At 36.2% G+C, this 144,179-nt stretch overlaps 3 protein-coding genes and 1 long non-coding RNA gene across 14 annotated transcripts; 3 read left to right on the forward strand and 1 right to left on the reverse strand.

Moving 5' to 3' along the window:
• Positions 1–146: 146 nt before the first annotated feature.
• LOC142628815 (uncharacterized) lies at positions 147–959 on the reverse strand. The gene has a single exon (XM_075802851.1). It carries the CDS (start codon positions 957–959, stop codon positions 147–149), a length of 813 nt encoding a protein of 270 aa, XP_075658966.1.
• Positions 960–8,243: 7,284 nt separating this feature from the next.
• LOC142628275 (uncharacterized) lies at positions 8,244–69,460 on the forward strand. Of its 10 annotated transcripts, XM_075802362.1 has the most exons (33): positions 8,244–8,507; positions 10,703–10,764; positions 11,390–11,482; positions 14,219–14,390; positions 20,026–20,141; positions 27,848–27,934; positions 28,035–28,151; positions 28,248–28,311; positions 28,441–28,583; positions 36,724–36,771; positions 36,848–36,916; positions 42,093–42,168; positions 43,715–43,845; positions 50,239–50,298; positions 50,468–50,537; positions 50,661–50,725; positions 50,806–50,867; positions 50,951–51,074; positions 51,151–51,208; positions 51,420–51,532; positions 54,715–54,792; positions 54,890–54,952; positions 55,097–55,192; positions 55,288–55,397; positions 56,321–56,510; positions 56,923–57,037; positions 66,305–66,417; positions 66,562–66,639; positions 68,186–68,251; positions 68,334–68,465; positions 68,574–68,630; positions 68,723–68,803; positions 68,923–69,460. In XM_075802362.1, the coding sequence occupies exons 1-33, from the start codon at positions 8,384–8,386 to the stop codon at positions 68,971–68,973; spliced, it is 3,084 nt and encodes a 1,027-aa protein (XP_075658477.1). In that variant the 5' UTR covers positions 8,244–8,383; the 3' UTR covers positions 68,974–69,460. The 10 variants fall into 10 exon arrangements, 9 of the variants coding, with proteins under 9 accessions (XP_075658477.1, XP_075658468.1, XP_075658469.1 ...); XM_075802353.1 differs by lacking the exons at positions 8,244–8,507; positions 10,703–10,764 and having other exon boundaries at positions 11,369–11,482; XM_075802354.1 differs by lacking the exons at positions 8,244–8,507; positions 10,703–10,764; positions 36,848–36,916 and having other exon boundaries at positions 11,369–11,482.
• A 24,257-nt stretch (positions 69,461–93,717) lies between these two features.
• LOC142628818 (uncharacterized) lies at positions 93,718–95,052 on the forward strand. The gene is made up of 2 exons (XM_075802853.1): positions 93,718–94,219; positions 94,514–95,052. Exons 1-2 carry the CDS (start codon positions 93,718–93,720, stop codon positions 95,050–95,052), a joined length of 1,041 nt encoding a protein of 346 aa, XP_075658968.1.
• A 785-nt stretch (positions 95,053–95,837) lies between these two features.
• On the forward strand, positions 95,838–103,800 carry LOC142626916 (uncharacterized). 2 transcript variants are annotated; one of them, XR_012842690.1, is made up of 5 exons: positions 95,838–96,061; positions 97,433–97,494; positions 98,812–101,547; positions 102,040–102,154; positions 103,179–103,800. It is a non-coding gene; the product is annotated as an uncharacterized LOC142626916 (long non-coding RNA). The 2 variants fall into 2 exon arrangements; XR_012842691.1 differs by having other exon boundaries at positions 95,846–96,061; positions 101,095–101,547.
• The last annotated feature ends 40,379 nt before the right edge of the window (positions 103,801–144,179 follow it).

Here is a 144,179-nt window from a genome sequence, read left to right on the forward strand (position 1 = left end):
TTTTTATATTCTTGGGTGAAAGTCATTCCTAGGTCGAAGAATTTTTGGCGAGCTTTCTTTGGGCAGGCTAGTGTTTGTTGGGGTATGATGGCGCTCACATTTATGGGATTGGGTGCTTTAGTGGTGGTTGCTCCCCCTCCATATGTTTACTTGGTTAGAGGCTTACTTTCACCTTTCTCCAATTGTTCGTTATTGATAGCGTCTTCAATTCTTGTCCCACAATCACATAATTCTCCAAATGATCTAATAGGCAATGACAAAAGCCTACTATTATAAGCCAGAAGCAAGTTCTTGATGATCACGTTGATTTGGTCCTTCTCATTTGGCTTATTGTCCATTCTAGACGCCTTGGTCTTCCATCTAGTCATGTATTCTAAAAATGTCTCCCCTACACCTTGTTTGATAGTCTCCAAATCCGTTAAAGTCACATCAATCATGGTGTTAAAGATGAATTGGTCCACAAACAACTCCATTAGTTCATTCCACACCTTAGTTTTACTTGGATCAAGGCTATAGTACCTTGATGCACTTCCCGTGAGTGAGAGGGGAAATGCATGCAAAGTTTGCTTCTCATCTAGCCCCTTCACTTCAACGATGCTTAGGTATCTTCTTACGCGTTGCTTCAGATTTCCAGTCCCATCAAACTTTTCTGCGTCTGAAATCTTGAATGTGGCAGGCAATGCAATAGGAGCCATTGAACTTACTCCCCCCATGTTGCATTTTCTCCATTTTTTTTCTTTCATAGCTATGGTTTCCACGGTGAGCTTCTCAAATTGCTTGAACCTTTCATATTTCACTTTGTCTTTTTCGTCCCCTTCTTCCACTTCCTCCTCATCATCATGGATTTCCACATGTGAAGGCTTCTTGAGCTGAGATTCCTCCAACCTAGTGAGAAGCCCTCCCATTTTCTTAAGGGCCTCTCCATGTTCATCCAAAGCTCGAAGGATCTTTTGTGCCATTGAGTCTTCTATAGAGGTAGTCAGTGTTTCTTGGTGGGTTTCTTCCTCTTCTTGGTGTGTGTCCTCAATTTTGATCAATCATTTTCCTTTCTCTCAAATCCAAATAGAAGTAGGGACGTGTTTTCTTGACTTTGACGGTGCAATGATGCCTAAAAAGAAGCCCCGTTTTCATCAAGTTCATGTCCCAATTAAAAGTTTTTTAACTTTTTAGATGTCCTTGGAAAATTTTTAAGTTCATTTTAATGAAGCTCCATTTTCATCAAGTTCAAACCCCTATTTTTTGACTATTTAAAGCCATAAAAGGTACTTTTCTGAGGAATATGAATTTTAGTGGTAAAGCAAATAAGATTCACTAGAAAATAGTAAATCAAAGAGAAAGATTTTCACAAAACATCCTCAAGTCAAATTTTATTTGATTAGGATCTTTTCTGGTCTTGATCTTTGAGTTTTGAATTTTATTAACTTATTTTGAATTGGTTGTGACTAGACTGACTGAGAGGAACGGTCAAAATCAAGATCTAAAGAGTCCTAGTGTTGGGGTAAAATTTTTAACTTTGGCTCTTCCCTCTTCTTTGATTTTCATTGTTTCTTTATGTTTCTATGAGTTATGTGTTCATAATACATTTGTTTAGACTAGTTTCTTGTTTCTGTGTTTCTATTCTACAGTTTTCTAGATAAGGGTTCTTGGGCGTGTATGTGTGCGGATGTTGTTTGCATGCGTACGCACATGCGCACACATACGACAAGTATGCATAAGCATGCAGATGGGCTGCATATGCATATCTTATGTATTTGCACGCATACTCTTGCCCAGAAACTCTAATTCACTCCTACTTGTAGCTCTTTTTCTTTATTTATATGTTTAGCCTATATTTTAACCTAGTTTATGTGTCTTTAAGTCTCTGCCACTCTGTTTTATCTTGTTTTGTTTTGTTTTATCTCATTGATTGTTTATTAGGGTTTTAGATTGTTAGAATACCATGAACATGCATATACCATGAGATGTATAGGTGTTGTGATGCAATGAGGTAAGTGAGGTAAGTCATGCATAACTACATGAACATGCATTTAATTGGGTGATGAGTATGATATGGTTGATGAACATGAATGTGCTTGGTTGAATACCATATGTTTGATGTTTATGTGCTATAATATGTTTATCTTGATTTGCCTTGTGATGTTTTTGCCCTTGGAGATATATGTTTATATGCCATGATAGATGAATGATAAGTTTGGAGATGATTATGCCATGTTGATTGCTTTGGATGCATGCTAGAGTGTGTGTGAGTTAGAATAACATGCTAAATATGTCTTTAATGAAATTAAGACTTGGAACACAATGAGTGGAAGCCGACCTGTGGGTCAGGTAGGGTTGGGTGTCTAACACCTTCCCATCCCCATACCTAAACTCCAGACACGTGTTCTGGAAAAGGTCAGCCCTTTCACAAAAGGGCGTTAAATTTTTGGTTCCTAGATCTAAACTAGGTGACGACTTCATCTACACCCTCCGCCATGGTCCACCCCAAGCCAAGGCATACTTCCCACAAAGGAAAGGATGACCTACGTCATAGGCACTTGCGCCCACAAGAGAGCTTAACAATGCTGGTGCATGTAGGCAAGGTTTCGAAATCTACATTTTAATTATGTCCAAGCTTTTAGATTCAAGCATGTTAATTTCCTAGTTCTTCATATGTTCTTAGTTATTGCATTATTTATGGTTTCAATTCAAAAAATATATTCACATGTCCTAGATTAGGGTTTATCACATCATACATGTCCTAGAATAGGGTCCATCATGCTCTTGAATGCAGGGGTAGAGCTACCTTATGTTTTGGGGGGGGGGGGGCATCGCCCCTCCAAAATTTTCTTTAAACCTCTATAATTGTAGGTAAAAGTAGGCTTTACTAATTTTGAGTTAAGAGCTGGCCCCCACAAGTTAAAATCCTCCCTCCCCCTTCTAAAACACGCCAGTCATAAAATTCTCCCCACCCCAAATTCCAACTATGCAATCATAATAATTTACTTATTTTGTCTTTTTCATTCTTCTCTAAAGCATGTTAGCCACATAAATATATTTTTATTTTTTGAGACCATATCGCATGTTCTTTACTTGTTCACTTTTACCACTTTTTAGTTGTAACTTTTTAGTTTTTTGTTGTTCAATTTTTGTGAAAGGATAAATTTGAGGTGCAGTACATTAGATTGCCCAATTAAACTCATCCGTATTGAATTTAATTCCCTTAAAAATAATAACATTGTTTGTATTTTATTGGTCATGTTAAATATGTGTTGAATTTAATTGAAGAACCTAATGTATTACACTTAAAGTATTGTACTTAAATTTTGCACTTTCCCAAAACTATTACTATATATCCTTTCTCTTCCTTCAAAAAGAGTTTTCTTATTTAAAGCTAAGCAAATATTGAGAGATGCCAACTTCTTCTTCTTTGTCATTGCTCTTTTAGTTTAATTTCTATTTACTTATTTTATGATTTATGATTTTCTTATTTAGTTCAATTTCTATTAGTTAAGAGGTATGAAATGTATTTTAAATTTATATTTGACTATAGTAGTTGAATTTGGTTGAATTTAAAGTTTATTGATTTTATGGTTGCTTATAGTGATATTGTTACATTTGATTTCTATAGATAATATTTATTGTAAATGTAGACTAGTGCTTTTTTTTTTTCTTAGATGTAGTTTTGTTATATACTTATATTTGATTTCTATAAATGTTATGGACTTATGATTTTTCAAGAGAATACTCGGGGGAAAAAAAAAGACTTTAGATGCTCAATTGGTTAATTAGCTTGTTAGCATTTTGAGTGCTAATAAGAATTACACTAATAAAAAAATTCTAACAATAATCTTGTGTGATAGATATGCCGTACTTTGAGTTTTTCATTGAATTGCAAATCAATATGGTAGTTTTACCTTAGCCCTCCAAGCAAAAATTCCTAGCTATGCCCCTACTTGAATGTTTGTTTCAATCTTAGCAATCATATGTTCTTGGATGATATAAATTGTTTGAATGACATGATATAATCATTGGCCATCAAAGTCTAGAAAACTAGTTCCATTGGGCAAGATGGGTGCCTAACACCTATCTTGTAACATAGTCCCTGAACAGCTGAACTTAGATTAATGTTATTAGAATATGTTTTTCCTTGTAATTTTCAATTTATAGATTGTTACTAGGAATCAAAGCCATGTACTTTTCTAAGATTGTGTCTAGGATTAAAGCCATGTAATTTTATATTTATTTTCAGGAGATGTACAATTTCAATTCATCAATAAGAGATGAATTTTTCACTTTTGGTTTTCTTATTTTTCCAATTAAATAAGTGACAACTTCATTATAAAACGCTTAATTTAGGAGGGTAGATAACCATCAATAGAACATTCACTATTGAGAGGCATCAACACGACTCCACCTAGTCGCGTGGGTTATGCTAAAACCCCTTAATTCGAGAGGTTTAGGCTAGGGCCCGGTCTCCCACACATATAGACTTGAAACTTGTGGCCTATGCCTACCATGAAATAGATATGATCCTGGTTAAAGGAGTGTCGTGTCTAAATTTGGATCCTATTTCATTTTGGGGTTCTTAGAAGTTTTGAGACAAATTGTCTATTCTACTCCCTTAGTTGAAGCAATTTGTAATTTTGCTAGACGACACATGGATCTGCCAATTTGGGCTTGAGTTGTGATATGGTTCAGATTGAGTTGGAGAGGATGATTATTAGAGGCATAAGTGGTGGTGGTGTTAGTGTTGTCTATGCAGCCTATTTGGCTTTGTTTGGTTGTTGGGAAGTAATAAAAGGAGAGAAAATTACTTCTTCTTTTTTTGTGTGTGTTGGGTTATATAGACCTTGACCTAGGTTGAATTGATTGGGTTTGGAAAGGAAATCCACAAATTTGTTGAGTTGAATAAATTTATTGGTCATGTATTTGTTTAAATCTATGTATTTGGTATTGATAGAGATTTTTGGTTGAATTTATGTAGTTGATTAATCAGTATAGAAATTTTTTATGAGGATAACAAAATATGAGAATCAAATAAAAGAATGTCACAACTCTTATTGGAAAAACTCTAGAAACATGAGAGTTTTAAAAAGAGAAGTACTAATGTGATACCCGGTTCCAAAAATGTTTTTTTTTTCTTTTTAAGGAAATTTATTTTTAGGGGTAACTTAGTAATTTTGATATTGGGGTTAGTAATATTTATACCTAGTTTTAACGTGTAAACCCTTGCTAACCTAAGAATATATTTGTGCTTTTGCATCTTACAGCTAAGGATTTCTAGAAGAGAAGAAGCTGTCCGCCCCCCTAGCTCTCTTTCTTCTTCTTCTTCCTTCTTTTTTTTTTTTTTTTTTGAGAAACCAATTTGTATATGTCCAGCTAATAGGTAAAAGATTAAGCCAGCAATACCAATTATTTGAAGATTTCCTCTAAGGACTTAATATTTTCACGTGTGAAGTGTCTTGGCTTTGTTGTCTCCTTGTTGTTGGATGGATATTGTGACTTGAGGTCCAAGGATTTTAGTGACAAACTCGTTGGAGTAAACTCTTTATTGGTTTGCTGAAGGATTTACATTGGAGTGGTCTTGGGAAATTGAAAGGATTTTGAATAGGTATTGGATTGATGTAAGTAACCTTATTCTAATTGGTTTTATTTTGCTTATACTACTATATTTTAACTACTGAAAATTGCTTATAATTGCTACAATTTTATTTCAATTGTATTACTGATTTAAAGTAAAGAATAAAGAATTATCACAAATATATTTACTGAATATATGATTTTATATATGTATTTAAATGAGATATATTTTTGGTTGAACTATTATTTGATATATATGATTTTGGACAATTTGATTGTGTTTTGACTCTGATACCCAGCCAATGGGGGTTTTTACTGGTACTGAAACTAGTTTTATCTAGGGCATCATGAGCCTATCGTGTTTCTAGATCCCCTAATAGGAGATATACATTAGCACAGAACTAATTTCATCTGAATCTGATGCCTAGTCACGGGGATATAGCGTAACCATAGTCATAAAGATTGTTATGAATATGAATTATGTTTGAGTATTTAAATTGTTTTAAGTCCTTAAAATTGCTTATGTGTTTTTGAAACCTATTGTAAATTACAACTTTTGATATATGGAAAACAGATTATTTTTTAATTCATCTATGATATATTTGTAAGATTAAATTATTCTATCTATGTACAACATATTATTTTACAGATCTATTTGCTTGATAGAACTTATTAGGACTTTGGTTACTTATTGAGTTGTTAACTCACCACTTTTTCCCCTCCAGTTTCAGATTGCGAAGAATAGCAAGTTTTAGGGTTTTTGTTGTTGTGTTGTGAGCAGAATAGAAGCTTAGTGATTTTATGATTAGATGGTCTTGTAATAGTCTTATATCTATTGGCCAATTGGCATTATGTACATAAGGTTTGGATTTTGTTCATTTTGAATTATTGGGGATCTATTCATAAATAAATTGTTGTGATATTTTGAACTTATTTGATGTAATTTTTGAGGAAAATTTTAGTTTCTAAAAAGGCCTTGCACACTTGTAGGATATTTACTTTATAAGAGTGCGGTCGTTGTCACGTGCCTAGCTTTTGCTTGGGTTCGGGCCATGACAACTACATCCAAAATATTTTTACAATACTTTCATAACAAATTATTTGTGCTAAATTGTTATTGGTTTTAATTTATACCTACCATTGAAATTACTTTTTTGTCCACCAATAGTAACGTGTCACTTATGATTTGTTGTAAAAGTGTTGGGAGCGTAACATTTATCTTTTAAAAAATGGTAACATTTGTCCAGTACAGTAAGTTCTCTATCTAAATTCAAACAAATAGCTACATTGAATTTGATTGTCCATAGAAAAAATAAATGTATTTGTGCTTGATTAGTTAATATAATTAGGTGTTTGAATTGAAGCTAAAGCTAAAGGATATCCAGTTTTTGGTTTATGGTTTAAGGTGGGAAATGAAAAGTGTGTAAAACGGAATGCAAACTTTGTCATCCATTTCTTAGTTTGTTATGCAAAAAATGTGTCATAGGATATAGTTTGGCTTGAAGACTCTTCTCTACCGGCTATGGAAGCTTTGTATCATAACTCTTTATCCTTTTTTTTTTTTTTTTTATACAAACTCTTTATCCTTTTAATAAATGATATCTAGATTTGTTTTTTAAAAAATGTATCTGAGTCTTGGCTTTAAAAAAAAAACAATAAAGTATATTTTAGACAAGAAGATCTTACAACGACAACAAATTATAATCTAGAGTGAACTGAAGGGTTTTTTTTTTTTTTTTTTGTGTGTGTGTGTGCACGCGCAAAATAACACCATTTTGCTAACAATTTTGTTAGTTAACACAATTTTCAAATTATTTAGCAAACTAACATCTCAAGTCCAACATACTTGTGTTCAGTGTAGCAAGTTCCATAAAACTCGAGTTTGTATGAGACGAAATCCACAAACACATAGCTTAAATGAAATCAACAAACGCAGAGGCAAAAATACCCAAGCAATTGTAGAGACCCACATCAAAACAACAAACTCATTTCAACTTCAACTTGCAAACCCAGATTGGATGGCGCCAAGAAGAAAACTTCTACACAAATCCAATTCATGCAATAGAAAGAAGAAGAAGAAGAAGAAGAAGAAGAAGAAGAAAAATGAAATAATTAGAGGAAAACAAAACCTTCGCCTTCGTCGTCGCTGCCACGAAGGGTTTGAGTTAGGGAGATCTGGGTTTGTGGGGATTTGGGTTAGAGAGGTCGAGGGTTTTTGGTTAGGGAAATCTAGGTTTCTTCTTTGTCACTCTCTCTACCTTTTTCTTTTTTTTCTTTAGTGCTCTGCCTTTCATCTTCTTTGTTGTTGCGCCCTTTAAGGAACTCGAGTCTTAAAGAGTTCTACGTCCAACTCAAGTCTTTTAACTTGAGTTGCTAGGTAAAATCGAGTCTAATAGACTTGAGATATTAGTTTTCTAAATAGTTTGGAAATGATGGTAACTAATAAAATTGTTAGCAAAATGGTGTTATTTTAGAAAAAAAATTCAAACTAAAGGACTGAATTAAATAAAGTTAAAAGAATTTAGAAGACTTGAATTAAACCAAATTATAGTTAACAAACTTAATTGAGTTTTAAGCAAAAATTAGGGAATGCAATTAGAAATGGGAAAATTTTTCAAAAGTGCCACTGTTTCAAACAGTACCACTACCTCACCAGACCTCGCCCTTATATAATGATAATCTCCCGTGCGAGTCTCATTTCCGATTTTACAAAGCGGGAAAACTATTGAGAGCGAGAGGGAAAACCAAAAGAAAAAGAGAGCGATAAAATAAAAAAACTTTTGCAGTAGTAGTTAGGTATTGTTAGGGCATTTTGTATCTGGCGATGGCGAATGTAATCGATCAAGATCAGCAATGGCTTCTCAACTGTTTGTCCGCCACACTCGACCCTAACCACGAGGTCCGTTCCTTCGCTGAAGCTTCCCTTAATCAGGCCTCTCTTCAACCAGGTTTTACTTCAAATTCCTCCATCTCTCTCTCTCGCGCGCGCTATTTTTTGATTGAGCTCTTAATTTTTCCTGTATTAACACTAATCTGAATCTTCCTTTGTGATTTAATCAAAATCATGTTGGTTTTACAAACCATATTCTCATATTCAATTATACATTTTAGTATTGATTTGAATGGTGTGTTGTCTAGAATAATAATGTGGCCATTATAATTAATTTAGCTTTAATTAGTTGGTTGAGATGGAATGTTAGTGATACAGATACGAGTGAACTGATTGGCTTAAAGCTCTATGTTGGAAACTGTCTTCTCTGGGGATTTTTTTTGTTAAATCTTATTACAAGGTGCTTCAGTCTACTACTCAGCTGCCATTTCCCTGGAAGTCTTTGTGGAAACCGAAAGTTCCAACAAATGTCATTGCTTTTCCTTTGGACCACGGTGTTGGGCAGAATTTTAACTGTTGATAATTTGTGGAGGGTGTTCTCACTTTTTGGGGTACATTGGGTGTTAAGGGGCTTCTCACTAATTGGATGGGCAAGTCTAGCAGGCATAAGATTGCGGTGATTTGGGGTATGATCCCCGCATTGCCTCATGTGGGGTATTTGGAGTGAGAGATCAATTCATGACTTGAAGCTTTCTTTTTTCCATACTTTGTCTGAGTGGACAAATGCTTTGGAAGTTTTTACTTTTACTTCATTGCCTGATTTACTTGATAATTTTACTTTCCATACATCATAGTTTTTTTTTTTTTTTTTTTTTTTTTTTTTTTTTTTTCTGGTTGGCTTCTACTCCTTAGCACATTTGCCTGTGTGCTTTGGACCTTTGGCTCATTGTATTCACTCATCTATTTTTTTGGGAACTAAGTGTTCTGTTCTGTGCTATATAACTTGAGTTTGTGTTGTTTTCTTCATTGGAGGCCAAAATCAGGACTGACTGCTAAAAATTAGGGGTTGGATAGGGTTTGGGTGGCCATAGGCAAGAGATTCCAAAGACACGTAGGATGTGCCTGATGTAAATTCTATTTCCTTTGAATGTTAAGAAAGTTAGTCCATATGTATAGAAAATTTACTATTAAATGGATGGTTTGAAACTTTTTGTAATGTGATAGAAAAGCTCTTTGTTTTGAGCCTTAATGAGCATCCTAGTGAACTTATGGTCATGAATGACAGAGATACAAGAAGAAGTGCATTCTATAAATGATCATTGATCAGCCACTCGATGTTCCTATTGTTTACCAAAAGAAATAAAAGAGCTTCAGGTTGAAGCCAGGGATGAGAGGAATGCTGAAAAGCAGGTAGACAGGGAGAGGCTGAATGGAATGTGGATTAATACAGAAACAAAGTCTATGTTAGTGTAGGACTTTATTGAGGATATGTCCTTTGACTTATATATATAAAAAAGAGGATATGGTCTTTGATGAACATCTGGATGGAGAAGTTGAAGCTGTTGCTGACTCCAGATAATTTGGTGTAATTGAAATGCTGTTCTTATATAAAAAAAGATTTTGTTGTTTGCTAGCCAAAAAATATTCTGTTGTTGACTTGAGTATAAAATTTATTGTTGACATAATTCCAGATCTTTGAAAACAAAAAAGCTATTTTCACATTTTTTCACATAAAAAAAGAAAAAAAGAAAAAAAAGAAAGAAAACTTATACACATATTTTTCCCCTTTTTTCTTTCAAGGTTTCAAACTGTAAAAGCTTGTATTGCTTCATGGAGAAATTGGGTGGACTGTGAAGAGAAAAATGTACATATTATGTCTAGGACTCAAGATTCAAATGAAATATACCAGTGTTTTTTTGAAGCCAATCCTCAATGGTATACATTGCAGTTACACCAATATGTTTTGCTGTGGCTGCTGATAAAAATTGATCCTTATAAGCTAATGTTGACTTGAGAATCTTATAGTCAAAATTCTGATCATTTACAGAGTAACTTTATGTAATCTTTCTGGTAGTTTTAGCTGATCCATTTTACAATGGGTGCGGCTGTAATTTTGTTCTTATTAAGTTTTCTGCACATAAATATTGTTGTTTGCAACTTGCCTCACCCTGATTCTAGGTTCTCATAATGGAAGGTGATTGTCATGCCCATGGAACAAAGGGATATACATTCATTATCTTCTTTTCTATTCATTCAAGGATGGTAACTGTGGTACATGTAAACTAATTGATGATTCTATTATTGTCCATGAAGGTTTTGGAAGTGCACTATCCAAAGTTGCTGCCAATAGGGAGCTTCCACTAGGGTTACGCCAGATATCCTTTTAATTTATTTTTATTTTTATTTTTTAGCCAAACTCATGCCATTATATTCTGTTGTTTTTCATCCCCCTTGCTGGTTAAAGAAAAGAATCATTGTTTTGTGCTGGTCAAATATTCTTCTTCTTTATTTAGATAAGAAGACAGAATGCTAGTTTCTTGTTCTCATTATAATGGAAAAGTGTACTGAAGCTAGATTTTGAATCTTGACCCTCTTGAAAATTCTCAGATGTTGTATATGTACAGAGTTTTTTTTCTCCTGTTGGAAAAGAAGTTACAAACTTAAAAAGTGACCCTTGAGTATTGTATTTTTTGTTTTATTTATAAAGTGGGCCATCTAGAATCCGCAAATTCTGTGGGAGAGCATTTGGTGTAGTAAGGTCCTCCTTGTAATATGAGGATTAATATGTTATTGAGATTAATTCTTTTTGTTTTATTTTAATTATTGTACTACAATTAGGGGCATCTTGTAATTCTATAGTAGATTTCATGAATCTCTTAGACCAGATTCTTTCTTTAGGAGACTGCCATTTAGAGTTCTCCTTTATTTAATAAAACCCGCTATTACTTATACAAAAAAGTAGAGAGTATTTTTATATTGTAAGATTTGACATACTTTCACCTAGCTGCCGTCCTTCTGAAGCAGTTCGTTAAGAAACACTGGCAGGAGGGTGAGGATTCTTTTGAACATCCTGCTGTTTCAAGTGATGAGAAGGTATTTATGAAAATTCACCATTATATCATTTCTCTACTTTATTGGTGATTACCTTTTGAGATTTTAATCCTTTTGTTTTATTATCCCTGGAGTTCTCTGTACTGCATTTCTGCATCACCGATTTTGTTCAATGGACAATTTAAAAGTCATAGGTCCTGAAGACTGTTTCTTGAGTTTAGTCCACAAAAGCAGGAGTAATTTCCAAGTAAAGCAGATTTTGGGTTGCAGTGCCCCTGTAGCATGTGCTCCCTGGCTTGACATGCACTATAAAATATTGTACTTGTATTTGTTTGTTAACATCGCAAAACCTATAATTATTTGAAACCACATTATGGGTAAGTGGATTTAGATTTTCCACATTGCTTTTGCTTGTGCTATATATTTGCATGGATGAAGACCATGTGATTGTCTTCTTAGTTAGTATCACGTTACTAAGTGCACTAGGGAATGTGAGATATGTTGATTTTATTCTTATTCATACTTATTGTTCTAAATAAAGTTTTTTTTTATTTAAATTTTTTATTTTTAAAGAAAGGAAAGCTCAATTAGGAGAGCTTCCTAATTAACTACACACTGAAGTTCATGAGTCATAAAAATCAACTTACCAGAACCTTCCTCCCCCCATCTCCCCCCCCCCCCCCAAAAAAAAGAAAAAGAAAAAGAAATACTCACAACCCAAATGTAGTCTACCATTTAAATGGAAGATGTAAAGTCTAGACTTAGGTTCATGATTGATCTCTCCATGCCTTTGAAAGTACAGTTGTTCCACCTCATTCAAATCAAGTCACATTTCACGTTGCTCTTGTTGTACTTCCCATGCAACCCTTGCCAACACAAGTAGACATCTATGATCTAACACGGACACCTATTCTCCCCTCTTACACCCACAAATGAAGATACTAAAGCATCTTTGTCATCTACAATCAAATACAAATCTAGATACATCTTTAAAGCCTGTGCACCACACATCGTGCCAAAATTTTGTCGTCCTACAATCCTTGCTTTAAAAAAATATGGGAATATGTAACTTCTCCCAACCAGCTCTAATTCCATTCCAAAGACTACTCCCGTATGGTGGTTGCACAACTTAAGAAGTCCGTTCCGCCCATTCAATGTTAAAATTTAACACGTGCAATTACACACACACACACACACAACCACCAGCTGGGAAGCACGGATGTGGCGATCTGGTCGCCACACCTGTGTCGGACACACTTAGGGGACGTGGCTGCATGTGCGTCCCAAGCAAAATTTTTTATTTTACGGCCGACAGTTTCTCTCCTTCTCTCCTTCTCTCCTTCTTCTCTCTCTTTAGTGTGTTACAGATATGCTAAAAGAAGCTTCAATCCCAAGGTGCCCACTTGTATGGTTAATAAACAATACATTTTAGCTACCACTTTTTTTTTTTTCTCACAACTTCCAATTTTGTGCATAATTATTTTATATGAAAAATATTAAAACTAAAAAGTTTATTATATAAAGAGTAGTGGCATGAGCATAATATTTTCGCAACAATTTCACAACAAATTTTTGGTAACAAATTGTTGATGGTTCTCATTTGGACTCACCACTTACTTTTGATAAGTTTTGATTTCTTGATTGAAAAAAATATGGATTTCTTTTCGTTTTTTGATAAGTAAAAAAATATGTAGATTTTTTTTTTGTTGATAAGTTTTATGGTTATCAACAAAAAAAAATCTACATATTTTTTTAAGTCATCGTAGTCTTTTGGAGTGGTCTCATTGTTGGGGTTTTACTGTTTGCTCTTCTCTCTCTGAGTTTATGTCTTCTCTTAGCTTAGTTTCCTGATCTCCTCTTTGTGTTATGTTATGTGCTCTTTTTTTTTTTTTCTCGTTGTTCATCATCATGAACATCTTGTACTTTTCCCTTTTTGTTTTTTCATTAATACTATTTCTCTGATTACCTATAAAAAAAAAAAAATGGTTGATCGAAAAAAAATATGTTGATTGCTTTTTTCTATTGTTGATTTATCATGTAATGGTTATGTATTCACTTTATTATTTATTGTGCCTCTTAAATTGATATATGTTTATCATTATTTGAAAAAAATTGTTTAGCAATATATAGAAAATAAAAATAAAAATAAATTTTATAATTAATTAATAAACTTATCCTGCCGTAAACGTGTCCTACTTTTTCAAAAATTGCCGTGTTGCAGCACTCGCACCCGAATCTGTGCGGTTGCTTCCTAGCCCACCAGCCATACTCTTAACTTAATTTTGCCACTGACTGAAAGAATCAGTTTAGCTCATGCTCTCTAGAACTTTTATCACATTTTACTAAATATAATTGTACAGACCAAAAGCCCAAAAGACAACTTCAATTGTGATATATATTCTCAGGGTCTTGGACAAGCTTTAGCGACCTTTGTCATCTGTTAGGTTGTCCATGATGCACAATATATTATATTATTTTTGTACACAATGCACAAAATATTCTATTAGGATCCTTAATGATTAGATTGACATGCATGATCACGGCTTTGACTGATAATATTTGCATTAAATGATGTATCAGTGATTATGTCATACATGTGGTTACTGTTAACTGAAATTTGTTTCTAATTCCTTTTTATGTTGTAATAGTTAGTTGTCTATCATTGTAGACCATTCTTATTTACTACTTTTCCAACACAACAGCTCACTCTTGTAATGAGTCTTATTTTTAATATGCTTTTCTTTTGTATGTCTAATGAAATTATGGTAACATTATCAGGTAGTCATACGCAGACTTCTTTTAATGTCATTGGATGATCCTCAGAGAAAAATTTGCACAGCAATTAGTATGGCTGTGGCATCCATTGCCGTCTATGACTGGCCAGAGGAGTGGCCTGACTTATTGCCTTTCCTACTAAAGTTGATAAGTGATCAATCTAATATGAATGGAGGTAAGTCTTCCATACATTTGTGTACCACTTAACCTAATGCCAATTTATTTATTTTAGCTTTGTATAGGTCTTCATATAATTAGTTTATTAGATTTCCTTCAAGAAAATTTATCCCTTTGTTTACATTTTTGAAACTTTTACATATCAAAGAAATACATTGTTGAAACCTTTCCTGATTAAATGGTATTAATAAAGTCAGATATTATTGTTTAGATTGTTAGACTTAAGAGTCACTTGTTATTTTTATATTAGTTTGTTATTTTATATCAACAGTAAAGGTATTCTTGTAATTATGCCATATCACTCCAAATATTGGCTACGATGAGGGACTGCTTAACATAGCCCTAAACCTAATTGCCTTATATTAAAAAAAAAGCCCTAAACCTTTATAAGTATTCTCTCTCTCTCTCTCTTCTGCCCTTCTCCTTTTTCTCTCCCAAACAATATGGTGTTTAATGGGAAGTAAATTAGAGAAGTAAGATAAATACCAGATTTATGCTTGTTAGCACATGAGTCTATGACCTAGGATGGAGGGGAATCAGCCACACATGCAACATTACTTGAATCATCTAATGTAGCAATAGAAGAGGAAGGAAGTGCAGTGCACAATTGCTGAAAAAGCTTGGTAAGCTGAGTAGTGAGTGCATCATGAGAACCGGAACTAGAAGTGTGCCTAGATGGAGTAGAAGTTGGTTGTGGCTGTGCACCACCATCAATGATCTGATTCACATAATATGGCTACCCATATTTCACCCAACAGTAGGGTTCAGTATGATTAAAAGCACCACAATGTTTACACTTGTCACCATGATCGCTGGTATGGCCACCACCATGAAAACCACGGCCTCCACTACTGCCACAGAAACCACTACAAGAATTACCATGACCTTCACTACTTGAGATTAAAGCAGAGGACTTCAAGGAAGTGACAGTGGAGTTTTGTCCCAATGATGAGCGCTATAGTCGAGATTAGGCGTGAACGTTCCCTTGAAGGGAATGAAAGATCGATTTGTGAGTTGAAGCTTTCCTTCTTTTAAACTTTGGATCCATGAGTTGAAGCTTTCCTTCTTTTAGATTTTGTTTGAATGGCAAAATGCTTTGGGTGTTCTTACTTCTAATTCTCTGCCTAATTTGCTTCATTTGTTGTACTTTCATTGTTATTTAGTTTATATTTTATGTTGTCTCTATCGAACACTGCCTGTGTGCCTTGTTTTCATTGTATTTTCTTATTTCAACTTTCAATGAAGTTTTTTACTTATAAAATAAAAAAAACTCGGGATTAGGCATTAGCAGTTGTAGGTAAGGTCTCACTAGATAGAAAATAAGCAATCAGTTGTAAGAGGCCAATACTATAATAATTGTTCCCATAAATTTTTAAAAGTACTATAATACTTAAACAACGGCTCCCAGATTGCTTAGTAGGGAAATTTTCATGATTTTAAAGACCGGACCTGACCGACCGGTTCAATTGGGAGGCCTCAATCTAGTCCAATTCTCTTTGAAAGCTGGAAATGCTGAAAAAAGAAAAACAAAAAATGGAAACAGCAGATTCAACCATCCAAACCAGAAACCAGAACAGTTTTTGAGCAGTTTGGTTATGATGCCAAAATGCGGCCGTGTTTGGCAAAAAACTTCTCATTCTGCCCTCTCTCATCTCAAGTCACGGTTGTTGAAGTAGTCAGAGGCACTTTTGTTCTTTTTTTTTTTTTTTTTCACTCTCCTAAAATAATTATTAATAGAAAGAAAAAGAAGTTTTAGTTGCAGCAGCCATAGCAGATCTGCAAATGTGGAGAGAGAGAGAGAGAGAGAGAGAGAGAGAGAGAGGGTGGGGGTTAGATTTGGTTTGAGTTACTAGGCTGCACTCAGCACTTGCTTGTGGTATATCTTAGCATTTATAGTGGCATTCAATTTAAGGCTGTGGAGGATTTTTAATTTTATTATTTTTAGGGAAACAATTGTCATGGTCCGTGGAGGTCCTGGAGGATTGTTTTGGACCTTTGGTAAAGTAGCAAAAGCAAGTCATTGAGGTTGCGTTTGGATTTTGTGTTTTCTATCACTTATCACTCTAAATTCATCACTCAAAATTGGTGGGTCCCACGCATGCTACACTTGTTTGGATGAGTTTTCATTTTCAGTTTCCATCACCCAAAACTCATCAAATTGAGTTATGAGTTAGTGAGAATGAAAACAAAAAAAAAGTGTTTTTGAGTTATGGAAATAGAATTACGGTGGCACTTTCGTAATTTCACTCAACTAATGGGCCCCAAGTTTTGTGTGTTGTCAAATCCATGCCAGCCCACTCCCCAACAACTCTCTTCTCTCTCATTACCAGACTTCTTTTTTGCTTTGTTCTTTGATTTTCTTTGCTCTTCTTCTTCCCAAGCCACTCATCATAACTTCATCTCTTTCTTTGATTTTTTTTTCCCCGCTTTTCTTTCCTTTTCACCACTTCTTCTTCTTCCTTTTTTTTTTTACTCTCTTTTGTTTCCTTTTCATGCTGGTCTGGGCTTGATTTCTCTATTCTCTCTCTCTCTCTCTCGTTTCATATTGGGTTTCTAGGTTTGGGATTTTTTTTTTGATAAGTAATAAAGCTTTATTGAGATAAAAAAGAGAGAGAGACACTCAAGTAACACAGGGAGTCTACAGGGGGGGGAACAAATCAAATACGAACATTACAAACATCAAAAAGGAAGAAAAAAATGGTTTCTCCACACGGAGAACCAGTCCAATAAGGTTCTGAAAAATAGAAGCTTGAGATCAGGCATGGAACGCTCAATGTCTTCAAAACACCTACTATTTCTCTCCTTCCAAATACATCACATCAAATAACGAGGAACAACCATCCAAATATCTCCATTACGATGGCGACCAAAACGACCTTGCCAGCAAGCAAATAGCCCAACAACAGACATTGGCATAACCCAACAAACTCCAAATAAACCAAAAACCATATCCCACAACTCCAAAGCAACCGGGCAATGAAGGAAAAGATGGTCAATAGTTTCACTATTACGCTTGCACATATAACACCAATCCAAAATGCAAACCTTTCTTTTCATTTTCACATTGGGTTTTTGGGTTTGGTTTCTATTATTATTATTTTCTCTTTTCTTTCATTTTCACTGGGTTTCTGGGCTTGGTTTCTCTTTTCTATCCTTGGGTGTTGGGTTTGAGTTGATGAGGATGGAGGCGATAAGAGCTTCTGGTTTCTCTATTCTCTCTCTCTCTCTCTCTTTTTCATATTGGGTTTCTGGGTTTGGTTTCTATTTTTTTTTTCCTTTTCACATTGGGTTTTTGGGTTTGGTTTTGATTATTATTATTATTATTATTATTTTCTTTTTCCTTTCCTTTTCATTGGGTTTTTGAGCTTGGTTTCTCTTTTCTTTCCTTGGGTGTTGGGTTTGAGTGGACGAGGATGGAGGCGATTCAAGCTCCACAGTTTGATGAGAGGATGAGAATGGAGCCAATTCAAGCTCAACGGTTTGGTGAGTGAGTTTGGGTATTGGGGGTGAAGGAAAAAAATGGTAATAACAGAGTGGAGAGAACTGGAGGGGTTCCTCTCCACACATGGGTAGCTGTTCTGTTTTCACTGCACCAAGTCAGTCCGTGGGTCGCACAAGAAGTTGAGTTTTTAGAATGAAAGCTCAACGGGGTTTAAGGGCCAAACAGAGCTGGGGTGTAAGTTGAGGTTTTTCAAGTGATAAAAAATGAGTTAGTGTGATGAGTTTTGAGTGATGATTTTTGGGTGATGAGTAATAAGATATCAATCACTTACCATCCAAACAGGGCCTGACTCACGTGACTTTAGCTTTTTTTTTTTTTTTTTTTCTTTTCTAAGATGATTGTTTTTGTATTAATTAAATGAAAAAAAATTTCATAAAAAATCAACTGCTATTTACTTATATTAATAATTTCATAATATAATTTGTTAGATGAACAACTACAGCTCTATGTTTTTGTTTTTGGTTTTGTTTTTAGGATCAAGAAATATAGTTATGTAATAAAAAGAAAATAAAGAATTCTTTTCAAGATGTTTAGTGGATTCCAACTTTTTCATAGTGATGGCCGTATAATGCACTTAAAAAAGAAGGCTAGGCCACCAATTGTTTTGTTTTGTTTTGAGGGTGATATGGTAATATTAATATGTTTAGTTACATTTTCTTTTTAATGTGTGTGTGTGTGAGTGTATATATATAAGAGATGAAAATAACTTAATTTTTAAAATATGATTATTTATTTTTAATTAGATATTATTATATATAATCTTATTATATATTTGTATAATTTAAAAAAAAACTATTTATTTATATATGATGTCACCGGTTTGACAACTAGAAAATTAGTAACCACTCTTTTCCAATTCTTTGACTGGTCCGGTTTTTAAAACCATAAAAAATTTTCTCATAAATCTCCCACTTTTATTTCTTATGATGCTCTCCCTACTCAGCTTAATGAGCTCGTTCAAAAAATTTCATATTGCTCTTGTCCTTGGTGTTCTTCATCCCACTAAGTTGTTATATTTACCATCTGGTCTATATGTCCTTCATTGTCTTTTTAATTTTCTTTTTGCTAGTCAACTGATTAAAGCCTTACACTATTCTATAACTTTAGAACCCACTTGTGTCTTTCAGGACCTCAAGACCAAAAAGTGGGAGTTTTGTGCATTGGTATTACAATTTTTATCGTTTCAGTTAATTGGTTTTGAGCCCAATTTTGTGGTGGGTATACTAACTTCTTCAGGTGGGAATTTTGGTAGTGGGAAGAGTTAGCTTGAAAGAGTGTGATCTAGTTCTATATAGAGTATTTAGTTGGAGAGGAATAGTAGGGACTTTGGTGACCAGGTCAAAGGGAATGATGAAACCTATTTTTCATGGACTTCTTTGATTGGGTTTATTCGTACTTTGTTTGGCTCATTGATCTCCTATTTTAGTGATGCTCTTAGTTTTGGGGTTTGATTTATATCTTTTTCTTCTCCCTTTTCATTCTTTCTCCCCCTTTGTCGGTGCTAGTTTGCATGATTGGGTTGCACCCTCGTTGAACCTTCTTAATGGAGTTTTCACTGATACAAAAAAAGGGTGACATTTATTTTTCAAGATGAAAAGATATCAGCTTAAGAGTGCTGAAATTCCAGTCATGTTCAGTGAAGTGGACCTATGATAAAGGCTAAATTTGGAAGGAATGTGTTATTTCTCAATGGATATAGGCTGTAAATGCGTAGCTCAACAAAGTTAAAGGTTCTAAAAAGCCAAAGGGGTGAAAAATACTGCAATTTCTTGTTATAGACTAAGGCATACTGGACAAAAAAAGTTGCTTGCTATCAATAGTGGCATTAGGCTTAAAAGTAAATCAAATTCTATGCGGTTTAGTCACTTTTTGTCTATGCCATAAAAACATTTATAATTATTTCTCATAGGTGTTATTAATAGAGTTGAAATAATCCTATATGCTTGATTGATTTTAATAGAGATGGAAGTTTGTTAATGAGTAGTAACATTACCATTTCCAATTAAGAATCTTGGGAATGTGAATGTGCTAACTTTTTCCTATGATTATTTTTGTGCATATTTTGTGCTGGGGATGGTGGTGATTTTTGCATTTTGCTTCGAATGATCAAATGTGTACAAAACTTTTCTAGTGCATGGAGCTCTAAGGTGCTTAGCTCTTTTGTCGGGAGACTTGGATGATAAGACGGTGCCAGCACTAGTACCTGTTTTGTTCCCTTGTTTGCTTACAATTGTTTCATCTCCGCAGGTTAGTTCTAATTAGTTTTCTTTACAATTTTGTCATGACTTGTAAAAGCTTCTCACATTATTATTTTTTTTCAAAAATATATTTTTCCTCCAATATTTTGTTTGATAGATTATTGTTTTTCCTTTTTTGTTTGATAAGTAATAAAACTTCATTGAAAAAAAATCAAGAACACAGAGGATCCTAAGTACATAGGCCTTGTACTAGGGAAACAATGTACTCAAAAGATGCATGAAAAGTAAAATCAAAGTAAATTAGGAAATAAACAGAAGTAAAAGCACTTGAAGCATTTATCCACTCAAGCAAAGTATTGAGGAATAAAAGCTTCAAATCAAGAATTAGTCTCTCATTCCCTTTGAAAATCCAAGCATTCCTCTGCTGCCAAATGCCCCATGTAAGAAAAAGGGGAATCATACTCCAAATCACCGCATTTCTATGCCTACTAGACATGATTGACCAAGTAGCAATAGGCTCCACAACCTTTCTTGGCATAACCCAATTAATCTTGAATTGTGAAAAAACCATGTTCCACAACTCACTATCGATAGGGCAGTGAAGGAGTAAATGATTTGTAGTCTCCCCTCTCCTCTTACACCTACAATACCAATCAATCACAACAACTCGACATTTCTGCAAGTTATCAATAGTAAAAAATTTCCCAATGCCACCCTCTATTGAAGAAACAAACCTTTGTTTGCTCCATAGGTTTCCACAAATTCTTCCATGGGAAAGGAGGTCGACTATGCAACACCTTATAGTAAGATCTAACTTCAAATACATCATGTTAAGTAACTAAATATTTTATTAATAGAAACAGAACTAAGTACACCGATTAGTGCAACATGGTAGAGAGTAGGCCATTTTGAGAAAGGTTAATTTTTTTTTGACTTATGGGGGTTCCATCTTTTTCTTCATTGAATCAAAGGCTTTTGAATTATCAATAGAGGAAGGGGGTTCTGCTTTCATTCTCCGGATTTACAAGCAAGGTAGAGATTCAATATGATCGGTTTTAATGGGCAAAGAATGTGCTAAGCGATTGTTGTTTGATGTTGAAGGGTTAATGCCAAATCAATCACCCGATCCTTTTGTGAGAACATTTAGGGAGGGGATGAAGTCTTCATTTTCCAGCTATTGAGCCTTTTGCAGATTATAAAGCTGATAAATGGCCGTCACAGGGGTTCTATAGTTGTTTTGGAGGGTAAGTTGGGTTGTGGCTGGAGAGGTTTTGGATTTCATTTGAGCAAAGCTATCGCATCAGATTTAGTTCAGTTGCAGTCTATACTCACCAAAATAGGCCTTTTGCTTTCATCAAGACAGCAAAGATATGTCTTATGTGGTAGTGGTGGTAGAGCTAGAATGCACGGTCGTGACATTTTGCTTGCCGTGCTCATGTTGGACACATACCAGACATGGTACGCATTGGTGTCCTAGTCGTTATTTATTTATGTATTTTAAATTGTCAGAGACAGCCTATGCCAAAGAAAGAAAGAAAAAATGAGGGAAAAAAAAGAGATCTGTAACCTTGCACCTCCATCTTTAGTCTTCCTCATGCTTTTTCAGTTTCTCCCACTCTGTGTCTCTTCATCTTTAATTTTTTCTCTCATTTTTGTTTTCAAAACTAACTTTTTTTTTTGGGAGAGTTTTGTGGCTGACTGCCTCCTCTTTTTCAATTTGACTATTAAGTGGCCAGTTAGCCACTTCCCCTGTCTCATTCACGCCACCCTTCATTTTTTTTTTCTTTTCAATTTACATATCAGGATGGCACTCAAATAATGGGCTTTAATATACTTGGGACATGGACTTAAATATAACTAGGACATAGGCTTAAATTTTTAAAGGAAGTAATGTTTTAGATCTTTATTATATATATATACACACACCCTTAAAACTTTTAAATTGGCCAAAATTTCCTCTAAAACTTCTAAAATAGCAAAATATCCCTTAAACCTCTAATACAACCAGAATATCCTTTTGACCTAAATGCCCCTTAAAACCTCTAAATTGGACAAAATACCACTGAAAACCTATAAAATGGCCCTAATACCCCAAAAAACCTCCATAGTGGCTCCCATAAAACCTTTAAAATGACCAAAATACTCCTCAAAATTTTTAAAATAGCCAAAATACCCCTTCAAATATCTAACCCAAAAAGTCATTTAAAACTTCTAAAATGACCAAAATACCCTTTAGAACATATAAAACCTCTAAAACGGCAGTAATACCCCTTAAAACCTTTAAAATGGCCAAAATACCGCTAAAAACCTCTAAAATAGCCAAAATACCGTTAAAATGTCTAATATGGACATACACCTCTAAAAAATCTTTTTCCAGATTTGTATACACCTCTGGAGAGCTCATGTTTGGGAGTTTGAGGCTGTAGATTTTTTTTTTTGAGCTTCTTTACTCCTGTATGCCTAGAGGTGAGGGGGAGGATAAGCTATCTTGGAAGTTGTCTCCAAATGGTGAGTTTGATGTGTGCTTTTATGATTGGTTGTTTGGTGATCTTACTATTGTTTTTCCTTGGAAGAGCATTTGATGTGTAAAGGTGCCTAAGATGGTGTCATTCTTTTTATGGATAGAAGCCAGGGATGGGATACTTGCCATTGATAATCTTGTTAAGAGAGGTCAGCCCCTTTTTAATTGGTGTTACATGTGTCGGTGTGATGAGGAAACCGTGGACCATCTCTTACTTCACTGTAAAGTGGCTCATGCTTTATGGTGTGAAGTTTTTCAAGTGTTTGGAGTCCATTGGGTAATGCTGAAGACAGTTATATCTCTTCTTTTTGCTTGGGAGAATTGGTTTGGCAGCGTATGTCAACTATTTGGAATATGATACAAGGTTGTCTACTGTGGTTACCTTGGTAGGAACTTAATAACCGTATCTTTGAAGATATTGATAGATCTTTATATTTTTTAAAACATCTTTTTGGTGCTTTATTTTAGTGGGATCGTATTTGGGGTCTTACACAATGTATTTCAATTTTTGCTTTCTACAATTTGTTAACCGTTAGCTTTAGCTTTTGATCTTTTTGTGTTTTCTTCATGTAGAGACTATTCATCATCATAAACACGATGTTCATTTTTTCAATAAAAGTTCTATTACCTGTATAAAAAAAAAAACTCTAATTAGGCCATAATACCCCTTTGACCTAAATACCCCTTAAAACCTTAAAACCTTTAAAATAAACAAAATACATTCTAAAACCTCTGGCCATAATACCCCTTAAAACATCTAATATGGCAAAAAACCCCAAAAACAGAAAAAATAGCCAAAATACCCTTGAAAACCAATAAAATGGCAAAAATACTCCGAGAAACCTTTAAAAAGACCAAATTACCCCTTAAAACCTTTAAAATGACAAAAATACCACTTAAATTATATAAAATGGCCAAAATAACTTCTAAAACTTCTAAAATGGCCAAAATACCCCTTAAAATGTCTAATATTGCCAAAATGCCCCTTAAAATGTCTAATATTGTCAAAATACCCCTAGAAACCTCTACAATATTTTGGATAGATAAGAAAAGATATATTAAAGACACTACAATATGCTAGAAAAGCTTAAAGTAGTAAAAAAGTACATAAAGAAGGGAAAAAAAAAAAAAACTGAAAACGAAAAAAGAAGAGAGCTAATGAACAAAGGGACGGAGTCACAACTAATCTCTGAAACTATCCACATCCTCAAACGTATGACGACTGTGCTCCTTCCATATGCACCACATTAAACACAATGACGCTAAATTCCAAATGTCTGACGAGTGCTTCCCCAGCCAATTTCTCCAACCAAAAAGAAGATCAAGCACCGTTTTTGGTAAGACCTAGAAAACCCCAAAAGATCAAAATATGAAACACCATACATGTTGAGCCTTCTCACAATGTTCTCACAATGAATCAATAAATGATTCAGTCTCCTACAATAGCAACACATCCAACACCAATCAGCAAAATCAAACCCTTGACACCTCATATTATCACCAGTGAGTATCTTATTCCAAGTCGTAGTCGTAACAAAGAGAGAAACTTGCCTAGGTGCCTTCACTCCCCAAATACCTTCCCAAGGAAACGTTGATAGAGGAGGAGTCTCGTAGAGTCTTATAGTGCAAGTGAATGTTGAAGTTCCCATTCTTCTTCAACGTCCATCTCAATCAGTCCCCATTTTCAATTAAAGGGGTACTAACCTCCAAAAATGAAGAAAAGCCACCATAGAACCCACCTCCTAATCATTCACATCTTGAGTAAGCCTCTTTATTAATGGCTATTTCATATGAAACTAGAAATGTCCCTCGAAGAGGTTGAACCCCACACCAACAATCATGCCAGAATCTCATTCTATTCCCCACCCAAATATCAAACCGAGTATGTTGACTAAAATCCTCCCAACCTATATGAATATCTCTCCACAAACCACAACCGTGAACACCTCTGCCCATCTTAGATGTCCATCCCCCCCCTTTTCCCTAAACTTCATAGCTATCACCCTCCTCCAAAGACGATTCTCCTCAACCCCAAAACGCCATAGTCATTTTTGTAATAGAGCTTTATTAAAGGTAGTTAGTTTCCTTATTCCCAAACCACCGTTGGCCATAGTAACACACATTTTATCGGTTTATCCTATTCTACCAAGTGTTGTTTAGATTCACCCCCATACCTTCGTAGAGAAAATCCCTTTGCAGTTTTTCAATCTTATTCGCCATACTGGTAGGAATGTTAGAAAGTGATAGGAAGAAAGTAGGAAGACTTAATAATGTACTCTTAATCAAAGTCAATCTACCACTTTTGGACAAATACAGCTTCTTCCATACTGCCAATCTTCTCTCAAATTTCTCCTAAGATAGGATTCTGAATAGAACAATACTTATGAGAGGACCCCAGAGGCATGCTGAGATAAGACATGGGTGGGTGGATTCCCAACCTTACACCCTAAAAGCCCTGCCAAAATATTTACATTATCTACCGCTCCAATTGGGACCATTTCACTCTTTCAAACATTAACCTTCAAGCTAGTGACTGCTTGAAAGCATAGAAGCAGCATCTATACATGAAGAATTTGCTCCACATTTGCATCACAAAACAAGATTGTATCATCGGCAAACAGAAGATGTGAAACACAAACTCCATCACCCCGCCTACCATTAACCTTAAAGCCTTTAATTAAACTAGCCCCCTCCACTCTCTTCAACATCCTACTAAAGACATATATATGTATTGCTCTTACATATTCATTATTGCTCTTAAATTGATATATGTTTAATATTATATGAAAAATAAACGTTTAACCATATATCAAATTAAAAATAAAAATATATTTAGTAATTAATTAAAACATGTGTCATTGCCGTACCCGTATCCTAATTTTTTAGAAATTGCCGTAACCTTGTGTCGTACTTGTATTTGTGTTCGGCTTTCTGGTGGCAGATAGGCATCAAAATAGGGACATCGGTGAAAAGAAAGGTCGGAAGCTTCTGTTGGATTCTCAAAATATTCAAAATTTGAATTTACCCATTATGAATCTCGGGAAAGAGATACTAGGCAAGAGTCATGCGAAGGTATCACGGGTTACAAGTGGTAGTGGGAACATTAGTGGGAATGAAGTTATGTCTTTGGATTTAATGTTGTGTGTGGAACATGGCTACATGGCTTTGATGGGCACTGAAGGATTTTTGTGGTATTATACGATTGATGTGGGACCACGTGATTCCTCTAATCCTCAAGCGAGCCAGGCCCTCTCTTAAGAGGCCCAAGCTATTGTCTCGGAACCTATGAAAGAAAAACACATTTAGCAAACCTATCGGGGTCCCAAACCTAGGCCCTATCCCAACTCTCTTAAATTTTTTTACCAACTCTAAACCCAACTATCACAAATCCATGGCCCACCTTTTGTCCAACTCCCATAGACCCGTTACTCACCCTTAGCCATTTTCTCACACACCTGGTTCTCACCCTTAGCCCAATTCCCTCTAAACCCTTTAAACGCATCTCGCCCAAGCCCATCCCTTATCATTTCTCTCAGTCATTTCTCTTCTCCTTCTTCGTCTTCCTCAAACCCAGCTCTGTATCTCGCTGCTCTGACAACCATCATCTTGGCCGATTCTCCTTCCAATGAGGGGTCCGCACTTTTCGATGCGCAATCATGTGCCATCGAGGTTCTAGCTCCTCTAGTGAACCTACGAGACCCCTCTTGCATTAAAGAGAAAGAGAGGTGGCGTTGACCTAGCCCTTCTCTGCTCTGTCCTCTACTTTGACGATGCCTGTGGTCTATTCCCAACCCCAAATTGAGACCGAGACTCAAATGTGCCTGTGGACCACAGTACATTTGTTTGTCAGGTTCAAGATTTGGAGTTAAAATGGGTTGCCTCCTTTAAGGATTTGATTTATGTTGCACTAATCTAGAATAAATCAAACCCTTAAAGGAGGCAATTGATATCTTGAACTAGTCTAACAAAAATGACATTCCAATGGTACTTGCCCCTTGGAAAGATATTAGCTCTGCCACTTGAGTGTCCCTCTCAAGTGCAAATAGTTTGGGGAAATTCTCTTTCAAAGGAAGCCTCCCACACCATGAATTGTGCTAGAACTTAACAAAAGAGCCATCTCCCACCTTATAACTAACAAACGAATTAAAAGTGTCTTAGCCTTTATTGATATTCTTCCTCAAGCATACCCCATATTTTCCACTACTCTTCTCCACAAAGAATCCCTCTCAGCCACATAATGCCAGTCATTTCCCCAATAAAGTTTGATCAAATAACACCAAGTCTTAAATTCCTATCCCCCCACTTTGGCTTGGTTCACCTACATTTTTTCAACTAACCAAGTGATACTTAGCCCTTATTTCCCATCCCACCCCACAGAAAGTCTCTTTGTATTTTTTCAATACATGGGCGATGCTCAGCAGGATAGGAAACAAAGAGAGGTATTAGGTGAGAAGGCTGGATAAAGTACTCTTTATCAATGTACGACTCCCCCCCTTAGAAAGGGTCATACATTTCCAACCTGCCAAATGCCTCTCCATTCATTCTAGAATACCATTCCAAATGGCCATTGCTTTTGAAAGTGGATCCTAAGGGAAGACCCAAGTACGTCATGGAAGCCGAGTTACCTTACATCTCAGGAATAATATCTAGAGCTTCAACATCCAACACCTCACCATCCGGGACTAGCTCAGATTTCCCTAAATTTACCTTCAGGTCAGAAATAGCTTGAAACCACATGAAAACTGCCTTCAAATGCCACATTTGCTCTGGATCTGCCCCACAAAAAAATGTATCATCTGCGAAGAGAAGTGAAATCATTTACTGATTAGTGGCTGGACCACAAACCGAGACCCCTGAAATATAATTGCATTCCTCGTCCTCTCCAACATCCCACCAAGAGCCTCCATCACAAGAAAGAACAATAAAGGGGACAAAGGATTGCCTTGTCGCAGTCCTCTTGAGCTCTGAAAAAAGCCACACATGTTGCCATTCACTAACAAATACATGAGCAAATCCACTTACTCCATCTATAGGACCAAACCCACATCTTCACATAGGAAAACAAACCATTTTTTTGGCAGAATTTTTCCCTTCAGTTCATCTTGTGCATATGTAATTGTACATTTATTTGAATGATGATATTTTCCCATTGCATTTTTTATCTTGTATTTAAAGGATCATATTTCTCTTGTTTACGCTGCTTATGCAGTTAATTCTGGGTCTTTTATATTCAGGTATATGAAAAATACATACGCACTAAAGCGCTTTCGATAGTTTATTATTGCACCTCTATGCTGGTGGCAATGAGTGGTGTATATAAGGTATGTTCTTGACGTTAGATCTTAGTTGTGCATATTTTTGAAGTGTGGTCGGATTTAGCTTGTTTTATTATGATTAACAGATCAAGTAGTTTATGTCCAGACAGAAACCACTGCATTAATAGGACCTATGCTTAAACCATGGATGGATCAATTCTCTATTATATTAGAACATCCAGTGCAATCTGAAGATCCTAATGATTGGAGCATCAGAATGGAGGTTGGTGTGGTGCTTTTATCAAAATCTGCATCAAAATGTGAGTACTCATTGTACATCAGTAAGAATTAGTAATTGAATATCTCTTGTTGCCATTAGGTTTTGAAGTGTTTGAATCAGTTTGTTCAGAATCTCCCTGGCCTTACTGAAAGTGAATTTATGGGTAAGTCAGCTGCTGTGTATTAGTTGATGTTGAAACTAATAATTTACTTATTTTATTTTTAAGTTCTTCTCATTATATTTGTGAAAGGTATGTATGTATGCATGTATCTAACACACTTTCTCTTGCCAGTAATTATCAGACCATTGTGGGCAACATTTGTATCTTCTCTTGGAGTGTATGTGAGGTCATCTATTGAAGGTACAGAAGATTCATTTGAGGGAAGATATGACTCTGATGGTGCAGAGAAGAGCCTTGATTCATATGTTATCCAGGTGACAATAATGATGCATCTTGCAGGCAGCAACGTCTATAAATATTTCATATTAAGTAATAAATCTTTTTAAGAAGTGCTTCATAGGAGGGTGGAAGCCAAATACATAATGACTATATGTAAGGGCATAGGAAAAAAAATGAAAGCTATAGTGACTATATGAAAGGGCATAGGAAAAAAAAAAGTAGTAACAAATCAAATCCTAAAATTTAAATGTCAATAAAAGCTGAAAAAGAAGTTGAATATCCTAAAGTACGATGAATAGCAACCAATCATACAAGACCATAAAAAAGCCCATTTTGATCTCTCCTATGGACTTCTCCTTGCCTTTTTTTTTTTGTTGATAAATAAGGATATTTCATAAATCAAAAGCTCTAAGTACACTGGGAATGTACATGGAAAGGATTACATCAAGAACGGAAATTACAATGATCAAGCATAACAAAAAAATTAGAGCAAGAAAAAGAATTGAAAACAGAACACCAAGTAAATAAAGAGCGTAGGAGGAGAGATTTAATCTCATAAATCGATCGTTCTGTCCCCTCAAAGCATCTTGTTCCTTTCCCACCAAAGACACCATAACACACAATGTGGGATAGCCCGCCATAGGTCTATATGCGCTGTCTACCAAATAGACCCTGCCAAGAAGCAAATAAATTCGCAACACTTTGAGGCATCACCCAAATCACACCAAAAAGGCTCCAAACCATAGACCATAGCTTGAAAGCAATGAGACAATGAAGAAGAAGATGGCTTACCAACTCCCCACTTCTTTTACACGTATAACACTAATCCATGACGAGAACACCTTATTCCACAATCTATAAAGTGTCAAAATCTTGCCTAAGGCGGTAGTCCAAGAAAAGAAAGCAACTCTAGGAGGGATGTTTGAGCGCCACACAGGTTTTCACGGAAAGAGGTTGTCATGGGTCGAGAAGAGGGATAAATAGAACTCACTAAACTTAAAGCCCTTATTCTTTGTCGACTTCTAGCAAAGTTTGTCTTGCCCCTCACCAGTAAAGGTCATAGAGTGTATAAGATTCCAAAAAATATCAAATTGTTCCGTCTCCCAATTATGGAGCTCTCTATAGAATCGAAGATCCCAAAATAGTTGTGGATTAGGAAAAGACATGACATCCGCAAGATAGGAATCCTTGTTACAGCTAAAGCTATAAAGATCTGGAAATGCCTCTTGAAGAGTATGATCTCCACACCACAAGTGATGCCAAAGTTTAATTCTACTACCATTGCCAACTTTGAAGATGATGGATTTAGAGAAAGCTGGCCAGCCTTGTATTATAGCTCTCCACATACTAACACCAGAAGCAACTGTTACTTCTTTTGTACACCTCTCACCCCAAATATTCCCATACTTGATCTTGATAACCTACCGCCACAGGTGGTTTGTCTCTATGCTGTACCTCCACAACCATTTACCAAGCAGAGTTTGGTTAAATTTTCTCAAATTCCGCACACCCAATCCACTAGACTTCAAGGGGTTACACACCTGGGCCCAATTAACCAGATTGTATTTGTGGGAATCATCAATAACACCCTATGATAAATCCCGCTGGAGTTTCTCAATGTGATTTGCAACATCCACCGAAATAGGAAAGAGAGATAGTTAATAAGTAGGCAGAGTTGAGAGAGTGCTTTTAAGTTATGATGCACCGATGCGGCAAAATGGCCGCCGAACCTATGTTCGACGTGGGGTGCGGCAGGCGACGCTGTTGCCTGCGTGTCGGTGCTGTGTTGGAATTTTTTTTTTTTTTTTTTTTTTTTTTTTCATTTTTGGATTCGCACCGACTCGCGCCGATTTGGCTTCGATGCATTCCGATTTATGCCGATTCGGGCCAAATCGGATCATATTGGCCGAATATTGGTATGTTTCAGCTGGAAAAAGGAAATCGGCCGGTTAAAAAAAAAAAACTTAAATCGAAAATACTTGATATGCCGCTGTCGCCGTCTTCACCGGCCTTACCCCTTTCTTCTTCTTCTTCTTCTTCTCCTTTGCTTCGTCTTCTTCTTCCTTCTTTTTTGCGAGCCCTGCATTTGTTCTGTTCCTTTTTTTTTGATAAGTTTTGTTTTTGTTTTTGTTTTTTTTTGAAAAGGATGTTTAAATGCCTTTGGTCAGAGAGGCTTTATTTTGTTTTTTTTGCCTCTCTGACCAAACACATGAGCCTTGAGCCATCTTTTTTTTTAATGAGAAGCTACACCTATTTTAGTACTAGCCACATATATTCTTTATTTTGTTTTTGGGCTAACCAAATAGGTGAGCCACTAAGCCACATCTTTTATTTTATTATTATTTATTTATCTATGGGAACCTTCATCTATTTTAATATCTTTGTCAATAATTCAAGTGTCAAAAACTTTTGTGTACTTATCACTATCTATCTGTTTTTTTTATTTTTTTATTGTTGTTATTATTATTATTATTATTATTATATAAAAAAGCATGCTTAGCAATACATAAAATATATAAATAAAATTATTTGTAATAATTTTTTAATCGCCGCATCCTGCTACACCCGCACTCTATTTTTTCAAAAATTGCCAAGTCCTACTCTTGCACCTGTACTAGCACCCGAATCTGGAAACGCACCTATACTTCATAGCTTTTAAGTAGAGTAACCTTACCACCTTTTGATAAATACAAACACTTTTAGCTTGCTAATCTTCTCTCCATTTTTTCAAGAATAGGGTTCCAAATTTCCCTATCCCTAAATTTAGCTCCCAACGGAAGTCCTAAGTTAGTCATTGGCAGCGAGGACTTCCTGCACCCTAAAATGGCCACCAGCTCACCCATATTTAACACATCACCAATCGGAACCAATTCGGATTTAGCTAGATTAATATGCAACCCTGACACAGCCTCAAATGAAGCTAAAATGTCTCAATTTTCCAATTTGAGTAGGTAAAGTATCGTAGAAAATTAGGGTATCGTCTGCAAAAAGGAGATGAGTCATCATTAAAGGGTATGAGATTTGGGAGCCACAATGAATCCTGAGATATGACCAGCCAAAACAGCCCCATCTAATAGCCGACTTAAAGCTTCCATCACAATAACAAATAAAAGCGAAGATAGTGGATCACCTTGACATAGTCACCTAGAACTCCCAAAGAAATCTTTAGGGCTACCATTGATCAAAATAGAAAATTTCACTGTGGAAATACAAAACAAAATCCACTTCCTCCACTGCTCAGATAACCCACATCACTGTAGCATATACATGAGAAAGTCCCAACTTATATGATCAAATGCTTTCTCCACATCTGGTTGACATAAAACACCTGGAACTCTTGCCTTCAGTCTACTATTCAAGCATTCATTAGCAATTAAAACCGAGTCCAAGATTTGCCTATTCAGCACAAAGGCATTTTGGGTTTCAAAAATAATCCTCGAAATAACCCTTTTTAGCCTATTAGCTAGCACCTTGGATAGGATCTTATAGATGCCACCCACAAGGCTAATAGGTCTAAAGTCTCTCACGCTAACAACATTGACCTTTGGAATAAGAGCAAGGAAGGTGGCATTAAGGCTTTTCTCAAAAACAACTTGGGAATGGAAGTTGCCAAAGAGCTCCATAATTTCCTGCTTTAAAAAGTCCCAACAAGCCTGAAAGAAAGCCATTGAGAAACCATCTGGCCCCAGAGATTTGTCACCATTGCAATCTTTGATAACACCAGAGACTTCCTTTTCTTCAAAGGGCATGTCCAACCAGGCTGCATCCTCTCTGGAAATCCTAGAAAATTCCACTTCATCAAGGAGTGGTCTTTGCCCTTCATTCTCGGAATATAACTTTTTTGTAAAAGAGGGAAATGCAAGCATGGAACTTGGATTTGATGTCAATTCACCCTCCACCACCAAATTGTTGATGGTGTTAAATCTTCTATGAGGATTTGCAGTTCTATGGAAGAACTTAGAGTTTCTATCTCCTTCTCGAATCCAGAGCGCCTTAGATTTCTGTCTCCAACAAATTTCTTACATAAGGGTTACCTTTTCAAGCTTAGTGCGAAGCCAATCCTTCTCCAATATCTCCTCATCTGTTACAGGACAGAAATCTACAATCAAATCTAAATCGTTTAGATCTTTCCACAACTTGCGCATCTACTTTCCACATTCCCAAATTCCTCATTCTATTTCTTTAAATCCAGCTTCAAAGCTTTTAGTTTGCTTGCAATCCAAAAGCTTGGGGAACCTCGAAATGTGTAGGATTCCCACCAGGATCTCACTTTGTCCACAAAACCATTTGCCTTTAACCACATGTTCTCAAACCGGAATGACCTACTATCCCTCTGAAAATTCCCCCCTTCTACAAGGATTGGGAAGTGATCTGAGAGCAACCTTTGGAGTCATCTTTGACGAATGTTCGGAAATGTTCTTCCCAATCCGAAGATAGTAGAAATCTGTCAAGCCTAGAGTGCGAAGCCACCTCTCTAGAATTAGACCAAGTAAATGTACCCCTTTCCAGAGGCAAATCTATAAGACCTTGTTCCGAAATAAAATCTGAAAAATCAATTGTGGCAGATGTAAAGGTACTTGAACCAGAACGCTCTAATAGAAATCGCACTGCATTAAAATCACCACCCAAACACCAAGGCATACTCCACCAACTACAAATTCTAGCCAACTGCTCCCAAAGCATTCGCCGATCATGGGCAGTTTAGACCATAAATACCAGTAAAAGCCCATTCAAACTGATCCTCTACATTTTTGCCTTAAAAAGCCATATATGATGATCTCGAAAACACTTCTTCTTGCTGAGTGACAGTCCAAAACAAATACCATTGAACGAAGCAAGCAACTGATCTCTAGAATTATCCACATCCTCAAACATATGAGGATTACGCTCCCTCCATATTCACCACATCAACCACAATGGTCCTTCTAAATGTTTGATGAGTGTTTCCTCAGCCAATTCCTCCAACCAAAAAGAAGATCAAACACTGTTTTTGATTTTTTGGTAAGACCTAGGAAACCCCAAAAGATCGAAAGGCAAAATACCATAACTGCCAAGCCCTCTCACAATGAATCAACAAATGATTCATAGTCTCCTCACAACAGCAACACATGCAACACCAATCGACAAAATGAAATCCCAACTATTCTCCAGATGAAGATATTTTTTGCTGAATAATACAGCCTCTGTTGGAATTTATTTTTGGGCAATGATCTCTAGCTGAAATGGCACTTCCTTCAACAAGGATGGGTGGGGTGAGATCGTGGGTTCAAAACCAATGGCCTATTGTAATTCCCATGCATGATTTCTTCACCAACACTACGTCTTGCACCTCATATAGCAGTCAAGAAAGAGCGTTTAGCTCCAGATCCCAATATTGAACTGGCTGAATAAGAACCAACTTCCAATGTGACACATTTCCTAAAAAACTATGTAACTGGCCATGTTTCTCTCTTTTTGGAGCAGCAGAAAATATTTGGAAATTGTGTACTGTGCAATGCAACATTGCATCTCCATAACATAGGATAAAGGAGAACACAGTCAATCCAGATATAGAATTCCTAGGTCAGGTCTGGAAGTTCTTGGGTAGTTGATATTTTGAGTAATTTAGGATCATTTCGATTTAAAATTCCTAGGTCAGGTCTGGAAGTTCTTGGGCAGTTAATATTTGGAGTAATTTAGGTTTAGGTTTTGGTGGGAACAAAGGCTGGAAAAGAATAAGGTATATAGGGCCTTAATGTTGAAAAGGAATTGTAGGATTTGGGGTAAAAATAAAGGGGAAACGCCAAAGTCTGGGTTCTGGGTTGCTGTTCCTGGGCGATAACTGTGAACAGTGTTTTGGCTTTTTATGGGGATTTATAGCTATTTGATGGATGAGTGGTTTAGGGTTTTGAACTTTTAGATTTTAGGGTTTAAAAGGCAACAAACTTATCTGTGTTTGCATGGTTTTAAGCTATGAAGCACGGCTGCGTTTCCGGATTCGGGTGCAAGTGCGAGACTTGGCAATTTTTGAATAAGTAAGGTGCGGTGGGGTGCGGCGGGGTGCGGCGATTAAAAAGTTATTAAAAATATTTTTATTTATATTTTTAGTATATTGCTAAGCATATTTTTTCACATTATATGAATATATACCAAATTTAAGAGTAATAGTAGATAATAACTAAAACATGATGTTCATAAATTAAATACAACTCATAAGTTTCAAACTAAAACATTTCATGATGTTCGGAAATTAGAATACAACTCACAAATTTGAAACTAAAACAAAATAAAAGATAATCAACAAGACAATCAAACAACACCATCATCATCATCAAGATTAATAGCTTCACTTCGAACTTCACTTTCACTAGTAGTTGCACTAGTGCTAGCATTCCCAATAACCACGGCCTCCAACTCTAGCTCATCAAGTGTAAGGGCTACATTCTCAAGAATTCCAGCTCCTCCATGTATGTTGCTCTCATTCCAAGAGTCTCCTGCAATATCTTACATCTTTGTTGCTATGTTTACGTACTCCTCATTGTGCCTTGACAAGAGTCGAAGATTAGAATGCACATATACCAAATCCTTAGTGCATGCAGGAGCCATTTGTTTCTTTTTAAGGAATGAATGAATTTGTATGTGCTTCAATTCCTCTCAGCACATGAGGATGAACAAGGTTGTTCAAGAAGTTTAAAGGCAAGGGTTTGAAGAGTTGGAAATGAGGAGCCATGGTATAGCCACCAAATCAAAGGTTGTAAGGCCCACCTATCTGTCAAGACATCTGGTGAAGGAAACCTCCCTCTTGAAAATGCAACAAACTCAACTTTCACCACCCTTAAGTCATTCTCATCTTCAAAGTATCGATCCAAACACTTGCTCCTTTCCATAGAAATTTCATGATCCCGATGTAGAGTGATGCATTTTGGATTCTCTGAAAGCCATTCAATGGAGTAATACCTAGTTAAAGACTAAAAAACGAATATAGATGAAACGTGTGTTTTACTAAAAGGGGGAACTATAGAAAATAAAAGTAGTTACTTAGTATTTAAGGAGCCAAGCAATGTAGTGGTGTACAATTTTTAGTCCATCGATCAATGAGTATATCATACACCACACCCCAAAATGAGCCGATATATTGCTGCCTTCACCTTCTCTATCATTGAATCCCACATCTCTTTTATAGCATCCTTCAACACCCCAACAATATAATGTTTGTCTTTGAACTCACTTGACCCATCAATTGCCTTTATAAACACTGGACCCCCATCTGATACAACCATAATATTAATAAGAGGCCTCCTTTGTGGATCTAACCATCCATCAGAAACTATACTTACACCATGTTCAAGCCAAGAGTCCTTAATTGGTTTCAGAAGTCTTTCAACATGAGCTATTTCTCTTTGCAAAAGTGTTGTTCTCAAGGCATTGTATCCAGGAGGAACATAACCCAGAATGCTATGGGTAGCAGCATATGAATAGGAACTATGATAAGAGGGGTTTCTCTTTAGTGGGCTGGTGTCGTTTATGTTCCTATAGCAAGGAAATAATGGAACATTTATTGCTCCATTGTGATGTTTTTTTGTAGTGGAGTGAAGTCTTTCGGATGTTTGGGGTTCACTGGGTGGTGACTCCAACAGTTGTGTCACTACTTAGTAGTTGGAGGAGTTGGTTTGGAAAATACTATTTAGGCGTTTGAAATATGGCACCGTTTTGTTTGATGTGGCTAGTGTGGAAGGCATGAAATTCTTGCACGTTTGAAGACACCGAGAAATCCCTAGAGCAATTGAAATCCTCTTTCCTATGCACCTTTTTTGAGTGGGCTTGGGTTTGGGGATTCACTCATTATACTTCCATTTTTGAATTCAGAATTCTCTTAGTTTTTTTGTTTGATTATTTGTAATTTCTTGGAAACTTTGTGTCCTTTCATTGTGAACATGAAGTAAATCTTTTTCTCAATAAAGTTATCACTTATTAAAAAAAAAAAAGCCCATGCCCAGAAACTAGAAAATTACAAAATTTCCACACTAAAAAATAAATAAACTAAAATTAAAATGAAATTGGCTTCTTGCAGCCTGCGTCAATCTCCAACTGCATATTAATCCATTACAAGTGATGCATTTGGTTTTCTTGCCATATTGATTATTTTGTATTTGTTCAAAAGATTGATTTCTTATGCATGTACTACTGCATGTACAGCTGTTTGAGTTTCTGTTGACCATCATGGGTAGTGCAAAACTGGCAAAGGTATGGTTATGTTTTGGAACCTGATTGTGTTTCATCTTTATTGCTCTCTATTATAAATCAAACATTGCTGATGTAGGTTGTTGCAAATAATATCACGGAGTTGGTGTATTATACTATTGCCTTTCTGCAAATGACTGAACAGCAGGTAATTCTGTGTTTTATACTAGTAAACCACATTTCCATAGACATAATTATGTTGAATTGCAGCAATGTTTACATTTGTTAAGGTTCATAAAAAAAATTCAATGAACTCCCATCATAATTTGCTTGTAAACAGAATATGACAGTATATGACTTTCCCAAACCATTATTACCTTATGCACATCAGTTAGGCTTTACCTGAAAAATACTAACAAATTGTTTGATTTGCCACAAACGTAATGTCCAGGGGGTTAATTGTTCAAGTCAACGGGCCAAATTGACACACATCAAAGTCTAAGGGTGATATTTGTAAAATTTTGAGCTTACGGTGCAACTGACCTCATTGGATAGAGGACTGAACATTTTTGATGTTTAGGATAGGATTGCAATTGACTTTATAGCTTGTGATGAGAGCAATTAAAAAAAAACCCCACACAACCAAAAAAGAAAAGAAAAGAAGAAAAAATAGAACCCACACACCAAAACACACTTCTTTTTTTCATAGGTTTTGAGTGTTCTGGCCCTGGGTGCAAATTGTGGAAAAATAGTCTGTTTTGTTCAGAATGTTTTGAAATTGTAATTTAAGGAAATCTGTTTAGTGACTACCCTTACAAATTAAGAACGTATGGGGGTGCTAAACGGTCTGGTCTGGTGCGGTTTTTGCTATTTTTTTTTGGTACCAGACTGATCTGTCTAGTTCCATAATAGCCTGGACCAAATCTGACCGGACAAGTGACTGGTCTCAACAGGTCCGGATGCAATTGGTCCTGGTCAGTCTGGTCTGGATTTTGGTCCTGGGTTTGCACTGTTGGTCTTCCAATTTTTGGGCTTTTGCTAATAATTTTGTTTTTTTTTTTTAAATTGAAAAAAAAAAACTAATTGATTCAAAAAGCTCAAATATATTTTCCATTGTATTAGAATAGATTGAGAGGAGAGAATGGGAGAGGTAGGTTATAGACCTTCCAATAACTAAAAGATAAAGATAAACAAGTAAATAAAAGATAAAGATTAACAACTAATCCTAGTTGAACTCAAATACTAATCCAAATACTAAACTAATCCTTATCTAAGAACATGAAATTTAGTCCCTATCATAACTCAAACTAAACAAATAAAAACTTAAAATATAAAATTATCCAATGAAAATCCAAAATTAGATTTGAAATAATTTCTGGGTGTAATCTTGCATCAATTGGTTTATTGTAATATATATATATATATATATTTTTTTTTTATTTTTAAATGATGATCTGAATGTGTGCTTCTCTATTTATTTATTTTTGTTTTGATAATTTGATAGTTCGATAATTACAACAAGGTAGGAGGGATTGGAACCTAGATGTGTCTATTGGTTGGAAATACTAAGAGGTGCCAACTAGCTACAAGGCTCTTGGCAATGTTTATATGCAAAATGAAAAAATAGTCTATTTTGCTCACAATTTGGGTGCTTCTCTAGGTTGTTATGTTGTTATGAAAAACTGAACAAATTTTTTATTTTTTATTTTATAAGTAATAAGATTTATTGATATAACAAAGGAGACACCTAACTACACAGGATGTGTATAGGGGGTAAATAAATCAAGTACAAAAATTACATAAATTAGGTAAATCTAGAATAGAAGATAAGAATTGGTTTCGCAAAGTTGACAACCAATCCAATAAGGATCTAAAGAAAAATAACTTGGGGTATGGCATGAATTTCACATTATCTTCAAAGCACTTGCTATTCTTCCCTCCAAAGACACCCTAGCAAACCATGGGGAACAACTATCCATATATGTCCATTTCAAGGACGACGAAACCAACCTTGCCAACAAGCTAGGAGCTTAACAACAGAATTAGACACAACCCAACTTGCTCCAAATAAACCCAAAACTGTAGACCACAGATCCATAGAAATGGGAAATGAAAGAAAAGATGGTCAACCTATTCATCATTACACTTGCACATATAACACCAATCGAAAATCCAAACCTTCTTTTTTCTTAAATTGTCAATCGTCAGACATTTTCCCAAAGTAGCAGTCCATACAAAAAAACAAAGCCACTTGAGAAGGGATCTTCAATTTCCATATGCTTTTTTGAGGGAAAAAAGATCACTTGGGCCAACTAAAATACGATAATAAGCACTAACCATAAATCCCTTATTTCTATATGGGTTCCTGCACATTTTATCTTCCCTAATCCCCCTTACAAAAGATCCTTAAATGGTATCCATGAAGCTTGACAAAGCCTCCAATTCCCAATCATGAACAACCCTAAAAAAACTTACATCCTAATAGAGGACCCCATTGTGAACTTCATAAGCTTAGCCACACTTACCTCCTTGTCTCGGAAAATTTTGAATAATTCAAGATAACTAACAGCCAAAGATGTCTCCCCACACCATTAGTCTTGCCAAAACTTCACCCTTCACCCTTCACCCTTCACCCATCACCAAAATCATATAGAATATAATGAGACAAAGAAGGCCAACTCCGGCTAATATGTTTCCACAAACTAACACCATAGGGACCAAAAACTGAACCAGTACACCAGACACCCCGTACACATCCATACTTCACCTTTATCACTTGCTACCAAAGAGCATCTCTTTCAAGTCCAAATCTCCGCAACCACTTCTCTAGCAAAGCTTCATTAAAAAGTCTCAAATTCCTTATTCCCAAACCACCTGAAGAAAGAGGAGCACAAATAGTAGCCCATATAACTAGGTGAAATTTAGGTTTATCCCCCAGACTACCCCATAAAAAGTTCTGTTGAAGTTTTGCAATTCGATTAGCCACAAAAGTAGGGATAGGAAATAAGGATGGAAAATAAGTAGGTAGATTTGATAGAGTACTTTAAATTAAAGTGAATCTACTTCCCTTGGATAAGTACTATCATTTCCATCTTGCTAATCTCTTTTTAACCTTCTCTAGAATTGGGTTCCATATTTTCTCATCCTTGAATTTTGCACCAAAAGGAAGAGCCAATTATTTCATTGTAAGAGTACCTCGCTTACAGCCAAGGACATTCACCAGTAATTCGATGTTATGAACCGCTCTCATAGGTACCAATTTGGATTTACCCAGATTTGTTTTTTGGCCAGAAGCTGCCTCAAACCAAATGAGCCCCATGTGGAGAATCAAATTCTGACCAAGGTTGGCATCACAAAAAAGTAGAGTGTCGTAAGCAAAGAGAAGATGAGAAAGCGCCAAAGATCTTCCCTCTAAATCACCCACTCAAAAACTTGACAAGCGAACCTTCATGGACAGCTTTATTAAACATTCTACCAACGGCATCCATGACCAAAGCAAATAACAAGGGTGACAAATGATTGCCTTGTCTCAACCCTCTAGAGCCCTTGAAAAAGCCATAGGGAGAACTATTAATAAGAATAGAAAAGCGAATAGTAGAAAAAAGAAAAAGAAAATCCACCTCCTCCTCTTATCAGAGAAACCACTACGCTCTAGCAAGTGAATAAGAAAGATCCAATTCACATGATCAAGAACCTTCTTGACATCCAATTTACATAATAAACTTGACAGACCAAACTTCATTCTTTTGTCTAGACATCCATTAACAATAAGTATAAAGTTGAGAATTTGCCTGTTCAAAACAAAAGCATTTTTTGGAGCTGAAATGATATCTCCTAGGACCGTGCGTAGTCATGTAGCCAAAACTTTAGCGAGAATTTTATAAACCCCCCAACAAGGTTGATAGGATGGAAATCCTTGACTTCCACTTTTGCAGTTTTTTTTTTTTTTTTTGGAATGAGAGGAATGAAGGTTGCATTCAAACTTTTTTCAAATTGACCTTTAGCATAAAAATGGGGCACAACCAAAAGAGCTGATTTGAGAACCTTATAGCAAGATTGGGAAATTGCCATGGGAAAATCATCTGCACAGGTGATTTATCGCTATTAAAATCCTTGATTACTGCAAAGATCTTTGTCTCCTTAAAAGGTCTCTCTAGCCAGTCTGCTTTAGCTCCTGATGTCCTTGGAAATTCCAACACATCTGGGAAAGGTTGATCAACTCGCTGCTCAGTGTATAAGTTCATGTAGAATTGAGTTATACAATCAGCAATCATATCCTGATTGGAAGACAAATTTCCATTAACCATAAGATTCCTCAATACTGCTATTTCTTCTATTAAAATTGGCCATATTGTGAAAAAATCTTATATTGGAATCCCCCTCCCTCAAGTATAGCACTCTAGACTTTTGTCTCCAACTAATCTCTTCTAATAAAGTGGTCTTCTCTATTTCTGTACGGAGTTTTACTTGTTCTAAATTTTCCTTGGTTGTTAGAGGGTGAGTCTCCCTTCTAACATCTAAAGCATTCAAATTACTGCATTGATGCTGCTTCTTAACCGTGACATTACCAAACTACTTTTCATTCCACTTTTTTTAAAATCCAATTTCAAAGCTGCTAACTTCTTTGACAATATGTAACTAGGAGTTCCCTGAAAATGATAAGCTCCCCACCAAGCCTTCACTTTGTCTACAAACCTCTCCCTGCCTTCAACCACATATTTTCAAAACGAAAAGGAATTTGACCTCTATGTTGACTCCCACCCTCCAACAAAATTTGAAAGTGATTTGATAAAACTCTAGGCAACCGTTTTTGGGAGAAGTATGTGAAATAATCTGACAAAATTGGAGAGAAGAGAAACTGATTTATTCTAGATGCTGAGGAAGAATTAGGCCAAAGGGATATCCATCAACTCATGAAGAGAGATAAAATCAGAAAATTCATACCTAGAACGAGTATAACTTTCAGCCCCTAACCTCTCTCCGATGGAAGCAGATTACATTAAAGTCTCCTCCCAAACACCATGTCAAATTCCACCAATGATAAGTTCTGCCAGCTCCTCCCACGTTGTTTGACACTTATTGTAAAAAATGAATAGATATTTTATGAAAATTTTTCCAATAAAATCATTCGCTTTCTCATTGTCTCATTTTATTTATTGGCTAATCATAACCCTCTATAGATGCTAATAGCAATAATAATGAAATTAATATCAAGAGGAAAATCCATTACTTTTGAATATTCTACCACTTTGGAGTAGATGTTTTTATGAAATCTCCTATTTTCTAGATGTATCTAATCGAATCTGAGTCAATATTTAAATGTTTGATTTGAGTTTGCTTTTTATAGAATTTTTCCTTCTCTTTTCCAAATAACTTGTCATTAGGTACATACTTGGTCAGTGGATGCTAACCAATTTGTTGCTGATGAGGATGATGTCACTTATAGCTGTCGTGTTTCAGGTAAGAATTGTTGTGATATTTAATTGTTCTCTCTCTCTCTCTCTCTCTATATATATATATATATATATATATATATATATATAAGTCTATGTAGACTGAAATAAGGGTTTTAATATATTGATCTAATTGGATATGTTAATTATTATTTTGTTAAGACTGTTGTGATCATTTTGGGTATGGAGACAAGATGAACACAAATTTGGAAAGCTATAAAATCTATTATAAATTGTTGAAATCATGGACAATGTAGAATTATCATGAAAGTGATGCATGCTGACATGATGTTCTTCTGAACAATCTCATGGACATATACATCTTCTGAAGGTCGCCAAGAGCCTTGTAGCTCAATTGGCACTTCAAAGATGTCCAAGATTCAAATCTCCCCTCTTTTAACTATTAAATTATAGATAAAATTCTACTGAAGGGTTAATAATATGATTATTTGTTGGTCTTTTTTGTCATGCTATATATATAATTGTATCAATATTTGTGGTAGATTTTAACAGCATAAAACTTTTTAGTTTTTTGGACTCTTAATTAATTTTATTTTTTGAGGCTACATGATAACACAAAACATAGAACGCTCTGAACCAAGTTGCACAAATTTTTCAAGGGATTTTTCTGGAAAATAAATAGAATTGTAAAATAAACCTTGGAATTAACACCTAGGGTTGCTTGGAGTCCATACTAGGCAAGGTGGAAGACCTACCTAGATAGACTGGAATCAGCACCAAGCCATTGAAGAAAATTCCAATTGAATTTTTAATCATTGAAGTACTATAACACATTTATATAGATTACTAGGACTAAACACTAACCATAATTTTTTGGATCCAAAGTCCAATTATTGAATTTCGAAAATAAACTTGACTCTAAGACATTAAATAAGAAACTAATAACCTCATTAGCTAAATAACACCTAAAATAATATCCAATGGACTAACGGTAATACTCCCTCCATCCCATCCCAATTTGTTTGTCCAGTTTCAAAAATCAAACTTTTTAAGGGAACATCATTTATTGTCTTGTTTGCCTAAAATATATATATAAGCTTCCTAAATTTTTCAAAAAATAGGAATATTAAATCTGAAATTACAGGCACAAAAATATGCTCCTTATCAGTATTAGCATTTTTGAAATTACACAGCACAAATTTTAACTTATCCTCTTAATCAAATTTGAAAAATCTACAACTACCACAATACAAAAACTATTGGGTATTGGCTCCAAGCAATTTTGGATTACATCAAATACAAATTCTAGTTTATCTTTTTAATCAATATTGATTTTTTAAATATTCGTTGGTTTTCTTTATAAATGGTTTTGGAAATAAAGTAAGGGCATAAATGACTTCTAATTTTAGAAACAAGACAATATTTTGGAACATCCCAAAATGGAATGGAGGATAAAAAAACTGGGACGGAGGGACTAGTACAATTTACTTCTAAAAGTAAATAAACCTAAACTAGAATAAAATTGTCTTCATACTCCCTTATGGCATGAGCTTTCATGGAAGTTTTTTTCTATAAGATATTGCTTCTTATAGGTGCACTTTTACTGGAAGAGGTTGTCAATGCTTATGGTAGAGAAGGAATTGATGCCATCATGAATGGTGCAAAACAACACTTCAGGGAGTCTCAACAAGAAAAAGTTTCTGGCTCCACAATTTGGTGGAGGGTAAGTAAAATGTATTTGTTGCAGTTCAATTTTAAATCTATCTATTACTAGTTTCTGTTGTATAATAAGTAATTTCTTGTTTTACTTTTAATAGCCTTTATCACTTGTAACAGAAAGTTAGTTAGCTGATAGGTTGTAAGTGATAAGTTAGTTAGGCTTTTGGCCAAATCACATGGCAGCCACATGGTGGGTTCTTGTAACTAACTCAGTAACTTGCTTATTTAACTATAAATAAGCAAGGTTGCCTTCATTGTAACTAATTGAATTTGAATCTAATAAATCTACCTATGAGATATTATTCCAAGAGTGTGTCTTTTGAAGAGCTAGTTCATTCATTCTTTTCTCTAAGCAACTTAGCTTTCTAAAACATCTTTCATTTTTATCAATTTTTTTTTTCCTCCATCATAAATTGGTATCAGAACTTGAGATCCTTAGGATTCAAGTTGGCTTGCAATTTGTTTCTTCATTTGTCATCAAGAACCTATCAAGATCTTATCTTGATTTCATTTTCTTATCCTCTACTAGTGAGCCTAAGAATTTGTGAAGATGACACCAATAGTTTACAATAGAAGGAACAAGAAAGGTGTTCTTGCACATGAACCTGAGGTGTAGGTTCAACCCAGGCAGCTGCTGCAACCACACCAAGGAGAACCCCAGGTGACATTGGAGCAGATTGTGAAGTTGCTAAGGGGGAAATTTGTTGCCTTGAATGAGGAAGTGGGAAGGAACTGGCATTATCATCCTAGAAATGATGATGAACCTGTAGAAGATGCTGAAATTGATAGTCACAACAACTTTAGTAACCCAATTGGTCAGCCTAGAGGAGGTGTTCTAAGCCAAGTGCTTAGTCTTCCAAGGGGAGAACCAAAATGGGAATCAAACTTCAAGATTGAGTTACCTGAGTTCTATGGTAGCTTGAATCATGAAGAATTCATGGATTGGCTTAACCAAGTGGAAAGAATCTTTGATTTCCATGAAATACTAGACTTCAAGAAGGTGAAATTGGTATCTATCAAGCTGAGAGGGAGAACTTCAGCTTGGTGGGAACAACTCCAAGTTCAAAGAGTTAGGAGGGGTAAAAGAAAGATCCAAGATTGGTGCAAGATGAAGCAGAAAATGAGAAGCCAATTTCTACCTTTCAATTATATGCAATCCTTGTACAAACAACTGCATAATTTAAAGCAACATGGCAGTGTGGAAGAGTATACAAAGGAATTTGATCAACTGGTAGCTCAAGTAGACCTGAATGAGAGTGAAAAGTAGATAGTTGCAAGGTTCTTGAGTGGTCTTAAACCACCACTTTAAGATGCCTTATTTTTGCACCAACTGTAGACTGTATTTTTAAGCTCACAATAGGGCTTGATGTTTGAGAAGCAACTTGCAAGAAAAGCCTTTATGCAATTCCAAGCTTATGGTGATAGCAGAAGTACCCAAGTTAGTACTCAAGGAAGGCCAACTAATAATAGTGCACAACCTTTCAAGATTGACAATGTAAGTTTGCCTTCAACTTCTAGAGTAGCCAAACCAAGTGTGAAGAAGCTAGGCACAAGGCCATAGATTGCAAGAAAGGGGGAGTTAGTGCTTAAGGCAAGGGTAAAGCTTTGATGATTGAAGGTTGTGAAGACCATGAAGATGAAGAATTTCCAATGTATGAAGAAGAAATTGTTATAGGTGACTCAGATGAGGAAGAAGGCTTGGCTTTGGTAATGAAGAAGACCTTGTTAGCACCAAAACAAGAGCAGGAGGATTGGTTGAGGAGCAACATTTTTCACACCACATGTAATATTGGTGGCAGGATTTGCAACTTAGTAATTGATGGGGGAAGTTGTGAAAATGTGGTGTTTGAAGAAGTTGTTGATAAACTTGGTTTAAAGATTGAAGATCATCCTCACCCCTACAAATTGACATGGCTTAAGACAGGCAATGATATAAGAGTTTCCAAGAGATGCATGGTCTCCTTTTCAAGTAGGAAGAAGTTCAAAGATTCAGTTTTTTGTGATGTAGTGAAGATGGGTGCATGCCATTTGCTGTTGGGAAGGCCTTGGCAGTATGATAGACACACCAACCATGATGGAAGGAAGAACACCAACAACTTATACAAGGATGGACAACATTACACCCTACTACCCATAAAAGAAAAGGTGATTCTTAAAACTCCTACTATTGTACAGCCTAATTCTTTGCTTATTGTCAAGAAATTTGCACAAGAAACTCTAGCAACTGGTTTGGTTTACATGTTATTGACTGCATTAGAGTTAGATGCTATGATAGTGCCTCAATCTATAAAGGAGTTGATCAAGTCATTTGAGGATGTCTTCCCTAATGAATTACCTATTGAATTGCCTCCTATGAGAGACATACAACATACCATTGATTTCATTCCAGGTTCTGCATTACCTAATAGGGCTGCCTATAGGATGACACCAATGGAAAAGGATGAACTTAATAGGCAAGTGTAAGAACTATTGGAGAAGGGATATATTAGGCCAAGTTTTAGTCCATGTGCTGTACCAACCCTCTTAACCCCTAAGAAGGATGGTAGTTGGAGAATGTGTGTTGACAGTAGAGCCATTAACAAAATCACAATCAAATATCGATTTCCTATACCTAGGCTAGATGATATGCTTGACTGTCTAGCTAGTTCTAAAATCTTTTCCAAGATAGATCTTAGAAGTGGCTATCATCAAATTTGGATTAAGCCAAGGGATGAATGGAAGACTGCCTTTAAGACCCATAGTGGGCTATATGAGTGGTTTGTCATGCCTTTTGGTCTTACTAATGCACTCGCTACTTTCATGAGGGTAATGACTCAAATGTTGCAGCCTTTGCTTGGTGTATGTGTTGTAGTTTACTTTGATGATATATTGGTATGTAGCAAGACTTTGAATGATCATGTGAATCATTTGAAATTTGTGTTTGAGTTACTAAGAAGGGATAAGTTCTATTCAATTACCAAGAAATGTACCTTTGCAATAAGTAAGGTAGGTTTTCTTGGGTATGTGGTGACTGATAAGGGTATTGCAATGGATGAGGGGAAGGTTAAGGCCATTCTTGATTGGCCTGGTCCAAGATCTGCAGCTAAAGTAAGAAGCTTACATGGGTTAGCAACATTTTACAAGAGATTCATCAAAGGGTTTAGCACAGTTGCAGCACCACTCATTGACTTTCTCAAGGTGTCTACTTTTGTGTGGGATGAGGCTAAGCAGTAGAGTTTTGAGTCCTTGAAAGTTGCCCTTACTGTAGCACCAGTATTGCAGGCTCTTGACTTTGAAAAGATCTTTGAATTGGATTGTGATGCTTCTGGGCATAGGGGGTGTTCTCAGTCAAGAGGGCAAGCTAGTGGCCTATTTCAGTGAAAAACTCAATTCAACCAAGCTCAACTACAACACCTATGATGTGGAATTCTATGCCATAGTACAAGCAATAAAACATTGGAAGTGATATTTGGCTTACAAAGAATTTATGCTTCATATTGACCATGAGGCTCTTAAACACCTCAATAGCCAAGCAACCCTTAACAAACAACATGCCAAATGGGCTATCTACCTACAACAGTTCAACTTTGGCTTAAGGCACAAAGTTGGAGTCCTTAATAGAGTGGCAGATGGTCTTAGCAGGAGATCTTCCTTACTAGTGCTGATGCACAACATAGATGAGGGTTTTGAGGCATTTAGGCAGCAGTATAAGGAAGATTCCAAGTTGTTTCAAATTATGCAGAATTTGCAACAAGGCAACAAAGCTGCCTGTTCTAGATTCAACTTGCAAGTTGGATACTTGTATTCAAAGGCCTGCTCCTTTGTATTCCAAAATGTTTTCTTAGGCACAAAATTCTGTTTGAAGTGCATAGGCAAGGCCACTTTGGGAGAGAGAAGATATTGCAGCTCCTACAACAACAATTCTATTAGCTAGGCATGCTTAAGGATGTGGTAAGACTAGTTCGAATATGCATGATATGTCTGCAAAGTAAAGGGACAGCCACCAATGCTAGATTGTATTTGCCCCTTCCAGTTCCTAACAAGCCTTGGACTAGCGTTAGCATGGACTTTGTGCTTAGATTACCCCTTACTGCTAGAAATCAGGCTCTATTCTAGTGGTAGTGGACAAATTCTCCAAGATGGCCCATTTTGTGGCTTGCAAAAAGACTAATGATGCCTCCAATATTGTTGGTTTATTTTTCAGGGAGATCTATAAGTTACATGGAGTTCCAACTAGCATTGTGTTTGATAGGGATGCCAAATTTCTTGCCCATTTTTGGAGGACTTTGTGGAGGAAAATTGGTACTGACTAGCAGTACAGCACCAACTTCCATCCTCAAATGGATGGACAGGCTAAGGTGGTCAATAGGAGCTTGGGCAACCTCCTAAGGTGTTTTGTAAGGGACAAACCTAAGGAATGGGAGAATGTTTTACCTATAGCAAAGTTTGCCTACAACTCATCTACCAATAGAACAACTCAACACTCTCCCTTTTAGATTGTTTATGGGATGCAACCAGCCATTGTTCTTGACTTGTCAAGCTTACCATTACCCAAGGAGGAGCATTCGAAAGCCACCGAGTTAGTTGACTTCATACAACAACTGCACGCAGATATTAAGAAGAAAATAGAGGCCAGCAATGTTAAGTACAAGGCACAAGCTGACAAGAAGAAAAGGCAAGTGATTTTCAAGGATGGTGACATAGTATGGGTGATCCTGACCAAGGAGAGGAACCTTGTTGGACCTAATACAAAGTTGTAGCAAAAGAAGATTGGTCCTTGTCCTATACTACAAAAGATCGATGACAATGCCTACCAAGTCAAGCTACCTGATCATCTACGTATTTCTAACAGTTTTAGTGTACGTCACTTGCTGCCCTATCATGAACTGGATTAGCTTACAACAAGCCACACTTGAGGACAAGTGTGTTCCAAAGAGGGACAGTCCTGGTGTAGTTCAATTTTAAATCTATCTGTTACTAGCTTCTGTTGTATAATAAGTAATTTCTTGTTTTACTTTTAATAGCCTTTATCACTTGTAACAGAAAGTTAGTTAGCTGATAGGTTGTTAATGATAAGTGCAATAGTCTATTAGTTAGTTAGAGAAGTTACTTAGGCTTTGGCCAAATCACATGGCAGCCACATGGTGGGTTCTTGTAACTAAGCAGCTTGCTTATGTAACTATAAATGAGCAAGACTGCTTTCATTGTAACTAATTGAATTTGAATCTAAGAAATCTACCTATGAGGTATTATTCCAAGAGTGTGTCTCTAGAGGAGCTAGTTCATTCTTTCTTTTCTCTAAGCAACTTAGCTTTCTAAAACATCTTTACTTTTTACCATTTTTTTTCCTCCATTAGTATTTGTCTGTGTATATGTTAACAGTTAGGAAATTATCCTGTAGTAGGGCATTGCCAAAGACCTCTAATAGGATTCATAAGTAGACTATGCCGAAATGCACTATTTTGATATCAATATTGGGTCCTTAGTCAAGATTTTCCATAGTAATTAAGAAACGCTGCCACCAGATCTGCTTAATAAAGCTTAGTAACCAAGGATCTATTTCCACCTTATGTTGGCAGAGCTTTATTAGAATATGGTTTCTTGATTTCATTGGCCCTTTATCCCCTCTGTGCAATCTTCTTAAAGATTTAAATTCCATAAAAATAGATGCTGTATTGAGTCTTTTCCAGTCTATTATGCTTGTGATTCTCTTGGAAGAATGTGTTTTCCAAGGTATTAGTGGCAGAACCTGTATTCTCTTGTAATACTTATGGACTTTAGGGAACTTTTGAATATTTCATTATAAAGATAAAATGGTATAATCTAACTGCCAAGTTCAAAACAGTATGCAGAATTTAAAAAACAAAAAGAATAAAGCTAAAATTTGAAATTACAAATATCCAAACACTTAAAGATAGACAAGCTCATGAATATGGAATCCCTGTAACTACAGCAAAGGGTCAAAACGGTAATGCCTGCATTTGTGCCTTTGTCAAGCCCCTTCCCCTTATTTCCCTTCTCAAAGGGGGATGCTTATAAAAGATAAAAAATGCTATCCAACTTCTTGTGATTTGAGACTTGGGGGAATATATACCATTCAAACTGGTTGACGAAAGAGGGAAATTGCAGTATTAGCACCACCTTATTATTTTGCAAACCTTTAATCTGAATTTGGAATTTCATTTCCTTCAAACTTCACAGTGTTCCTCTCATTTCAAATACCCTACATGAGGGATGAAGCTATGGCTTTCCACATGATATGACTCTGACTTTGGCCTAACACAGGGTATCCGAAATAAATACTAGCAATTATAGCCATATAAATCTGTGTATTTATATGTATATGTATATATTATATTTTAATGTGTTAATTTTATCCTTCTCTCTTTAACTCAATTTTGCTTGGTGTATTGCTCAGACGAGGGAAGCTACTCTATTTGCTTTAGCATCTCTTTCAGAACAGTTGGTTGATTTAGAGGTTTGTGCCTTATACTTTATACCTCTAACATAAGGTAGGTTTTGTAATGTGGTTGGGTTCTAATGTGTGTAGCTACTACCATCTTTCACTTTTGATAACGTGATTTTTTTTTCTTGGTGGGATCTGCTTCATATATTTTATTGATATATTTATTAAATATACTTGTCAGGTATCAGGACCAAGCAGAGTTGATGTTGGAAAGCTTGCGGAGCAAATAATCACTGAAGACATTGGAATTGGTGAACTCTCTTTCTCTCCGTACCCCCCCCCCCCCCCCCCCCCCCGGCCTCTTGTCTCTCTCAGTACTGGATTCAAATTATGCATCAGTGAACGAAATTAGTTGTTATTGTTCTGTTGTGCAGGGGTACATGAATATCCCTTCCTTTATGCCCGTATATTTACATCAGTTGCTAAGTTCTCCCCTCTGGTAAATATTAAAATACTTCCTTTCCTTCTTGAAGCTCATGTATTCTAGAATATTCCTATGAAATTTATGATCTTGTATAGATTAGCCATGGAGTTCTTGAGCACATCCTGTACGCTGCTATCAAGGCAATTGGCATGGATGTGTAAGCATTCAGACCTCCTTTTTAGTATGTAAATTATTGAGAGAGAGAGAAATTAAGCTATGGTGATGGTATTCTTTTCACAGGCCCCCACCTGTTAAAGTAGGTGCCTGCAGGGCACTTTCCCAGCTCCTACCTGAAGCAAACAAAGAACTTATTCAATCCCAAATGATGGGTTTATTTTCATCACTTACAGATCTTCTTAACCAGGTAATGTACCTCCATTATATCCTTGTTTGATTTGGTTGAAGTGCCATTTGCTATTATTTCTAATGCTGCTTTTTAGGCATCTGACGAAACCTTACACCTAGTGCTTGAAACACTGCAAGCTGCGATTAAGGCAGGTGGGTATATGGCAATTTCATTTTAGGCTGGTATAACAAATTTCATATTCTTTCTGGTTAAGTACCGATTTCTTTCATTTTAAGTATTGAGTAGTATCATGTTTTCTTAATTCCATGGCAAATATGGTAATCTCGTTTTAGGCTGGTGTAACAATTTTCATTTTCTTTCTGGTTAACTGTACCCTTTTTTTTGCTGTTGTTTCTCATGTAGGCAGTGAAACATCGACATCTGTGGAGCCCATCATCTCTCCCATAATTCTTAATGTGTGGGCATTGCATATTTCAGATCCTTTTATCAGCATTGATGCACTTGAGGTTCTTGAGGTAAAAATTTTGAGTGTTGTTGATGATTGTCATAGTAAGATGGGATGCCTACATGCATCTTGTCTGCATGTGCTTGATGTGGTTTAATATACTTATTTCAGTTTGTTACCAATGGGGGGTATAAGGCTTTGTTAGTGGATGTATTAAAGATTCAAATAAACACCTCCTTTTTACTGGAAATCTACCTCAGCTTTCGATTCATACCTTATATAATAAAGGGTAAACACAATGGGACAGCTGGTAGGGACAGCTCAGCCCTTATGAAACTTCCGAGCAACTTCCTAGCCCTTTCTTGAAGGGTTCCACATATACAACAGAAAGTACAACCATATGTATTCCTAATTCTCTAACACTTGCCTTCAAGTAGGGTTCAAATCCCCCTCTCCCAACCTTTGAATTATCAACAACAAAATGTGACCTGAAATAATTAACATAATTTTATTACTTAAAAAAAAAAAACACTTCCCCTCAAGCTGGGGAATGTTTGTCATATAGGCCCAGCTCGGAACATATCAACTCTAGATGACTTCTACATGATGCCTTAGTAAAGAAATTAGCAAGTTGATCTCCAGAGTTCACATATGTAGTTATATTCCTCACTTAGAATCTTGTCTTGGACAAAGTGACATTCTACTTCAATGTGCTTGGTCGTTTCATTGAATTCCGGATTGGATGCAATGTGTTTAGCAGCTTAGAAAACTACAAATTTGGGTATCTTCAACTCTCCAATCAATATATTTGGGATTGATCAAGGTAGGGGGATTTGGCACCTAGTACTGGAATTTAACCTAAAAAGAAAGCTTCTACTGACTTTGTCAATTGAGCATAACTGCTATTATTTAATTTAATTGAGTTCATCAACAACAATTCAGTTGAAAACAATTAATCGCGGTCCAATTTTATCTTTGTTTTCATGATAACAAATAATTAGATGATCATAAATAGAACCAAAATTTACAAACAACTTAATCGACAACTCACAACTCCATAACCCGATTGACCAATTCAAGAAACAAATGAAACCAACATACAGACACACTTGCTATTGGAATAACACGATTAAAACAAGGGAAAAACAGAAGGAAAAGCACTTGAGAAGGTCAACATGTAATCATCTTAGTCAATCCATAAAGGACTTGACCCGTAACAGTGACAGATTCAAGTGTTGACGGGTTTCAGTCAAGAAACAATTGGACAATGAACAAGTCTTGTGCTTCTTGCCAACGATGAGATGAGAGTAGAAAAGAAATTTTAACCAATAAACCACAATAGCGAGGAGAGAGAAATTTCTGGGAAACGAGAATTGGGTTTAAGAGGTTGATTTGATAACCAAAAGTTTCACTGAAAGTCAATTATGAGATAGAATGCTAAACAAGAGAACCTTTGTAGTTGTGGGTTTTATTGCGAGATGTATCTTGGGTCCAATGAAGTCAACAGTGGTCGATTTGGGTTTATGGGTCATCGGTTTATGGTCAGTGATGGTCGAACGGAAGGTATTCAACGGTAGTTGACTATGACCGGCAGCAATTCGCAGCTTATGTTGGTGGTTCTAATACTAATTACCTTGTAAACTAAAATTTCATATTATGTATTTTGATTTAAACCAAAATTAACATTGATATGCACTCCTACCTTTTCTTTCCTGTGGAAATGTATTTGGAGTAGTAAGGTACATAAAAGAGTCTTTCTTTTTGTGGACTGCAGCTTGAGATAGTATTCTTATTATTGACAACCTTGTAAAAATGAACTTGTCTTTGGTTAATTGGTGTTGCTTGTGCCGTTGCGATGGAGAAACATTGGCTTCACACATGCCTTATGGAGTGAAGTGTTTTTGATGTTTGGTTTGCAGTGGGTGATGCCAAGGACGGTTGTTTCTCTTCTTTTTGCATGGGAGAATTATTTGGGGTTACACTCTTCTTCGGTCTGGAATATGGTTCCAGTTTGTTTGATGTGGCTAATTTGGAGGGAACAAAATACTCACACTTTTGAGGACATTGAGAAATCTGCGGATTTTTTGAAGTCTTTGCTAGTTGGGACATTCTTTGGGTGGTCTCGTACTTGGGGTTTTACACAATGTATTTCCATTTTTGATTTCGTGCATTCTATCTCTGTTTGATTTGTTTGTGTTTGTTTCTAGTACATTATGTTCATCATCATGAACATAACGTATTTTTTTAATGAATATATCTATTACCTATCAAGAAAAAAAAAAAAAAGTTCACCTCCATAATACAAATAACCCAATTTACCTTACAACTAAAACAATATTACATGCAACAGTTGATATAGCTTAACTGAATATCTATGGTATCTGATCATTTCTCACCACTTGAAATTTGATGGATCGGCTGTGGGTTATTTGGGGCAATTTGATGGATTGGTTGTTTAGGTTTTTGAAGTTTTAAATTTTAGGGGTTTAAAGGTGACAAAGCAACATGCGGTTGGAAGGTTTTGATTTGCTGGTAATTTAAAAAATAGATAAGAGAAAGAATAAACTTCTAGCATCATGCCTTGGAGAAAGTTGTATCACACAGATCTCAAACAAAATTTCATAACTCCTGAATTTAGAAAACTACTTCTTTTCAATAGAAAGCATTACATCCATATAAATAGATTCGTAATACCCATTCCTAGTGAAACTTGGACCTCTTAAATCCTAATTAGAGTCGCACTCCTTGGGCTATTACTGCTAAGCCCAAACTAAATAACTAAACTTAGATAAGAACAAAATATGACCCAATGGAGTATTAGTACAGCCTATCCCTGGAAACCAGAAAATTACAAGATTGCCTCAACACTTAAATTAAATAAAGTATGAGAAATTTGACTAGAATTATTCAATTTTTAAAAACATAATAAAAAAATGGAAATCAAAAGTTGGGCACTAGTGGTAGCCGTGGGATGCCTTTGATATACCTCAATGGCTGCTGCTGTGGTCTTCTATCAGTTGTGCTGCTTGATGCATCCAATATTGATTCTAATGGAACTTGTTTTGTTATTTCTACCTTTTCCAAATGTTCGTGGTGGCATCAACTGCCCTTGAGACTTGAGTTGTGGTGTCATTTATCTATGATGTGGAATCTATTTTATTTTTCCTTTTGCCATTTTGCGTTTATAACTTTAGAAAGTTGATGATTTTATGATTTTGTTCTATTAACTTTTCATTTCATTTTTTATCCCAGGCAATAAAAAATTCTCCTGGTTGTATACATCCACTGACATCCCGGGTTTTACCATATATTGGACCAATCTTAAATAAGGTACAGTTTATAAGAGTTATCCCAATGTGAATAATGTCTGGATGTACAACAATCATGAAGGTATGTGTTTCTGATGCATTATGATGGTTATTACCAGCCCCAACAGCAGCCTGATGGATTAGTAGCAGGATCATTGGATCTGGTGACTATGCTATTGAAGGCAAGTTGTATTTGGCAAGATGGTTTCTTTTATTTTCCTTTTGCTATTGTTTTTCCATCTTTTCAAAATTTATGTGGAATCATAAATTTTTATCATAATAGTATCCACATTTTGCTAACTACTCTTTGTGATAGTATTTTACAGAATGCTCCAATTGATGTAGTAAAAGCCGTACATGATGTCTGTTTTGATGCTGTTATCTGGATAGTCCTTCAAAGTGATGATCATAGTGAGATGCAGGTTAGCTAAAATGTTTCAACGCCTTTTCAATTTCCTTTTGCTTGTTTTGTATCCAAATGTTGAAACGACTCCTATGCTTCCTCAATATTGACCAGAATGCAACAGAATGTTTAGCTGCTTTTGTATCTGGTGGAAGAGAAGAAGTGCTAACTTGGAGTGGTGATTCTGGGTTTACTATGCGAAGTTTACTTGATGCTGCTTCAAGGTTAGTTTTTGGTAGTTTACTTTGTTTTGCAGTCCCATTGGGAAGCTTGAAAGCTCTTACTTAATTGTGTAAAAATTTGAAAATGTTGTACTGGCCTATTAATTTGGGCTAGTAGAAACTAGATTCTTTTGTTGATTATTAATTACTTGCAAGAAGAGATTTATGTTTATTTTTTAGAAGTTATTGCGATGCTAGGTTCAATAATTTACTCAAAACCACTTGTGATTAGGGGCTTAAAAATAGTCAAACTTTGATACTAGCTCTATTTATTTAACCACTGCTACGTTTATATCATTTTGTGGGATATAGACTTTCTGTGTTCTTTATTTTGGGAGCATTTGAATTTCAAGTGAAATCTCCATTTTTTTGTTTGGTTAATTCTGTAAGTGTACAAGGTCCTGATTGATTTTGATAATTGACATGGAAGAATGTATTGAATTGTGTCTCTACTTTTTATCCTTCAATTTGGTTTCTTATTTGCTGAGTGAGAAATATAGACTTTTCTTTTCCATTTGTAGTTCATGTCTTTTGCCAAATGCTGACCTTTCTAGCAAGCAGGCCTTATCATCATTGCACATTCCTGAGTTTGTCAACTTCTATGTGAAGGGCAAGTTGACATCTTTGCTTTGTAGAGTACATCATATCTTGGATCGTTTTTTTAAAATTTTTTTTTTTTATTTGATTGGCAAGTTACACAAGCAACTAGTGGGGGATAAAATGCAATGCACAACCTCACCCTCTACCCCATTAGCTGAAGTAATAACAGTGTGCTTTGGGATGATATTTCTTCTCTCTAAAATGAAATTATTGCTTGTGGCTTTTCTAGTTGTTCATCCAATTCCTGTTAGTTTTCCATTATCAATATTATATTATAATTTTGACATAGGTTTCTGGATGCTGATATTTGCACAATTTGAATGCAGACTTCTTGACCCTAAATTGGAAAGCTCTGGTTCTCTTTTTGTTGGGAGTTACATCCTGCAGCTTATATTGAATCTGCCATCACAAATGTCACTGCATATACGAGACCTGGTTGCTGCTCTTGTTAGACGGATGCAATCTGTTCAAATAGTGGGATTGAAAAGCTCATTGCTACTTATTTTTGCTAGATTAGTAATGTCCTCTAACTTTTTAACTTCATCTAAGTTATGATAGTGTAAACTTTAGAAGTTTTTTTATTATTATTTTTTTAAGTTGCAAATTGTTTTATTATATAGTATTCTTGAAAAAATATGTGTATATCTCAAAGCACATGGGAAAATGTTGCATGGGAGAAGTTCTATACTGCAACTTCCTGGTTGTTTGCACTCAATTCATTCAACATTGGTTGTCTTGGAAAAAGGACTTTTTAAATTGCTTAAATATGATTATATGTTTCATCTTTTTGTGGTTCATACCTCACCTATAAAGTTCCTTGTCAAATTTCTCCAACATTTCCTGATTGTTGGCATGGTCAAGTAGTCAGGCACCCCCACATATATTTTATGGATAAAGTTTTGAAAATTTTTCTCCCTTCAAAATGCAGGTTCATATGAGTTCCCCAAATGTTGAACAATTTATTGATTTACTGACCAGCATCCCAGCCGAAGGCTATGATAATTCCTTCTCTTATGTAATGTCAGAATGGACTAAGCAACAAGGTAAGCATCCCTCGTGCACTTGTTTTCTTTTAGCAAGGTATTCAAGTGGTGATATGAGTAATCACACATCATATTTCAGATTGAGTTTCATAATGGCTTTATTGTATTGTGAACTTACATAATAAAGATTAATTACATTTTTGCATGGTAGTAAAAGCGCAAACACAGATGAGGTAATTAGTAAGATAGTAAGATATGTTACTTACCCGTTTGGACAAAAATAACTGTTGTTAAAGTAGAAGTGTTTAGTGTTTGATGAGTTTGTCCGTAATACAAAATATTATTTATATATAAAGGAGTACATTGACACTCCCCCTCAAGTTGGAGAGTATGTATATCATATAATCCCAGCTTGTTACATAATAAATCCAAACGAGTCTTACTTAAAGTTTTGGTAAACATATCATCAATTTGGACTCTTGTAGAAACATATGGAGTAGCAGTTACACCATCTTCTACTTTCTCCTGAGTAATATGGCAATCTAGTTCTATATGCATGGTTTTCTCATGGAACACAGGATTGGAGGTAACGCGAATTGCTGCTTGATTATCACAATGCACATTCACAGGCACCTTCACAACAAATTTTAATTCCTCAAGTAAATGCTTGATTCACATAAGCTCAAATGATGTGTGTGCCATTCCTCAACTTGAAAACTAGCTTGATGAGTCGAGGGTTTACCATACAACTCCCAAAAAAAGTCTACTGTATGATTCTCACCATGATAATAAATGCACTTACGAAGGCCACATCCTCTACCACGACCCCCTTGGTCACGACCTCCACGGCCTTGACCCTCATAGCCTCAACCTCCATGACCACCTCTATTACTCCCCATAGAAGTGGCAAAGGCAAATTTATGTAATGCATCAGTACTAAAGTTAGATAATGTAGCCTATCTAAGTCTACCAAAAACTTCACAAGGGAGGTATTGACTAGCTAAAATTTGTGATTTCATTGGATCCAAAATTTTAAGTAATCTAGAGGAAGTGAGCAACATGCATAGAATCTTGTTGTTTCTTCATAGTTTTAACATCAAAGGTGATGGGTTGATAACTATTGAGTTCTTCACATATGCCCTTAAACTTGTTTTAATAATCTTTCAAAGACAAATCACTGAGACTCAAGGAGAAAAAAGTTTGATGAAGACCATAAATTTGCTTCAAATTGTTAACACTAGAGTAAGTTCCTTGGCCTGTTCCTAAACAAGTTTAGCAGTTGGTAACAAAACCAAACTACAGCTGATCTTAGATTCCATGCTATTCCACAAGCAATTCTTAATTTGTGCATCTTCGGCTCTCCAATTGGCATATTTAGAGTCCGTAGATACATGGGGTTCACTAATCATTTAATCATACTTCTTTATACCAAGAAGAAACACTTCAATTGCCTGGGCCCACTGAGTATAATTACTTCCATTAAGACAAATGGGCGGAATACATAACATATCAGGAGACAGTAATTAATTAGGAGATCTGTGTGATATTCCTTGTCATTGTATGAATAGAAACTTAATCGCCATTAATCAAAATAATCTCCTTTTGGTAGGAGTACAATCACATCACATCACAATCATATGAAAAGGGGAATCTCTTTGGTTACTTGAAGTAGGGTACCTTAGATTCCCTGGGATGCTCTGATGCCTACTCCTCCCCACCCTCACCCCCAACTACTCCTCCCCACCCTTACCACCTTTACACATTCCTCCTCCGTCTCCTCTTCCTTTTTGCTTTCCTCCATAGTATGGCTTTTTCCCATATCCTTACCCCCCTCCTCCAACATTGCCTACTCCATCCCCACCTCCTCAGGGACCTAACCATGCTTTGCCTAAATTGTCTAACATTGTACCTCCACCATTAGCCATACCAAATATTCCCACCATAGAAACCTCACAAAATATCTCTCCTACATCTCAATCCTTTGATCATGGGGGCAGTAAGAGGTTGTTTCGTATTGATGCAAAACTTTTTTCTCTCTCTTTTGATGGGGGGCGCTCTAATTCGTATGCCATACATGAGACATGCTGGGATTTGGTTGCGAGGCTTTCAATGCGGCTATGTTTGCTTTCTCGGATTTCATAGAGGCTAATTGCCTTGTTGATTTACCCCTTGAAGGGGCTTTGTTCACCTGGTTTAGAGATTTGGGGACAAATTGTATGTCAAGAATTGATAGGACCTTGGCATTGGTGGATTGGGTAGATCATTTCGGGAGTGTGTCTCAAAGGGTACTCCCTCGAGTAGTTTTTGATCACTGCCCACTTTTGGTGGTAGATAGTAGTGTCAATAAAGGTCAAAATGCCTTTTAAGTTTGACAATATGTGGTTGAAAGATGAGGATTTTGTGGAGAGAGTTCAGCAATGGTGGAATGGGTATTGCGTTTTGGGTTCTTTGAGTTTTATTTTGGCTTATAATTAAAAGCTCTTAAAAATGATTTGAAAAAGTGGAATAGGGAGGAATTTGAGGATTTGGCATTTAGGAAGAAATGCCTTTTATCTGAATTGTTGGGTTTGGATGCTAGAGAGGACTTGTTGGGCCTTTCGCATGAGGAACAAAATCGTTGTACTCATATTAAAGGTGATATTGCACATTTAGCTTCTTTGGAGGAGATTTCTTGGAGACAAGTCTTGGGTATTGTTTGTGAAGGAGTGTGACAATAATACTCATTTCTTTCACAGCATAGCAAATTCCCATAGAAGAACTAATCATATTACAAGTATAGAGGTGGGTGGTGTCCTTTATAAGGATGAGGAAGAGGTGCGTTCTAAGGTTGTTCATTTTTATCAGGGCTTGTACATGAAGTCCGATACATGGCGTCCTACTATGGATGATTTGGAGTTTGCTAGTATTGAGGAGGATGAACGGCTTTCTCTTGAGAGGGATTTTTCTAAGGAGGAGGTGGTATAGGTCCTCTAAGAGATGGAGGGTGATAAAGTTCCAGGTCCTGACAGCTTTTAACTATGACATTTTTTCATAAATGCTGGAGTGTAGTGGAAAAGGATGTTATGGCATTTTTTGATCATTTTCATAGGAGCTCAAAGTTTAAATGGTCTCTGAATGCTTCTTTCCTATCTTTGATTCCCAAGAAAAATAATGCACTGAATATTGCCTATCAGCTTAGTGGGCAGTGTGTATAAGTTGTTATCTATGGTGTTGGCTAATAGATTGAGAATGGTGTTGGACAAATCATTTCAAAGTTGCAAAATTCTTTTGTTGGTGGTAGATAGATTTTTGATTCAATGCTTATTGCTAATGATTGTCTAGATGGTAGATTGAAGCGTCGTACGCTGGGGGTGGTATGTAAGTTAGACATTTGAAAAAACCTGTGATCATGTGAATTGGGACACTTTGTTCTATTTATTGGAGAGGATGGGTTTTGGGGTTCAATGGAGGAGATGGTTAAAGGCTTGTGTCGCTATTGTTCACTTCTCAGTTTTGGTTAATGGATCTCCTACTGGTTTCTTTGGTAACTCTCAAGGTCTAAGACAAGGTGATTTGTTGTCTCCTCTTCTCTTCCTTTTGATCATGGGGGTTTTAAGTCGGAATCTGAAGAAAACTGAGGAAGGTGGTCTCATTCAGGGTTTTCATGTAGGACCTATTAATACTATTGGTATTCGTACTTCCCATCTATTATTTATTGATAATACCATTCTTTTCTACAATGCTTTTAGGGAGTAATTGCTTTCCATTAAGCTGGCTTTGACTTTTTTGCAAGCTCTTACTAGTTTAAAGGTGAATGTGGGGAAAAGTGAGATTGTCCCTGTTGGGGAGGTCAGTAACAATCAAACATTGGCTAACATTTTTCAATGCAAGGCAGTTTGCCTATGATTTATTTGGGAATGCCATTGGGTACTTTGTATAAGACAACCTTTATCTGGAATTCGATTCTAGAGAGGATGGAGAAGAAGCTTTGAGCTGGAAGCATCTTTATTTGTCAAAGGGTGGCATACTCACTTTGTAGAAAAGTACCTTTTCAAGCGTTTTGACTTATTATCTCTCCCTTTTTATTGTTCCTAAAGCGGTGGCTATTAGATTAGAATGTATTCAAAGGAATTTTTTGTGGGATTCCTCAGAGGAGTGCTTCAAATACCCCTGGCGGCTTGGGAAAAATTTTGCTTACCATGTGAGTTGGGTGGATTGGGAATTCAAAATTTGGTGTCTTTTAATCAGGCTTCAGGAAAATGACTTTGGAGGAATGACCATGAAACTACTCATCTGTGGCGGAGGGTCATTGCCATGAAATATGGGGAGGGGAAACGGGGGTGGAGCACTAGAGTTTGTAGAAGGGCTCATGGGTGTGGTTTATGGTGAAGCATTAGTGAAAGATGGGAGAGCTTTTCTAAGCACTTGTCTTTTTGTGGTGGGGGATGGTTCTCATATTCTTTCTTGGCATGATAAGTGGGTTGGGGGTAACTCTCTTAAAACTCTTTATCCTTAGTTATTTGTGTGTTCAGTCAATAAGGAAGCTTGTATTTCTAATGTGTTAAGTCTTCCAGTGGGTGAAAATGATAGGTAAAATTGTTTTTACATGGATTTTTGAAGAGAAATTTCATGTACTTGTTATTATTAAATATTGCTTTTTTCCATATATATATATATATATATAAATTTAACAAAGATAGGTAAAATTGTTACTTTGTATGTTGATGGAGGAAAAATGGTAAAAAGAAAAATTGTTTTAGAAAGCTAAGTTGCTTAGAGAAAAGAAAGAATGAACTAGCTCTTCAAGAGACACACTCTTGGAATAATACCTCATAGGTATATTTCTTGGATTCAAATTCAGTTAGTTATAATGAGGGCAGCCTTGATTATTTATAGTTACATAAACAAGATGCTGAGTTAGTTACAAGAACTGACCATGTGGCTGCCATGTGATTGACCAAAGCCTAACTAACTTATCTAACTAACTAATTGGCTATTGCACTTATCACTAACAACCTATTAGCTAACTAACTTTTTGTTACAAGTGATAAAGGCTATTAAAAGTAAAAGGAAATTACTTATTATACAATAGAAGCTAGTAATAGATAGATTTAAAAATGAACTGCATCAGGATTGTCCTTTGGAACACACTTGTCCTCAAGTGTGGCTTGTTGTAAGATGATCTGGTTCATAATAGGGCAGCAAGTGATGTACATTGAACTATTAGAAATGCGTAGATGGTCAGGTAGCTTGACTTGGTAGGCATTGTCATTGATCTTATGTAGTATAGGACAAGGACGAATCTTCTTTTGCTGCAACTTCGTATTAGGTCCAGCAAGGTTCCTCTCCTTGGTCAGGATCACCCATACTAGGTCACCTTCCTTGAAAATCACTTGCCTTTTCTTCTTATTAGCTTGTAGCTTTGTATGACGTTAGCTAATTTAGTGGCTTTCAGATGCTCCTTCTTAGGTAATGGTAAGCTTGACAAGTCAAGAACAGTGGCTGGTTGCATCCCATAAACAATCTTAAAGGGAGAGTGTTGAGTTGTTCTATTGGTAGATGAGTTGTAGGCAAACTCTGCTATATGCTATAGGTAAAACATTCTCCCATTCTTTAGGTTTGTCCTTCACAAAACACCTTAGGTGGTTGCCGAAGCTCCCATTGACCACCTCAATCTGTCCATCCGTTTGAGGATGGAAACTGGTGCTGTACTGTAAGTCGGTACCAATTTTCCTCCACAAAGTCCTCCAAAAATGGTGTTGTACTATTGACCACACTAGTTGCTAGTGTTTCTTTTGCAAATTTCTTGACAATAAGCAAAGAATTATGTTGTGTTAGTTGGAGTTTTAAGAATCAACTTCTCTTTCATGGGCAGTACGGTGTAATGCTGTCTATCCTTGTATAGGTTGTGGATGTTCTTCCTTCCATCATGGTTGGTGTGCTTATCATATTGCCAAGGCCTTCCCAACAACAAATGGCATGCATCCATCTTCACTACATCACAAAAAATTGAATCTTTGAACTTCTTCCTAATTGAAAAGGAGACCATGCATCTCTTGGAAACTCTTATAACATTGCCTGTCTTAAGCCATGTCAATTTGTAGGGGTGAGGATGATCTTCAGTCTTTAAGCCAAGTTTGTCAACAACTTCTTCAAAAACCACATTTTCACATCTTCCTCCATCAATAAATAAGTTGCAAATCCTGCCACCAATATTACAAGTGGTGTGAAAATTGTTGCTCCTCAACCAATCCTCCTGTTCCTCCTATTTTGGTGCTAACAAGGTCCTTTTCATTACCAAAGCCAAGCCTTCTTCCTCAACTGATTCACTTATAACAATTTCTTCTTCATACATTGGAAATTCTTCTTCTTCCCGGTCTTCACAACCTTCAATCATCAAAGCTTTACCCTTGCCTTGAGCATTGACTCCCCCTTTCTTGCAATCTGTGGCCTTGTGCTCAGCTTCTCCACACTTGTAGCACTTAAATGTAAAACTTTGTGCTACCTTAGGGATTGGTTTGGCTGCTCTAGAAGTTGAAGGCAAACTTACACGGTCAATCTTGGAAGGTTGTGAATTATTAGTAGTTGGCCTTCCTTGAGTACTGACTTGGGTACTTCTACTATCACCATAAGCTTGGAATTGCATAAAGGCTTTTCTTGCAAGTTTCTTCTCAAACATCAAGGCTCTATTGTGAGCTTCAAATACAGTCCACAGTTGGTGCAAAGATAAGGCATCTTGAATTGGTGGTTTAAGACCACTCAAGAACCTTGCAGTTATCTACTTTTCACTCTCATTCAGGTCTACTTGAGCTACTAGTTGATAAAATGCCTTTGTATACTCTTTCACGCTGCCATGTTGCTTCAAATTATGCAGCTGTTTGCACAAGGATTGCATATAATTGAAAGGTAGAAACCGGTTTCTCATTTTCTGCTTCATCTTGCACCAATCTTGGATCTTTCTTTTACCCCTCCTAACTCTTTGAACTTGGAGCTGTTCCCACCTAGCTGATGCTCTCCCTCACAGCTTGATAGATATCAATTTCACCTTCTTGAAATCTGGTATTTCATGGAAATCAAAGATTCTTTCCACTTGGTTAAGCCAATCTATGTATTCTTCATGATTCAAGCTACAATAGAACTCAAGTAACTCAATCCTGAAGTTTGATTCCCATTTTGGTTTTTCCCTTGGAGGACCAGGCACTTCCCTTGGAACACCTCCTCTAGGCTGACCAATTGGGTTACTAAAGTTGTTGTGACTATCAGTTTCAGCATCTTCAGCAGGTTCGTCATTTCTAGGATGATAACACCATTTTCTTCTCACTTCCTTAGACAAGGCAGCAAGCTGCGCGCATAGCAGCTCCACAGTTTGCTCCAATGTCACCTGGAGTTCTCCTTCTTGGTGTGGTTGCGGCTGCTGCCTGGGATGAACCCGCACCTCAGGTTCATGTGCTGCAGAAGCTTTCTTGTTCCTTCTATTGTAAACTATTGGTGTCATCTTCACAAATTCTTAGGCTTGCTAGTAGAGGATAAGAAAATGAAATCAAGATACGATCTTGATAGGTTCTTGATGACAAAAAATGAAGAAACAAATTGCAAATGAACTTGAATCCAATGGATCTCAAGCTTTGATACCAAATTATGATGGAGGAAAAATGGTGAAAAGGAAAGATGTTTTAGAAAGCTAAGTTGCTTTGAGAAAAGAAAGAATGAATTAGCTCTTCAAGAGACACATTTTTGGAATAATACCTCATAGGTAGATTTCTTGAATTCAAATTAAACTAGTTACAATGAGGGCAGCCTTGCTTATTTATAGTTATATAAGCAAGATGCTGAGTTAGTTACAGAAACCCACCATGCGGCTGCCATGTGATTGGCTAAAGCCTAACTAACTAATAGGTTATTGCACTTATCCAATGGAATCAATTCTGTACCGTACCTGTCAGTACAGCCGGAATTTTCCGTACCGGTGACTAAGTTGGTACAGAAATGGGTCTGTTTCATTATGGATAAAATACCGGCCTATACCGGGTCATTTTGGCCATACCGGAGTATATATCGGATTTTGGCCAAAATATTAGTACCGGACTGAAACAGAAAAAACTCAAGTTTTAGATCTGAAACTATCAGTGATTTACTGGCTTGTTGTGCTCATGTCATTGCCTCTATCATCAGAGTGTTTTCACCATGTTTACCAGATCAGATGCCCTTCTTCTTTTTCTTCAGCCCATTTTTGCAAATCTGATCCTCCACTTTTTCTTCTTTCTTTGTTCACCCAGTCGCAGTGCCCCTTATTTCATAGTATTTCTTATGTTTCTTTTTCAATTTGCCTCTTCAGTTTCTTTTTGTTATTTATCTTTTTCGTTTTATGTGCTTCAACCACAACCACACACGTAAGGTCATTCCAATTTCAAACACTTTTTTTTTTTTTTTCATTTTACTTTTTTACTTTTTCATTTATGATTTTTTTCTTTTAATGATGCCGCATGCCACATTTAAAAAAGAAAACAACTAACCATCATCTAAATATATATGTCTATTATATATTTTATTAATGAACTTATACTTTAGTCAGAGATTAGGATATTAAAAGACATGGGCTTATAATCTTAAATATTTTTTATCAAAGATTGTCAAAAAAGAAAAAATGCCTACAAAGTTCATGGGCTTTGGTTAATGAACATATGAATAAATAACTACATATATTTAATCTAATATATTAGTAAATGTTGTACTTAAGCTAATATGTAGGCTTATAAAATATGTGAATTTTAAATTTTATGTTGATAAACATAAAAATTAATAAATTCATACTTACATAAATAATCCAAATATATATTTATGTATAGAAATATATAAATAACAGAAACGGTACACCGGTATCAACCGATACCGAAATATTCCGTTCCCTTGACCAAACCGAAACAACCTCTGGTACGAAATTAACTCCCTTACACTTATTACTAACAACCTATCAGCTAACTAACTTTCTGCTACAAGTGATAAAGGCTATTAAAAGTAAAAGGAAATTACTTATTATACAACAGAAGCTAGTAACAGATAGATTTAAAAATGAACTACATCAATGGTCCTGTATAATTTCCTCTTTTTTTTTTTTTTTTTAACTTTGCAATCAAACAAGAACTTACTTCCATATATTTGTTAAAACATCTGTTCAAAAGAAAGGATTACTCCCCTCTTTCCACGCTCCCTCCAAACTTCAAGCGAAAGTGTAAATGATGACTAGGATAGTTAATTTTTCACGATTAATTGCCTTGTTGATCAACAAAAGACTTGCAAGGAGGATATTAGATGACTATAGTGATGATTTATTCCAATACTTGCATGCAGGTGAAATTCAGGGGGCCTATCAAATTAAAGTCACTACCAGTGCTTTGGCATTGTTGCTTTCCACAAGGCACGCTGAATTGGCAAAAACCAACGTCCAAGGTCATCTGGTTAAGGTCTGCATATAATCTTAAATGCATTTTCTTTTTGATGTGCATCTACTTGAGTTCTGCATATATATATATATATATATATATATATATATATATATATATATATATATATATATTTATATTTATTTATTTTTTGGCCGGTAAAAGTTTGCTGCAGGGATAACCACCCGCTCAAAAGCCAAATTAGCTCCAGATCAGTGGACAATGGTGTCACTTCCTGCAAAGGTATTTCAACATTGCATTTCATCACTTTTAAAATAGGGTAAATTACATATTTAGTCCTTAACCTTTAGGCTATGTATCAATTTGGTCCCTAACATTTTAACTATATCAATTTGGTCTCTAACCTTATGGTATTGCGTCAAAATGGTCTTTGCTGTTAGGTGCTGGATGGAAAATGCTGACTTGGCTAACAGTGATATTAAAATATTGTTTTTATGCCATCTAAGTTGCCACATGGGCTGCCATGTGGAATTTTAAAAACATTATAACCAAAAAAAGCAAAAGCTTTATGAAAATTAAAATCACAAACATATTTAGGATTTAAAATTTTAACAGATGAAAATTCTTTAGATTTAATCTTAACATCTTTGGAGCTAATGGAACTCTTCGGTTGGATTTTCTTTGCAGCTTCCTTCTCAGGTTCTTTTGATTTAATTTGCCTATCATCTCCACAGCTAATGGAAGACCCAAAACAGCTATTAATCCCACCTAAAGGCTTCATGAGTTCTCAGAATAAAACAAAAGCAAATCTGAATGTAACGTGTACTGAAACTCATCTAACATATAGTCTATCTCTTCTAGAGTTAAGCAGCTGTATGAGTCCTGAGTTGAAACTTTCCACAAACACCTTATGTGCGCCCACGAATAATCATCATTTCTCAAGCATCTCTGCTAAAATCATAGCTTGAAGTACCACAGCGGCACTTCAGGCACCCATAAATAATAACACTGGTCATGTTTTTGTTTGCATTTGGAGGCAATAGCTTCTCCATTACTGTCTCAATCACAATACCCACAGAAGAGTTCTTCAAAGCAATAGCTTGTCCATTACTGCACTGCCACGCATTTCTTTTGTTGAACTCTTGCAGCAGAATTACCCAATGAGACAGTGACGGTCTCTTGCCACATCGCCCTTGAGAAAAATCTAGAACATACAGATCCAAGGAACTCTGACAATCCAATGTCCTCCACCATCCAATCTCTCTCCCTCATTTCCTTTCTCTTTCTCTTCCTCCACGTTTTCCTGGGGCAGGGACTTTGGTTACGTTGTGTTTTGTTGTCCAATTTGATTTTTCAGATCTACCAGTTTTAAATTTGGGTTTCTTTGGTCCAAAGATTTGAATTTTATTCGTGTGTATTTGTGATTTATTTTTGCTGATTAATATATTTGATTAGCTCAAATGAATTCAATTTGGCTGAATTTTTTTAAAAATAAAAAATTAAGGCCAAATGCAACTTAAATGGCATAAAAAAAAATATTTTAATATCGCCGTTAGCCATATAAGCATTTTCCATCTATCACTTAACAGCAAAACATTTAATTTTGTTTCAGTCCATCAGGATCACTAGTGCACAATTGTGCTCTTGAGAAGGTTGATATACTGTGCATTGTACATTAAAACTTGCTGATCATTTTTTTCTGCTTTTTAATAAACCAAAGTATGAAGAAAGCTGAAAGCCTGTTCTGTGCCTCTGAAACATTTTTACTTTTTTAAATTGGAAATTGTATGTTTGAATTGAAACAAATTGAATTACCTGGGTGGTGTAGATACTGGCACTGTTGGCCGATGCATTAATTGAAATCCGAGAACAAGATTTGGCTGATGATGATGAGGTAGGTAGTTTATGATTTGCTGTCCAGTCCAGATCACCCATTTGTAATCTGATCTTTAAGCTTTGAATGAATTGTGTATCAGGATAGTGACTGGGAAGAAGTTCAAGCTGGGGATGCAGAGATGGATAAAGATTTGCTTCATTCACTTTCTGCTACATCATCAGGCAGACCCACATATGAACATCTTGAAGCAATGGAAAAAGTATTTAACAAGGTTTGAAAGGAACATGTGTCTACCAATTTATGAGTACACCTTTTCTTTTTCTCTTTCTTTGCAATACCTTTTCCTTATTTCTGGTTAAACTTGCTTGAGCATTTCAAGGATCATGAAGATGACTATGAAGCCGACCAACTATGTGTTGCTGATCCGCTTAATCAGGTGTTGTCTGGATGCTAAAGTTTTGTATTTCCAAGAATGGCCGTGGTCAAGAATTTTTTATATTGTTAACTAAACATAATTGCACCTGACAGATTAATCTGGCTCGCTATCTTCGAGATTTCTTAATGAATTTTTGCCAGAGCAACAGACCACTGTTTGAGAATCTTTGCCAGGTACTTTAAATTCAATCAAGCAGATGAAAGCTTCTATCAATATGAAGTTCATTTCCTCCCTTTATCGTGCATATGATTAACTTAAAATATGTGATATTTTGTTTTGCTTTTGTTACCAGAGTTTGACGGAGTCTGAACAGGATGCTATCCAGACGGTACTAAATCACTAAAAGCTGAGAATGAATTTGGTTTGAGTATGAATTTTGGTTTGTCGAGAATGAATTTTGAGTGCTGTTCCATCCATTGTTGATTGAAAAGAAAATTTCCATCTCCCTAGAGCAGTGAGATGCAAGCCAAAAGCTGAGTTTGTAAAGCGGAGGGTTTTATTATTATTATTATTATTGTTGTTGTTGTTGTTGTTGTTGTTAACAGTTAAGACATGAAGCTTTGATGTAATGGCAAGTGTCTTACTCCAAAAGTAATAGGTTGTAGGTTTGAGTATAAGAATCAGCCTCTCAAGCTGCCTGTTATGACCTTACCTAGATACTGTGAAAGTAAGAGTTTTGTGCACTAGGTATGGCCATTTTAATGGTTAGAAGCATTGAGACTAGCAATTTTGGATTTATGTTTGATTATTGAATGCTGTGATTGACCAATGTGCTTTCTGGCGTGTAATACTCTTAAAATTTTGTTGTAATTTATTAAAAACGTTGATACAAACAAGAGGAAAGAAAATAGTTCATATATTCATTGCATAGAAACCTTCCCGATGAGCTTCATCAACCCATGCTATAGAGTAGTGTGGTCATGGAGGTAGAAGTATAGATCTATTGGTTTTACCATAAGTAGGATGTGCTCATGCCTAGCTTGTGTATGCATCAATCGGCTGTCTGATTTATCACTGTCCTTAGCATCCAGGGTATATCTTGCCAGGCGGGTGACTGCTCTGCGATGGAGAAAAAATCTTTATTGGTATCAGATTGTATCTATATATTATTATTCATTATTATTTTTTATAACTATTATTGTGATACAAAAATCATGATCATTATTATTATTATTATTATATTTCTTTTTCTTTTTGCTAACATCTTACTAGAAGTGTTTCTTTGTCGATGGCTCAACACTGATCCCCAACCCCTTTTTAGACATGGCAAAATGGAAAGGTTGGTCAAGTCAAATAGGTTGCAAGTTAAAAATAGGTTTGGGTCAATAGGGTTGTGGGTTGGGTTGGATCGGGTTAACTCGTATTTTTCACATGCATTTTTTTTTTTAATAAAGAACATGTATTTACTATTTGGAAAGTCATGCAACAAATTACTTGATGTAAAATGCATTATTTTAAATTCATTACTTATATCAAGAATGAACTCAGTTAAACTTATTAAAAAAGAGTTTATATACACAATAACATATAAAAAAGAGTTCAATTGGCACTCTTGGAGTGCTGATCGGCACATGACAAGTGCTGATTGGCACTTCCATAGTGCCTATTGGCATAACACAGAGACCTGTCCCAAAAATGATCAAATCAAGTCAAGACGCATCAAATTTGATTTTTTAGGGATAAAAATTTGACCTAATTCGTATCTGATCAAACTTTACTTATTTTCTAAGCACCAAATCTCTATAAATAGGGAATAAAAGTAAGAAATCAAGGTCTCTCTCCCCTTATGTTAAAGAAATTCTGGAAGCTTTGCTTTAGGAATTTCTTTTTTATTAAGTGATTTTATCCTAGATCTCTAAAAAATTTACTCCTTGAATTTTGAAATAATTCTCTCCTTGTGGAATACATTCATGTAGGTATGTTCCAATTTTATGCATAGATCTAGGGTTGAATTTCTTCTTTAGATTTTCAATTTGCAGGAGAATCCATCATTAGAGTTCCATGTTTTTTTTTCAACACTAGAATCAAATCTACATTTTTTTATTTTTTCAAAGTAAAACCAAATCTGCATTTTTCCTCCATGGTTTTCAAAAGTAAAATAAGATCTGAATTTTGTTTATAAAATTTGATCTGAATTCTGTTTTTAAAATCTTATATGTATTTTGTTTATAAAATCTGATCTGTATTTTATTTATAAAATCTGAGCTGTATTTTATTTATAAAATCTTATCTGAATTTTGTTCACAAAAACCTGATCTGTATTTTTTCAATATGAATCTAGATTTGTATTTTTCATAAGAAAACTTTATATTTTCATAAAAAATAGTAATAATAATAATCTGTTTTCTCTCATATTTAAAAATCAAACCAAATCTGAATTTTTATCAAAAAGTCACTCTTTTTCTTTTATGGAAACTCAGATTTAAATTTTTCATCAAGAATTCTCATCAAACCTTTTTTTACAAAATGAAGTTGCAGATCTAAGGTTCTTAAAATAGCATTTTAACCCTAGGTCTAGGATTTGACATTGCATTTGTTGTACATCATTTCATACTTTGAATATGGGTACTTAATGGTCATTTAAAGTCTATAAGACCATGCTCTGTTTGGGCAAGGTGGGTGCCTAACACCTTCCCATTTTGTAATTTAGCTCCCGAACATTAGAATCTTAGGTTGGTAAATTTAGTGTCTTATTTAATTTTGGGTAGATTGTAACTAGGAAACAAAGGTTTGTATTTTCCTTTTTCTACTAGATTGTACCTAGGAATCAAAACAATGTAAAGCTCTTTCTACCAAGATGTAATTATTTCCAATTAATGAGAATGAATACTACTCAAGATATGTTATAGTTTGTTAAGTTTTCTTATTTTACTCATAAAATAAATGGCGACCCTATACAATCCTGAAAAGGGAAGGTGCCGATGCCTTAACTCATTTTCTGAGAGCCAAGTTTTCTGGTCTCTCACAGTGGTGACTCCACTAGGGATGTTGAGGGCTAACCTTCACATTAGGCTTTAAATGACCAATTAAATACCTTTGTGTTTGTATGATATTTTTTGCTTGTGTGATATTGCTTACGGCTATATATTATTTGTATAATATTTTGCTTAGAACGCCACGTTGGTTGTTAAAAGCTTTCCCTAATTGTCATTGTGTGTGCCATCAAATAATAAATATGTATGAACCCAACTCAATATCTAGTGGTAATAATTATGGATCACCGGTTTTAATTAGATTTAGGTACCTAGTGGTGAACTCACCAACTCATAGCCCAAAGTCACTGGATCATCTCTTATTGAATGATAAACAATGCTGTTAGGACCAACGTACTATTCATTACATGAGAAACGTCCTAGTTATGAGAAACAATAAAACAACAAACCCAACTACAATGTAATGATTTATAACATGTCCTTAGGCCGGTCAAAGTTAAAATTGCATTGCACCCTATGTGTGTTTGCTTGGTTGAGTAGATTGAAATAGATGGGGACCTAGCCTTGATTGACCCAACTAAGAGTTTTCTTAGGGGAGAATTCGGTCAAGATTAGAGGGAAGACTCCAAAGAGAATCCAAGAGCGATAGCCAAGCCTGTTCCAATTCCAAGCCTATCACAGTACTGAATCCCTTGTGCATAGAAGACACCCCACAGTTATAGCACCACAACCCCGTGTTTGACTTGCAAGAAAGCCCTAGCCATAAGAGATCTGAAGACTCTGTCAGCATGGCAGAATGAGAAGAATATCAAAACTCGGAAGAACTATTGAGTACTCAAGAGCTGCTAAACACAATGGTGGCTAGCCAAATCTGAAGGAAAAATTCTGGTTTTGCATCTCATGCAAAACCCACAGCGGAAGCGACGAACTAGGATCTATTTCATTCATGATTGATAACGTACACTACATAAATTTCAGAATTTAAGAACAAGATAGCGTACCTTGGTGTGGAGAAATTCAAAACAAAGATTAGAAGCACTTGGGAACACTTTTAATCTTCACTCCAATTCCACTTTACGCCCAAGATGTGTGGTCTCTCAATCAGTTTTTCAAAGGGAGAATGAAAGTGTGTCTCACACTCTCACACACCGTTTTTTTTTCTTTTCTAATCTCTTCTAATAAAAATTCTGTATGTTTCTCCCTTTATAACTAACTGATTATCTAATTGGGCTGGCCTATTAGGCCTTTCCAATTGGGCTTTAGTGTGTAGCTTGGAGTGAGACCAAAAGGGACCAATAAGACACTAGCTCCAATGGGCCTTGGGCTTTTCCGTCAACTCTTGACAAGTCCAAAGTTACCATTAATTATATTTAATACCACTATATAAATATAATTGCACTCTAGGCCTTATTAATAAATTATATCCCAAGACTTTATTAAACACGTAACCCCTTCATAAAATATTCGTAGTAACACAAAGTCATAAACGTAGACTGCCACTTTGTAAATTACTACATCTTATCCTTGAGTACCCGGTTTAATTCTTTAAAGTTATTCATCATATATTTATGAAATCCAATTTCATAAATGTATACTTTAGTAATTTCTTACTAAAGTGGTTAGGCCTAACTCTCTGAATAACTGAAACCATTAAACTTATCTCAAGGGAATATTTTATATCTCCATCAAGAGACTATGAATTTCATCTTGAGAATATATGTTCCATCAACACTAAATGTGGCTGCCCAACATACTGAGGTTTTGACCGTCACTTCAGATCTCACTCCTGATATATCAAAGCAACCTACACTTCATGATCAGGTCCATTATTCTCTCAGGATTAAGAGTTCATGCAAATAGAAGTCGTGAGATTTATTATTCATTTGACAGTCGTTAGAAGAATAATAAATCTCACAGCGGTCCTGTTCAATATGTTTTAACTCTTAAAACATATCAACATATCAACTAGAAGCTTCCACTTCCATGATCAAGACAAATCATCTTAATTGACACGTTATAGTCTTCGCAGATGAAATGCCCAATTTCATCACCGACTACGAACTATTAATTCTAAGTTTACAAAGAACTTGTGATTTACATCTTCTGTGACTTTTCACATAAATCACATACAATGCATCTCATGGACTATATGATAATGTTCCATATTCATGTTACCATTATTTTAGATAATAATAAAATAACTTTATTAATCACAATATTAAGTCATACATTATGTCATACATAATGTCATACATAATATCATACATAGCATCATACAATAGGATTTAAGGGAACTAATCCTAACAAAATCCAATTAAGGGAAGATATGAATCTCATGGTGCAATGGTTTTAGAATCTAAAGAATAGTTAAGAAGGAGACAAGACTGATCAGACTTCCCCTATCTCAGAGAGTGAGAAGAAGATTAATGAGAAGATGAGCAAGATCGAGGAGATGATCAAAAGGGCATGTAGGATGGATCATCTCATGGATTATCAATTACTTTCTCTTTTCCCAGATGTGAGGCTACCTCCAAAGTTCAAGATGCCAGTCTTGGATGAATTGGTGGCACTGGGCACCCTAAGTCTAACTTGAAGATGTATATGAGGGCTATGCAGCCTTTGGGTGCTACTAGAGATATTTTTGCACAAATGTTCCCAAATACCTAGACTGGAGCCACCCTCAAATGGTTCCTTAACATGGAAGATAATAGAGCTCAAAACTGGGAGGACATATGTTGGCAGTTTGACAACTAATATAAGTACAACATAGAGGTGGACGTGACGAGAAGAGACTTGGAGACTACCAAGCAAGAGCCAAAGGAGTCCTTTTCAGCCTTCATAACCAAATGGAGGTCCAAAGCCTCAAATGATGAATAGATCAAATGAAGAAGAACAATTGACAATGGTTGTAAAAAATTTGTTGCCTATATACCATAAATATTTATTTGCTCAATACTTTCCAAATTTTAAGGCCTTAATAGCTGTTGGGACTCAAATTAGGGATGCAATAAATAATAGGACCATAAAAACGAGGATGCACTTAAATTTAAAATGAGTTTTGGGCCTTCTAGCTCTAACATTACAGAAGTATCTAATATATAGAAAATCGATCCATACCAACTTATTTCCCCAGTGCAAATATCACAAGGACTACCTCCAAGGCCTAAAAGAGAATCTCATGAACTTTATATGCCGGCGAGTCAAGTGTTTGAAAAGTTGAAAGCAAAAGGGTTACTAAAAGCCTGCAAAGTCTGATGTGAGTAAAAGGTGTGCCTACCATCAAGGGGCAAGCCATGACACTGACAAGTGTTATAATCTTTGTCATGCAATTCAAGATTTAATAGACACCAAGGTGATGCACCACCTACAAGGCCTAATGTCACCAACAATCCCTTGCCCAATCATAACTTTTGGAGAGGACCAAGGATCAACTGTTTGATTTCTAAGGAAGAAGGAGAAGAGGACCCGTTTGAGTTGATCAATGACCTACCTGAATGTTTTATAATGACTTGGGAAGAGCTAATGGGCATGATGTCTACAACTAGATACGACATGTGGAGTGAGGATACTACAGAAATCCCAAACTACCTAACACCAACATATGGGGGGAGACACTTCAAACCCCACTTAGATAATCCAGCACCCATATATGGGGGGAAACACTTCAAACCCCACTTTGACAACCCAACATCGACATACGGGAGGAGACACTTCAAACCTCACTCAGATAATCTGATACCCACATATGGGGGGAGACACTTTAAACCCCAAGACATTGAATCAAGTGACTCATCAAAAATTGCCCATATCATAAAGGGGAGAGGCACTTCAACCCTAAATAAGGCAACCCAACAAACATCAAATGAAGAGGATGAAGTTCTTAAGTAGTTGCAAAAGACGCAAGCCAACATATTCTTATGGGTTTACTCATGGCCTCGTACAAACATTGCCAGAATCTAGTGGACCTTCTCGATCAAATTCAAGTCCCTACAACCACTACTTCTCAAGATTTGAATGCTATGACTGAGTCTATAAGTAGGGAGCTTACTATTTCCTACTCTGACAAAGATTTAACTAAAAAGGGGAAGCGTCATAATGAACCATTGCACATTACTATAGATGCCAAGGGCAAGAGGGTACGAATGGTCTTAATGGACAATAGAAGTGCTTTAAATGTGTATTCTTTAAAAACCACAAGTTGCCTCGGCTTGAGTTGTGCCATCTAATCAGCATGTGAGAGCATATGATAATAGCAAAAGGGAAGTTTTGGGTATAGTGACGTTGGAGCTCACCATAGGGCCCATGATCAAAGAAGTGGAATTTCAAGTACTAAACATAGTTTCATGCTTTAACATGCTTCTTAGGCGACCATGGATTCATTATACAGAAGATGTACGTTCATCCCTATACCAAAGGGTTCGGTTTCCACATAAGGGAGCTATAGTTACCATATATGGCGACACTTTAACCGTCCCAAAGCCCATTTTTGGTATCCAGTTTGAGAAGAAGCTAGTAACCTTAGGTGGCTTTGAGATTGAGAAGCCTAGTTTTGAAAGAAAGATAGAAGAGGTTAGAAAGATCCCCAAGGACTTTGATCCCTATAGAAACAACAATATGGTAGCATTGATGAGGAAGATGAGTTATTTTCTAGGGATGAGCCTAGGGAAGACCGTAAAAGAGGTGGCTATTTGGGTCCCAACAATTCCCATAGCCACACCACCTTTTGGGTTAGGTTATAAACCTATAGATGATGATTTATTAGAGATAGAATTGAGGAAGATGGCTTGCGCAAAAGCTGAGGCAAAAGGACTTCTTAGTCCTCCAGAACCTTTAAAGCCATACACTCTTACACTGAATGAGAAATTTGTCAAAGTCGGAGATAGCTAACGTTACTAGGGATTTCCTGAACCGAGATATGATCCTGAGTCAAAAAGAGTGTCGCCTAGATTTGAATTATTCCTTGATCGTGACATGAAGCTTCCAGAAGTGAAGGAGGAAGGTGCAAATTGGGTCCTTATTGATGGGGTAGATTACATGGATCTTGATGCAATGCCTACATTGTTGGGAGGCCTACCAACACACATTGAAGAATCCTTATGAAGCAAGAACGGATGATGAAAATGATGATGGGGGAGAAGCCCTTAGTGATGGCGATGAAGGCAATGGCAGCAAAGAAAATAATAGTGACAATGAAGAGCTAATTAAGAAACAAAGGGAGACAAGCTTCATTTGGGGAGCAGATAGACATAATAGAGCACCTATATGACTATGTATTTGACAAGCCTGTAGATATGGAAGTTGATGTTGAAGGTCTAGACTATATGGATGAAGACCCTAGAGTATTGATGCTGAAGGAAGAAAGAGCTCACTGGGTGTCACGACCCAAAGGTTCTGTTCCCCAACTAAACTTTAATCTGAAAATTGTAATTGATAGGGTGAGCCAAATATCCAGTAAGCAATTATACACCATACACAATAGGATAGAGTCAAGCAAAGCAGGAGTATTTTGATTTTTCACAAACTCATTCAATGATATCAAATATAATTATTCCAAAACATATAATAAATCACTTAATACATATTTAATGACATCTTAAAATCATTCGAAAACACATACACATAATTGATCAGAGCACAGTGTCACATATACACATATCACATATTCTCACATACAATCCTGTGAGCAGATACCAACATCTTCCCCCCTGTTGGTGAGGAATCAACACTTATTCTCACATACAACCCTGTGAACGGGCTTACACATATACCTAATCAATTCTAAAATCAATTCTAAAAACACTTATTTTTATTCACATATCACAAAAACAAGGTTTAGACAAAATAGAATAATTTTCTTAATATTAACAATTATTCTAACAATAAAGGAATATCTAATATCACAATGTCGAATTGAAACATAAATCAAAGGATGCTTAACTCTCTTGGGGCACGAATAGAATTTGAGGAGTTTATATAAATATTTTTGCAATTCTTGAGTAAGTTTGAAAATTCAATTTGCTAAAAGAAACATTTTAAATACAATTTGGAAAATAGGAATATGAATTTGAAATCACTTGGTTTTAAACAAATTTAAAGAACAAGACTCTTTTTAGAAAACCTATTTTGAACCTCAATTCTTTTCGAAAAATAGTTTAGTTTAGAAATCATCTTTTATATGAGATTTGGACATTCAAAACGTTATCTAAAATTCAAATTTTCTCTTTAAAACATTATTTAAAAGTCGAAGTCTCTCTTTCAATAATGTAAAAATGCTTTCGATAAACTTTAGAAAATGTAAGCTTAAAACTATAACTTTTGAAAACCTTTGACATCTAAGAACCTAAATGACAAAACTTGTGCATATTATGCATAATTAATTACAGCACTTGAATCACTCTGAAAGTCCAGTTGAAACACCCTCCAAGTAGTCTCAAAATACTCTTAAATAGGACCTATATTCAATCATGGAAATTACTTAATATCCTCCACAAAAATATAAATCTTACTTTATTATACAAACTGACTCACTAAGACTATACTTTGCTGAACTAAATCATAACACTAATGCAAAGCATCTCTACCTGAAAATATGTTTCCTTGGATTTATCAAAACTAAGAGGCAGTAGCCAATACTTTAGGATTTACAATATGACCCCAATGAAAACTGTGGGCCAAATCTAATATGACTTTGTTCATGGACTTAATATCATTGACCCTAATGGATTTAATATCACAATACTTTGGGATGAAATTACAAATCAAATAAAAATCAAGTCTGTCAATATCCTTCAAAGCAGTTGTAGTAGTGTTGAACCTAGAGAACAAAACTTGTTCTAGGGATGCATAGTGGCAACGTTTAAGCCATATACACAAAGGCCAATCATAAGACTAATTATATATGTCTCCCAATGGGTTTAACAGCATATAACCTCAATGAAAAACGGTGGGCAATATCATTGACTTATTATTATTATTATTACATATCCGAAAGAAAAACGTAAGCCATAACCATAGATTAGAGCTTGTAATTCTGTGGCTCAATTCAAGAATGAAGTCCGTAAATACTAACCTAAAAGTGTAAACAACAGTTCTAGGAAAAATATCCCTTTGAAAAATCTAAACATCACTAACGTTCCTAAGATCAAATTCTAACTCTTTTAAATTCTTTGTTTCTAATAGGTGAAAAGTCATACCTGGAACAATTGGTTGCCTCTTCAATTAACTCCAAGAAAAAAATACACCTCCTAGCCTCCTTAGTGATGAAATTCTTCTTATAAAAACCCTAATTTATCTTTTCCTCCATCTTATATTTTAACCATCAGAGATGTGGGCTTGGTGGGGTAGTGGGCTGGATTTTAAAACCCACTTGAGTTTATCTCTTTAGTCTCCAAGAAGCCCATAAAACATCTTCCTTTATTTATTTATTATTTTAATTGCCGCACTAAATTGTATGCACTAAAACTTTAATCTTCTCACCTATTTTTTAATACCACAAAATTGTCTACTCCCATCTTACTATGCACACACATATAGTACCTCAACTCTATATTAATAATGACGATGATGGTGATGATCATAACATCAAATCGGGGTATTACACTGGGAGCTAGCTGCCATTGTTGAGGCCATGACTGAGTTGAAGAAATGGGCATAGGAGGGGGTTGCCCACCCCATGGAAGACCCTCTGGAGAAGACAAGATCACCGAGACATTTACTCCTACTAAAGACATTGCTTCTCTCCCCATTGAGTCTGTCTCTGCTAGTATTGCTATTCCGGTTGAGTCGGTTTATGATCATGTTTCTATTCCTATAAAGTCAATTCTTGTTGAGTCTGTTAAAAACTCTACCTCCTAAAATATAATTTTTGATTTTGCTTATTTGTTGCCTTTGAATGTTTTTATTTTGGAAATTAGTAAAGAAACTTTTAATAATCAGGAATTAAAACAAGGACATCTAGAACCTATAAAAGAAGAAACCCAATCTGTTAATCTGGGAACTGATGATGAACCTAAGATGGTCCAAATTGATAGCACCTTAACTTCCTTTGAGAAGGACGCATTAGTCACACTACTAAAGGAATTCAAAGAGGTGCTTGTATGGTCATACGAGGATATGCCTGGGATTGATACAAATATAGTGCAACATTGCATTCCTACAGACCCAACCATGAAGCCAATCAAGCAGAAGCTAAGAAGGACTCTGAAGATCGAGGAAGAAGTTGAGAAATAGTACAATGCGGGATTCTTGAGGGTGGTAAACTACCCATAATGGTTAGCTAATGTGGTTCCTATGCCAAAGAACGATGGGAAGGTGAGGATGTGTGTGGACTTTAGAGACCTTAATAAGGCCAGCCCAACTGATGATTTTCCCTTGCCTCATATTGATATTCTAGTTGATAATACGGCAAGACATGCATTTCTTTCATTCATGGATGACTTTTCGGTATAAAATCAGATAAAGATGGCTCAAAAAGATATGGAAAAGACATCCTTCATTACTCCATGGGGGACCTATTGCTACAAGGTTATGCCATTTGGCTTTAAGAATGTTAGTGCCACTTACCAAAGGGCAGCCACTACTTTATTGCATGATCTAATACACAAAGAAGTAGAACTTTATGTGGATGACATAATAATGAAGTCTAAAGACGGTGAAGGGCACATATCGGCTTTACGGAAGTTCTTTGAAAGAATCCGATTTTATAAGTTGTGGTTGAATTTGAAGAAGTGCACTTTTAGTGTGACATCAAGAAAATTGTTGGGGTTTACGGTAAGTCAGAGAAGGATTGAGGTAGATCATGGGAATCAAGGAAATTGTAGACATGAAGCCTCCAAGGATTGAAAATGAGATCCGAGGGTTTTTAGGGAGGATATAATACATAAGTGGGTTCATAGCCTAGCTCACTATGACATGTGAACCACTTTTTTGATTGCTCAAGTAGGAAGTTCCCACAGTATGGAATGAACAATGCCAAGGAGCCTTTGAAAGATTAAGAGTTATTTGATGAAGCCACCGATACTGGTTCTATTAGTACCCGAAAAGCCATTATTGCTATACCTCACAACCACAGATACAACAATGGGGGCTTTGCTTGCTCAATATCTAGAGGAGTTTAGAAAGGAAAATGAAATTTATTATATTAGCAAGAAGATGATGGCTTATGAAGAAAAGTATTCAGCACTTGAGAAGACTTGTGTGGCGCTTGTATGGGCTAACCGAAAACACAAACATTATATGCTTGCCTTCAAAGTTCTGTTGATAGCTAGAATGGACCCTTTGAAATATTTGATGGAGAAGCTGGTGCAAGAGGGGAAGACAGCTAAATGGATTCTGCTTTTGTCAAAATTTGATATCAAGTATGTGACTCAGAAGTCTATAAAGGGAAGATCAGTTGTTGATCACTTAGCCCATTGTTCACCTAAAGAGGCTAGAGAAATCCAAGGAAACTTTCTAGAAGATATCATGGGGGATAGGTTTAGAACCATGGAAGATGTATTTTCATGGAGCAACTAATCGGAAAAAAAGTGGCATTGGAGCCAAAAAGGACACATATCCCATTTTTTGGGAGGCTCAACTTTTCTGCCACTAATAATGCCACAGAATATTAAGCTTGCATTATGGGATTACAAGCCGCCCTTAGTCTTGGAGTGGAAGAGTTGGAAGTATATAGTGACTCAGCTCTGATAATTTGTCACATTCAAAATAGGTGGAACATCAAGGAAAAAAAAGCTAATGCCTTATCATGAATGTCTTTAGAAATTGGCATCCAAGTTTGGAAAGATTCAATACCAGTATGTGTCGAGAATGTGGAATTAGATTGCAAATGCTTTAGCATTGTTAGCTTCCATGATGGACGGGCCCAAGGAAGACCAAGCTCGGCCGATAGTGGTGGAACAAAAGGAAGAGCCAGCTTACTACATGTCAGTAGAAGGAGATGAAGAACTAAGTGGTGAAGGTGAATGATATTTAGACATCTTACAGTATCTTAAAGGGGGGAGATACCCGAAGTCTGTAGATAAGAATGACTAATTGACTATCCAAAGGTTGTCCATTAATTACATTATTTGTGGTGAAAATGTATAGAAGATTATATGATGAAATTCATCTCCTTTGTGTGACAATTGAGGAAGCATAACAAGTAATTGAAGAGGTCCATGAGTCAAGTTATGGGCCACATATGAATGCACACATGTTATCACGAAAGATAATGAGACAAAGTTATTATTGGACCACTATGAAAGCAGATTGCATAACTCATGTTCAAAAGTGTCATCAGTGCCAAGTCCATGGAAATCTGAAGAACATATAAAAATAATCATATCTACCCACATTGACAATTGATAATGAACTATCTTGTAATGATTTCAAAATATAAAAACTCATAGAAGAAAATTGTAACATTTTATATATTTGTGACTCTTTTTTTGTATCAATAAATCAATATATTCAAGTTTTTTTTTTAATTTTTTTTTATATATTAAATTTTGTTAATTTAAGCTTCTAAATAACTCCTCTAAAAAATTTTCTAGAGCCGCTGCGGAATCTAAGTGTATATGTGTGAAGCTCATTTTTAGTTATAAACTTAAACTCCGTCACTTACCACTCCTACATCCCAAAAGTACTTGTTAAATAACCATCAAGTCAAAGATGTACGATGGTGATGATAAAGTAATATTAGTAGCAGGTTTATGTGTGAAAATTAATAATAATCTTACGGATGTGAAATTTGTTATAAAAAGTAAAAACTATTGCATATATAATATAGCTCATCCACATATACCGGTTAGATTATCGTGACATGAAAAACGTGATGTGCTGACGTGAAAAACGTGATGTGCGTTTTTCTTCCTAAACTGTGATAGAAGTTTGTTAAGAAAACTTTTGAAATAATTCTGAGGGTGATATTTTGTCTCAACATTTGAAAAGTCAAGCTCGTTTATCACGTATTCATATTTCATACATAGTTAGATTTCTCTAGTCATACGAAAAACCAAAGAAAAAAAAGTAGATCCGTGCTTTGGCGACGAATGGTTGAGTAATTAACATGGGCCATGAACTTGATATCATAGATTTTAGAAGCTTCTTCTTTTTTTTCTTTTTCTTTTTTTTTCTCTCTTAAAATGTGGGTTTCCGAAATTTTTAAGCACATGAATTGATACTTTTTCATTCCCAACAAAAATGTTTAATGTTTAAATTTTTCCTCTCATAATTAACGAATTATATATAATAAAAAAAGTCTTATTTTTCATTAAAAAAAAAAGAAGAAAAAAATTAAAGACACTAATCTATGCTCTGGGGTAAATAAGTCTAAAATTTAACTTGGCATGGACTGATTCACAAAATACAAAAGTGAACATTGTACTGTTGTCCGGCGTTGTCCTGTGCTAGCCAGCCAGGTCCGTGACATATGCATGAATTGGCATTTATACTAACCGAACATTTTATATCACTAATTTTGTAAATAACGATAGAGTAATTTTTACACTACACAAAAATAAATAATTTTAGCCATAACTTGCCCATAAGATAACTTGCCCATAAGATAAGTCGTGATTAGTGAAAAAGTGTCCTCATATTATCCATTATTATTTCTCTACCCACTACAACTTGTCACATTGACAAATTGCAGTTAAAGTGCATTTTGTTATGACACCAGAATTTTTCACAAAGATATTGCAACAAGTGAGGAGAAATTAGAACAGAGAGAGAGAGCTCTTAACGCTTAATTGACAGTGACTGAAAAGAACTCATACAGAATGAGAATCACATCATATCTATATATAGCTTAGTTTTAGCATAGTTTGCTTGCTGAACCCATTAATAACTTATCGTAACCACCAGATCTCGCGGTCACGGGAGCTGAAAGAACAAGACTTGGATAAAAGTAGCTTTATCTCGAACTCACCATTACCAACAGTAGTAAAATGTGGAAGTAGAGAGCCCCGACAGAGGGGACAGATTGAGTGCTTGTAATCGACCCATCTGTCTAAGCAAACTCTATGAAAAATATGGTTACATCTTAACTCTCTAACTTCCTCTCCATCTTCAACCTTACATAGACAGACAGCACATTCTACTTCTTCACATGAGGACCCTTGCATCAACTCGTAGCGGACTATGTTTAATTCTTCACTCATATCTGGCAACTCATGCTCACAACAATGCTTGGGGAAAGCGAAAAAATGGTCAAGCAACAAATCCCATGCCCATTTCAATTGGGTAGCTATGATTGTTGGACAAACTAGCTTGGAATAGTGGTGACATAAAATGTAGAAGATGATTAGAATTAGAAGAGACACAAGTGCGATAGTTAAGAAACCTACCAAAACACTCATGTTTGTTTGGTATATTTCGTTTGGGGGAAAAGGAAGGTATATAGACTTGCGCACGGAACACTGAAAGTCAAGTAATTAGTGTCCAAAATCAAATTTCTTAAATTTGATGTGATTTGAGAGTCGAGACCTACCACAAGCTAAAGAAAACAATCTAGGACCACACAATCTAAAATAGTGACTTTGGATACTTAGCAGTTTCTACTTTCTACGGCAATTTTGCTAGAGACAACTTTTTGTTTGTTGAAAGTTAGAATTGATCACTTTTATATGAATTCACGTTAATAACACATTTTATTTTTTACCACTCAACCAATCAATTTATTAAGTTGTGCAAAAAGTTGTGTCATTAGATTTATTCTTTTTCAAGTAACTTTTATATATATATATATATATATATATATATATATATATATATATATATATTGGCCGAATTAGATCATTTCATTGGAAGAAAAAGGCGAAAAATACCATTTTCGTTTTTACATTTTCACTATAATCTCACTTTAGTCCTTACTTTTTATTTTTATCATTTTTAGTTCCTATTTTGAAAAATGTGTTCCGTTTTGGCCTCTACCATCATCTTAATAACGGAAATATCTTATGTGGTAGATTGCAAAATAAAAAATTAATTAAGTAATCCTACATATCACTGTTGCCCTAACCATATCAGCTTCCTACCACACTTAAAGTCACATGAGCCTCACATGACTGAGTCACACGTGTGGTTTACACCTAAATAAAGGCTCCCAACAGATTTAGGAATTAGAATTCCTAACCCCCAAAATTGACGATCTCAGCTCCTCTCCCACATCACTTCCCAAACCTCCTCTCAATCTGAGCTCATAGAATCAAGCTTTGTATCAACCACTAGAAGCCTGAGGAAAAGAGCCCCAACCATATGCTTCTACTTTGAAAAACATGTGCTAGTGGTATCGTGGACAACTGACAACCTTGGCAGAAGGTTTTACGGGTATCCCAATTTCTAGGTAATTTCTTATATTTAAGTTATGTCTAGGTAATTTCTAGTTAATTTCAACAATTTTGGGTTAATGACCTTATGTGTTCTATCTGGCTTTTGAATTTCAAGTTGGACGAAAGTGTAAATTTTTCTAATGGCGTGATGATGAAATCTATGAGCGTGGCAAGGTGTTGATCCTAGAGTAGAGGCAACAGATTTTAAGACTTGAGGCTAAGATTGCAAGCTACAAGAAGAGAGAGAAGTATTTGACCATGCGTTTGGCATTGTCTTTGGTGATTAGTGGGATTTGCCTGCATATGATCCTATCTTTGGTTGGTTAGATAGGTGGGGTGAAAATGGTCAGATAGGTGGGGAGGAAATAGTGATGGTATGTAGTCAAAAAGCCAAAATTTTTGTGAATGCTTGTAGTTTTTGGTAGTTTGGTAGGAAGTGGTATGTTTTGGCAGTTTTTAGTAATGTGTTCCATTTAGCATTGGAACACCTAATTGTACCTGTCATCTAAAAGACTTAGCAATGGAATATCCAATTTTCATTAATGTGATGTGTGACTCAATTTATGTTTATTATTAATGTGTTGTTAGGTTCTTAATTTAGGCCCTGCTGTGATGTTTATGTTTTGTTATAGTATGTAGTTTTTGACCTATTATGGTATGCAGGTTTGGACTTGTCCACTTCTCAAACTTTAATTAAATCACAACAATAATACATTGATCATTACCACATTTTAACTTGATAACATACATTCTTGTAAATAACATCACTTTCAAATTATGGTTGAAATTCGAAGACACATTGATCACTACTGTCAAGCTTGGGTGTATCAAAACAATTATCGAAAAGAGGGCATTTTTTAGCCATTATATAAATACACCAAAAAGGCCATTGTTCAGCCATTACAAAAAATAAAAAAGCCAAAAAGGCTTTTTCAAATAAAAAAAAGGGCTTTAACATAAACATAAAAAATGGCTCTCAACATAGAGCACACAAAAAGGCCTCCATCAGCTTGCTTTTCTCCTTGGACCATGCACAAAATACTGGCTCTTAGCAAACTTCATTGCTTCCATGTACCTTGTTGCATTACTTGCATTGAGAGTCTTAAAGGTGACTACCCTTCTCTTCTTCTATCTTTTTTTGTCTTGGGTTGGATATGTCAACAATTGAGGGTGGAGGTGTACCTATGAACACATCAGCATTGGAGGTTGGGGGTGCACTATGTAGAATTAGCTCATTGATAGGTGGTCTAGCAGTTAGGTTGTTTGCATGACCCTTCTTGGTAGCCAACAAACATCCAATTAAGTACTAATCAGAAGCAACAAACACAAGAATACAGTAAATAAGCCATATATGTATCTTACCTTCTTAGTGGTCCTTTGGCTTGGTTCCCTTTAACCTCGCCCTTGCAATTTTTCTCTTGTTATGCCCTAATTTGCCACAAGCCTTGCACTGCTTGGAAATACCTATTCCCTTGCTTTTCTTGGTTCATCAGGCTCCTAAGCTCTCATCTTCTTAGGCTTGCCAGGTGGAAGACCACTGGGTCGCCACATAGTTTGCCCATTGATTAGATCTATAAATGGCTTATAGCAAGCCTGGTATGTAGTGAATTTTTTTATAGTCATGAACATACTTTTTAGCATCTTCCCTATTAAAAAATATGTAGGAAATGGCATGGACACATGGTATACCAATTATTTCCCACTTCCTATAGCTGCACATGGATTCAGCCAAGTCCATAGTGAAGCTTTCAAGATTTTTCACTTCAAACTTGGTATGACTAGCCCAACATGCTAGCCACCTACTGCCTCCCAACTTCTCTTTATACAGTATCTTCCTTGTCTTAGGACACAACTCTAATTCTACCCTTAAAATCATATCCCTATTTTCTTGAAATTTGGTAATTAAATATAGCCTAATGCACTCAAGTAGCAAGCACATAGAAATAGGGAAATTATCAATTATAAAGCACATATATTCAAGAAAATTATATCATTCAACTGTTTAGATGGCATACCATGTTGATTATGGGCTTACTCCTAAATTTAACTATCCTGCTATTGAAACTTTCACACATGTTGTTTAGCACTGTGTCACTTTGACCATCCACATTAAACCTATGTCTAGCCCAGATAGTTGTTGAATGAGACTACAACCAGTTGTATTCGTCTTCATCAACTTCCTTGAGTTCATTCATTGCCCTCTCATGCTCTTATTGATATGTAGCTTTGGCTACTTTCCAAAACAAGTCTCTAATAAGCACACCTAGGTGATTCTTCCTCAAGTTATTGTACAGATGCCTACAACAAATTCTGTGCTTATATTGTGGCCAATTGTCAACAAAGGTTTGCACCAATGCCTACCAAAAACAAAAATTTATTACATATATTCAACTAGGTTTTATTTATAATTTATGAATAAACCATAAATGCATGTAAAAGTCATATTCAATACATACCTTTGCTGATCAGATAAGAATACCCATCTCTTGCCATCACCTAGGTCAGCAAGTAATAAATTCATAAACCAAGTCTATGAGTCCTTGGTTTCAGCCTCAACCACTGCAAATGCAAAAGGGAAGTACTACTCATCATTGGAGTCTCTAGCAATAACACTAATCAACTGGCCACCTATCTTGGTCTTCAAATGGCATGCTTCTAGTCCAATGATCTCCTAGAGCTAGTTGTATTGTTCTATGTGAGCCCCATCAACAAAATCTTAAGCCTTCTCTCTAGCCCTGCTTGCTTTACCTGCACTTATATCCACCACAAATTTCTCATGCATAGCATCCTTAATATCTTTGAGCTTTATGTCTGGCTATCTCCTAACCTTCTTCACTAACTTCTTCCCACTGTATGTAGCAGTGCACCTTGGATTTTTATAACTCCTGGTGCATGTGTGGTCATGTTTAGTGTTTTTAACCTATAGCTCATCTCCCTTGTCACCTTTGCAAGGTAGGCTACAAACTTGTACCCTAGTTGGCAACAGGCTCTCACTCTTACCAAATCAATTTTTTACAAATCTTATAACCCAATGAACTACATACTCAGTTATAGCCTCCTTAAATTGCTTAGGTGAGATAAATAGTATATCCTTCTCAAACCTAATATGCTCAATTATATCCTATCAAGGTCACAATTATCTACTTGATCTACTGTCCCTCCTATATACACTTGAGGGATCCAAGTGAAATACCCACCATGGTGAACATACAAAGTAAAAAATTCATCCATCTTGCATATACAGCCAAAATAGAAATTCACTTTTCAATTGAAAATTTATTTTTTAAGCTAATAAACTAATAATATGCCACATGATAATAGTAGCATAGGGAACACATGGACCACGAAAAGGAACCCACATAAACACAAAAAGCAACACAAGAAATAGAAAACACAATACAATACAAATACCAACACAGCACAGTCAACAACAGCCCACAACATATTTCTTTAGATTTGGGTGGGCATTTTGCTTTAGTGTGGGTCGAATTGGTTTTTCAAATCAAAGATTTCTTCATCAATCTAAGGTTGCATCAAATTTGCGTATGGATTGTGTTTGATGAGTGAGTGCCTAATTTCTAAAATTAGGGTTTCTCTCAATCAATTTGGATATTTGCAAGCACACGAGTTGGTTAGTTGTGAGAGACAGTCACATGAGGCGCACATGACTCTAAATGCGGCGGGAAGCTGACATGGTTAGGGCAACAGTAACACATAGGATTACTTGATTAATTTTATATTTTGACGTCTGCCATATAGGATATTTCCATCACTGAGATGACAGTAGGGACCAAAACGGAACACATTTTGCAAAATAAGGACTAAAAGAGGTAAAAATAAAAGGTAGGGACCAAAGTGGAAAAATGGTGAAAATGAGGGATGAAAATTGTATTTCTGCCAAAGAAAAACTAAGAATACAATACTACATAATAAGTGTTCTCTCGTACTATAGGCACGTAGAGCCATGTGAGTCCCATAGCCTCGCGTTTTGTGGGAGTAGTGTGATCTTTCCCCATCTAGGTGGTAAGGTCAATGCAAGGTTTTTTGTTGAAACATGGTGGAGGAGTTGGAAGTTCTCTAGTAGAAGCTAAAGGTCACAGATAAGGAGGAAGTAAGTGTCAACCTAGGACAGAGTGCACGAGAGCAGCAAAAGAAAGAGGGAAAAACTGTATAGTTATGAAGGTACTCTCTCGTAGAGGCATCATGCTTGAGGCACTACGAAAAAACATCAGGATGTTATGGAAGCCAAATAAGAGTATTAAGATCTCGGTGATAGAAGAGGAGATGTTCCTAGTGGAGTTTGATGATGAAAAGGATAAGAGGAGAGTAATGGAGATGAGCCCATGGCACTATGAGAAAAAACTGGTGCTGCTACAAGATTTTGAAGGGGAACAAGACCCAAAAGACATTGTATTCAAGTAGTCTCCTTTCTGGGTCCAAATATACAACCTACCTCTCAAACATAGGACAAGGGAAATAGGCTTGGCCATCAGGACTAGCCTAGGGGAGGTTATGGAGGTGGATATAGCAGACACGGGCATATAGTGGGGGAAATGCCTCTGAGTTCGGGTCAGGATAGACGTTACCAGAAAGTTAATACGTGGTAGAAAAATAACGGTTGAGGACGGGGTAGAGCGATGGGTGCTTTTCAAGTATGAGCGCCTCCCAAATTTCTGTTATAGGTGCGGATTACTGGAGCACGATCTGAAAGATTTCCTGCAGAAAAACGGAGAGGGCAGAAATGGCGAAACAGAGGACCTCCAGTACGGGGCGTGGCTGAGAGGGGAGCCAACGAAAAGAACGGGATGGGAACCTAACATTGCAAGGAGGAACGAGGGGGTAGACATGCAGGGAAGAACGCCCGACAGTGGTGACAGGGGTCCTGAGGTTCAAATGCCAGGGAGCGTAGCGGTGGTGCCTGACAAAAGTGCGCCTGCTGTGCAGTCCCTCTAGGATAGTAATGAAGAGAACACGACAATGACTTTGGAGCTGGGTGGGAGAAACAAGGTGAAATATCAGGAAAATGGTTTGGTTAGCAACCTCAGAGAACTCCCAAAAGAAAATTTAGCTACTTTGGTGAAAGTTTGTGAGGATAGAGAGCAAGCTAACAACGTGAAAAAAAGAAGTAGCTGTGAGGCAGGGGAAATAGAAAATACGATGGCCACAAAATTCAAATTTGAGCCTGCGCCAAAGGCTGGGTTGGGTGTAGACAATGTGGGCTCGTATATGATAAGTGAAGGGAAGGGCCTAATGGCTATGACTTATGAGATGGGTATGGGCTGGGTTGTAGAGGAATTAGGCCCAATGAGTGGCCATTGAAAAAGAAGGGCCCAGACAGGCCAGGCAAAAGGAAAAGAAGAGGAAACTAGCCCACTTCAGAAGAAAAGAGGTGCTCAAACTCCTTTAGGAGTGTTAGACTAGAATGTACCAGAGAGAAAACGAAGAAAGGTGGAGAAGAAGGGAGGCACTGATGGTGACAAAGAAAACGAGATGGTTGGCGGTGTGGCGGTTGCTGCTAAGCAGCACCGCCGAGCCCAATGAGCCTAAAATTCAAATTTAAGCCCACGCCAAAGGCTGGGTTAGGTGTAGACAATGTGGGCTCGTATATGATAAGTGAAGGGAAGGGCCTAATGGCTGTGACTTATGAGATGGGTATGGGCTGGGTTGTAGAGGAATTAGGCCCAATGAGTGGCCATTGGAAAAGAAGGGCCCAGACAGGCCAGGCAAAAGGAAAAGAAGAGGAAACTAGCCCACTTCAAAAGAAAAGAGGTGCTCAAACTCCTTTAGGAGTGTTAGACCAGAATGTACCGGAGAGAAAACGAAGAAAGGTGGAGAAGAAGGGAGGCACTGATGGTGACAAAGAAAATGAGATGGTTGGCGGTGTGGCAGTTGCTGCTAAGCAACACCGTCGAGCCCAATGAGCCCAAAATTCAAATTTGAGCCCACACCAAAGGCTGGGTTAGGTGTAGACAATGTGGGCTCGTATATGATAAGTGAAGGGAAGGGCCTAATGGCTATGACTTATGAGATGGGTATGGGCTGGTTTGTAGAGGAATTAGGCCCAATGAATGGCCATTGGAAAAGAAGGGCCCAGACAGGCCAGGCAAAAGGAAAAGAAGAGGAAACTAGCCCACTTCAGAAGAAAAGAGGTGCTCAAACTCCTTTAGGAGTGTCAGACCAGAATGTACTGGAGAGAAAACGAAGACAAGTGGAGAAGAAGGGAGGCACTGATGGTGACAAAGAAAACGAGATGGTTGGCGGTGTGGCGGTTGCTGCTAAGCAGCACCGCCGAGCCCAATGAGCCTCTTGGCATGGAACTACCGAGGCATAGCGTTAGCCTCGGTGGTGCGATCTCTCACCGATGCGGTGAAAGAGATTGACCTAATCTTGGTGTTCTTAGTGGAGGCCAAGACAAAGCAAAGGAGAATAAAAGGGCTTCAGTGGAAGTTAAATCTCATTCAGGGAATCACGGTGCCGTGTGACGTCGAAGTGGAGGGCTAGCGATGTTATAAAGAGAAAGGGTTGATGTGAGGCTCAAATCATGCTCTAATTCGCATATTGACGTGATGGTTTATGAGGGAAAGGGAGCTCAGCCGTGGCGGGCAACAGGATTTTATGGTCACCCTGATGCAGGTATGAGATTCACTTTTTGGAATTTACTTAGTTCACTTAAAAGGCAGTGTGAGTTGCCGTGGGTTGTTTTTGGGGACTTCAACGAAATTGTTCAGTCCGATGAGAAATTAGGTTGGTTAAATAGGGATACTAGATAGATGGAGGCGTTTAGAGAATGCCTGACTAAGTGCGGTCTCCTTGATTTGGGTTTTATGGGGCAACGATATACTTGATGTAATGGTAGAATTGGGGAGCAACACATCCTAGTTCGGCTAGACAAGATGGTGGCTAATGAGAAGTGGATGAATATGTATACAGAGGCAAAAGTGTATCATAAAGCAATGGCGGCGTCAGACCATTGTTTGCTATTTCTGGCTCTAAGGTAGCGGGTCAGGAGAAGGGGAGGAAGGAAACGCTTCTTATTTGAAGCAATGTGGACTAGGGAGGAGGGTTGTAGGAAGGTGATTGAAGAGGCCTGGGACCCGTTGAACTATACCCTAGAGCTGCAAGTCCAAGATAGACTAAAGTGCTACCAAGATCAACTTCAAACCTAGAATAGAAGGGTATTTGCCAATGTAAACAAGTGTTTGAAGCTAAAACAGTTTCGCCTTCAACAACTGGAAGAGATGAATTTACTACACGAACCAGAGGAGGAAATTCAAGTTCTGAAAAAGGAGATAAATGAATTAATGCTTTGGGAAGAAATTATGTGGAACCAAAGATCTAGGGCGATGTGGATTAAGTAATGGTGATCGAAATACAAAGTTTTTCCATGAAACAGCAAGTAATAGGCGCAGGAAAAATAGGATTGAGGGATTATATGACTCTGAGGGCAGGTGGAGGGAGGATGAAGAAGAGGTGGAAGGCATAATTATAGACTATTAACAGGAAATATATAGCACAAACTACCCAGCTGATTTCGGAACTCGCCTTGGAGCAGTAGACAGGAGGGTTTCAAATGAAATGAATGACGACCTCCTAAGAGAATTCAAAGGGGAGGAGGTATGGCGTGCCCTAAAGCAAATGCATCCAAATAAGTCCCCAAGCCCAAATGGTATTTCTCCTATATTCTTTCAAAAATACTGGGATGTGGTGGGCCCTCAGGTAGTGGATTGTGTACTTAAGACTTTGGAAATAGGTGTTATTCCAAACAGTTTTAACGACACTTATATATGTCTGATACCCAAGGTTAATTGCCCCCAAAAGATTACAGATTTTCATCCAATTAGTTTGTGTAATGTTATATATAAAATGGTCTCAAAAGTGTTGGCAAACAGGCTGAAAAAATTCCTCCCAGCAGTTATTAGTGACGCCCAAAGCGCATTTGTACTAGGGGGACAAATCACAAATAACGTCTTAGTGGCTTTTGAAATCATGCATTGTATAAATCAGAGAAGGAAAGGGAAAAAAGGGCTGATGGCAATCAAGCTGGACATGAGTAAGGCATTTGACCGGGTAGAATGGGCATATTTGGAGGCAATAATGAGCAGATTGGGTTTCTGAGAAAGGTGGATTTCTTTGATGATGATGTGTGTGAATACGGTGTCATACTTAATGCGCATAAACGGGGAGCCCAAGGGTAGGATTTTTCCAACTCTAGGGCTTAGGCAAGGAGACCCGATTTCACCATATCTCTTCCTGTTGTGTGCCAAGGGCCTTTCGGCCATGCTTAGAATGGATACAAATGGGGGAATCCAAAGAGGCACATCGGTGTGTAGACGAGCTCCTATGGTCTCTCACCTACTATTTGTAGATGATTGTATTGTCTTTTGCAACTCTTCAAAGGAGGAAGGAGTTAGAATTACAAAGATCCTTGAGATTTACGAAAGGGAGTCCGAGCAGAAGCTAAACAGAGAGAAGACCTCCCTCTTTTCCAGTAAGAACAAGAGCGAGGAGGTTAAAGAAGAGATGAGAGAGATGTTCAGGGCCCAGATCATTCACCAGCATGAGCGATACCTAGGGCTACCACCCTTGGTAGGGAAGGGGAAAAAGAAAGCCTTCCACTGCATCTTGGATCAGGTTGGTCAAAAGGTGGCGGGTTGGAAAGGAAAGTTGATGACAATGGCTGGCCGGCAAATCCTTATAAAGGCAGTTGCCCAAGCAACACCGATGTATACAATGAATTGTTTTAAAATTCCAGATTCTTTTTGTAATGATCTGAACTCTTTGATAAGGAATTTTTGGTGGGGGCAGTGAGATAAGGAAAGGAAATTAGCTTGGATAGCATGGGAGAAGATGTTTACACCAAAAGCAGAAGAGGGGATGGATTTCAAGGATCTCAAAGCCTTTAATTTAGCGCTGCTTGCAAAACAGGGGTGGCAGCTCTCCCAAAATTCTGGTTCCCTTGCCCATAGAGTGCTGAAAGCAAGGTATTTCCCGAAGTCCAACTTTTTGGAGGCTCAATTAGGTAAGAAACCGTCGTATACATGGAGGAGCTTGATGGCTGCAAGAGAAGTTCTTTGGCGTGGCTTGAGATGGAGCATAGGGAATGGTCGAAGAACTAGGATATGGGCAGACAGGCGGATCCCAATCCCAAATTCTTTCAAGGTAGCAAGTTCTTGGCCTCAATATTTTGAAGGAGAACTAGTGGAGACCCTTCTTGACCGAGAATCTGGTGGATGGGACACTGGTGTGGTAAAGAGTATCTTCCTACCTCACGAAGCAAAGGCTATATTGAGCATCCCAATCAGCCTAAGTTTCCTGGAGGACGAAGTGATTTGGGCGTGGACAAAAAAAGGTGACTTCACGGTGAAAAGTGCTTATCAGGTGGCATATCAGTGACTGGCCGAAGTCAGGGGAAGAGGAGCAGGGGGTGAGGAGTCCAACCCGAGAAGGAAAAAAGAATTTTGGAAGGCCATTTGGGAATTAAAATGTCCGAGCAAAGTCAGACACTTCATGTGAAGGGCATGTAAGGACATTCTCCCAACAAACTATTGCCTTAGTCGTCGGAAGGTGTCCGTGGTTGATGAGTGTGTGATGTGTGGGAAGACTGAGTCTTTGGGACATGCTTTGTGAGACTGTTGGATGGCAGATGCTGTTTGGAAGGAAACAAAGTTGCTATTGCCCAGATTGAATCATCCTCATCGCGAATTCATTGACGTGATATGGAAAATTTGGGAGGATCGGAAGGAAATAGAGTTGGAGCGCCTAGCGTGCACAGCATGGTGCATTTGGAAGAATAGAAATGCAGCAAAATTTGAAGGAAAATGCAAACAAGCAGAGGTAATAGCCTCTGAAGCCAATGTTCTTGTAGAGGAATTTAAGGAGCAAAATGTTGCCCCAAGACAAAGTACCCAACCGAGAACAAAAGTTTGGACCCCTCCACGTGAAGGATGGTTTAAAGTAAATGTGGACGGGGCGGTGTTTAAAAAGTTGGGCAGCTATGGAATAGGGATTGTAATCAGAGGTGAAAAGGGTCAAATCAGGGGAGCGATGAGTAAGAAGATGAAAATACCATTGGGAGCTTTGGAAGTGGAAGCGAAGGCCTTTGAAGAAAGAGTTTTGCTAGTTGTCAACCTCGGTTTTCATAAAAGGCGATGCAAAAGTGGTGACAGATGCTTTGGCAGGTAGCAGCGCCCTTCCAAGTTCGATTCGGATGATCATAGGAGGCTTCCAAAGGTGGAAACTCAGAGTCCACGCGTGGAAAGTTAGTTATGTGCGTAGGACAGGCAATATTGCTGCCCATCTTATGGCTAGAAATGCCAGATTAGTGAATGATAGTGTAGTATGGGTTGAGGATACTCCTCCCATCATTGAATGTCAAGTGATCAAAGATGTAACTGTTTCGGACTTTTGTCCTAGTTTATGAACTCTTATACAGATTATGTAACACCCCGACCCAACTTTATATTTAAACTATGTGTTTAAGTGGTTAATTATTATTTTAGGCCACTTTTTTCTATAATTAATAAAAGTGTATTTAATAAACATATTATTTTATAATGCCTTTGGATAAGAATTGTAAAGATTATAAATAAGTGAATGGCTATTTGTAATATAAATATATACTAAGTATGTACAAAATTATATTAAGTGGTCAAGTTATTAGAGATATAGTTGTTGTTGTTTAATTAAGTGTTTAAGATAAGGGGTTTATGTGCCAAGTTATTTTATAGTTGGGTCTTTATAGAATATAAGCTTATAAACGGGTGGGGTGGTAAGTAATTTTTAAAAGCTACAAGTGTGAGTCATCATCCCTTTTTCCTTTATGCATACACGTGCCCCCCAAAAATATTCTCCCTTATCTCTTCTTGGCTGCCACCAGAAACTTCCTTGGTCTTCTTTCTTTGCTATTTTGTTTTCTTCTTTCTTGGTTCTTATTGGCTGCACCTTATTGTCCTTATCTCTTCTTTAACTTTCTCAAGCAATTAGTAGACTCAAGAGTCAAGAACACTCTCCCTCTCATACCCACGGGTCCAACATCAAAAGAAAGAAAAAAAAAACTCTCAACTCTCCTCTCCCTTTCACACCTACGGGTCCAGCAGCAACAAGAAGTTCTTTCCATTCTTCCCAAGCTCTTGTTCCTAACTTAAAACTAGAGTGATTCTAGCTCTATCACTCTAAGAAATTTGTATCTAGGGTAAGGGGAAAATCTAATTCTTTTGATCTATTGTCCATTTTAAACTTGAGTGATAGTTATGTGATTTTTGTTTATGAGCGTATTGGATTTTAGAGATTGTTGATTTCATGAATATGAATTGAATCATTGTTATGCTTGCATGTGCTTCTAGATGATAGACTAATATAAAATCTGTTATGGGTAAGTGTCTAAATGAGTAAAATAGCTAGATAAAATTTATGGAAGTGCTATTTGAGGTGCTGAATGTGTAGTTGATTTAGTAATTGAAGCTTGTTGAGAGATAGTGCATGAACTTGTTAAGAATTGCACTCACTGGTTAACCTGTTAGGTTATTATAAATTCTGTATTTTTCTAGGATATCTATGGGTAAAAGGTTTATTGGAGATTATTATATAATATGTCTAGTATGTGTGTATTAAATTTTATAGGAAAATACCATCGTTTGATAATTTTTTGTGAATTTACAAGAAAATGCTGCAAAGCTGTCACTATGACAGATTCTGTGTTTACACATGGTAAATTATGTATTAAATTGTATACAGTAAATTTGATGCTAGGGATATTTTCTATGGAATCTAAGACACATATGGTTGTAATGGAAGTAGTTTCACAGTATTTGGATCACTATAAAAATAATGGTTTAATTTCTAAGTTGCATGAAATTCTGTCAAGACAGAGTTGAGCATATAGTCTTGTATGATTTTTAGTAAATTATAGTTTTATTTTTTGACTCCGAAATTGATATGGCATTTACTATACATCCAGAGGAGTTCCTTTGTAAAATTTCATGAAGTTTGGATATGAATTGATAGCCCATTCGTATTTTACAAAGGAGGCATATGCTGCTGAAATAAAACAGTGAACAGTAAGGGACATGCCTAACTTTGAGGATTTAATTCTAAAGTTACGGTGAATGTTTTAAACTATAAATTAATATTCTTATCATTTAGTATGTCTATAATCACATATAAATTTTATGTAACTTGGTTCAAGATATGGTACTCAAAAGAGGGGTTCTAAACCATCTAATTGTTATTTTTATGAAGCTGTCTTGTTCAATGTGTTGCCATGTGAGTGCACATGGTTATATGACCATGTTTAAAGGATTTTATGTTTATGCATGCTTTATTGCCCTAATCTCAAAGAACCTTTTGAAATGAAGTTGGCTCTTCTAGAGATATGATATTAATATGAGAATATTGGTTTTCTTTAGTTTGGTACATCATTTGTTGATGTGTGCATAATATGTTTGTGGAAACCTTGTTGAGGTGGGATTAGGATTTCCTTGATTTTAAGATATTGGTTTTGAGATGAATGCGTAAGTTTATGATAAGGAGTAATTGATAATAATAAGCTTTAATTTTGGTTTAGGTGTTACCAATACCCAAGTCTAAGCTCCTTTGACTGTAAGCTCTCGATTCCTCTGCTTTCAGGTAAGGGATAAGTTATATGAGCATTGGCAAGTCATGAGGCTATTTTAAAGTGTATTATACATTAAAAGGTTTTTGATTAGAGATATGACATATAATCATGTTTCAAACGAAGATATGTTCGTGAGTTCTCCAAACTTTATGTATATGATTTAAGCATATTGATGCTATTACTAATTCCACGAACATAATATTTATAAAAAACAACGGAAATACTTTTATTATGAAATGTTATCCAAATTCTGAATTTCAGTATGATGAATAAGTATGAAATGTTTTCGGGTTATGTCCTCTGATGATCTGAACTCTGCCAGTAGGGGTTTAATTACTAGCTTTCTATGGAAAATATTATCTGATTGGCCATTAAAAGTGGGACTAGCTCTGCTGTACCTGCCCTTGTTGGTTACGGCCAACTTGTGGAGGAAGTCAACCTACTCCCATGGTTAAAAGATATGTATTATGATGTGATCCCAAGAATACCTGGTATTGTGGGGAATGCTAGATGTCTAGCACAGTGGTGATAGAAGCCTCCCAAATAAGTACAGACTTATTAGATATGGGCTAACCAATATGCTATGAAAAACTATATTATTTTAATGATCATGAGAGAATGATTTTTTTAAAATTCATTATGATAAGTTAAAAGCTCTCATGAAAAGAAGTCTCTAATGAAAAGGAAAGCTGTTCTTTAAAGATAAAAGTTTCTGACGTTTTGTTGTGCTTTAAAAATAACGAATCTGATGAAAAGGTTTTAGTGTTCTTTAAAGATAAAGCTTTTGATGAAGGTATGAGTTTATGTCAAAAAGTCATCAGAAATCTGTTCTTAAAAAACGTTAAGTTTTATGACTATGAAAGTTATAATATTTGATGAGAAGAAGTTTATAAAGAAAAGTTTTCTTATTTGTTAAGATGTTTCTAATTTAAGATAAAGTTACCAATTATCTAATTTAAGTCAAATGATTATTTTGTAATAAGATTTTATATATATATATATATATATATATATATATATATATATATATATATATATATATGAATATAACAATCAATATTGTGATTGGTGACTTTGTAAGAAATGAAAGAAATTCAATTCGAAAGGTTTTCATAATATTATTCCAATAAAAAAAGGGAGAACAATTAATTTCCTACGAAGAGCGTATAAGTTATTATTATAAATAGTATAAAATACTATACATGAAAACCTATTCTCCTATCTGAACATTTATAAAATGAAATGATTTGATTTACATGCATTCTTATTAAATTCTTATGTATCTTACCCTTACTGAGCTGTGTAGCTCACCCCTTCCACTCTTTCAGTCAACAGGTTTTTATTTTGGAGCAAAGTGAGCCTTAGTCGAGTTTTGGAAGAAGCTGGTTTTAGTTTTAAAAGTATAGATGTTGAATTAGTAGTTTGATGTTTAGCTTTGTAGTATGGTGTATGTTAGGATTTAATGAAAGTTGTGTACCTTAAAGTATTAAGAGATGTATTATATGAAATTTAAAATTTGAGTAACTGGTGGATTATATTATTCTTTGAGCACAGTAGAGATGCTCTGAATGTCAAGTGAAAGGTTATATCACTTAAGTAAAGAAACAAGAATGAAAAGAAAGAGGGAAACTTTTGTAAAAGTTAAGTTGGATCTTGTTAATATCAAGTTTAAACTTGATATTAACATGCCGGTCATGGTCACAAATCTGAGTATCGGGTTTGGGTCGTGACAGATTGCCCATAAAAAAAGAAAAAGAAAAAAAAGAATACAATATTATATTAAACTACCAAGAGACAACTACTCAAAGTACACGCCCAAGCAGAAAGAAAAATCCACAAACAAAACACCAAAACATAACTACTTAAGACCTCTCTAAGAGCACTATAAGATAGAAACCCAAATTGCCAAATGAGAAAAATTCCTTGGACTAAAGAAGCCCGTTAAAGAATCATGACTGTCTCAACAACTTTAAGCAAAAACTTTAAGTAGGGCATTTTCTTACATGTAAATATTAACTAAATAATATTTATTTTCACTATTATCTTTTTGTTGTACAATTTCATTATCTTCTATTCATCAATGAAAAAAAAAATTATCTTTTACTTTTTTTAAAGAATTTTTTGTTCATTTGTAATATTTTCATCCAAATTTTTTGCTGTGTTTTGTGTAATATTAGTAACAAATTTATTTGTAGATTATTGTTTAGATTCAATTTATTTTTCAAGTTCTCTTTTCTTTAAAATTTCTTTATATGAATTTTCTAATAGACATTTATAATTAAGAAATATTTTCAAATAAATAAAACATGATTTATAATAAAAAATTATAATTTAACTTAAATAAAATTTAAAGTGGAACAGTAGAACTTGATGTGTCAAAAGTAAGATTGCAACTTTATTAAATGATGTGATCACTTTATACTCTAACTCTACACAAACAAAAATTTATCTATCATATAACTTAATAAATTTGTACTAATGCAAAGTAAATTATTTTAAAAGAATAACTAATAAAAAATACCCGAATAATACAAATTAAATAAATTATTGAAAATTATAAATAAAAAAAAAAGTTAACAAAATAACAAATGGGTTGATGCCAATGATGGATAGTAGTCTAGTTTTTGTATTCTAGTTTTATTAAAATAAAAGGTACAAACTAGGTGTGTAAATGTGTGTCATTTGGTCTGTGGGGATGAAAATAAGATTTAAAAAAATAGAAATAAATAGATAAATAAAAAAATAAAACTAGATGAGATTGCAATATGAGTTTTAACAATCACACCTGTCAATATAAAATACAAAAAGATATGAGTTTCACATTTTTGCTAAAAAAAACTACCCACTTTAGTGGGTTTATAATACTGTTCATATGCAAAAGTGCTATGATAACTGTGCATATATATAAACGGTTGTTGTAGCTTTGCATTTTAATATTTTATTAGTTTTTTCTCTCACCATCAGACCTCCACACACTCTCTCTTCACTCTTCTACTGCATCTCTTCTTCTCTAACTCACTCTTTCTTTCTCTACAACAATTAATCTGTCCACCCACCACCAACCCAGTACCACACTACAAAACACGCGAGTCTTAGGCCGCTTTTTTTTAGCCGCGTTTGCAAAAATGCGGCCTAAGACCCTAGTTGAGCCACGTTTCCCTGAAACGCACCCACAGCACCAAATTTATGGCCGCGTGTGTTGAACGCAGCCCAAGACCAGGTCTGTAGCCGCGTTTGTCGGTTCTACAGCTGCATTTTTCTAGAATGGGTTGAAGCCACGTTTATAGAACACAGCTATAGGTCTGTCCTAAAGCCGCGTTTATTAAAAACGCGGCCATAGTCAGCCTAAAGCTACATTTGAAAAAACGGGGCTACAACCCCTACTATAAATTGGAATGAAAAAAAACCCCTAAGGCACTGATCTAAGCCCTTCAAACTTTCTCTGTCTAAATTCAACCCTAGCCTCTTCAATCGCACATCAGCCTCTACCTCTCAAGCTCGATCTCAATCCTCACCCTCCAAGCCTCCATCTCTCAACCCTCATCCTCCATCTCCGATCTCAACCCTCTGGCTTTGATAAGAGAGATTATATATGATTTTTATATATCCAGGTAGAGGGGTGTATATGGAAATTTCGGGGTGAGTGGTAGGAGAGCACATACAGGTTCATTTCTGAGGAGCGGTGCGCTTCACGATCTGGTGGTGGTGGTGAGGGTTGCTGACAGTGCCGGACGTGCCGCCGCGTGGGGAGATGGAGATGGATCTGTTGGGAGAGATCGAGCGGTCATAGTCGATGGAGAATCGCACCGAAGGAGACAACGGAGGGGAGATTCCATACATGTTGACGCGTGGCAGTGAGGCGAAGCGATGGTGGTTGTTAAAGAAGGTTGTCGATCTGGACGAGATGTTGAGATCGGTGGGGCTTTGCCACCGGAGAGAGATCTGACCCGATTCATCAAATGGCCTAAGACTGTTCAGCTTCAGAGGAAGAAGAGGATCCTCAAGCAGAGGCTCAAGGTTCCCCAACTCTCAACCAGTTCACCAAACCCTCGACAATAACCTTGGTATGTATACTATTTGATTCTTACATTTTTTGTTTTTTTTTTTACTACTCCAATTATTTGAGATTTAAGGAAACATATTGTTGTAACGTGATGGAGGTTTTATGTTTGGTTTGGCCACTTTGAATTAATTCATGTGATTTATGAGTTATTATATCATTGATTGGAGTTCTTCAATGTCTCTATTTAAAATGGGCTTATTTTTAAGTGCTTCATAAGTACTATAGATTAGTTTAAATAATTTGGGTCATATATATCCGTACATATATTGTATGAGGCTTTTGGGGTTTGCTTTAATGGTTCACTGAGTCTGAGTTTTGAGGTCTTGCAAAAGGTGTATATTTTATCATGGAGAGAAGCTCATTTCTTTTGTTTTTTGTTTTTGTTTTTGTTTTCTAACTGCATATGGTCATCCATGAAAAGTTACAGTAGTCAACAGAAGTGGCTTCCAATCATTTAATGACTATTTAACTATCCTTTGTTGTGGTTGACTAGTTTAGAGCAGCACTCCATGTACTTGTGGTTTTTTATGGAAGGGCCTCCACATGCTCTAACCATGCAAGTAATCAAGGAGGTGATTAACTCTACCGTAGTTGAATATGTAGAAAAGGTAAGTATGATATTTTATTTTATTTATATATTTATTTAAATCACATGATTTTTTACTTATTTTTCTTTTGTTTCCTTCATCTAGACAATGCTCTCTATTTACTTCAATACGTTAGCTTCATTAATGTCCTTGATAATAGTAGGTGAATGCTTTCAAATGCCTGCATTTGATGGTAGGAAATTGAAATCATGGTTTCAAATGCTCTCTTATTTTTCCCAACAAATAAATGATTTGTTGTCCAAATCAGATTTTGGTAGTGCTGGTGGTGGCAGGAGTGGATAGATAGCTTATTGGGTGGTTGGAATTCAATGGGTAGTTTGATAGTCTTGTTGCGTTGAGAACCAAAATATGGGATAGTCTTCTTGGATTTTGTGATTTTGTATGATTTTATTTGGTTGTTTGTAATGGAGGTGGCTTGCTCTTTTAATGGGTGGCTCTGTTTTGGGATTAAAATGAATGTACGCCAGGTGCTTGAGAAAACTTCTCAATGAATTTCAAATAGGGGCTGCTATCAACCTCTTGGAGCCAACCAGACAACTGAAGGGAGCTGATTTTTGTGCTACCTGATTTTTGTTTTTAAGTAATACATTATGCATTTTATTTTCCAACAAAAAATCCTTATCTTTTTTCCCGGGTAAAGGCCCAAAGAAGCCTTAATTAAATTGTACACATAAGTATATTATATTATAGTATTAGTTAAAATAGGGGATCTTCTTTTATTTGGGGGCCTTAGGCCAATGCCTTAGTTGCCTCTATACTCCGATTGACCTTGAAACGAATGAGAATCGCTCCACTTAGTAAGAGTGTTAGCGGCCACATTCCCTTATCTACTCACCCATAGCTCTGAACTCACCACATTCTGTTGCAAGGCTTTGATATTGATAATAGCTTAAAAGTACAATATTATCTTAGACTTGGTAGGCATTATCACATATATTTTGTGTTTATTCTCACACTTACACGTAATATGAGAGTCAGCAAATTTCTCTAAAATATACTTTTTACATGTATTTTTCTCTTGTAGGAGATTAAAACTAATGAGTTAAGCATGAAACATGAAGCCAAAGGAATCCAAGGGTGATGATCAACTAAGAAGTGGCTTTTGAAGAATTTAATGAGTTAAAGATGTGTGAAAAAATAAAAGGAACGAGAGAAATTCATTTGAGCCGCAGATAGAAAAAAATCTTGGCATGGAAATATTCTGACTAGTTTTAGTGTTTTGGCCATATCTTTTCACTTCAAAATCGGATTGACTTGTTTCTTACAGCTACAAAAAGAGGACGTAACGATCTAAAACTTTATTGTTTACCAAAACTTCAGAATCTACCATATTCAATGCCAAAACCAACCTGAAAGTTGACCCACTGTTGAAAAATAAGAATTGACATTTTTTATTTTCCTTTTTGGGAGCATGTATTTTAGGGTTTTGAATGTTATAAATATTAAATGAATACAATGGCAGCCAAGTTTTTGGGAGCTGAGAAACCTTATTTTTCATAAATTTTTGAGAGTTTTATTTTCTTTGGAAGCTTAAGAACCTAAGCTAAGGTTAATGGTGAATCTCCATTGTTGTAAGTTGTCCACTGTTTAATCCAAGTATGTTTTTCACGTTTTGATTAGTGAAATCAATTGTTCTCTTTTCATAATTGTTTTGTTAGGTTGATATTTAATTTTTAATTCGTTCATAAGTCTATTCTTGAATCTTCTTATTATTAGAACAGGGTTTTATATGCCCTCTAGCAAAACATGGTAATCTTGTTAGATATTACTTTTGTCATAGTATTGCCTCTAGAGTATGCAATGCTCTTGAGTTTTTGTAGCAAATTTACTATTTTCTATACTCAATTTTTGGAACAATTGATGAATATAATCATCCAAAGAGAGTTTTATTAATAAGGCTTATTTCTAAATCTTCCAATTGGATAGTTTATGTGTTTACTTACTCGATTGTGTACTAAATTGGATTATAAATGGATGATTAACAATATTGCTAGACAAACCCTAACATTCTAGTGATTTTAATTATTGAATTTTACCAAACTATCTTTGTCCTAGTTTCAATCATATTTTTCTATATATTATTGGTGCTTTAGATGTGTTCTTGTTTTCCTTTTCTCAGTGGAATGAAAACCTTGGCTACACTAAAATTTCCATTACAAAATTGAACAACATCAGATATCATCAACTAACTAATAGAATTCTTAATTTAAAGTCATGGTTCTGCATATATAGATGACCCAAAACGGTGAGAAAGGCTGTTTAAAGGCCAATTTCCTTTCCTTTTTTTGGTTTATCATACATTGGGTCCTCGTCGATGTGACTCTTTGTGTGCATGTGTTGCTAGGGTGAGGTGTGTGCATGTGTGTGTGTTAGTCTCTTTTTCTTATTTTATTTTAAGGAGTCGCCACCAATCATTGGTTTTGTATTAGGTGTGATTGTTCACCTATTTGTCTAATTCTTTTTAGTTGCCTAATTAACTAAAACCAATTCAAGAGTTAATAATTAATTAAGGTAAAACAAAGTCTCAAACCAAAGATCTTGGACTCGAAAGTTCAGTTATGAGTGGGGAAGGTATTAGGAATCCTACACTACCTATCCAAAGGATAGTACCCCATTTTAATTTTAATTCAAACGTTAACTTTTTAATGAAAAAAATTAGATGCTTGGCATTTGGTTTTTGAAAAAGAATTTTATTCAAACGATACTCATTTATATATACATGTAAATATTTACTTCAAAGAATTATTTACAAACAAAGCATGTTAAATTATATATGTGCATGACATGCAAGAATTATTACGTTGCAAAAATAATACATATAATTTAGCATGTAATTATTATTTATTACATATTTAGTATGTGAATATTTACAACATAGATATGTGAATATTTACTTCAAAGAACTATTTACAAATAAAGCATGTGAAATTATATGTACATAACATGCGAGAATTAATACGTTGCAAAAATAATACATATAATTTGACATTTGATGATCATTTATTACATATTTAGCATGTGAATATTTACAACTTAGAATAAAAGAGGGAGAAGGAAAGATGTCACAATTTAGCAAATTTATCCTCGATTTTCTCATTCATGCACAACAGAATGAACCAAAACATTAGTGACAAGGGGAGGGGGATATGTTAGCTTAATTGGTGTCTATTGGTTCAATGAAAATGAACACTAGAAACAAACCTTTAAAAGAGTGCAATTCCAAAAATTCAAAATAATGCACATGAATGAAAACCTTAAAAACGTACCACTAAAACGATGAGCAATTTTTTTTAGGAAAACTCATGATTTTTGGAAAAATGTTTGTTTAGAAACTAAGGTTTAACACTTTTTTTTTGGAAAAAGGGCTTCTCTTTATTTTACACAAAAAAGGGCTTTCTTTGGTGGGAAAGTGTTGATTTTAAGGAAAGTGAATTTGGAAAATAAAATCATTTTTACAAGAAAAAAGTTGGTTTTTTGAAAAAATGGTTTCAATGGTTTTATTGAAAACCAAGGATTCTCTTCATTTTTTAGATAGAAAAGATTTAATGAGAGGTTTAAACCTTAAAAACCAATTTATTTTAGGTTTTTGTGGTTTTATTGAAAATTCGTGATTTTTATCCAATTTTCAAAGAGGGTTAAATTTTGTGGGTTTTTTTTTTTTTTTTTTTGTGAAAAGGTAACCAAAAAGTTTCCAAGAAAAAAAAAAAGGTTTGAAGATCATTTGTAAAAGGCATTAAAGCAAAGGGAGCAAAAATTTATTTGGAAAAAAAGGTTTGAAACCCTAATTAAAACATGAGAAATGATTGACTTAGAGAAAATGGTTTCCATGGTTTTTTTTTTTTTAAATGGGAGCTTAGGGTAAAAATCCATGGTTTTTATTCATCTTTGAAGAACATGATGTAAGAAATGAGATTTCCCTTTTCTTTTTTTTTGAAAGATGATACCAAAAACTTTTAAATTTAAAAATCATTTTGGAAGAAAGAGAAAGAAAAAGGGTTTTGAAAGAAAGACTTGAAAAATGCACCTTTGGAAGGCTTTTATTGATTTAAGAGAAACTTTCTTTTGAAAACATTCATTTTTAGAAAAGAGAATGGCCATTGGAGCTATTTTTATCCTTTGGAAAACCAATATTTTAGAGGTTTGTTTATCCAAGCTTTTTACTATATGGTAATCTAGGGTTTATGGTGCTAGCTAGAGAGCACCCTTAAACCTTATTACACATGAGAAAGGGAAAATGGAAAACAAAGCAAGCTTAAGGTGCATAAATTAAAAGAGCATAATGCTTAAAGACTTGAATGTAAAGGAATTTAAAGACAAAGAATAATATAAGAGCTTGAATGTAAAGGAATTTAAAGACAACATAATGTAAAAGCTTGAATTTAAAGGAATTTAAGGACAAGCGATAATTTAAAAGTTTGAATTTAAAGACAAGACATAATGTAAAACAATGAATTCAAAGAAATTTAAACACAAGACTATAGACACTCAATTTTGCACCCATGATTTAATCAAGGAAGATGATTGGAGTGGCATCAAGTTCTACCCATCCCAACTCCGCTAGTACAAGCCGTAGATGTTTCAAATGTCAAGGCTTTGGACATATTGCTTTTGATTGTCCAAATCGCAAGATAGTTTCTTTGGTGGAGGGAGATGTGGAGATAGAAGATGAGGATGATTCAACATTGGTTGTTCATGAACCTGCTGTTTACAATGAGGAGGTGGTTTTTTTTTACCAAGGAGAGGTGCTTGTTATTTAGAGAAGTCTCAAGGTAGCTTATGCAAAAGATGAATGACTTCAAAACAATTTTTTCCATACCAGATGTACTTCTTATGGAAAGGTTTATGATGTTATCATTGACGGGGGAAGTAGTGAGACTATTGTTGCAGCGACCATGGTGGAAAAGTTGAAGCTAGAAACTAAAAATCATTCTCAACCATACAAACACCAGTGGCTTTGCAAACGTAATGAGGTGAAGGTAGATAAGGGGTGATTAATTCAATTTTCTATTGGCAAGAATTATAAAGACGTTGTAATTTGTGATGTTGTACCCATGGATGCATGTCATTTGTTACTTGGGAGACCATGACAGTATGATAGGAAAACTAGTCATGATGGTTTCAAAAATACTTATTCTTTTGAACTAAATGGGGTTAAAATAACTTTGGCTCCATTAAGAAAGATCCATGTTCTCAAACCTTCACTTTGGGAGGGAAGCAACTTATTGACCAAAACTGAGGTGGAGAAAGCATTGACTGAATGTGGTGAAAGGTATGCTATTGTGGTTAGAGAAGAGAAGGATCTAGCATATATTCATCCTTTGTTGATACCCTTTCTTAAGGAGTTTGGTGATGTCATTCCTTTCGAACTTCCACCTATGAGAGATATGCAACACTGCATTGATCTTGTGCCTAGTTTTATTTTGCCTAATAAACCAACTTATATAATGAATCCGAAAGTGCATGAAGAGTTGCAATGGTAGGTTGAAGAGTTGATAGCAAAAGGCATTGTAAGGGAAAGTATGAGTCCTTGTGCTGTTCCAGCCTACCTTGTTCCCTAAAAGGATGGCTCATGGTGCATGTGTATTGATAGTAGAGCAGTAAACAAGATCATTATTCGATACCGCTTTCCTATTCCGAGGTTAAATGATCTTCTTGACCAACTTTATGGAGCTATGGTTTTCTCAAAGATTAATCTAAGCAATGGTTATCATCAAATTTGAATAAGGCCAGGTGATAAATGGAAAACAACTTTCAAAACTAGAGAAGGGTTGTATGAGTGGATGGTGATGCCCTTCAGACTCTTTAATGCTCCTGGTAATTTTATGCGCTTAATGAATCATATCTTTAAGCCATTCATTGGTCATTTTGTTGTTGTAAATTTTCATGACATCTTAGTAAATAGCAAGTCTCAGTAGGAGCATATGGAGCATGTTCATGAGGTGTTTCAAACTCTTTGAAAGCAGAAGTTGTATGCCAATCTGAAGAAATGTCATCTACTAACTAACAGCCTTGTGTTCTTAGGCTATGTTGTTTCAAGTGATGGAATCAAGATGGATCCAAGCAAAATTGAGGCTATACTTAGTTGGCTCATGCCAAAGTCTCTCCGTGATGTTAGAAGTTTTCATGGGCTTGCTTCTTTTAACGGCGTCAAGAATTTCAGCAATTGTATTGCCCTTGTTACTGAATGTTTGATGGGAGGAAAGTTTTAGTGGAATGAAGAAGCCTAAAAGAGTTTTGAACTCCTTAAGAAGAAGGTGACAGAAGCTCTGATTTTGGTGCTTCCAAATTTCAACAAATTATTTGAAGTGGATTGTGACGCTTCAGGTATGGAAATTGGTGTTGTGCTCAACCAAGAGGGAAAGCCTATTGCTTTCTTTAGTGAAAAACTGAATGACTGCAAGAAAAAGTATTCTACTTATGATAAAGAATTCTATGCCATTATTCGTGCCTTGGATCATTGGAGTCATTATCTCCTTCCAAATGAGTTTCTCCTTCATTCTGATCATGAAGCTTTGAAGTATTTAAATAGTTAGCAGAAACTCAACAGTCGACATGCTAGATGGGTTGAATTTCTTCAATCCTATTCTTTTTTTTTTATCAAACACAAGTCTAGGAAGCTGAATCAAGTGGCAGATGCCTTAAGTAGAAAACATTCATTGCTAAACACTATGGAGGTGCAGATGTTAGGTTTTGAAGTTCTCAATAAGTTGTATAACCAGACTTTGGTAATGTGTGGAAAGATTGTTCCAAGGGTTTTGCTAATCATTTTTTGAAGCAAGAAGGTTTTTTATTCAAAGACAACAGACTGTGCATTCCTCAATGTTCTTTACGAAGAGCAATTATCCAAGAAGCTCATGGGGGAGGTCTTGCTGGACACTTTGGAAGTGACAAAACTCTAGCTTTTGTTCAAGAAAATCTCTACTGGCCTAAGTTGACTCATGATGTTATGTCCTTTGTGCGAAGTTGTAGAACCTGCTAAATTGATAAGAGTCACAGCCAGAACACCGGGTTGTACACACCATTACCAGTTCCCAATGGTCCATGGGAAGATGTTAGCTTAGCCTTTGTTTTGGGTTTGCCTCGAACTCAAAGAAACAAGGATTCTATCATGGTGGTGGCTGATCGATTTTCAAAAATGGCTCATTTTGTTCCTTGTAACAAAACTCTAGATGCATCTTCTATTGCTGATTTGTATTTCAGGGAAATAGTCAAGTTTCATGGTGTTCCAAAAACTATCACTTCTAAGCGTGATTCGAAATTTGTAAGTCATTTCTAGTGTACTCTTTCGAGGAAGCTTGGGACTGCACTGCAATTCAGCTCTTCTTACCATCCACAAACAGATGGACAAACTGAAGTGGTAAATCGAAGTTTGGAAAATCTTTTAAGAATTTTTGTGGGGAAAAACATTAGACAGTGGGATCTTCTTTTGGCCTAAGCTGAGTTTGCTTATAATCGATCCATTAGCCAAACTACTGGTCATAGTCCTTTTGAAGTAGTTTATGGTCTTAATCTTACTAGACCACTTGAATTGACGCCACTTTCTGTTACCAAGAATTGCAGTGGTGATGCTGAAGAAAGGGCGAAGGAAATAAAGAAATTGCATGAACAGGTCCAAAATAAGATTGAGAAGCAAAATGAGAAGTACTGCAAGCAAGCAATTAAGCATTGAAAACTAGCAGTTTTCAATGAAGGTGACTTGGTTTGGATTCATCTTAGGAAGGAAAGATTTTCCTCCAAAAGATCTTCTAAGTTGAAACCTAGAGTTGATGGTGAGAATGCTTACAAGATTGATCTACCTGGAGATTATAGTGTTTCAGCAACCTTCAACATTTTTGATCTTTCTCCTTACTATGAAGATCAGGAAGACCAAGTGGACTTAGGGGCAAGTCCTTTTCAAGTAGGGGAGTATGACACCGAGTGTCCCAAGATCCAATAAGCCCAACTTAATGTCAGTCCAGACCCTAAGCTTTCCTTGAAGACCAAAACAACAGCCTAATATAAAATAATATTTTTTATTAAGTCGATTTGTCTTTATTTAGTGCCTCCTAGGATGAATCAAACTTTATGTTTTATCTCTCTTAGGTCGACAAGTAATCTATTGTGTTTCTAAGTTCCTAAAAGTCATATCTGACTTTGGTCAAATTAAGTGAATGAATTCATTATTATTTTTTTGTTTTTCTATGCTTGGGCGGCTGTTCCAAGCTCTATTTAAACCTTGGGCTGAATCAAATAAAAAATTAGAGTGCATTTTTGGAATTAAAAAAAAAAAACCTTGTGTTTTTAGAAAATTGATTTCTTCAAAATTATCTCTTATCTCTTGGGTGGTGTTAATCTGTATCCCATAGAGTGATGAGCCAAAATAGTTTTGTATCCTTAGGTAAATTTCTTTGGGTGGTGTATTTGTATTTCTTTGAGTTTACTTTGATGGTGAGCTTATCTATCTTTTAAATTATTGAGTGTTTTCTTATCCCATAAAACCAAAAAATATATAATATATTCATCCAGCCTATTTCTTTTTTTTTTCTTTTTTTTTAATATCGGTTAAGTTTGGGTTGCCCTTTACGAATCCAGTATCAAGGATTAATATAAAAATAAATTTACTCATAAGTTGTTTGCTTTTATTGATTGTACATAACAATATCTACACTTTTTTAAGTGAAAAAATGGCTATATAATTAGTGTATAAAATTTAATTTATATATTTTTATGAGTATTTTAATGGGAGAAGCTATTTACATTTATGCATATTTAAAAGAAAAAGTGTTCAAGTTTGGAGACTATTGCTCAATCCTCAATATGAAATATTGAAACTTTAGATGCTGAACCCTGATTCAAATATGTGAACTAAATAAATGTTTATTTCTTCAAACATGATCCTAAATTAGGAAAACCAATAAAGGAATGAGTGTTTGAATGATTGTTTAACTTTGCATAAAACAAATAGGCTACTATAAAAATTTTACGTACTAAATACTTCATGCAAGTATATATACATTTTGGGACATTCTGAAGAGAGAGAGAGAGAGTTAAACAAATATGATTTAGCTAGGCTATCTCAAGTATCTATGCTAACATAGAACCGCTCTCTGCCGTTCTGTAGACGTATAATAATTAGCATTGGAGGGAAATAAAGAAGAAGAAGAAGAAGAAGAAGAAGAAGAAGAAAGAAAGACAGGTGGGTGTCATGATGTTACTGCAATATAAATAACTAGTTTGGAACAGCAATACAACTGCCCAAAACAATAACAAGCAAGGGGATTACAATATTTTACAAATTATCAATTGATATTTGCCCTTTTAAACTAGCTACTGCGCACGTACATATATATAACTCGGAGGTTACTAGTACAGTTGTGAACTGATCATCTGAATATATTTCAGGAATTGGATTAGAACATATATATATATATATATATAATGCTAGAAGAATTAGGTTGTCTGTATTAGGTTACTAGAATTAGGAATTAATAATTATGAACTCAAACTAGCATCAAGGTACAATATGCATTAATTTAGCATAACTGGCTATAGCAATGATTTATCGTAGCCACCATGTCTCTCGGTGATGTTCATTGGAACTGAAAGAACAAAAATTGAAATGAAGCACTTGTACTCCAAGCTCAGTGACAATTTTACGTGGAACTAGAGAGCCACGACAAAGGGGACAGGTTGCACGCTTGCATCCAACCCATCTATCTAAGCAATCTCTATGAAAAAGGTGCTCACATCTCAGCTCCCTAATCTCTTCTCCTTCCTCAATCTTGCACAAACAAATTGCACATTCTATTTCTTCGGTATCCTCCCGCTTGCACTTGATTCGGGCTATGCTTGCTTCTTCACTGATCTCTAGGATGTCATGCTGATAATGCTTGGAGAATGATTGGTAAAGGAGGTAATTGCAAGCCCATTTTAAATGGAAAGCAATCAAAATTACGCTATTATACATGATTGATGGACGAATGAGTTTAGAAAATTGGTTATGTACAACAGAAAAGGTGAAAATTAAAAGGGAAAATAGTATAGGAATAGAGAAAGCTGGCAACATGCTCATGTTTGCTGATTTTCTAAGAAAAACTAAAAAACTTTTGCCCTGGTTTCGTTTGGTTTGGTAATTCCAGAAGCAAAATGGGAGGAATATATTTATAGACCTTGTATTCGAGAAGGCAGCTGGAAGTGAAGCTTAATTAAAGTAATAACCTTTTGCTATATTGTGTTTAGGAAAGAAGCTGGAAGTGAAGCTTAAGGCGCCTTTTGCAATCTTTGTGACTTGTGAGAATCAGGCATGCTCTACTTTACACTGCTTTTTTGAACTTGGACTTCTCAAGGACTTTGAGCAAGTCTAAAGAAGCTCATCTCCTTTGGTGAGAGGCCCCACGCGCCCTTGACATAGCGACCCAATGCCCAAAAAATCCAGAGGCATGTAGTTTTTGTTTGTTATAAAAGTGAGTTTGAGAAGCGCGTTTTACTTATGTTTTAATGGCTACGTTTTTTTTAGTGGGTCTCATATACTATTCACGATACTCAAAAGTAATTTTTTTTAATAAAAACAACTTTAAAACTGGGGTTCACGGTATTATTCGCACATTAAAAAATTATTTTGCTATAATATTTTCAGTTTTTAGCAATAACCAGTATCCAAACGCATCCTAAGAGTGAGGCAAAAATTATAATTTATTTTGGATTGCTTAATGTTGCTAACAGTAGATATAGTGCTATGGCTACATTTTACAATTAAAAGCTTAATTTGAAAGTTTTTATTAATTTTTATAATCTGAACCCACATAACTACCAATATCACTTTTCACTTTTTTATCTATTATTATCAGTACAGTTTATCAGAGTCTTTTGGGTAAATATTGCTAAAAGTGAAGTTTTTTGGGGTTATAGTCACTGTTCCAAGTTATTTGGGAAAATGAGGAGAGAGAGTGAATTTCGGCAACAGTGTTGCCGAAATTCGAAGAAAAGTATGAGAGAGAAAATCAAAATTGAGGAGAGAGAAATTTTGGAATTTCGGCAACAGTGTTGCCGAAATTCCTTCTGCCCAACCCTACCCGCTTCACCGAGTGCCCATGCGCGAGTGCCCAAAAGGAAAAAATAAAAAAGGTTTGTGGCAAACCCATTGCCGAAAATGGAGGGAAAAGAAAAAAAAAAAGAATTATGGCAATGGGATTACCGAAATAGGGGGGAAAAAAAAAGAATTGTGGTAATGGGATTGCCGAAATAGGGGAGAAAAAAAAAAAAAAGAATGGTGGCCATGTAGTGCCGAAATAGGGAAAAAAAAAAAAAAAGGAAATGTGGCAATGGGATTGCCGAAATAGGGGAAAAAAAAAAAAGAATTGTGGCTATGGTATTGCCGAAATAGGGGAAAGAAAAAAAAATTGTGGCAATGCAATTGCCGAAAATGAGAAAAAAAAATTTTAAAAAAAGGAAAATCAATTATGGCAATGGCATTGTCGGAGGGGAAAACGACAAACTCAAGTACGCTAAGTGTTTGATTCTTGTCTTGTCCGTCTGTCTGAAACAAATTCAAGTACCGTTTGATTCTTATTCAAAGTACATAGATTCTAAAACGTACATGAAAGAAAGTTATAGAAGAGAAAAAATGATTGATGTGTACCGTAAATAAAAAATAAAATAAAAACTGAGATTTTTGTAGAGATTCTTTGCAATGGCATTGCCGAAATAAAAGGAAAAAAAAAACGTATACAACATTTTTATTTTTACAATAAATTATAGGTGGTTAGTTGTTGTTGGTTCAAATTTGAACCTAACGCTAAGATACTTTTTTGCCCTAACAATAATAACTAGTAACAACCTGACACTTATAATTTATTGTGAAAATATTCACCTCTTCCTCTCATTCTTATTTTCTGCCTGAAATGATTCCATTTATCCTTCCCAATAAAACCATATCACGCCTAAAATTTGGTTTCAGAGATTCTTTTTACTTTTTATCCCTCCTCCCTGTAACAAGTCTCCTCATCTTTTTGGCTTTTTGTTTTTTTATTAACTGTGTTGTGACAAGTCTCCTCATCTTTTTGGCTTTTTTTTTTTTATGAACTGTGTTGTATTTGGTAAATTTTTATTAGTACAATTTAAAGTACATAGATATTCTTATTCAGATTCTTATCCATGCATGGGAGAAATTTATGGAAGAAAAAATGATTGATGTGCACGGTGTAAACAACAAAAAAACTAAGGATTTTGCAGAGATTCTTTGCAGGATTTGCAGAGATTTATAAATGATTGATATGCACTGTAAACAAAAAAAATAAAGACACTTTGAGATTTTTTGCAGAGATGGTCCTTGTTATATTTGGTCAATTTCTATTAGTACAGTTTAAAATCTAAGAATTTAACTTATACGAAACTTGCATCTTATTTAAACAGCACCAATATTACTTTAGTTTTCACGTTTCTTATTTTCCACTCTTTTCCCCCTAAAAATTATACCAGCTTTCTTCTTCACTCTTATTCCCCTCATAATTCTATCAACCATTTTGAATTCATGCGTGCCATACATTCTACAAACAATTATAAGGAACAACACTTGCAAATACCTATCCGTGGTTATCATTTTACAAGGTGAGTTACATTTCTTTAAGTAGTTACTTTTCTTTTTATAATATTCATGTTGATATGTTTTAGGGGCATAGCTAAGCATGAAAATTTTGTTTTTGTTAAATTATTTGTTCATAAAAATCTTGTTTTTGTATTATGTGTTTTGCAACAAGAACTGATTTGTATGATATGTTTTAAATTATGGGTCTTGCCTAAAATTTCATATAGCAAAAATAAATTTCAAAATTGACATAAATTTTTCTTAAAAAAATTCTTACTTTGTTAGCCTAAAATATACATGTATGCTATAAGAAAACCAAAAAAAAAAAAAAGAAGTTAGTATATGCCCCTAAATAAAAAATCTAAGTTTTAGTTATAATAATAATAACAAAAATTATACGATATTATAAATATTTATCTATTATCGTAATGATGTATGAGAAATATAATCTGTCTTATTTTAGAAAAAGCAAAATGAAGAGCAACATAAAATAATTTACGTAACTACAACAAATCATTCTAAATAATTTTAACTACTATGATAGACAATAATAAATTATTAGTGAACCGATCCTCTTTAATAGAATTCTCTTAACTTTAGCTATTTAAACATTGAATATTTTTAATAGATTACCTTCTTGTATTGCATTTTTATAGTTGTGTAGTGTTAATATATAAATACTACTTTTATGTTTTAGTGTGAATGGCAGAAAAGTTGTTCATTTTTCTCATCCATTCTGGTGGAATAATTAAACATAGTGGAAATGGGGTCTATTACCAAGGGCCACCTCCTTCTATGCTTCCATTAAGCAAGGGTGTGACATTTGAAGATCTATGTGATAGAGTAGCATCTACGCTTCATATAAACAGAGAAGATTCAAAAATTACTATTTGGTATAAATTTCCTTTTCAATGTCATCCACATCCTGTGAATTACCAACAAGTTTTGGTAGAAGATGATAATGGTGCCAATGCAATATTCGATATGTTAGACTGACAATATGGTTTTGTAGGTGCAGAGTTGTATGTGGGTGTGGAGCCCATAAGAAGCCACCAAGATGTTTTTCCCATTCAATATGGCAACGAAGGACCGAATGCACCGTTCAGTTATTCACATGGCGGGCACTTTCATGATCCATATGCCACTCATACTGGTCATTATTCTGAAGATGTGGCTCGTTCCCCAATCAACATTAGTGGTGCTGACTATCATGCTCCATATACCCATGTTGCAACTGAGGACCAACATGCTCCTTATCGGCCAATGAACACCAATGATGTTGACTATGATAACCTAACTGAGCATGTTGCACCACAGTTTGAAGCTCAGTATGACCAAACCGCCACTCAAAGAGCTACTAATGATCCCAATGATACACACCGCATAGCTGCTACTACTGAAAATGCGGTCCATACATTATCAGAAAGGATGCGGGCCATGGATAGTAATGACCAACTTGATAACGACGAGGTCCTTGATAATGACGAGGTCCTTGATGATGTTGGAGATGAACAGGAGCTTCCCAATGAACCTAATCATGAAAGCAGTCCAGCAATGGCGTTCCATCAACCTTCATCACTGAGCTTTTCACAGAACACGTGGGAAAATATGATTGATCCAACCCCACCATTTGAAAAGCTCATTCAGAGTACTTGGGACCCTACCCAAGGGTTTTATGTGGGATTTCTTTTTGCTGATAAGGATGAACTACAAGCTGCTATTAAACAGTATCACATCAAGAGGAACCAAACATTTAGTGTAAAAGAGTCAGATCCAGCATGTTGGTCTGTACGTTGCAAAAATTGTTCTTAGCGTCTTCGAGCATGCTTCCAGGCTACACATGGGTTCTTTGAGGTTAGGAAATACAATGGTCCACACACATGTACGGAGTCCACACTCACACAAGATCACGAGCAATTAGACATTCATATTATTGAGAAAGAGTTGAGGGATATTGTCAAAGATGATCCAAATATAAGGATTTCTTCGCTTCAACAGAGTCTTTACAATAAGTACGAATACCGGCCTTCTTATTTTAAGGTGTGGGAGGCGAAACAGAAGGCAATTGGTGGAGCATTTGGTGATTGGGACAAATCTTACCAATTATTGTCAAAATGGTTGAAAGCTTTGACTGATTCAAACCCGGGCAACAGGGTTATTTAGAGAACGGTACCTGCTACTGTGCCAGGCTGTGCCATATTCGAGAGAGTTTTCTGGGCTTTTGGTCCATCAATTGAAGGTTTTCAACATTGTAGGCCAGTGATTAGTATAAATGGAACTTTCCTATATGGTAAGTACAGAGGTAAGTTATTGATTGCATCAACTTGGGATGGTGACAATAGACTTTTTCCACTTGCCTTTGCCATTGTGGAGGAGGAATCTGATGATAGCTGGTATTGGTTTTTGCGTTGTATTCAAAATAATGTCACTAATCGAGATGAGTTATGTGTCATATCTGATTGCCACCCTGGTATAATGTCAACGATACGGGTTATATGTGAATTGACATGTTTTCATCATCGTTTTTGCCTTCGCCATATGGCTAGCAATTTCAATCAAAAAATTGGGAATAAAAACTTGAAGGCTATGGTAATGTGGGCAGGCATGGAGAATCAGCTACGAAAGTATCAAATAACAAGGGATAGACTTACTCAATTAAATGCAGATGGTGATAAGTATTTAAGGAAATTACCAGTGCAGAAGTGGACATTAGCACACGATGGTGGACATCGTTATAGGGCAATGACCACAAATTTGTCTGAAAGCTTCAACGGTGTTCTAAAGAGTGCTAGAAATTTGTCCATAACTGCATTAGTCGAGCTTACATACTACCGTTGTGTAGCCTACTTTTCCGATCGGTATACTAAGGCACGCGCAGAGATTACAGCTAGTAAACGTATTACAGCCTATGCAAAGAATAATTTAATAAATGGGAAAAAAAGGCACCAAAGCATTCAGTTACTGTGTTTAGTCATGAAGATGGTCTATTTGAAGTCAAAACACCAATAAACCCTAACTCTGCTTATAGGTGTAATCATCGTCATGAGGTAAATTTAAGGGAGAGCACTTGTAGTTGTCAAAAATGGCAAGTTTATAAGATTCCGTGCTCACATGTCATTGCCGTGTGTAAATATCAAGGCATCTCTATAATGCGATACATCGACCGCTGCTACTGTTTGGAAGAACAAGTTGCTTGTTATGCACCTAGATTTCACATGGTTCCAGACAGTGTACATTGGAATGAGCCTGATTTCCCGGTCTTGTATCCTAATGTGAAGTTGTGTCGTGCAAAAGGTCGACCAAGATCAACTCGACTTCTAAATGAAATGGATTTAGGGACAGAGCATCAACCAAGGCCATTGTGCAGCCTCTATAGGCAAGAAGGCCATAACAGAAGAACATGCCCCACTCGAACAGTGGCTAGCTCCACTAGTGGCCAAACTGAATGACCCAACATATGTATTCAATCTACTTCAGTGGATTGGTTGGACTGTTCTTTTTTTTTTAGGAGTTAGACCATATTGTTATTTTGTATTATTTGATAGAACAAGTTGGTACTAATTCCATATGCTACAATGTTTTCTATCACTGCAAGTTTGATTGGGGTGTATTTTTTTTTTTTTTTGTGCATGTGTGTGTGTGTATATATATATTGCGTATTATAGTTTAGGGGTTCGATAACACCTTCAAATATATACTTTTATAGAGTGTTTGGGTCCTTTACCATGTTTGAAAGCTTCAAATAAGGAAATAAATCAAAGGGCCACAATCTAAAGAGGAAAAATCATATTTGAGAACTAATCAGTATTTTAGACATATCTCTCTCCTCAAAAATCCAATTGACTTAAGACTAGATGGGCTGGAACCGTGACTTAAATATCTACAACTTTTATTTTTTGAGTTTTTTGAAATTCACATTTTTTGAAGGCCGAAATTAACTCACAAATTACTACTGTAAATTTGGACGAAAATTAGATGGTGAAAGTTTTATTTTTCTTTGACACTTTTACAAGGGTTTGGAAGAGAGGTTGTGGATTAAAAAAGTATATTAAATAGATGTATGATTAAATTAATTGGGCATTAATTTCAAATACCAAATATGTGTACACATTTCTTATTTTTGCAAAGGCCTTACAGTTAGTAGTATAACGTGATATATATACTATCTAGGCATAATATTTTTTGCTACAATGATGCATAAACAATGATAATACTTTAATATATTTTTAATAATTGATTATTGATTTCCACGATGGGGTACATGAAGTTTTTGTTGTGTTCCACAACGTGGAGGATGCCTATTTACTCGTTGAGGGTACCTTCGTGCTTGCACAGGACCATTCCCCATACGCCTTGGCTGTGTTCTAATATCAAAATCTGTTTGATAATTACCACCTTCATCACTTTCATTATCTGATGACACCTCCTTATCTTCTGCATCTTCTGCATCTTCCCCACTATCCTCATTTGAGGCATCTTCCTCAGAGTCTGTTACAGAGGCCTCTTCCTCAGAGTTTGAAGCACATGCCCATGTATTTGGTGGTGTGCAGAAATCACCAACATGAGGGGATGGTTGGGAAGGTTGTTCATAACTAAACTGAGCATCTTGGCCATAATTGTATTGCCCAGAATAGTATGGATGTGGCGATGGATGATAAGAGGGAGGTGTTAAACTAGGCTAGGGATAGTGGTCATAACTAAACAAACCCTCTGATCCTTGTCCTATGGAAGTGGATAATCCAATCTGCTGATATAAAGACATACAATACTCGTTGACATTAATTGGATTATACTCATTGAAGGTGGTAGGCTCATTATGGGCAGATGTGGATGGCCCAGCTTGGGTAGAGGTGGATGGTCCAGCTTGGGTAGACGTGAATGGTCCAGCTTCATCATTTCTACATTGTCTACCCTGTCTTCCTTGGTGCCTCTGTCATCGCCCAAAGTGTGTCACCCTCTCAGTAGGGACGGAGGAAATATCTGCTTCCATTGATAACTTCACTCGAGTAAGGCCCTCTACTATTGCCGGAAGGACTTGTTGTGCAGTCAAGTCAGCCCTTCCTTGGTTTGCAACAGCCGAAGTTAACATCTTATTAATTTCCGTTTGCTGCCACATAAAAAGAAAAAAAATTATTAGTGCAGTATTAATGAAAATTCTAAAATAATAATTTGTTATCAATATTAGTGCAGTATTGAAAATGCTAAAATAATAACCTGGTACATATGGGCAGCCGCCTCTTGTGTCGTAAATAAGTGGCCATGTTGGTGGTACCATATTGTGTAGTCCACATCTAGATGAAAATTTTCATCTCCAACTATATTTTGAGCTCGCTGGTTCCAAAGTTGGTAGTAATGTGCATGATGCCTACACCAATCAACACCAGCCTTTCTTGTCAACTTTACACAATGTACAGATTTATCAAAATTGTCAGTAGGCCACTTTGGACATCTTTGCAACAATTCAAATTGTCGCATGACTCTCTCTGGATGGTAATACTCAACAATTTGGAAACATAGCAATGGCGTTGTTGTAAGCCATATATGTTGTCCTACAAGACACCATGGATGCAAATAATTATCGTATGGTGTCTAAATAACCTGCGATTTCAATTACAATAACTATGTTATAATCGATCAAAACAATAATATAACTAGTAAATTAACCATTGATGCATTGTGACAACATATATTACCTGATCTTTATTATGTGTATCGTGATTAGAACGGTACGCAAGTAGAACATGCGTTGATGTGTGAGTATAAGTTCTCCTAGTATCCCACCTATACACAATTAATGATTGCCACTGATTTTAGGGTTTGGAAGTATCAAGGATAAACACTACAATATACAATATTGTATAGAAATAGAAAGTAAATATTATACCTGCAACCGTATGGGTCGTCACCATTTAAATTTATTGAAATGATTGGAATTGGGGTCAGATATGGAAGATGCTCCCATGCCCATAATTGTAATATGAAAATAGGACATGCAACCTCCGTGGTTTTTTTAATAGAAGCAATACACAACTCTTTATAAAGGAAAGCAAGTGTGGCACTACCCCAGCTATATTGCCCAGCTACACCAAAGTTCGTAAAAGCCTGAGAAAGCAGCAATGCAATTTATTTTGGCTCTTATTTCCAAATAATAAAGCCAAGACCTGGAACATGTATGCCATAGCATACTGTTGGGTTGTTACAGCATTGGCACCCTCTGGTAGGTTCAAAAATGTATTCCTAACCCATGTTATTTTAAGGCTACCATATGTCAATGCAGTTTCAGGTGGTGTCACTCCAAGTAAATTCTGCCAAACTGACCCCCATTCCATATTAGTGGGCCCGCACACTGCATTGCCATCAATAGGCAATCCTGTAATGATTGCTATATCTTATAGAGTGATCGACATTTCACAATTTGGTAGGTGAAATGTATGAGTTTCAGATTGCCACCACTCCACCAAAGAAGTGATAAGACTCCAGTCAATATCTATATGTGGTAGGCGGGTAACACGGTATAGTCTACATTGATGCAAATATGGGGTGATATGCTCGCCTAACTGTCGGGGGGGTGCAAACCGTTGGGGTCGCACTCGTAACGTGGAAACCTGAATTTTTTTAAAAAATGTACAATGTTATATTACTAATGTTGAAATTATTTTCATGTAAATTGAATAATTGTAGATATTATTAGGATATTAATAAATTTGGTTCTTGTAACGTACATTGCCTTCCATTGCATCATTAGAGATGTGATATTGTTGTTGGGTTGGCAGAGAATGATCGAATGACCCGGGCTCCATTTCAAATATATCCTACATTAAATGCTACAATGAGTTAAACCATATCTGAAGATGCGTTTTCACAGTATCTTTAATATACTGTACTACTGAGATTAAAAAATTACAATATCTGAAAGTACATTTTTTACAAATCATCTATATAAAAAATTACAAACTAAGCAAATAATTTCCAATTAAATCAGGGGCTGAGAAGCTTACTACAATTGTGATACGAAGTGAAAGAATGTAAGAATTATAGAGTGATGCTTGCAAGAAAAGAAAGAAAAAAAAGAAAAAAAAACATAATCAGATAATCATAAATATCTTCTAAGAACAAAAGAACAATAATAAAATATAATAACATTAATATAACCATACATAAAGCATATAATTTTTCCACGAAACACAAATGTAGGCTTTATTGTACTAAAAAAAAAAAAATACACATACATATTTTTATTATAAATCAACAAACATATTATGCAATATATTTTTTTCCAAGTAATGATGTAATAACTGATAATAACAAAGTAAAATTGACTATAAAAAGATCACAATAATACAATTTATTACAATTTTTGTGGTCATATACTACTAATAATAATAACAATAAATAATATTAAATAATTTCAAAATTAACAAAATATATACGTAAATTTAATTAAATAGAGAGTTGAGATGCTTACGATAATTGTGATACCAACTGAAAGAGTGAGAATTATAAAGTGATACTTGCAAAAAAGAAAAAGAAAAACACAATTAGATAATAATAAATAAACACAAAATAACAACAATACTAAAAATGTTTGTAGTCCTAACCATAAAAAATTTATTAATCTAAAATTTGAATAAAAACAACAACAACAACAACAACAACAACAACAATAATCATAATCGCTGAAGCAAAAAGCAAAAAAACTTACATTAACCCAAAACTTACAATTGTGTACGCTGAAGCAAAACTGAAGAAAAACTGAACAATTGGATAGAAGTGTTTTGTGAGAAAACTTCAAGCAGAGATGTAGAAGTGTTTTGTGAGAAGGAAGGCTTGCCTTTTATTACAAAGATGTGAAATAAAAGACAAAAAAAAACTCATTTGTCACGAAGACTAACTGAGTTCTAGTCTTTTTGTTACATCAATCATATTTTTTTTGCAGAGATTCTTCTTCAAGTCTTGTTTGATTCTTAGCAAAGTTTGATTCTTAGCAAAGAATCTCAGCAAAGTTTTCTTCAAGTACAAGTCACATCAATATTTTTTTTTTCTATAACTTTCACGTGTTAGAATATATGTACTTGAAAGTGAAGAGGCAGATAAGAATCCTTCTATTTCGGCAATTTCATTGCCATAATTGATTTTCCTTTTTTTTTTTTATAAATTTTTTTCACATTTTCGGCAGTAGCATTGCCACAATACCCATAATTCTTTTTTTTTTTCCTTTCCCCCTATTTCAGCAATACCATTGCCACAATTCTTTTTTTTTCCCCCTATTTCGGCAATCCCATTGCCACAATTCCTCTTTTTTTTTTTCCCCTATTTCGGCAATCCCATTGCCACATTTCTTTTTTCTTTTTCTTTTTTTTCCTTTCCCCCCTATTTCGGCAATCCCATTGCCACATTTCCCTTTTTTTTTTCTTTTTTTTTTTCCCTATTTCGGCACTACATGGCCACCATTCTTTTTTCTTTTTTTTTCTCCCCTATTTTGGCAATCCCATTGCCACAATTCCTTTTCTTTCTTTTTTTTCTCCCCTATTTCGGCAATCTCATTGCCACAATTCCTTTTTTTTTTTTTTTCTTTTCCCCCTATATCGGCAATCCCATTGCCATAATTTTTTTTTTTTCTTTTCCCTCCATTTTTGGCAATGGGATTGCCACAAACCTTTTTTTTTTTTTCCTTTTGGGCACTCGCGCATGGGCACTCAGTGAAGCGGGCAGGGCTAGGCAGAAGGAATTTTGGCAACACTGTTGCCGAAATTCTCAAAATATCTCTCTCCTCAATTTTGATTTTCTCTCTCATACTTTTCTTCGAATTTCGGCAACACTGTTGCCGAAATTCACTCTCTCTCCTCATTTACCCAAATAACTTGGAACAGTAACTATAACCCCCAAAAACTTTAATTTTAACAATATTTACCCAAAAGACTCCAGTTTATCACCTTCAAATTATTGTAAAAATAACATAAAATTTATTTTGAAATATGTTATATATGGGTAGACACGCGCTATTATAAGAGCGTGTCTTTGGTTTTGTGAGAGGAAGTGGTAAGAAGGAGACGTGTAGGGAGGAGGAAGATGCATGTATTACGTTGTCGTTAGACCATGGCATGAATACTTCTATTTCTGATGGTAAAGTCAAATCAGTCTGTCACTATTATGGACCAAAGCTCATATAGTTAAAATAAAGAGTTCAATTCTTTTTTTCTTTTCTTTTCTTTTGAGAAGCCAGCCTAGCAGGAGCTGGGAAATAAAGAGTTCAATTCAAATTCAAAGTTTATGCAGCAACGTGTTTAACGTTACCGGTAGTCGTTATCACATATCACTGTGTCCATGTGAACATGTTTTTGTTTTACCACCTCGACTCAACACTTCTCTACGAAGGCTCAATGTTCTCATTTGCAACTTGTCGATTGTTGGTCTTCTCTTGTCGAGACTGCGGAAGGTACCAAAAGTTTTTAACTTGGGGGCCCACAGTACATGCTTGTGTATATATATATTAAATGCAAACCAATATTAATTTAATATTAAAATATATAAATGAGATAAATGCTAAAAATATTACATATTTGACTTAAAACCTATAAATTAATGGGATAATGAACAAAATCAATAAGGCATCAATAACAAAATAAATAAATGAAAATATCAAAGTTAATGTTAAAAATTTGTTAAAAAATATTATTAGTGCTACATTAACAATATAATAAATAAATTTCCTAATTTTTATTTATTGTGCTTTGAAAATTGATATATCATGTGTACAGGGACAACTATACATGTATCTCAAGATAGTTACAGGACCACCTTGACTTGCCAAAAATTGTGTGTGTGTGTGTATTTACAACTACACACACTAACCTATTTTGACCACTTTGATTTGAGAATTACGAGAATTTTGATTTAATAAAAATAAGAATAATGCTACACTCACAACATTTTAACAATAATTTCATGAAAAATCTTATGTGATAAGCGGAAATGAGTTATTAATTCAAATTTAGGTCCAATGTTGACATCACTTTTTAAACCACTAATATCAAATTTTTGTATAAGATTTGTTTTTAAAATGTTGTAGATGCAGCATTACTCCAAAAATAATTCTGGCCCATCAAGAAAAATATTGTAGTCACGAGTTCTCCTTGATAGTGCTAACAATTATGCCCTTTTTGACTTTACAGTGGCATGCTTTCCTTAGGAATTCAGCTCATTACAGTTGAAGCAAACATCATCCGTTTTTCTTTCTACTTTCTATTTTCATTTCAATTCTCTTACTTTATTACTCTTATCTCAACACTCTTAATTCTCACTTTATCTCTTATCAATCTTTTTTTTTTCTCTCTTTGTTAGTAGGGAAAAAAGTGGTAACACTTCATTTTTTTTTTGTGATATTGCTATATTTAAGTTATTTTTTTTATTAAATTTTGTATAATTTAAGTTTCTGAGTGACCACCTTAAAAATAATTCCCAGAGCCGCCATTGATCATGTAAACCACACGTAGTTATAAAACATATAATAGTTTTGATATTATTCTAAATAAATTCCTTTGACCAATCATTAAATAAATAATAAAAAAGACACAAAAAACCGTTTTTGAATTTTTGTTAAAAAAAATTAAATATACCTAGTGATGTTTCTCATAATTTATCAATTAAATAAAAAAATATATATTTATCATATAATTATATGTCAAATATTTTTGAACTAAAAAGTTAATTAGTGTTAATGTGTTATAAGAAAGAAAAAAATACCTTTACTTTTGGTCCCAAATAGTGATCAAAAAGTATTGAGAGAGAGAGAGAGAGAGAGAGAGAGAGAGAGAGATGTCTTATATGGTTTAAATATTTAACAAAATTGACTAGGGTTTAATTGGTAAAATCTCTGAAGCTGAACAAGAGATTTGGGGTTCAATTTTCGCCTATACCAAAAACTGATTGATGTTTTAGTTTGATAATAAAGAGTTGTTATCTATAAAAAAATAATAATAATAATAAAATAGTTTGTAATAACTTATGTAGTTGTATGAATTCATTTAAAAATTAACATAATTAAATACATATTACAGTTTTCATATTGTTAGAATTCTGTGGTTAAATGATTAAATTTATCATATTCCAATACCATAAATTTTTGGGACAATCTATAATTTAACATAATATCCTAAAAAACTCATAGCAAACCCACCACTAAGTAAAACTACAACCACTCTCACAACAAATCTACCACCACTGAAAATCCAAATCTAGAAAAACCCACAAAAAATCAAAACTCATCACTGGTGACTCGCAACCACCCACAACCACAACAAATGATGACCCACATCCAACCCAAACCACCAGCAATTGTAGATCTAAGAGGGCACCCACCAAATTTAAACCCATGCTCCTCTAATGGACTTTACACTATTATTTTTGAACCTTTGGTTTTTCTCTTTTTTCTTTTCTAAATATAACCCTAGTCAATTAAAAATTCAGTACTTAAAATAATTTTAAATAAGTTGGAAATATTACGCATTCAAAATTTCACATAAAAGTATAATAAATTTTTAGTTAAGTCTTTCTATATTTTTTGAGTTAAGATTCATGAATCTACTTTTTTTATACAAAATATAAATTTTACTCTAATTTAACATAGTATCGCAAAAAACTTACACCAAACCCACCACCACCACCACCATTACAATAAAACTACAACCACTCTCACAACAAATCCACCACCACTGAAAACACAAATCCAAAAAAACACACAAAAAACTAGAAATCACCATTGGTGACTCAAACCCACCCACAACCATAGCAAATGATGACCCACAACCAACCCAAACCACCAGAAATTGTAGATCTAAGAGGGCACCCACCAAATTTAAACCCATGCTCCTCTAATGGAATTTACACTACTATTTTTTAACATTTGGTTTTTTTCTTTTCTAAATATAACCCTAGTCAATTAAAAATATAATACTTAAAATAGTTTTAGATAAGTTGGAAATATTACACATTCAAAATTTCACATAAAAGTATAATAAATTGTTAATTAAGTCTTTCTATATTTTTGAGTTTAGATACATGAATCTATATGTGTGTTCTACTCTAGAATAATCAAAGTGTATATGTGTGTAAAGCTCATTCTTAGAGTGATCCAACCAACCCAAACCCCACAAGTACTTATACTTGTGGAGTAACCATCGTACCAAAGATATGCAGTGGTATGAATCTACATTTAAATACAGTTGGTACTAAATAAGAGTTTAATGACAACTGGTATACAAATTGAAGCATATTTAAAATATAGAAACACTTGGCATCAAATTAGTGGGTAATTAAAAGGATACTTGGCACAAAATTAAAGTTGAATTAGAATCTGATTTAGATTTTTGTATTAAACTTTTCTCTCAACTTCCATTTTAATACTCGTATAATATATTTGATTTAATTTTAAAACAACAAAGAGGAGCACGTTCCCAGCAAACTCTTTTTTTTTTTTTTTCTTTTTTCTTTTTTTGAGACGAGATTCGCAGTAAACTCATTAATTAGGGCTGTTTTCATTGAGCAATAAGTAGAAAGAAGAAGAAAAAAAAAAAAATACACCTTTGCATGTGACTTCGGTGGAACATATATGTATGCACGTGAAAAATAGTCGAACATAATTGAACAAGCACTTGACGATGTCTACAAAATCTAGATAATGAAAGCAAAGAATTCATGGACTCACTACAAAAAACGGGGGCTAAAGCCGCGTTTCAAAAACGCGGCTATAGACCCCAAAAACGCGGCTATAGCCTATAGCCACGTTTTCTAGAGCCGCGTTTGTAAACGCGGCCTAAGTGGCGCAGCAACAGCCCCAGTGGGTCTATAGCCGCGTTTTTACAACCGCGGCTAAAGATTGGACCTAAAGCCGCGTTGTTAAAAATTCTGGGTGTTTTTTTTCCCCAAGAAATTCAAAATTCAAACCAAAAATAAAATTCAAAATTAAAAGGAAACCCAGAAAATTCAAAATCAAATACAAACCCAAAAATTTCAAAATCAAACACAACATACTCACAATACAAACACACCCAAAAAATTCAAAATCAAACACAACATACTAACAATACAACCACAATTTGCTCCAAAATATAAGAACACAAACTCATGAATCTCCTCTCCTTCAACAAAGCCAACCCAAATCTAACACTAAAACCATTCAAGTACAAGCTCAGAAACACAAACCCATTTAAACATAAACACAATATCAGGGACACAATAGCACAAATTCAAAATTTTTAGTATTTTCTCCATTTTCTTACTAACTAAACATAAAATAACCAAAAAAAAAAAAAACTAGATCTATAGAAAAATCAGTGACTGAGATGAAGAAAAAAAGAAGAAGTAGCTGGAAAGAAACAAAGAAAAAAAAAACAAAAAAGAGTTGTGCTGGAGTGAAGAAGAAAAAAAGATGCAGGAACTCCAAAGAAACAAAGAAAAAAAAAAAAAAAAGAGTTACGTTAGAAAAATGAAGGAAGAAAGAAAAAGGAAAAAAAAAAAAAAAAAAGAAGAAGAAGAAGAAGAAGAACCTGAAGAGTTAGTGAAGAAGGAAGAAAGAAAAGGGAAAAAAAAAAAAAAAAAACAACAACCTGAAGATTTAGTGAAGAAAGGAAAAAAAAAAAAAAAAAAAAAGGGGAAAGAGAGAAGAACCTGAGTGAAGAATGAAGTAAGAAAAAAAAAAAGAAAAAAAAAGAAAGGAGCTTATATTGAGAGTGGGGTAGGTGAGGATGCAGGTGGGAAAGGAAGGGGCACGTGGGAAGTTTTTTTTTTTTTTTTTGTGTGAGCCACGTTTCTAAAAACACGGCCAGAGGGGTAGCCGCGTTTTTGGAAAACGCGGCTATAGGCCCCCACTGGAATAAAGAAATTTATTCGGCTGAGGGGGACCTATAGCCGCGTTTTTTAAAAACGCGGCTATAGGTCCCCCTCTGGCTGCGTTTCCAAACGCAGCTCCAGGCCCCACTTTTAAAAAAAAATTATTCGGCTGGAGCTGCGTTTGAAAACGCAGCTCGAGGGGGACCTATAGCCGCGTTTTTCGAAAACGCGGCTATAGATTATGTCTATAGCTGCGTTTCTTAAAAACGTGGCTATAGATCAGCTATAGCTGCTTTTTTTTTTTTATAAACGCGGCTATAGCTCGCGTTTTTTGTAGTGACTGCAGTAGATTTGTGTCTTAATCCTGATTACTATGGTCCAGATCGGAGTGGGTAGTTTCTTGTCGTAAGCCTCTTTCTTTCTAACAGTACCTAACTCTTCAATGTTTCACTGGTACGATCCGCGAGTATCACATTTTGGGCTTTGCTTTGGATTTATAGTAAGCTTATATATATATATATATAACCGAAACCTTTAAAATTCTTACAATTTTCAACGTCAGTATAATATTTTAATAAAGTTATTTTTTTAGTCCAAATTTAATAAGGAGTGAAATTTTATCTTTTTAACAAGTCCAACTTAAACTCAAACTCATCATTTTTTTAATAATTTTTTTAAATAAAATTATTTTTATTTAGTCCAAATTTAACAAGGAGTGAAACACTATCTCTCTAATAAGTCCAATTTAAACTCAAACTCATTATTATCATTTTTTTAAAATAAAATTATTTTTGTTTAGTTCAAATTTAACAAGAAGTAAAACTCAATTTCTCTAACAAGTCTAACTTAAACTCAAACTCAAACGTTGATAAAAAAAATTTTTTGAATAAATCCTATATTAAGATTGTGGGGGGTAAAAATTCCTGAATAAGCATTTGGGTTTTGGGCCTGATTGGTTGGCATCAGTTTGATTTTGATCATGGCCTCCAGGCCCACAAGTCAGTCTGCACTGTAAAAGTCTGAGGAGTAGTCCGAGGAGGAATGTATCCTCGGACAGGCCCGACGATGACCCTAGGACTTGCTAAACGGGTTAAAGGCAAAATTCTAGAAAAACTTATGGGTAAGAGGGTGATCCAAGCACCCTCTAGAAGTAAGGATGTGAGAGAAATATCTAAAGAAAAGGCTATTACCTCCACATTAAAGACCCTGTATCTACCTCCCTGACCGCATTAATGGAGAAGTGACCTATGAATAGTAAGATTCAGCCGTCCTACTATTATTTGAAGACTTTAAAAAGGTGGTGGATGGGACAAGTATCCAAGGGGAAGGTTTGTATGATACGTAGATGAACCAGTGAAGGGGAAGTATATAAGGAAACTAGAGAGGAAAGAGAGGAGGACGACACTTTCTGCTAGGAGAAAAAAAGAGCCAAGAATTGTAAACTTTAGCATAGAAAGAGAATATATATATATACAAATCGTCATCGGCTTACGTCCAAGGAGGTTTTTTTGTTGTATTTGTTCACCATTTGCATAGATTGGGGCACCCTAGCCTACTAATCAAACTTCCAACATCCTGAACCTAGATTTTAAATCCATACTCTATAAATCTTATTGCATAAGGTTCATTGGGCCTGAGCCCAACACTTGTTTTTGGGTCTGGGTACAATTGTGCACTTACAAAGATTATCCTAAACATGGATTTATTTGGATAAATATAAAAATCATCAACTATTGATAAAGTTCAACTTCATTGGATAATAGAACAATTTTACTGCAACTCCTTTAAAAATTAATTTTCGTACATAAACCAACAAACTTTTTATAGCTATTTTTTACTAGATAAAAAAAAGTTGCAAAAATCGATATTATTCTTTTGAATGTAACTCAAATTTCTTTTATATTTCTCTATTGTATAGTCATATATATTATGTTTTGTTTCAATAATTTCTAAACAGTGAATCATCTGATTTTTTAATATTTTTTGATTATTTAGAAGTTTTAATATCTGAATTTTTAAGTTTTTTTTTTTTTGCAATATATGAAATTTTATGACATATTTTTTGTAAGTTATTGCACATTAAGCAATGACGTCTTCATCAAATTGTAACACAAATTGAAGTCATACAAGAGCAAATCATGCAACGGTGTAGTTACTTAATCAATTTAAGATTTTATAAAATTATTTTAGTCTACCTCACAAATATATAGGTTCCTATGCATAGCACAGGTTAGCGACTAGTATATATAAAATTGAAACCTCTAAAGCTCTCACAATTTTCCATTTCAGCACAATATTTTTTAAAAAAAACATAAAAAAAATTTCTGAAACCAAAAAATATAAATAAATAAACACAAAAAAAAAAATCTTTTCCAAAACCTGATAAATACAAAACCAGCCTTTTTCTTCCTCCAAAACGTAGACCCTTGCCATTCCTCTCTCTTCGCTATTTCTCTACCCTCTCCTTCCCCAAAACCCAACACTAAAATCAATCTCGCCAAGAAGCCATCCCCACACTGTCAGGTCCGAAATAGGAAGAAGGCATCACTGATCTCCACCTTTGAGTGCTGAAGACAGCCATCAAAACTGGGCAACTTGCATAAGATTGTTGATTAGGGTTCGTTTTCTTCTTCTTCTTCTTCTTCTTCTTCTTCTTCTTTTTTGAGATTTTTTATCAAAATTGCATAAAGTTGATTTTTTTTTCATTATCAAACCTAGGGTCCGATTCGATTAATTAGATATCAATTAAAATAATTAGATTTTCTCTTCTCTCACTTCTCTCACAGTCTCTCTCTTTTCTCCTTTGATATTTTCTCTAAACAAAAACAGTGCTGAGTACTTCGACTTTTTTTTTTTTTTTGTGTGCGTGTGTTCGGATTTGTAAAACTATTTGTTGATTTGAGTAAAATCTGTATGGATTTTTAGTGGACTAAAAATTTAACTAGGGTTTTGTAAATTTTGTTTGGAAACTAATCTGCTTGATTCTGATTTAATCATTTCTTTGTTGTTGAATTTTTTTGATGATCTGTTTGGTCTTCATTACTCATTTGACCTGTTGAGTTGATTTTTGATAGGGTACTGATTTTGCCTATCTCCAAGTCATCCATAAAGGTCGTCCGTAACCCGGCTGGAATTGTAAACACCCTCTGGAACCTACCTGCAACTGCCTCGTCCAAGCAAGAAGAGCTCTAGACGAGATAAGCACCACCAGAGAATAGGCGCTCATCCAGAGCGCGGACAACCTCGTCTTGAAGGAGTTTGTCTGTCAGACGAGACAGCCCCTGCAAGTGCCAAAGTATACTCAACTAAGGAATTCCAGACGAGAGTATCATACTTAGGAAAATCTCCGAATATAATGTGATAATTCCTTATCCCACGCATAATCGTCGTGCATTCCGTTGTGAAATAGAAGCAATAACTCCTAAACGGTTATGGAAGTTACATTTGACCCTTGCGCCTCCTTGAATCCAGGGGAGGTTCCAATTTCGATAACCGTCTATGAAGACACTATATAAAGACTGATTCAGACAAGGCAAAGGTATGTGGATTTTACTCCAAAAAAGTTGGAACTCCAAAAGTATAGAGAGAAAAACTAACTTTGCCATCGGAGGGTTTCTGGCCGGCAGCCCCAGTCACCTTTGATTTGCTTTTCTTTTTTTCTTCAGGCCGCAGAGAGAGCAAGTGGTCTTTTCAAGTCCGAGGCATCCAGCCTACTGATCTTCTTTGCATCATCAGTTGGCGCCGTCTGTGGGAAAGAACAATGTTCTTTTCGTTCGGTTATTTGTTCTGTTTTCAACGATTAGCCTTTCCCAGACAAAAGGCTGAATGGTTCGAACAAGATCAAGGCTACAAGCCCAGGCCACCAAGAGAGTAGGGATGCTTCTAGCAACCTTTTTCGCGATCGCAGGTCAGCGCCTGTCGTGCAACCACCCTCCATTCAACATATACAATCCATGGCCGCCGCTATGGCGGAACTGACACGTCAAAACCAGGAGTTGAATAGGGAGATCAACCTCAGGAGGCAGCGCCAAGATGGGCAAGCGGATAGACGGGCACCGAGCCAGGAAGGTGGAGGAGAAAACGTCGAGTCCGAAGATCAAACAAGGGGTACCGCTTCAAGAAGGGTGCCACACTTGGAAAAAGAGATGGACCAGATGAGAAAAGCCATGGATGAAATGAGGGAAAACATGAGGCGAGCGAACCTAGTGGATGATATGGTTCACCAAACGGACTCCCCCTTCACGGCTTCCATCAGCAGTCACCCCCTACCTCCAAAATTCAAAATGCCTTCTCTGGACTCGTATGATGGAAATCGCGACCCTTGCGATTATATTGCAACTTTCAAGACGACCATGCACCTACAAGGAGTCCCGGACGAGATTATGTGCAGAGCTTTTCCCACCACACTTAAGGGACCAGTGCGAGTATGGTTCGGTAAGATACCCCCAAACTTGGTGGGATCCTTTGAAAAGTTGAGTAAGTTGTTTGTCAACAATTTCATTGGAGGACAGCGTCACAGGCGTTCCTCCTCCAGCCTACTGACCATAGAGCAAGGGGAAAATGAGAGTTTGCGATCCTTTATCACCCGGTTTAATAGGGAGGCCCTAACGGTGGATGAGATGGATGAGAAGTTATTACTGGCCGCTTGGGGTTAATTCCGACTTGTTCATTCATAAGCTCTACGAGTAGGAACCACAGACCATGGCCGATCTCATCCATTCGGCCTAGAATTTTATGAACGCTGAGGACGCTATCATAGCCAAGAAAAGAAAAAGGGCAGAACGTTTGGAAGCGGGTCACCATCGTTATTCGGATCAAGGACCTCGTCCAAAAAAAGTTCGGGTAGACGAGAGGAAAGATAAGGATGGTAAGAAGGCCAGTTCCTCCGTAAGGAATCAGCAATACACGCCCCTGACTATGCCACTAGAGTAGGTTCTTATGCAGATCAAGGATGATCCGTCCTTGAAGTGGTCGGACAAAATGAAGGGAGACCCCAACAAGCGTACAGAGCAAGGCACTCGTCGCTTTCACAGGACCAGCGGGCATGATACGGACGAGTGCTTTCGACTTGAAGCAGCAGATAGAAATTCTCATTAGACATGGAAAATTGAGGAACTTCCTTGGGACGAGACCCTCGTAGAGATGAGAAAATGAAGGCCAAGGTGGAAGAATCATCACGCCCCCCACTAGGAGAAATAAGGGTAATTATAGGAGGAAACTCGACGGCGCTAGCCGTCCAAATTAAGGAAGACATACCTCGAAGGTGGTGCGTAACATCCAACCGTCCGGACGACCTCCTAGGACGAGGGAAGTAGACCAACAAAGTCGTTACGTTCACTCGACGAGGAGGCAGGACGACTTCACCACCCACACGATGACGCGATAGTCATCACCCTACTCATCTCCTCGACTACATGACCAGGAGGGTATTGATAGAAAATGGCAAACCTGCGACATTCTCTACTACCCCGCATTCCAACAAAACGAGGCTAGGACGAGATCAGCTTCGACCAGTGAACTCGCCGTTGGTAGGATTCGGAGGAATGAAGATGCAACCTGTGGGCACCATCACGTTACCAGTGGTCATTGGAACGTATCCGCAGCAGATAACCAAGGAGGTAAGTTTCCTCGTTGTTGATTGTGCATCGTCATATAATGCAATTATTGGAAGGCCAACTTTGAATAGCTGGAAAGCGGTAACCTCTACCTACCACCTGTCCATCAAATTTCCAACCGAACACGGAGTAGGCCAAGTACAAGGAGATCAGCTGGCTGCCAGAGAATGCTACTTAGCTATGCTGGCCATGGACGAGCACATGCAGGCAATGAGTATAGACAGGAGAAGAATCGTGGCGGAGCCCACTGAAGCATTAGAAGACGTCCCTTTGGACGATAACCAGCCTGAGAAGTCTACTAGAATTGGGGCGAGCATGGAAGAGGGGGCAAAGCACGCTTTGATTCAGTTTCTGAAGAAAAGCCTCGATGTCTTTGCATGGAGTCATGAGGACATGCCTGGCATTGATCCGAGCGTCATTACCTATAGCCTGAATGTGTGTCCCTATTCGAAACCAATGCGTCAGAAGAAAAGAGTTTTCGCTCCCGAGCAAGACAATGCCATTAAGGAAGAGGTGCAGAAGTTGGTCGCCGCGAAGTTCATCCGAGAAGTTCATTACCCAGATTGGTTGGCGAACGTGGTCATGGTCAAGAAAGCTAATGGCAAGTGGCGAATGTGCGTGGACTTCACTGATCTAAACAAAGCTTGCCCCAAGGATAGCTACCCATTGCCACGCATTGACCAGTTAGTGGACTCATCGGCAGGTCACAGGATACTTAGCTTCATGGACGCTTTCTCAGGTTATAACCAGATACAGATGGATGAAGCGGATCAGGAGAAGACCTCATTCATCACGAGCCAAGGGTTGTACTACTACAAGGTAATGCCCTTCGGTTTGAAGAACGCGGGGGCGACCTACCAAAGGCTGGTTAACCATATGTTCCGTCCTCAAATCGGGCGAAATGTGGAGGTTTATGTGGACGACATGCTAGTGAAGAGCCAGGACGAGGATAAACATCTGGACGACCTTCAAGAGACTTTTGATACGTTGCGACGGTACAACATGAAATTAAATCCGAGCAAGTGTGCTTTCGGGGTTTCATCGGGGAAATTCTTGGGGTTTATGGTGTCGCACAGGGGAATTGAGGCGAATCCGGATAAAATTCAGGCAATACTGAACATAGAGCCACTGAAAAATATTAAGGAAGTCCAGTCTCTTACTAGACGAGTCGCCGCCCTCAACAGGTTTGTATCGAAAGCTACCGACAAATGTTTACCATTCTTTAAAGTCCTTAGGAAGGCTTTTGAATGGACGGACGAGTGCCAACAGGCCTTCCAAGACTTGAAGACGTATCTCATGACGGCACCACTATTGAGTCCGTCTGTACCTAGGGAAGAGTTGTACTTGTACTTGGCAGTGTCCCCACACGCAGTAAGCTCAGCGTTAGTCAGAGAAGAGGGGAGAATCCAGAAATCGGTCTATTACACAAGCCACGCGATGAGAGGGGCAGAAGGACGATACCCGATGATGGAGAAACTAGCCTTCGCATTAATCACGGCTTCCAGGAAGCTGAGACATTATTTTCAAGCACACGTCATCAACGTCCTAACAGACCATCCCATAAAAAAGGAGATGAGCAAGTTGGAAGCTGCTGGACAATTAGTACAGTGGGCCGTTGAGCTCAGCGAATTTGATGTCAGATACCTCCCAAGGAGTACGATAAAGGCGCAGGCGTTGGTAGATTTCATCGCAGAATTCACCCCCATCCAGGACGACCTGAACAAGGAAGAAAGAAATGAAATGTGGGTGGTTAATGTAGACGGATCGTCCACGCTGTATGCAGGAGGGATTGGAATTGTACTGAAGTCCCCTGAGGGTGATAGGCTAGAGTATGCGGCCCGTCTGCAGTATCAAACTACCAACAACGAGGCTGAGTACGAGGCTCTACTCAAGGGATTGGAATTAGCCAAGTCCTTAGGGGCAGAGTCGTTAACAATCAGAGGAGACTCTCAACTGGTCATTAACCAAGTGAATGGGATGTGTGATGTTAAGGAAGATCGAATGAAGAAATACCTCAACAAAGTGAAACGCCTTGCACGAAAATTTTCAGCCATAAGTTTTATTCAACTTCCCGGGAAGGAGAATGCGGAAGCAGACGCCTTGGCGAAAGCCGCTTCGGCAGGGGTCATAGACGAGTTCGACAACATCCAATATATGCCGAGCATAGACATCCCTGACATACAGCAGATAAGAGGAGGAGAGAATTGGATAAGCCCAATAGTGATTTACCTCAAAGATGGAAGGCTTCCAGAAGACAAGGATGAAGCGAGAAAGTTAAGGGTCAAGTCGGCTAAGTATGTCCTCATAAATGAAGTGTTGTACAAGCGAGGTTTTTCCCAACCTTACTTAAGATGCTTGGCTCTTGACGAGTCAAACTATGTTCTAAGGGAAGTTCGCGAAGGATCGTGTGAAAATCATTCAAGAGCAAGGTCGCTAGTCCATAAAATCGTCTATGCCTGCTACTATTGGCCTACCATGCAGGCAGATGCTAAAGCTTATGTCAAGGTATGTGACCAATGCCAGCGCTATAGCAATGTGCCTAGACAGCCGTCAGAGTACCAGACCCCAATGATGGCCCCATGGCCCTTCGCACAGTGGGGACTGGATATCCTAGGCCCTTTCCCCATAGGAATCCGACAGATAAAGTTTTTGGTGGTAGGAATAGATTACTTTACCAAGTGGGTAGAAGCCGAGCATCTTACAGCAATCACTCAGCAGAATGTGAAAAATTTTGTATGGAAGAATATCCTATGTAGGTTCGGAGTACCCAGGGTATTAGTATCTGACAACGGACGTCAATTTGACAACGCACCCTTCAGGGACTTTTGCAATCATTTTGGGGTCAAGAATCACTATTCTTCACCCTCCCATCCACAGGCAAATGGACAAGCGTGGCAGCAACCGATCCCCGCTGAAAATTATCAAGACTCGGCCGAGGGGGCAAATATGGCCGTACGAGCTACCAAAAGTGTTCTTGGGCTCTATAGGACGACTGCACGAACTCCGACAGGAGAGACCCCTTTTAAACTAGCCTATGGGAGTGAAGCTGTCATACCAGCGGAGGTCCATATGGCAAGTCACCGAGTGAGGGAGTACCAAGAGAAAGACAACAAGGAACAACTTCGCCTTAACCTCGATCTTATTGACGAGGTCAGAATGGATGCGGAGCAAAGGACGGCAAGGTACAAAAATCTCATGGCCAGACAACACGATGCCATGGTAAAACCCAGACGGTTCGGTGTGGGGGACCTCGTCCTCAAAAGGGTCTCCTTGGCGACCAGGAACCCAGCTCATGGAAAACTGGGACCTAATTGGGAAGGATCCTACAGGGTAATCAACTGCAAGAGGTAGGGGTCCTACTACCTGGAAGCCCTAGACGGGCGGAAGTTAGAGCATCCCTAGAACGTGGAACATCTGAGAAGGTACTATCAGTGATGAACAGGGACGAGGGAAGTCAGTGGCAAAATTACAGCTATGATTTGTGTGTTTGCTTATATTTACTTTTGCTTTTACTACTATTATGGTGTGTTATGAATAAAAGTGCACTAGTTCTTAAACTTTTGCACTACTTACAGACCAGCTTATGAAAGACGAGGTTATGTACTTAAGTATCTTAATAAGACACTAGCTTATAAGCATGTGCCGCGTTTGTGAACAATGTTCATGTAATAATATGGTTTGAATTTCTTGTGTATTTGAATTCCAGTTTCCATAATAATACCCACGGACGACGCAAAAGTCTAAGACAAGTAAAATCTTCGGACGAAGGCAAACTCGTCCAAGATTTCCTTTAAATGAGGATAAAGCAAAGAGAAAAATGCTAAGGCATGCTCATCCAAGCTTTCCTTTTAAAAAAAAAAAAGGATAAGGCAAAGAGAAAAGTGCTAAGGCATGCTCGTCCAAGATTTCCTTTAAATGAATAAAAAAAAAAGCTAGGGCCCACTTGTCTAAGAAAGAAAGTAGGCATTAACGCATGGCATTCCAACGACGAGCATATAGTCAAGACGCATGGCATTCCAACGATGAGCATATGGTCAAGACGTTGTGAACTCGCGAAAATACGAGTAATAATCGTCGAAAGGGCAGGCAAAATGATCATCATCGTCCTAAGCGAGTCGTCCATAAGGGAATCGTGTAAACGATCACCCAACACTTGGGAACATTGCTTAAAAGGCAATTGAATAAAAAATAAAAATGCGTAAACTCGTCCATGGAACAACAATAATGATAATCGAAAATAAACATTCATTAGACATTAAAGGGTGGACGACCACCGTCCAAAAACCCTTAAGAAATAAGCCTTGAAAGGCAATTGTTTATAAACTTGTCAAAAGTACTCCAGACGAGATAAGTGTACTCTTATACATTTTAAAAGAAGAAAAAAAAAAGAAGAGAAGAAAACACTTGAACAAAGAGTGATAAAATCTTCAAATAACAAAGGCATCAGGCATCAGGGTCATCTTGAGCAAGCTTGGTCTAGGCATCGTCTTCAACATTGACATCTTCAAAGCTGGTCTGAAGAAAAGAACTAGCAACACCTCCTAGTTGAAGGACGATAAGGCTGAAATCAACTTCTGGAAACTTTTCTTTTGCCTCCATGCGAAAGTCTTCAAATCCAGCCGCATAGTTGGTGTCCAGAAGGTCAGTTAATTGCTTCGAAGCCTTGAATTCCTCCACAGCTTCGTCCTTAGCCTTCACAAGGGAGTTTCTTAGCTCGCCGATCTTCCTCTAAAAGTGGTCAAGACGAGAGTCTTTTTCCACTATGTCAGCCTTTAGCTCCTCGATGAGGTTCAGCAAACCCTTGGCCTCGTCCTTAGCCTCGCCACCGACTCACTCACTTCGCAATCGTCTTGACCTCTCGGGATCCTCCTCTTCAATAGCAGCGTCCCGTCCAAATTTCGCAGTCGCCTGGACGTGGCTATGAACTTGGACATGGCCTACATAAGCAATTAAGAATTTTCGTATTAAACAAAGTAAACAAACATATATAAAAAAAAAAAAAAACTAGTGATGAGAATAAATTCATATCAATTACCTTGAAAAGATCGTGGACACCTGAGTGTTCAAAATCTTTCAAGGACATGTTATAGCATGCAGCCACGTCCTCGTCAAACACTGCTTGTTGAAACCTCTCCCAAGCCAAGCCCTCACTCTCAATAAGGTTAAGCACAACGTCAACGGGAGGCTGGGATGAGGTAGGAACACTGGTTTTGGACGGAGGAGGGTGAATAGGCTCAGACGACTCCACGTTGAGGATCTGGACGGACGGCGATTGAGGAGGAGGAACAAGGACAGCGGGAGAGACGACTCCAGTCTTGGACGACTTCCTGCTTCGGCTCTCCACTCGGGGAGGTTTTCAAGATTGATGGCCTTTGACAGGCTTCTCTTGTCGCCAGCAGCAAGACGAGCCCTAGTCTCGGTGTCTTGCTTACCACGCTCGTCCGCAACCCCCTTGCCTTTGTTTTCCTTTATGGTAGCCATCCCTAAAATAAACAATAATAATAATAATAAATATAGGTGAATAAGTCAACAAATGTGTCTAAGACAACGTGAAAGAAAAAAAAAAAAGTGAAATGCAAGACGAGAACTCACACTGACGAACTGTAATCTCGTGGGCTAAGGCTTCTGGAGAGGGCTCTAGGCCAAGTCCCCAAGTCGCAAGACGCTGGAGGGTGACCAAAGAATGGAAGTCCCTCTCTGGGTGAAGACGAGCCTTCTGAACGCGTCCCAGATAGAACTTGTTCAACGATGGCCTTCTAACACCTGCAATAAAGACGAGGAGTTTAACATAGAAAGATATGTAATAAATGTAATGTTACGGTAGTGGTAAGCATACCTTCAGGACGAAGGTTCCCTATGTCTCCTGTATAGGGGGGAAACGAATCCCTGCTCAACTCAATAGGGCGTCCTACCCAAAAACCAGAGACGAAGAAGAACTCCGTCTTCCAACTCCTATCTGAAGTAACCAAAGATTTTATAATCCTACAATCTTTTCTCCTGGCCGTAAACTGATAGAAGCCATGAGATTGACTAATTTCAGAGGGTTTATAGCAAAAAAGGAATTCGTCCACGGTAAGAGGACAATCCCCTTCAAAAACCTCTCTCCACAAAACTTGCATAGAAATGACTAGTCTCCATGCATTAGGATTTAGCTGACACAAACCTAAACCTAACCTAGTAAGCAACTCCCTAGCAAAAGCGTTGAGAGGCAACCTAAGACCCCCTAGAAGATAGGCTTCATAAACCCTAATGCCAAAGTGAGGTTGGCAACACCACTCATCACAGACGGCCAATCTAGGATTTTGCTTGTCTGGAATTTGGTACCAGCTTCTAAGGGACGCTAATTTTCTCTCGTCTGTCTTGGCCGGAACCCCTACAGCACAGTTGTAAACAGTCTTAACCTCGTCCTTTTGAGTGGACGAGGATGCACTAGAGGGACCAGCCCTAGACCCAAATGTCACTCTCGTCGTAAATTCTTCCTGGAAAACTTCTAAGGGAACCCCAGGAACCCCAGAAACATACTCGTCTGTGGTATTACCACCGCTACTACTGCTATCACTACTAGAACCACTATAGCTAGTTGTGTTGCGATATTCGTCTATCTCCCTATCAACACTATTGCTAGACGAAGAAAAAACCTCGGACATTGTGGAAATGTAAGGGAAGCCTAAAGACGAGTGTAGAGAAAATACCTGGCTCTAGACGAAGGAAACTAGGGACGCTAGAATACTCCTAGACGAGGCGATGGACGAGAGATGTCAAACGAGGAAATTTGAAAAATGGAGAGGGTATGGGAGGAAATCCACTATTTATAGGCGTTGAAAAGTGAAACCCGAAACGAAATATTCAATCAGGGAGAACCACGTGGCAACTTCCTCAAAAACTCAAATCGACATGACGATTAACCAAATAAGTGATGACACGTGGCACAATTTGGGGGCCGTTGGAGCCCCACCCTCTACCTTGAAACATGTGGGATAATATGTTGAAGCGTGTCCAAAAACCAAAGAGCTTTGGACGACCCTTAAACAGGGGGCAACTGATAGGGTACTGATTTCGCCCATCTCCAAGTCGTCCACAAAGGTCGTCTGTAACCCGGCTGGAATTGTAAACACTCTCTGGAACCTACCTGCAACTGCCTCGTCCAAGCAAGAAGAGCTCGGACGAGATAAGCACCACTAGAGAATAGGCGCCGTCCAGCAGCGCGACAACCTCGTCTTGAAGGAGTTTGTCCGTCGACAAGACACTCGCGCAAGTGCCAAAGTATACTCAACTAAGGAATTCCAGGACGAGAGTATCATACTTAGGAAAATCTCCGAATATAATATGATAATTGCTTATCCCACGCATAACTGTCAGGTATCCGTTGTGAAATAGAAGCAATAACTCCTAAACGGTTATGGGAGTTACATTTGACCCTTGCGCCTCCTTGAATCCAGGGGAGGTTCCAATTTCGATAAACGTCTATGAAGGCACTATATAAAGACTGATTCAGACAAGGCAAAGGTATGTGGATTTTACTCCAAAAAAGTTGGAACTCCAAAAATATAGAGAGAAAAACTAACTTTGCCATTGGAGGGTTTTTGGCCGGCAGCCCCGGTCACCTTTGATTTGCTTTTCTTTTTTTCTTCAGGCCGCAGAGAGAGCAAGTGGTCCTTTCAAGTCCGAGGCATCTAGCCTACTGATCTTCTTTGCATCATCAATTTTGCTTTTGAGTCCATTTGATCTGTATGTATATTTGTGTTCTGTTTGTGTGTATATGTGTACATACTATGTATGTATTTAAGCTTCGCTGAAATTAATGCTATCTGTTTCATATTGTTCTGTCGGTTTTGTATTCTGTGACTAGGTTTCTATGTTTGTATGGTGGTTATTCAGAGTGTTTGGCCCAACCACTTTAGTAAGGAGTTATTAAAGTATATATTTATGAAATTGGATTCCATAAATATATGATGAATAACATAAAAGGATTAAACCGAGTACTCAAGGATTAAGATGTAATAATCTTCAAATTAGCAGTCTATATTCTTAACTTTGTATTACTACGAATATTTTAATGAAGGGATTGCATATATAATAAAGTCTTGGGATATAATTTATTAATAAGGCTTAAAGTGCAATGATATTCATATAGTGGTATTAAATATAATTAATGGTAACTTTGGACTTATCAAGAAAAAGCCCAAGGCCCATTAGAGCTAAAATCTTATTTGTTCCCTTTTGATCCCACTCTGAGCCACATACTAGAGCCCAATTGAAATGGCTCAAAATGCTAGCTCAATTAGATAATCAATTATATATAAGGGGAGAAACATACATAATTTTATGAGTCTTTTCATAAGTGTTTTCATTAAGATTATACTAGGAATGAAATGGTTTGTATGTGAGTGATGGACACTCTCTTATTATCTCATTGGAAACTAATTGAAAGACCACACTTCTTGGGCATTAAGTGAAATTGGAGTGAAGATTAAAAGTGTTCCCAAGTACTTCTAATTTTTGTTTTGAATTTCACCGCATCAAGGTACGCTTTCTTGTTCTTAAATTTTGAAACTTACATAGTACATGTTATCAATTGCGAATGAATTAGATCTGTTAATTTTCAGTTGCGTATGTTTTGTATGCGATACAAACATGTATTTTTCCAACAATTGGTATTCGAGCTGTCTTCAATTTCGAATATGTATAACATGTTTTGTGAGTTTTGGAATTAACGATAACAGTTTCATGTTGTTAGAAAATTATGCATTTAATTTTCTGCATGGTTGTTGAAACTATGATTTAATGAAAACTAATATTGATGTTATGATGTTGTTTAAATTTGAATTTAAGTATGTTGAATTGATCTTTAAGGCTATAGCATCAATGAAATTCAGTTTTGATATCAAATTCCATCTATTATGTTCATATGGCGGTTGTTTGTTCATGAAAAACCGTTGAAAATTGCCAACATCTGCCCTTTAAAAACTGAAAACACGTGTTTTTCGCGAGTAACTTTGCGAGAAGGTAACCTGCGAAAAATGTCTTTGAAGCACAAAATTGTTTCGTGGGTAAGCTTTACTTGCGAATCAGTCGCAAGACAGTCGCAAAAATTTCTGTTTGAATTTTGTGTTTTCACTATTTTGCCTTAACCCATTTTCGTGAGAAGAGGTTAGTCACGAGATTTTCGCAAAAATGTAAATCTTCGTTGATAAAATCAAAAGGTGTTTTTGATGGAAGAATAATGAAGATGTCATAAGACTATATGATTAATTTTATAGTCCTTAAAAGTTAAGGAAATTTATTAATCATTATCTAACTAAAAGACCTAATCAAATCAAAGATATTAGTTAAATAGAACTATTAGTCCTAAATTGTTTTATGATTAAAATTCCTTAATTTATTTTAATTAGAGCTTTTTAATGAGATTAAAATTCTATTTAAAGGTATATAGTTTCTAATGAGATTAGAATTCTTAATCAAATAAGTTAAGGATAGAGTTCTATATAACTAATTTTTTATTCATTATTGTTTAAGGAATCCTAAATAGTTTAGGACTTCCATTTTAGTTAGTAATTCTAATAAGAGTAGAGTCTTCAACAAGTGCAAGGTTATTAGTTGTGATGGGATCACAATTATTTAAGAAAAATCCAAATAACAAGTGATAGTATTGAATTAACCCTTTTGCTAAGTTTATTGTAATGTGAATAGATACCTTGTCTTGACTTCGAGTCTTGCATTCCATGCGGAAGGTATTTACTTCATGGATTACAAGGTTAAACTTCTTTGTAATTGCGCGAATGTTCGTTACGCTATTATGACGTGACTTAGTTACATCACATTGAATTTAAACAATTAAACACATTTGATGTGCAGGGTTAAAATTGTGATTAGATCACAATATTTTTATGACAATCCACTTGTTTTAAAATTTCTAGTGGAAGAGAGATACAAGGTTTGGATCTCACGGCCTCCATTGTCAGTTCATAGTGGTGTGGGGTAAACATCTCGTCTTGGCCTCAAGCCTTGCGTTCCATGTGGA

Source organism: Castanea sativa, chromosome 3, assembly GCF_040712315.1.
Source record: "Castanea sativa cultivar Marrone di Chiusa Pesio chromosome 3, ASM4071231v1".
Taxonomy (NCBI): domain Eukaryota; kingdom Viridiplantae; phylum Streptophyta; class Magnoliopsida; order Fagales; family Fagaceae; genus Castanea; species Castanea sativa.

Coding starts and splice junctions, on each gene's coding strand:
- LOC142628818 (XM_075802853.1), top strand. CDS start 93,718: ATGTTTACACCAAAAGCAGAAGAGGGGATGGATTTCAAGGATCTCAAA. Junction 94,220..94,513: donor TTGGGCGTGGACAAAAAAAG/GTGACTTCACGG, acceptor GTTGGATGGCAG/ATGCTGTTTGGAAGGAAACA.
- LOC142628275 (XM_075802362.1), top strand. CDS start 8,384: ATGGCGAATGTAATCGATCAAGATCAGCAATGGCTTCTCAACTGTTTG. Junction 8,508..10,702: donor TCAGGCCTCTCTTCAACCAG/GTTTTACTTCAA, acceptor TTGTCCATGAAG/GTTTTGGAAGTGCACTATCC. Junction 20,142..27,847: donor CAATTGTTTCATCTCCGCAG/GTTAGTTCTAAT, acceptor TTTTATATTCAG/GTATATGAAAAATACATACG.
- LOC142628815 (XM_075802851.1), bottom strand. CDS start 959: ATGGCACAAAAGATCCTTCGAGCTTTGGATGAACATGGAGAGGCCCTT.